Source organism: Oncorhynchus keta, chromosome 34, assembly GCF_023373465.1.
Source record: "Oncorhynchus keta strain PuntledgeMale-10-30-2019 chromosome 34, Oket_V2, whole genome shotgun sequence".
In the NCBI taxonomy this organism is placed as follows: domain Eukaryota; kingdom Metazoa; phylum Chordata; class Actinopteri; order Salmoniformes; family Salmonidae; genus Oncorhynchus; species Oncorhynchus keta.
This window is the reverse complement of record NC_068454.1, coordinates 28,360,621-28,504,799: the sequence shown is the minus strand read 5'-3', so window position 1 is coordinate 28,504,799 and position 144,179 is coordinate 28,360,621. Positions and strand designations below refer to the sequence as shown.

Below are 144,179 nucleotides of genomic sequence, written 5' to 3'. Positions count from 1 at the left end.
TTATGGTAGAGTGGCCAGACGGAAGCCCCTCCTCAGTAAAAGGCACATGACAGCCCGCTTGGAGTTTGCCTAAAGGCACCTAAAGGAATTTCAGACCATGAGAAAAGAGATTCTCTGGTCTGATGAAACCAAGTTTGAACTCTTTGGCCTGAATGCCAAGTGTCACATCTGGAGGAAACCTGGCACCATCCCTACGGTGACGCATGGTGGTGGCAGCATCATGCTCTGTGGATGTGTTTCAGCTGCAGAGACTGGGAGACTAGTCAGGATCAAGGGATCGAGATCCTTGATGAAAACCTGCTCCGGGGTGCTCGGACCTCAGACTGGGGCAAAGGTTCACCTTCCAACAGGACAACGACCCTAAGCACACAGCCAAGACAACAATGAGTGGCTTCGGGACAAGTCTCTGAATATCCTTGAGTGGCCCAGCCAGACTTGAACCCGATCGAACATCTCCGGGGAAACCTGAAAATAGCTGTGCAGCGACACTCCCCATCCAGAACTTGAGAGGATCTGCAGTGAACAATGGGAGAAACTCCCCAAATACTGGTGTGCCAAGCTTTTTAGTGTCATAACTAAGAAAACACCAGGCTGTAATCGCCGCCAAAGGTGCTTCATTAAAGTACTGAATAAAGGGTCTGAATACTTATGTAAATGTAATATTTCAGTTTTTATTTGTAATACATTTGCTAAAGTGTCTAAAAAAAATCGTTTTTGCTTTGTCATTATGGGGTAACGTGTGTAGGTTGATGAGGATTTTAAAAAATCAATTTATAATAAGTCTGTAACGTAACAAAATGTGGCAAAAATTAAGGGGTCTGAAAACTTTCAGAACGCACTGTATATGGAGATAGTTTAGTGCCTAAAATAAATGGGAAAATATATGTAAAGAAAAATACATATAGTTTCCTGATCTTTCTTATATCTCTCATTAAATGTATTTCCTCTTTTTGACACCTTGAAATAGATTTAATTGTAAAAAAAAAAGATTGTCAAGGATATTCACAAAATTCTAACATTAAAACACAATTATATGTCGATTAGATAAGTATTCAACCCCCTGAGTCACTTTTGGCAACGATTACAGCTGTGAGTCTTTCTGGGTAAGTCTCTAAGAACTTTCTAACACACCTGGATTGTACAATATTTGTCCTTTATTCTTTAAAAAATGCATTAATGTTCTGTCAATTTGGTTGTTGGTCATTGCTCTACAGCCATTTTCAAATCTTGCCATAGATTTTCAAGCTGATTTAAGTTAAAACTGTAACTAGGCCACTCATCAACATTCAATGTCGTCTTGGTAAGCAACTCCAGTGTATATTTGGCCTTGTGTTTTAGGTAATTGTTACACTGGCAATACTAAAGTGCCTATAAAACATCCAATAGTCAAAGGTATATGAAATACAAATGGTATAGAGATAAATAGTCCTATAATTCCTATAATAACTACAACATAACATTTCTTACCTGGAAATATTGAAGACTCATGTTAAAAGGAACCACCAGCTTTCATATGTTCTCATGTTCTGAGCAAGGAACTTAAACGTTAGCTTTCTTACATGGCACATATTGCACTTTTACTTTCTTCTCCAACACTTTGTTTTTGCATTATTTAAACCAAATTGAACACGTTTCATTATTTATTTAAGTTAAAATAAGTGTTCATTCAGTATTGTTGTAATTGTCATTATTACAAATATCGGCCGATTAATCGGTATCGGCATTGAAAAATCTTAATCGGTTAACCTCCACTGCAAAGTATTGACTTTGGGGGGATAATAGTTATGCACGCTCAAGTTTTCAGGTTTTTGGTATTTTTTCTTGTTTGTTTCACCCCAAAAATATTTTGCAACTTCAAAGTGTTGTATAAATCAAATGATACAAACCCCCCAAAAATCTATTTCCAGGTTGTAAGGCATCCAAATAGGATAGGGTGAATACTTTCGCAAGGCACTGTATATTTTGCGACTAGGCTGCTGTCTGTAATTTTTGCCTGAATGTGTTTCATAATATGTGACAACATGTGCGCAATGATGTGCCCAATCTGTGATTTAGTGCATTATTTAGTGCTTGTAAATAACGATGCATCTGGTATGATCATCGTAAGTTACATCGCAGCTGGAAACGAGTCCCTGTACCCGGCTAGCCTGGTTTTGTATCCACCATAGTTGCTGGGATCGTGCTGGAAAAGCCATTGTAAAATAAAAATATCAGAGTACCGTTCTGGTCACCCCTCAGACATTTGAGTAAATGCCCATGTTTTTGTGGTTGGTCGACTTTCCCTGACATCTGGCTGATTTCCATTTTTTTCCTCTGTTTAGGATTGTTCCATAGGTATAATTTATGTATAATGATACATGGTTATAAAGGCTTATACATGCTTATAAGAAGATATAAAACATTATACCTTCAGGCTTAAAGTAACATGTTATATTTCCGTGTTTTTGGCTCCAGAGTCTGGAGGCCCATTTATTGAACAGGTCCTGGTGCTACAGAACTATGCTGAAGGGTGGACTGACGGGAAATGGGAGGAGAAAGTGGACCAGCGACCCTGCGTTGAACGGTTATTGTACTCCAAAGACAAACAGGGTTATTACAGGTACAGTAATCACCAGGTTCAGAGATGGATAGGAACACAATACATTCAACACAATACATTCCAAAGATGCATAGGACTACTGCATGTGGACACTAACAATGAGTTTGGCATCTGTGCTTACCTACCTTTTATGTCTCGCGAAGTTGAATTATCAAAGGTAAATACTTGTTTCAGCTATTAAAATGTGTTTTATGGCAGTGGAACGAGCTGTAGTAGTAGTAGTATAGTGGGTGTAGTGAGTGACTTATATTCATATAAATAAAATTGTCATGTTTGTTGTGAGCAGTTTTCCCTAATTTGAAAGCATGTCTCACCTCTTTCTTCTCCTTCCTTTCCCGCTGTTAGAGGATGGTTTTGGGGCTACGAGGAAACCAGGGGTGTGAACGTCACTTGTCTGTCAGCTCAGGGCCACGCCTCCATCCTGGCACCACTCCTGCAGAACAACATCACATCAACGTGAGTCAATAAATGTGTGTTTGGCTAAGATGGATACAATTATTGAATCCTAGTCTTCTTGTCTAAGGATGTGTGTTAATTATACCACTATTACAGGTTTAATGTGGACTTCCTATTTAAACAAAAAGTCATATTCTAGAGTTGGCAGCATAGTTTTTATTGGATTTGTTGTATGTACTGTATGAGATGTGGATATTTGTTCACTGATGGAGCTCTTTCCTTTCATATCCCCGCAGTTCTGTGATGTTGGACAAAGCAGAGACTGTCCTCCATGATCACTACGCAGGAAAGGACTACTGGGATGTAAGTTTGATGTCAAGTTGTAGTCGTAATGGTTGACAACCTACAATCATACAGTTGAAGTCGGAAGTTTACATACACTTAGGGTGAAGTCATTAAAACTCGTTTTTCAACCACTCCACATTTCTTGTTAACAAACTTTAGTTTTGGCAAGTCGGTTAGGACATCTACTTTGCATGGCATAAGTAATTTTTCCAACAATTGTTTACAGACAGATTATTTCACTTATAATTCACTGTAACACAATTCCAGTGGGTCAGACATTTACATACAGTAAGTTGACTGTGTCTTTATACAGCTTGGAAAATTCCATAAAATTATGTCATGGCTTTAGAAGCTTCTGATAGGCTAATTGACATCATTTGAGTCAATTGGAGATGTACCTGTCGATGTATTTCAAGGCCTGGTTCATCCTTTTGAGCAGTTTCTAAACACCTGAAGGTACCACGTTCATCTGTACAAACAATAGTACGTAAGTATAAACTCCACGGGACCTCGCAGCCATCATACCGCTCAGGAAGGAGACGTTTTGTCTCCTAGAGATGAACGTACTTTGGTGTGAAAAGTGCAAAATAATCCCAGAACAACATCAAAGGACCTTGTGAAGATGCTGTAGGAAACAGGTACAAAAGTATCTAAATCCACAGTAAAACGAGTCTTATATCGACGTAAACTGAAAGGCCACTCAGCAAGGAAGAAGCCACAGCTCCAAAACCGCCATAATTCTTTTTTTTTTAAATAAAGTTTGCAACTGCACATGAAGACAAAGATCATACTTTTTGGAGAAATGTCCTCTGGTCTGATGAAACAAAAATGGAACTGTTTGGCCATAATGACCATCGTCTTGTTAGGAGAAAAAGGGGGAGGCTTGCAAGCCAAAGAGCAACATCCCAACCGTGAAGCACAGGGGTGGCAGCATCATGTTGTGGGGGTGTTTGCTGCAAGAGGGACTGGTGCACTTCGTAAAATAGATGGCATCATGAGGAGGAAAATGATGTGGATATATTGAAGCATCATCTCAAGACTTCAGTCAGGAAGTTAAAGCTTGGTCGCAAATGGGTCTTCCAAATGGACAATGACCCCAATCATACTTCCAAAATGTTATCGAAATGGCTTAAGGACAACAAAGTCAAGGTATTGGAGTGTCCATCACAAAGCCCTGACCTCAATCCCATAGAACATTTGTGGGCAGAACTGATAAAGCGTGTGCGAGCAAGGAGGCCTACAAACCTGACTCAGTTACACCAGCTCTGTCAGGATGGATGGGCCAAAATTCACCCAACTTATTGTGGTAAGCTTGTGGAAGGCTACCCGAAGCATTTGACCCAAGTTAAACAATTGAAAGGCAATGCTACCAAATACTAATTGAGTGTATGTAAACTTCTGACCCACTGAGATTGTGATGATAGAAATTAAAGCTGAAATAAATCATTCTCTCTACTATTATTCTGACATTTCACTTTCTTAAAATAAAGTGGTGATCCTAACTGACCTGAGACAGGGAATTTTTACAAGGATTAAATGTCAGCAATTGTGAAAAACTGAGTTTAAATGTATTTGAGTTTAAATGTATTTGGCTAAGGTGTATGTAAACTTCCGACTTCAACTGTATATTGTAATTAATTATAGGTAATATTTCATAGAAATCTGGTAACACTGGATAGTTACTTTAATGCAGAGTGGTGAATAGTTCTTTCCTGATTTGTTTAACACTCCTCCATTTTGTCTAAGTCTTTTTGTGTCTTCTCCTCTGTAGACTCGCCGCAGTATGGTCTTTTCCAAACACCTGCGTCTCCTAGGGGACGAGTTCCGTGCAAAGTACCTGAACTCCACAGACGAGCAGGACCAGACCGTATACAACGAGGACTGGACTCGCATTAAGGTTTTCAGACCTTTACACATACATACACGCCTGGCACATTTAAATTAGATGTATTTATCTATCCACATTGATTACTTGTTGCATTAGCAACATGTACTGTGTGGGAAAAATGGGGGGGTGTGTCTTAAGCTAAGAATAGTTCTGTTTTGCTATTAGTGGGTACTTTTAATTGGGCATGAATGGTTTGACGTGTTATTAAGTTCTGTGTGTAAACTCAGAATAAGCTGGGTTCTGCCAGAGGGGGGCCGTACCTGGGTGTCCACCTGAGGAGGAAGGATTTTATCTGGGGTCACAGAGAGGATGTGCCCAGCCTCAAAGGAGCTGTCAAGAAGATCAGGGACCTCATGAAGAAAAACAAACTAGACAGAGTCTTTGTTGCCACTGACGCAGATGAGGAAGGTACAGTTGTACTTTGGTGCCATTGATTGATGTTGAATGTCAAATAAATAAGTTGAAAATAAAGCCATTCATATTTGCAGCCCTAAGAAAATAACAAAATAATTGTGTTAGGAATTAGAATTTCAGTTGACTTTTGAAATGGAATTGACCCCAACCGTATAACTCAGTAGAGGTTTGGCAGGTTTATGCTGTCTGTAGCCTACTCCACAGAGAGAGTCACTTTCTGACCTTAGTTCCTTTATTATGTCTTTGTGTTAGTTTGGTCAGGGCGTGAGTTGGGGTGGGTAGTCTGTTCTTTTTCTATGTTGTATTTCTGTGTTTGGCCAGCTGTCGATCGCTGTCTCTGATTGAGAATCATACTTAGGTAGCCTTTTCCTGTGTTTTGTGGGTGATTATTTTCTGTTTAGTGTTTAACATCACCTTATAGGACTGTTCGTTTGTCGTTTTTGTTGTTTTGTTCAGTTGTTTTATTAAAAATATGAACACATACCACGCTGCGCATTGGTCCTCCTCTCTTTCTCTGGACGACAACCATTACAGAGTGTCTGTGGGTTATACAATGACATTAAGGATTGTCTTTTTCGTCAGCTTTCCAGACAAAATTATAATTTTAACGGTCTAGATGAAAATAACAAATCGTGTGAAATTTTATCAGGTAACAATAATGTAAATGCCTGTGCCAAAGCCTGCCCCCTTATCCCCCAACAGGGATGTTTCTTTATAAATTACTAATTGTCCTTTTTTCTACTGTACTTTGTTTTTTGATTATGCTTACATGTGTAGGATATAATGTATTATACAGTAGATAATGCCTGTACCATGTTTGATTATGATTACATGTGTAGGATATAATGTATTATACAGTAGATAACGCCTGTACCATGTTTGATTATGCTTACATGTGTAGGATATAATGTATTATACAGTAGATAACGCCTGTACCATGTTTGATTATGCTTACATGTGTAGGATATAATGTATTATACAGTAGATAACGCCTGTACCATGTTTGATTATGATTACATGTGTAGGATATAATGTATTATACAGTAGATAACGCCTGTACCATTTTTGATTATGATTACATGTGTAGGATATAATGTATTATACAGTAGATAACGCCTGTACCATGTTTGATTATGATTACATGTGTAGGATATAATGTATTATACAGTAGATAACGCCTGTACCATGTTTGATTACATGTGTATGATATAATGTATTATACAGTAGATAATGCCTGTACCATGTTTGATTACATGTGTATGATATAATGTATTATACAGTAGATAACGCCTGTACCATGTACCATGTTTGATTACATGTGTATGATATAATGTATTATACAGTAGATAACGCCTGTACCATTTTTGATTATGATTACATGTGTAGGATATAATGTATTATACAGTAGATAACGCCTGTACCATGTTTGATTATGATTACATGTGTAGGATATAATGTATTATACAGTAGATAACGCCTGTACCATGTTTGATTACATGTGTATGATATAATGTATTATACAGTAGATAACGCCTGTACCATGTTTGATTACATGTGTATGATATAATGTATTATACAGTAGATAACGCCTGTACCATGTTTGATTATGATTGTTTTTTAGTGTCTCAAAACTAAATTTGAGTTGTTGTTTTTGTATTATTGTGTCATTGTGGAGTGACATTTGAATACACTTTTCTCATCTAATCTCTAGATCTAGACAATAGGGCCAGTCAGAGTATGGCTCTAAGGCCACAGTATGTTCCTGATGAGGCATCTGTCTGTCTTGTGCAGAGCTGGAGGAGCTGAAGAAGATATTACCAGAGATTACACGCTTTGAACCCACCTGGGAGGACCTGGAACTACTCAAGGACGGGGGCGTGGCTATCGTCGACCAATGGATCTGCGCACATGCCAGGTACAGCTCTCATAATGAATGCTTCTATGTTCCACCATTCAGTTGAAAGAAAGTGTTGCACAATGTGTGCAGACTGAAGGTGGGGAGCTGTGACAAGTACACATGATGCAGACATTCTTGTACTTTTCTTTTGTTGAAGTGCACACGAGCATACTGTAGTTAAACAGCTTTTGTTACCCTCTGTCGTGGAAATTTCCTGTATTTAGCAAATCATGAGAGCAAACCACACACAAGTCAGAGTTTATCACAAAGTCCATCTTTTAATTATATGAGCTCACAACCATCACAACCCCGTGACTCTCAGATCAATTCAGTGTCTATAAATGAATTCTCTGAGAGTCCCTTACACATTGCAACTGAGATCCTTTATAGCAAAGACACACATAGCCAGACAGCATTGGCCATAATTTATCATTCAGCTTAGTTTAGGAGACAATGTTTTTTCTCAAACTCAGAACCTAAACGAATCCTCATATCAAATCCATCCTATCTTGACAAGATCACAGAGACACATTGACTGGCACACAGACATTGTGGAGCCAAGAGATGCACGCTTGACCTCTCTCCAGGCCCAGTAACTTAGTCTTGACAGAGAACCGGTAACTGCAAACCCCGCCACAGTATTATACAAAAATAAACATTCTGATGAGAAGTAACTTACAAACATATGATGAATATAAAACATCTTACCTAGGTTACCAACTAATTCTGATTATTCCCCAACACCTCACGTTCTGTAGGATAGTGGGTCATGTGACACCACTTACAGTATTATAATTATTTTATTAGCCTGTAAGTTTCCTTTAAGATCATATTTTTATCAAATGTCTGTAAAGGGAATTCGATTGTCAGAGCAGTGTAAAAATAGGCCGAAAACAATTCCTTAAAACATTTGAGGTTTGCTTTACATCATCATTACTCGACATCAAAATGTTTAAATGTAATAAGCCACCCATGATAAAGGGATAAACAGAATAATTTAAATACGCTTGAAGGAGTAAAGTAAGATCATTGAAGTTTTTGTATCCCATTTTAAATGTGAGATGGCAGATCTAGGTGTTCATGATAAGACTCTGTACTTCAAACATACTGTATATATATTGTACTCTATGTTGTCTAAGATTCTGCTGTTAAATTAAGTAAATATTTTCAACTGAACTAACAGATCATATGGTACAATAGTTGTCTTTGTCACCTGTGTACGTCAGACCCACATATGGGCCTGAAAGCCATTGTCCCTTATAATCACATGGTCTGAGGGTGCATTCCAGTCACGTTAGTTTCTGGATCACACCACTAGAAATCTATTACAGTACTGGAGTGTTAAACACATCATTAGACTTCTACTGCACTTTAGAATATTTGCACTGCATTTAAATCAATATTATTAGCCTGTTGTGTACTGTATGGGGTGATGAGGAATGTGAAGTCTATTGTATACTGTGTTTCATGTGTTGAAGACTTTCTATTGATTTGATACTTGTAAAACGGACTTGTCTTTCTTAATTGCCCCTGGTGGGATAGATATAGTTGCATTGAATTGAATTCCCTCTATCGCCCTCCCATTTCCCAGGTATTTTATCGGAACATCTGTGTCGACCTTCTCTTTCCGGATCCACGAGGAGAGAGAGATTCTGGGATTCGACCCCAAAACGACCTACAACCGCTTCTGTGGGGACAGCGAGAAGGAGTGTGAACAGCCCACACACTGGAAAATAGTCTACTGATGCAATGACGTGACACCCCTCTCAACAGCTCTCAAAGAACATGCCAATTGCAGTGTTAAAGTGGAGCTTTGTTATTTTTATATATACATTTGAAGTCAGACGTTTACGTACACTAAGGTTGGAGTCATTAAAACTCGTTTTTTAACCACTCCACAAATGTCTTGTTAACAAACTGTAGTTTTGGCAAGTCGGTTAGGACATCTACTTTGTGCATGACACAACAAATTTTTCCAACAATTGTTTACAAACAGATTATTTCACTGTATCACAATTCAGAAGTTTACATACACTAAATTGACTGTGCCTTTAAACAGCTTGGAAAATTACAGAAACTGATGTCATGGCATTAGAAGCTTCTGATAGACTAATTGACATTATTTGAGTCAATCGGAGGTGTACCTGTGGATGTACTTCAGGGCCTACCTTCAAACTCAGTGCCTCTGCTTGACATTGTGGAAAATCAAAATAAATAAGCCAAGACCTCAGAAAAACATTATAGACCTCCACAAGTCTGGTTCATCCTTGGGAGCAATTTCCAAATGCATGAAGTACCACGTTCATTTGTACAAACAATAGTACGCAAGTATAAACACCATGGGACCACGCAGCCGTCATACCGCTCAGGAAGGAAACGCATTCTGTCTCCTAGAGATGAACGTACTTTGGTGCAAAAATTGCAAATCAATCCCAGAACAACAGCAAAGGACCTTGTGAAAAAGCTGGAGGAAACAGGTACATATTATCTATATCCACAGTAAAACGAGTCCTATATCGAAATTATCTGAAAGGCCGCTCAACAAGGAAGAAGCCACTGCTCCGAAACTGCCATAAAAAAGCCAAACTACGGTTTGCAACTGCACATGGGGACAAAGATCATACTTTTTGGAGTCTGATGAAACAAAAATAGAACTGTTTGGCCATAATGACCATCGTTATGTTTGGAGGAAAAGGAGGATGCTTGCAAGCCAAAGAACACCATCCCAACCGTGAAGCACGGGAGTGGCAGCATCATGTTGTGGGAGTGCTTTGCTGCAGGAGGTACTGGTGCACTTCACAAAATAGATGGCATCATGAGGAGGAAAATTATGTGAATATATTGAAGCAACATTTCAAGACTTCAGTCAGGAAGTTAACGCTTGGTCGCAAATGGGTCTTCCAAATGGACAATGACCCCAAGCATACTTCCAAAGTTGTGGCAAAATGGCTTAAGGACAACAAAGTCAAGGTAGTGTCCATCACAAAGCCCTGACCTCAATCATATAGAACATTTGCTGACAACTGAAAAAGCATGTGTGAGCAAGGATACCTACAAACCTGACTCAGTTACACCAGCTCTGTCAGGAGGAATGGGCCAAAATTCACCCAACTTATTGTGGGAAGCTTGTGGAAGGCTCCCTGACACATTTGACCCAAGTTAAACAATTGAATGGCAATGCTACCAACTACTAATTGAGTGTATATAAAAGTCTGACCCACTGGGAATGTGATGAAATAAATTAAAGCTGAAGTAAATAATTCTCTCTATTATTATTCTGACATTTCACGTTCTTAAAATAAAGTGGTGAACCTAACTGACCTAAAACAGGGAATTTTTACTAGAATTAAATATCAGGAATTGTGAAAAACTGAGTTTAAATGTATTTGGCTAAGGTGTATGTAATCTTGCAACTTCAACTGTATATATGTACAATATATGTTCTAATAGTGTTTTTTGTGTCATGTTTTTATTGTTTTGAGAATTGTGCAAACTGTGAATAGACAAAAACCTTCAAATACTTTTTAAAGAACAGATGTTTTAAAGGTCACCACTTTATTTTCACTTGTTTGCACTCATGTCTGCTAACTTTACATATATAAACCATTGTTTTATCAATCATAATGGCAGCACCTCGTATGTGTGAAAATGATCATCAGATTTGGCTGATAGTAATGGTATAATAATGGTATACAGTTCCTTTCAGAAAGTATTCAGAACCCTTGACTTTTTCCACATTTTGTTACGTTAAAGCCTTATTCTAAAATTGATTAAATAAAAAAATCCTCAGCAATCTACACACAATACAGAGCGCTCAGGACCTCAGACTGGGGCGAAGGTTCACCTTCCAAAAGGACAATGACCCTAAGCACTCAGCCAAGACAATGCAGGAGTGGTTTTGGGTCAAGTTTCTGAATGTTCTTGAGTGGCCCAGCTAGAGCCCGGACTTAAACCTGATTTAACGTCTCTGGTGAGACCTGAAAATAACTGTGCAGCAATGCTCCCCATCCAACCTGACAGAGCTTGAGAGGAATTCTATAAACCTGTTTTTGATTTGTCATTATGGGGTATTGTGTGTAGGTTGATGAGGTGAACTAACTATTTAATCAATTTTAGAATCCGGCTGTACAAATATGTGGAAAAAGTCAAAGGGTCTGAATACTTTTAGGGGAATTATTTGTTGGGGTAACATGAATTGAAAGAGCAGTGTCTTCTTTCATTTACTTCTGCCAATTCAAAGTCTATTTGGTTGTGAATCGTCCTTTATTATGCTGTACCACATTTTGGTGAGCTTGAGAAACCTTTGTTCTTTTTGTAGGGTTTTCCTTTGTTTTCTTTTCCTTTGTGTGTAGCCTATGATAGAAACTTTGCTGCTTGGTTGACAATACAGTTTTCCAACAGAGAGAAGCAGATATGTGGCTAAGTATAGTATGTTGATGTGCCATTTTTGTTCCACTTGACCTGTTAAAAGGTAAGTTCAAAGCCGCATAGTGAACATGGATGGACCAGTTTATCTATCTATATTTTATATGATCAGATATCAACATAACTCTGACAAAGATTACAATTACAGTAACATTTGTTCTACAGACTACATATACTGTATAAAAATTGAATGACAAATGTTGTGACAATTTTGTACTTTTCCAATTGTATGACTGTCATTTGGGAAAGGATTTAATTTTAAACTATTTTCAAGACTAAATCAGAGCTCATACCGTATTTTTGCTGATTACATCATCTTTTTTTCTTTCCTTTTTCTTACAACAAAAGAACTGACACAAAGTTATCACCTGACAAGATGTTCTAAGGTGACCGCCATTAGAGGCTATTTTCAAAGAACTAGACCCAGCCGTGTTTTTATTCCTGAGAAAGCAAATATGTTCGATGAGGACATGTGTTGGTTCATTTCAAGAGGAAAAACCTCAATGTATCTTATCAGTTGATCAAATACATTTTGTTTGTACAATTGAGAGTTCATTTTTGTAATAATGAGAGTTGACTACTATAGCACAACAGTAGGCAATAATCCTATTCAAGAGTTAGTTGTTCGGCTATGAGAGAGGAGTTTTGCAAGTCATTGTATATGTTTTTCAAGTCTGAAATAGTTCAATGTACACTACCGTTCAAAAGGGAGGGGGTCACTTAGAAATGTCCTTGTTTTTTAAAGAAAACATCAAATTGATCAGAAATACAGTGTCGACATTGTTAATGTTGTAAATTACTATTGTAACTGCAAACGGCAGATTTTTAATAGAATATCTACATAGGCGTACAGAGGCCCATTATCAGCAACCATCACTCCTGTGTTCCAATGGCACGTTGTGTTAGCTAAACCAAGTTTATCATTTTAAAAGGCTAATTGAACATTAGAAAACCCTTTTGCAATTATGTTAGTACAGCTGAAATCTGTTGTTCTGATTGAAGAAGCAATAAAACTGGCCTTTACACTAGTTGAGTATCTGGAGCATCAAATCAAATGTTATTTGTCACATGCGCCGAATACAACCGGTGTAGACCTTACAGTGAAATGCTTACTTACAAGCCCTTAACCAACAATGCAGTTTTAAGAGACATTTCCCCCAAAAATAACAAATAATTAAACAGCAGCAGTAAAATAACAATATCGAGGCTATATAGAGGGGGTACCGGTACAGAATCGATGTGTGGGGGCACCAGTTAGTCAAGGTAATTGAGGTAATATACTGTATATACATGTAGGTAGAGTTATTAAAGTTAATTATGCAAATCAAATCCAAAAGTTTATTTGTCACGTGCGCCGAATGTATCTTATTGTTCACCTTATAGTGAAATGCTTACTTACAGGCTCTAACCAATAGTGCAAAAACGTATTGGGTGAACAATAGGTAAGTAAAGAATTCAAACAACTGTAAAAAGACAGGCTATATACAGTAGCGAGGATACATACAGACACCGGTTAGTCAGGCTGATTGAGGTAGTATGTACATGTAGATATGGTTAAAGTGACTATGCATATATGATGAACAGAGAGTAGCAGTAATTTAGTGGGGGGGTTGGGGGTTGGGTTCAATTATAGGCTCAAAATATCCAGAAACAAATAACTTTCTCCTGAAACTCGTCAGTCTATTCTTGTTCTGAGAAAGGAAGGCTATTCCATGTGAGAAATTGCCAAGAATCTGAAGATCTCGTACAACACAGTGTACTACTCCCTTCACAAAACAGCGCAAACTGTCTCTGATCAGAATACAAAGTGCAGTGGGAGGCCCCGGTGCACAACTGAGCAAGAAGACAAGTACATTAGAGTGTCTAGTTTGAGAAACAGATGTTGCAGAAGTCCTCAACTGGCAGCTTCATTAAATAGTACCTGCAAAACACCCGTCTCAATGTCAACTGTGAAAAGGCGACTCCGGGATGCTGTCCTTCTAGGCAGAGTTGCAAAGAAAAAGCCATATCTCAGACTGGCCAATAAAAGTAAAAGATTAAGATGGGAAAAAGAACACAGACACTGGACAGAGGAAGATTGGAGAAAAAAAAGTGTAATGGACAGACAAATCTAAGTTTTGAGCTGTTCGGATCACAAAGAATAATATTTGTGAGACGCAGAGAAAATGAAAAGATGCTGGAGGAGTGCTTGACGCCATCTGTCAAGGATGGTGGAGGCAATGTGATGGTCTGGGGGTGCTTTGGTGGTGCTAAAGTGGGAGATGTGTACATGTGAATGGGATATTGAAAAAGGAAGGCTATCTCTCCATTTTGCAACGCCATGCCATACCCTGTGGATGGCGTTTAATTGGAGTCAATTTCCTCCTACAACAGGACACTGACCTAAAGCACAGCTCCAAACTATGCACGAACTATTTAGGGAAGAAGCCGTCAGCTTGCATTCTGTCTATAATGGAGTAGCCAGCACAGTCACCAGATCTGAACCCTATTGAGCTGTTGTGGGAGCAGCTTGACCATATGATATGTAAGAAGTGCCCATCAAGCCAATCCAAATTGTGGGAGGTGCTTTAGGAAGCATGGGGTGAAATCTCAACAGATTACCTCAACAAATTGACAACTAGAATGCCAAAGATCTGCAAGGCTGTAATTGCTGCAAATGGAGGATTCTTTTACGAAAGCAAAGTTTGAAGAACACAATTATTATTAAAATTAAAAATCATTATTTCTAACCTTGTCAACATCTTGACTATATTTCCTATTCATTTTGCAACTAATTTCATGTATGTTTTCATGGAAACAAGGACATTTCTAAATTTCCCCAAACTTTTGAACAGTAGTATAGGTTTACACAAGCACTGTGTTTTCTCAACCAAATACCATACGGTTAGTATAATATAAAATCAAATCAAATTTATTTATATAGCCCTTCATACAAATCTCAAAGTGCTGTACAGAAACCCAGCCTAAAACCCCAAACAGCAAGCAATGCAGGTGTAGAAGCACAGTGGCTAGGAAAAACTCCCTAGAAAGGCCAAAACTTAGGAAGAAACCTAGAGAGGAACCAAGCTATGTGGGGTGGCCAGTCCTCTTCCGGCTGTGCCGGGTGGAGATTATAACAGAACATGTCCAAGATGTTCAAATGTTCATAAATGACCAGCATGGTCTAATAATAATAAGGCAGAACAGTTGAAACTGGAGCAGCAGCAGTCAGGTGGACTGGGGACAGCAAGGAGTCATCATGTCAGGTAGTCCTGAGGCATTACATTTACATTTAAGTCATTTAGCAGACGCTCTTATCCAGAGCGACTTACAAATTGGTGCATACACCTTATGACATCCAGTGGAACAGCCACTTTACAATAGTGCATCTAAATCTTTTTAGGGGGGTGAGAAGGATTACTTATCCTATCCTAGGTATTCCTTAAAGAGGTGGGGTTTCAGGTGTCTCCGGAAGGTGGTGATTGACTCCGCTGTCCTGGCGTCGTGAGGAGTTTGTTCCACCATTGGGGGCCAGAGCAGCGAACAGTTTTGACTGGGCTGAGCGGGAACTGTACTTCCTCAGTGGTAGGGAGGCGAGCAGGCCAGAGGTGGATGAACGCAGTGCCCTTGTTTGGGTGTAGGGCCTGATCAGAGCCTGGAGGTACTGAGGTGCCGTTCCCCTCACAGCTCCGTAGGCAAGCACCATGGTCTTGTAGCGGATGCGAGCTTCAACTGGAAGCCAGTGGAGAGAGCGGAGGAGCGGGGTGACGTGAGAGAACTTGGGAAGGTTGAACACCAGACGGGCTGCGGCGTTCTGGATGAGTTGTAGGGGTTTAATGGCACAGGCAGGGAGCCCAGCCAACAGCGAGTTGCAGTAATCCAGACGGGAGATGACAAGTGCCTGGATTAGGACCTGCGCCGCTTCCTGTGTGAGGCAGGGTCGTACTCTGCGGATGTTGTAGAGCATGAACCTACAGGAACGGGCCACCGCCTTGATGTTAGTTGAGAACGACAGGGTGTTGTCCAGGATCACGCCAAGGTTCTTAACGCTCTGGGAGGAGGACACAATGGAGTTGTCAACCGTGATGGCGAGATCATGGAACGGGCAGTCCTTCCCGGGAGGAAGAGGAGCTCCGTCTTGCCGAGGTTCAGCTTGAGGTGGTGATCCGTCATCCACACTGATATGTCTGCCAGACATGCAGAGATGCGATTCGCCACCTGGTCATCAGAAGGGGGAAAGGAGAAGATTAATTGTGTGTCGTCTGCATAGCAATGATAGGAGAGACCATGTGAGGTTATGACAGAGCCAAGTGACTTGGTGTATAGCGAGAATAGGAGAGGGCCTAGAACAGAGCCCTGGGGGACACCAGTGGTGAGAGCGCGTGGTGAGGAGACAGATTCTCGCCACGCCACCTGGTAGGAGCGACCTGTCAGGTAGGACGCAATCCAAGCGTGGGCCGCGCCGGAGATGCCCAACTCGGAGAGGGTGGAGAGGAGGATCTGATGGTTCACGGTATCGAAGGCAGCCGATAGATCTAGAAGGATGAGAGCAGAGGAGAGAGAGTTAGCTTTAGCAGTGCGGAGCGCCTCCGTGATGCAGAGAAGAGCAGTCTCAGTTGAATGACTAGTCTTGAAACCTGACTGATTTGGATCAAGAAGGTCATTCTGAGAGAGATAGCGGTAGAGCTGGCCAAGGACGGCACGCTCAAGAGTTTTGGAGAGAAAAGAGAGAAGGGATACTGGTCTGTAGTTGTTGACATCGGAGGGATCGAGTGTAGGTTTTTTCAGAAGGGGTGCAACTCTCGCTCTCTTGAAGACGGAAGGGACGTAGCCAGCGGTCAGGGATGAGTTGATGAGCGAGGTGAGGTAAGGGAGAAGGTCTAAGGAAATGGTCTGGAGAAGAGAGGAGGGGATAGGGTCAAGCGGGCAGGTTGTTGGGCAGCCGGCCGTCACAAGACGCGAGATTTCATCTGGAGAGAGAGGGGAGAAAGAGGTCAGAGCACAGGGTAGGGCAGTGTGAGCAGAACCAGCGGTGTCGTTTGACTTAGCAAACGAGGATCGGATGTCGTCGACCCTCTTTTCAAAATGGTTGACGAAGTCATCTGCAGAGAGGGAGGAGGGGGGAGGATTCAGGAGGGAGGAGAAGGTGGCAAAGAGCTTCCTAGGGTTAGAGGCAGATGCTTGGAATTTAGAGTGGTAGAAAGTGGCTTTAGCAGCAGAGACAGAGGAGGAAAATGTAGAGAGGAGGGAGTGAAAGGATGCCAGGTCTGCAGGGAGGCGAGTTTTCCTCCATTTCCATGGTCCTAGGGCTCAGGTCCTCCGAGAGAGAGAAAGAAAGAGAGAGAGAGAGAATTAGAGAATTAGAGAGAGCACACTTAAATTCACACAGGACACCGAATAGGACAGGAGAAGTACTCCAGATATAACAAACTGACCCTAGCCCCCCGACACAAACTAATGCAGCATAAATACTGGAGGCTGAGACAGGAGGGGTCAGGAGACACTATGGCCCCATCCGAGGACACCCCCGGACAGGGCCAAACAGGAAGGATATAACCCCACCCACTTTGCCAAAGCACAGCTCCCACACCACTAGAGGGATATCTTCAACCACCAACTTACCATCCTGAGACAAGGCTGAGTATAGCCCACAAAGATCTCCGCCACGGCACAACCCAAGGGGGGGGGGGGCGCCAGCCCAGACAGGATGATCACATCAGTGACTCAACCCACTCAGGTGACGCACCCCTCCCAGGGACGGTATGAGAGAGCTCCAGTAAGCCAGTGACTCAGCCCCTGTAATAGGGTTAGAGGCAGAGAATCCCAGTGGAAAGAGGGGAACCGGCCAGGCAGAGACAGCAAGGGCGGTTCGTTGCTCCAGAGCCTTTCCGTTCACCTTCCCACTCCTGGGCCAGACTACACTCAATCATATGACCCACTGAAGAGATGACTCTTCAGTAAAGACTTAAAGGTTGAGACCGAGTTTGCGTCTCTGACATGGGTAGGCAGATCGTTCCATAAAAATGGAGCTCTATAGGAGAAAGCCCTGCCTCCAGCTGTTTGCTTAGAAATTCTAGGGACAATTAGGAGGCCTGCGTCTTGTGACCGTAGCGTATGTGTAGGTATGTACGGCAGGACCAAATCAGAGAGATAGGTAGGAGCAAGCCCATGTAATGCTTTGTAGGTTAGCAGTAAAACCTTGAAATCAGCCCTTGCTTTGACAGGAAGCCAGTGTAGGGAGGCTAGCACTGGAGTAATATGATCCAATCTTTTTGGTTCTAGTCAGGATTCTAGCAGCCGTATTTAGCACTAACTGGAGTTTATTTAGTGCTTTATCCGGGTAGCCGGAAAGTAGAGCATTGCAGTAGTCTAACCTAGAAGTGACAAAAGCATGGATTCATTTTTCTGCATCATTTTTGACCAGAAAGTTTCTGATTTTTGCAATGTTACGTAGATGGAAAAAAGCTGTCCTTGAAATGGTCTTGATATGTTTTTCAAAAGAGAGATCAGGGTCCAGAGTAACGCCGAGGTCCTTCACAGTTTTATTTGAGACGACTGTACAACCATTAAGATTAATTGTCAGATTCAACAGAAGATCTCTTTGTTTCTTGGGACCTAGAACAAGAATCTCTGTTTTGTCCGAGTTTAAAAGTAGAAAGTTTGCAGCCATCCACTTCCTTATGTCTGAAACACATGCTTCTAGCGAGGGCAATTTTGGGGCTTCACCATGTTTCATTGAAATGTACAGCTGTGTGTCATCCACATAGCAGTGAAAGTTAACATTATGTTTTCAAATGACATCCCTAAGAGGTAAAATATATAGTGAAAACAATAGTGGTACTAAAACGGAACCTTGAGGAACACCGAAATTTACAGTTGATTTGTCAGAGGACAAACCATTCACAGAGACAAACTGATATCTTTCCGACAGATAAGATCTAAACCAGGCCAGAACGTGTCTGTGTTGACCAATTTGGGTTTCCAATCTCTCCAAAAGAATGTGGTGATCGATGGTATCAAAGCAGCACTACGGTCTAGGAGCACGAGGACAGATAAAGAGCCTCGATCTGATGCCATTAAAAGGTCATTTACCACCTTCACAAGTGCAGTCTCAGTGCTATGATGGGGTCTAAAACCAGACTGAAGCATTTCGTATACATTGTTTGTCTTCAGGAAGGCAGTGAGTTGCTGCGCAACAGCCTTTTCTAAAACATTTGAGAGGAATGGAAGATTTGATAAAGGCTGATAGTTTTTTATATTTTCTGGGTCAATGTTTGGCTTTTTCAAGAGAGGCTTTATTACTGCCACTTTTAGTGAGTTTGGTACACATCCGGTGGATAGAGAGCCGTTTATTATGTTCAACATAGGAGGGCCAAGCACAGGAAGCAGCTCTTTCAGTAGTTTAGTTGGAATAGGGTCCAGTATGCAGCTTGAAGGTTTAGAGGCCATGATTATTTTCATCATTGTGTCAAGAGATATAGTACTAAAACACTTGAGCGTCTCTCTTGATCCTAGGTCCTGGCAGAGTTGTGCAGACTCAGGACAACTGAGCTTTGAAGGAATACGCAGATTTAAAGAGGAGTCTGTAATTTGCTTTCTAATAATCATGATCTTTTCCTCAAAGAAGTTCATGAATTTATCACTGCTGTAGTGAAAGCCATCCTCTCTTGGGGAATGATGCTTTTTAGTTAGCTTTGTGACAGTATCAAAAAGGAATTTCGGATTGTTCTTATTTTCCTCAATTAAGTTAGAAAAATAGGATGATCGAGCAGCAGTAAGGGCTCTTCGGTACTGCACGGTACTGTCTTTCCAAGCTAGTCGTAAGACTTCCAGTTTGGTGTGGCGCCATTTCCGTTCCAATTTTCTGGAAGCTTGCTTCAGAGCTCTGGTATTTTATGTGAATCAGGGAGCTAGTTTCTTATGAGAAGTGTTTTTAGTTTTTAGGGGTGCAACTGCATCTAGGGTATTGCACAAGGTTAAATTGAGTTCCTCAGTTTGGTGGTTAACTGATTTTCATCCTCTGGCGTCCATGGGTAGACAGAGGGAATCTGGAAGGACATCAAGGAATCTTTGTGTTGTCTGTGAATTTATAGCACGACTTTTGGTGTTCCTTGGTTGGGGTCTGAGCAGATTATTTGTTGCAATTGCAAACGTAATAAAAATAATATCTTTGTTATGAATGAATAACCAGTTTTAGTAGTAAGGAGATACAAAGAGAGAGGGAGAGCACAGGAGAGAAAGAAAAATACCAGTTTTAGTAGTAAGGAGATACTTGACTTTATTCAGACACAATAGTGAACTGAGTGAGGTGGCTAGAAGCCTTCTGAAGGGCCTCAAATCAGGGCACATAAGTAACTTGACTCCCTTGGCTCTAAAAAGACAGACTGTGTCTAACTCAGATGAACCAGCCCTAATTTACATCTCCCTTCCCCATGAAAATAAACTCTATGAATATAGGTCCATTATCATTTCTACACAGTTTCAATTTGGTTTCAATTATTTAAAAGAATCCTGAGTGAGTTTAAAAAAAAACTTAAACCACGTGTGGGCCGGATTGGACCCCCTTGTGGGAATATGTTTGACAAATCTGATCTAAAAGCACAACCAAATTCCAATAGAAAAACAATGTTGGATTTTTGGTTTAGTTATCAACAGAATGTGTTATCACTGTGCATTCAACCATTTAAAAGCACAATAAAGTTCAAATACAGTGTCATATATAGTGTTTGTTTATACTGTACAACAATTTAACTGTGCTTCATCAAATAGCACAACCAAATGACCTGTATTGCAGTTGAGATTACATTAAAAGTACATAGCGCAAGTTATCAATAATGTTTAAGATCCTGCACAGATTATTAAAGCAATTGTGAAGACTTCCACAGACCTGTGACCTTTGCAAGCTTTATATGATTACATAAGAAGACATTTATAGTTACATTAGGCCAACCTCAAAATGTGGCCATGGATATGTTACTCATTTTAAGGTTGAATAACTACTATTAAATTAGTTTGTAAGATTAGGCTATTTACTGTATTACAAAAATATTACTGTAATTTTGTTTTGCAGGACTCCTGGACTTAGGAGGAGATTCTGGATGGCAAGGGACCATGGGCACAGGCTGGAGAATATCGCCGCCCCAAGGCTGAGCTGGAGGCAGCGAAAGCCGAGAGGCGGTGTTTTGAGGAGGCAGCACGGCGGCGCGGCTGGAAGCCCGAGAGGGAGCCCCAAAAATGTATTGGGAGGAGGCATGTAGGAGACCTGTGCCAACTTCCCGTGCTTACAGGAGAGAGAGAGGGACCGGGCAGGCACCGTGTTATGCGGTGGAGCGGGTGCGGGTGCATAGCCCGGTGCGGTCCATTCCAGCTTCTTGTATCGGCCGGGCTAGAGTGGGCATCGAGCCAGGTGCCATGAAGCCGGCTCTATGCATCTGGTCTCCAGTGCGTCTCCTCGGGCCGGTGTACATGGCACCAGCCTTACACATGGTGTCCCCGGTTCGCCAGCACAGCCCAGTGCGGGCTATTCCACCTCGCCGCACTGGCCTGGCTACGGGGAGCATTCAACCAGGTACGGTTGGGCAGGCTCGGTGCTCAAGAGCTCCAGTGCGCCTTCACGGTCCGGTCTGTCCAGTGCCACCTCCACGTACCAGCCCTCCGGTGGCAGCCCCCCGCACCAGGCTGTTTCTCCGTCTTCTCCCTACAGGTGCTCCCGCCTGTCCTGTGCTGTCATAGCCTTCCTCCTCTCCAGCGCTGCCAGAGTCTCCTGTCTGTCCTGAGCTGCCAGTCTCCCGTCTGTCCTGAGCTGCCAGAGTCTCCCGTCTGTCCTGAGCTGCCAGAGTCTCCTGTCTGTCCTGAGCTGCCAGAGTCTCCTGTCTGTCCTGAGCTGCTAGAGTCTCCCGTCTGTCCTGAGCTGCCAGAGTCTCCCGTCTGTCCTGAGCTGCCAGAGTCGCCAGTCTGTCCTGAGCTGCCAGAGTCGCCAGTCTGTCCTGAGCTGCCAGAGCCGTCAGTCAGCCAGGAGCTGCCAGAGCCGTCAGTCAGCCAGGATCTGCCAGAGCCGTCAGCCAGCCAGGAGCGGCCAGAGCCGTCAGTCAGCCAGGAGCGGCCAGAGCCGTCAGTCAGCCAGGAGCTGCCAGAGCTGCCTGTCACGCCGGTGATGCCGGAATCGCCCTTCACTCCGGAGCTGCCGGAGTCTCCCGCCTGTCCGGCACTGCCAGAGTCTCCCGACCATTCGGGGCCCGTGGTTTGGGTCCCCTGTCCACGGTCAGCGGCGAGGGTCGCCGCTCTAAAGATGCCACGGAGGCGGGCTAAGAGGCGGACAAAAACTATGGTGAAGTGGGGACCCAAACCAGAGCCGCCACCGTGGACAGACACCCACCTAGACCCTCCCCTATAGGTTCAGGTTTTGCCGGAGTTGTAACGGCGTTCTTCGTTTGGGGCAGCCCGGAACTGAGGGGCAGCCCGGGACTGAGGGGCAGCCCGGAACTGAGGGGAAGCCCAGTACTGAGAGAAAGCCCAGTACTGAGAGAAAGCCCAGTACTGAGAGGAAGCCCAGTACTGAGAGGAAGCCCAGTACTGAGATGAAGCTCAGGCAGGTAGGCTCCGGTAGATCCTGGCTGGCTGGCGGATCAGGAAGATTCTGGTTGACTAGCAGATCTGGAAGATTCAGGTGGTCTGGCAGATCTGGAACCGACTGGTTGACTGGCAGATCTGGAAGAATCTGGTTGACTAGCAGATCTAGAAGATCATGGCTGACTGGCGGATCTAGCTGCTCTATGCAGACTGACAGCTCTGACTGCTCCATGCAGGCTGGCAGCACCTTGCAGACTGGAAGCTCCTTGCAGACTAGCAGCTCCTTGCAGAATGACAGGTCTGGCTGCTTCATGCAGACTGACAGCTCAGGCTGCTTCATACAGACTGACAGCTCTGGCTGCTTCATACAGACTGACAGCTCTGACTGCTCCATGCAGGCTGACAGCTCTGACTGCTCCATGCAGGCTGGCAGCACCTTGCAGACTGGCAGCTCCTTGCAGACTAGCAGCTCCTTGCAGACTGGCAGCTCTGGCTGCTTCATGCAGACTGACAGCTCAGGCTGCTCCGAACAGGCAAGAGGCTCCGGCAGCGCTGTAGAGGAGGAAGGCTCTGATAGCGCTGAACAGGCGGGAGACTCCGACAGCGCAGGAGGGAAGGAAGGCTCTGATAGCGCTGAACAGACAGGAGACTCCAGCAGCGCTGTAGAGGAGGAAGGCTCTGATAGCGCTGAACAGGCGGGAGACTCCGACAGCACAGGAGAGGCGAGGCGCACTGTCGGCCTGATGCGTGGTGCTGGCACTGGTGATACTGGAGCGAGGACACGCACAGGAAGCCTGGTGCGGGGAGCTGCTACCGGAGGACTGGTGTGTGGAGGTGGCTCTGGATAGACCGGACCGTGCAGGCGCACTGGAGCTCTTGAGCACCGAGCCTGCCCAACCTTACCTGGCTCGATGCCCACTCTAGCCCGGCCAATACGAAGGGCTGGTATGAACCTCACCGTGCTATGCACCCGCACTGGAAACACTGTGAGCTCCATAGCATAACACGGTGCCTGCCCGGTCTCTCTAGCCCCACGGTAAGCACAGGGAGTTTGCGCAGGTCTCCTACCTGGCATAGCCATACTCCCTGTAAGCCCCCCCCCCCCAATAATTTTTTGGGGGCTGCTTTTCGGGCTTCCTTGCCAACCGTATTCCCTCGTATCGTCGGCTCCTATCTCCGGCTGCCTCTGCTGTCCTAAGTGCCTCCACCTGTTCCCATGGGAGGCGATCTCTTCCGGCCAGTATCTCCTCCCAAGTGTAACAACCTTTACCATCCAACACATCTTCCCATGTCCATTCTCCGAATAATTCATCCTCCTTTTGCTGCTCCTGCTGTCGCTGCCTGTTACCACGCCACTCGGTCCGTGTGTGGTGGGTGATTCTGGAACGGCGTTCTTCGTTTGTTGAAAGAGAGTCGGACCGAAATGCAGCGTGGTGGTTACTCATGTCTTTAATAAATTAAGAGCGATACATGAAATAACTTATACAAAAGCAAAACAACAAACGGAGAACGTGAAACCTATTACAGCCTGTCTGGTGAACACTACACAGAGACAGGAACAATCACCCACGAAATACACAGAGAAACCCTGGCTACCTAAATACGGTTCCCAATCAGAGACAACGAGAATCACCTGACTCTGATTGAGAACCGCCTCATGCAGCCAAGCCTATACAACACCCCTACTCAATCCCAAATACTACAAACCCCAATACGAAATACAACAAAATAAACCCATGTCACACCCTGGCCTGACCAAATAATAAACGAAAACACAAAATACTAAGACCAAGGCGTGACAGGAGTCCGCACCTTTTAATCATAATTTTCCTAACAGAGCTTACACCAACACACCTCCAGGCTGTGTAAGGACTATTTGACCAAGAAGGAGAGTAACAGCGCGCTGCATCAGATGACCTACCTCCACAATCACCTGACCTCAACCATATTGAGATGGTTTGGAATGAGTTGGACTGCAGAGTGAAGGAAAAGCAGCCAACAAGTGCTCAGCTTATGTAGGAACTCCTTCAAGACGGTTGGAAAAGCATTCCAGGTGAAGCTGGTTAAGAGAATGCCAAGAGTGGGCATAGCTGTCATCAAGTCAAAGGGTGTCTACTTTGAAGAATCTCAAATGGAAAATATATTTAGATTTGTTTAACATTTTTTTGGTTACTACATGATTCTATGTGTTTAATAAAAATAGTTTTGATGTCTTCACTATTATTCTACAATGTAGAAAATATTAAAGATAAAGAAAATGAGTAGGTGTGTCCAAACCTTTTACTGGTACTGTATGTTGTATTCACATCTCCATCTCAACCAAAAAAACATACGTTTAAGAATAGGACTAAATCTAATCTAATCAAACTTTAAATGCAGTTTATATCAAATTAATTTGATTTAGTCCTATTCTTTAACTTTTATTGTTGTATTCGATGAGATGTTATTTAAATTGTAATCATCAATGATTCACTTGAAGATTATAATTGAAAGAATCCAAAGCTTGAAACCATAGGCCTATATTAATTGTCTATGTTTAGTTTAACCCTGTGTTGAATTGAAACAATAGCTGTTGATGGCTTTTCAAATGCTATTTAGGCCTAAATAGTATAATTGATTATACATGCATTCAACACCATAATGCTCTTGAAGCTAATCACTAAGCTAAGGATCATGGGAATAAATACTTCCTTCTGCAACTGGATCCTGGACTTCCTGACAGGCCACCCTCATGTGGTGTGGGTAGGTAGCAACACATCTGCCACGCTGATCCTCAACACTGAAGCCCCTCAGCGGTGCGTGCACAGTCCCCTCCTGTACTCCCTGTTCACCCACGACTGCATAGCCAGGCACGACTCCAACATCATCATTAAGTTTGCAGACGACACAACAGTGGTAGGCCTGATCACAGACAACGACGAGACAGCCTATAGGGAGGAGGTCAGAGACCTGACTGGGTGGTGCCAGAATATCAACCTAGTCCTCAACATAATCAAGACAAAGGAGATGATTGTGGTCTACAGGAAAAGGAGGACCGAGCACGCCCCCATTCTCATCGACGGGGCTGTAGTGGAGCAGGTTGAGAGCTTCAAGTTCCTTGGTGTCCACATCACCAACAAACTAGAATGGTCCAAACACACAAAGACAGTCATGAAGAGGACACGACAAAACCTATTCCCCCTCAGAAGACTGAAAAGTTTTGGCATGGGTCCTCAGATCCTCAAAAGGTTCTACAGCTGCAACATCGATAGCATCCTGGTTGCATCACTGCCTGGTACGGCAACTGTAACGATCGTCATAATGGGTAGACCAAGGCGCAGCATGATTTGGGTTCATCATAATTTATTTGAATGTGAACCAGCAACAAAAACAATAAAGAGAAACAAACAAACGAACATACAGCCTTGTAGTGCTCAAAAGCAACAATACAAAACAAGATCCCACAAACAACAGGTGGGAAAAGGCTACCTAAATATGATCCCCAATCAGAGACAAAGATAGACAGCTGCCTCTGATTGGGAACCATACCAGGCCAACATAGACATACAAAAACTAGACTACACATAGAAATAATAAGCTAGAACACCCCCCAGTCACACCCTGACCTACTCCACCATAGAAAATAAAGGCTTTCTATAGTCAGGATGTGACAGCAACTGCTCGGCCTCCGACCGCAAGGCACTACAGAGGGTAGTGCGTACGGCCCAGTACATCACTGGGGCCAAGCTGCCTGCCATCCAGGACCTCTACACTGGGCGATGTCAGAGGAAGGCCAAGTCTAGGACCAAAGGGCTTCTCAACAGCATTTACCCCCAAGCCATAAGACTCTTGTACAGGTAATCAAATGGCTACCCGGACTATACCGACATGTACATATTACCTCAATTAGCCCCAGTGCCCCCGCACAATGACTCTGTTCCAGTACCTCCTGTATATAGCCTCACTACTGTTATTTTCACTGTCATTTTACTGTTTTTATTTTTATTTCTTTACTTATCTATTGTTTACCTAATACCTATTTTTTACTTAAAAATTGCACTTTTGGTTAGGGCTTGTAAGTAAGCATTTCACTGTAAGGTGAAACCTGTTGTATTCCGCGCACGTGACAAATAAACGTTGAATTGATTTGCTCTGTTGAACATATTCTTTGGAATGACTTCAATAGCAACAGTGAATATATTTAGTTATGAAGAGGTTTCTTAATACTCATTCTCAACATAGCACATTGTTAATCGTGAGTGACAAATATAAAAGCTAAGCAGCGCTGGTTTTGGTTAAAACCCTGGATGAGAGACCAAATAGCTGCATGTCAACATAACTGTAGGAAGTGCTGCCCAGCCTATTGTTAATTGTTTTGATAGTGGATATAAAGTTGAAAATCTGACATTGTTTCAAAGGCACATATTCAACATATTTTATACAAGATTTGTCTATGTTGAAAGTGGGTTACAATAATGAAATAATCCTGTGGTTAAAACTTCAATCTCAAAACAACAGTTTATGTTGATTACTTTTTACAAATCCAGTGTATTTTAAACATAGATCACGTCACAATACGTTGAAAAATTACGTTGAAACAACTCTATTTCAACCAGTTTGTGCCGGGTGGGAAGTTGTGGTTTGCAATATGTAACGTGTTTGGTAACGTAGGCTGCCTGTTTCTTGCCGCTCACTAATAAGACCACAATTAGCTATTGGAGAACATAATTCACAACACAAATCGAAGGCAAATTAACTTCATAGACAACATGTTGTAGCCTGCATTAAAATAGTTATAACATTTTATAATATTAGCTTGGGAGCGAATTTTACGCACACACGTACGCACACACACACACATACAAATAAACAGGACAGGCAAGTTACAACACCCGCCCCTTGGCTGCATTATATTAGTCCATGACTGTCTTTGAAGCACCTGCAGAAGCCAAGAATCACGGCAAACTCATTTGGATTCAGACAACCACCTTGGACTGTAACTGTTGGCTGGGCCCACAAATTATTCCGCATATTATACTAAATCACTAAAAGCTGTGGATTGAAGTAGCCTGTTTTCTTTATTTTCTTCAAGTTGTTCCGACTGACGGAGAGCGACTGCTCGGATTTACTTTTACGATGTCCCGGTTGGAGTCTCTCGATAATATCAGATAAGGACTTTAGGCTACCCGCGAAAAATCAAGAAAAAATGTAACCTATTTGAAATCGAAATGTTATTTTCGTGTTATATGTTTTGTGTTAATTTGAATATGTTCTAAACATGATGATAGCCAGGCTAATGTGGGGAGAATCTGTAACGTGATCGTATTAATATATATAAAAAAACAATGTTGGCCTAGATCTGGCCAAATTATATTAGGGAATTCAGGTCATGGTCTAGTTTCTCTATCTTAAAAAAAACATCTCTAACTATTTACGACCAATGTTATATTCACAGAGACACAAAGTAGATAGACTACATTAAAGCCATTTGCTCAGATTTGAATGCATTCAAATCACACGACAAAACCTCACACTTTTCCAATCTTCGAATTCAGGATAAATTAATATATAACGAAACCCTATATAGGCTTTTTCCTTAGTGTCTGTTAAATGCAATGATTAAATTACTTTATATAATGGTACAAATAGTACTGATTATATTATAGTACTGAGCATATTATAATGATTTGTATTTTATAGTATTCAACAATGACATATACATCATTTGACAAGTCATTTTTCCCCCATCGTTTTCTCCTCCAGCTTCCTTTACTGATGGCCGGATTTTTCCAACAGCTGCGACTTTTACTTTGGAAAAATGCCCTTGGTGTCATTAGACAACCGGTATGTAAAAAAACAAGCTGGTTTATTGTGAAAGCTATTCCTTCAACAATTATATGAAGAGCATGAGTGACATCTTGAACATAAATAATGATGTCATACCAAACTAATTTTCTCATGTTCTAAGTCTCTGATGATCTATTACACATTAAGACACACATTTTACCTCACCATTACATGTTCTGTAATTTCAATGCACTTAAACAGATTTATACAAAACTATGAACAAATGAAAGCAACATAGACTTTCTTCAGAAATTGTCTGTGCTTTTTGTAAGGTGTTGTGTGTGTTAGGGCTGGACTGTTTGATCTGAAACTTTGCATTCTGTCCATCAGGGCTGGACTGTGGCCCTCCTGGTTTGGCCACTGGTCATCTTCATCATCCTGGCCATCACCCGCTCCCAGTTCCCCCCTAAGATGAAAGACTCATGTAAGTAAAGGACCGTTTCTAGAGAGGTGCACTGATTTATGACGTTGCGTAATAACTTGTTGGTGAATCTATGACACATTAAAAACAAATAATGACTCCTTGAGATTAGAGAATACATCAGTCAATACTAAACTAAAGTGATTTCACTTGAGTTAATCATAAACCATTTTTTTTTTTACATATGTATGTGGTCACTATACTACTGCGTTAAATTACATTTCCTTTAGTGACAGAGTTTAACTACATTGTTTGCTTCATATTCAGTCACAAGGTTTTGTCCTGGATATCTTTTCCAAACCTTGAAAACAACAGATGAAAAGATTTGTGTGTATGTTTCCCTCCCTGACGTAAAACTCTAAAGAGTTAGTTAAGACGGCCAATATGAGGTGGGAGATCTCGTGACCCTGGGGTCCTCACCTCTCACAAAGCTCCTCATCATGTGATTCAGCAAATAAAAGACACTAACAACACAAATAGGAGTGACCAAATTGTGTTAGTTGAGATGCCATCATGATTGGTCTATGGGCTTTCGTATAGCAATACCAGTAAATTGTGTTGTTTCTGTCCAGTTTTAAGTCAACAAAGCATGACCAAAATAACTTACATTTAAGATGCATAATCGGTAGGGCTGGGAATTGCCATTGAACTCACGATACGATATTATCACGATACTTAGCTGCCGATACAATATGTATTGTGATTCTTATGATTCTCACGATTCTATATGTATTGCAATTTGATACTGTGATTTTATTGTGATTCGATGTTCTGAACATATTGCTGACCACATGTCTACTGCAGAGGGACAAGAGAGAGCCATGAGAAATCTAGTTATGATCAGTCATGGAAATAAAAGTGCTGAAAACAAATTGGCTCCCCATTCAGAAAGAAGATGGAGAACAAGCTATGAAGGAAAAATACTGGAGTTTTGGTGCAGGTACAGCCAACTAGCGCAAAAATAATATTGCGATATTGCCCCCAAAATAATATCCACATATGAAACTGTATTGATTTCCCCCCCATCTGTAATTATCAAATAGGATTTTCCACCTGCCACTCTCAATTATTTTAGCTTTGTAGAGTTGACAGACAAAGTATAATTTGTCTGTCAATGCCAGGGCAGGGAGGGTTGATGATAGTGACCCTTGCCCTAAATGACTTGACACCACAGAGATCATTCAGAGGCCTGTATTGTTTCCAGTGTGGTGATGTGTGGGTGCTCCAGAGATTGGATGGAATGTTTGTTGACTGAGGTTAGATGAAATGAAAGACACCATCTTCTGTGCTTCATTGCTCGGAATGTCCTATGTCCTCCATCAAGTCATATTCTCATAGTGTTTGCTGTATTATCAGTTTTTATTAGTGATGGGCTGGTCAAATGATGAGATCAGTATTTTTAGTAATATAGATGATTACATTTCTCCATATTCATTACCAATCCAAATAATCAGGTTAGCGTTCACTGTATATGTGTTTGATATTGCTTAGTCATGTTTGTGTAACCTTTTGATCATGTGAGTGACCAGATTAATGACCTCCGAGACAGGTCCAGTGTTTCTTCATGTTTCTTCCATAGGTTCTCTGGACATAATGGACATTTGTTTGCTTAACAATCATTTCACCATTTGGAAAATTATTGCACAAATATAAGTTATTGTATTATGATGGAATGTAAATTATGCAACAGAACTATGTGAACTACGTTAAGGGTATTTGAAGTAATAACATATTATTAACAATTATAAGGTGATTAATGTGAGAAACAGTGGGCCTAATAATTACCCGTAGTTTCCACTTTATTACCATGTTATTACCTGTATATTCCAACAGTATTTGGTGTCAGGTAGTTACCAACTATGTTGAATTGTTTGTAAGTAAGTCCTATAAAATACACATTTTTACTTTCCTATGAAATACCAGTTAATTAATACTGAGAAACAGTACTGTAATGTCTTAACTGTATACACAGTATGTTTCAATTCCATGTTATAATGTTAAGTGCTACCCAAATGACTTAAATCATTCTGTTATTCTGTTAATGACTGTTATTGGGGTGTCTGTCTGTCTGTCTGTCCCAGGCTATGTGGCCCCGAGGAACCTCCCCAGTACAGGTTTCTTCCCCTTTCTCCAGACCCTCATGTGTAACACAGACAGCTCCTGCCACAACACAACTCGTCTGTTCTCCAAGAGTCCAACTAAAAACACCAGGGCATCCTGGACAGAACACGATGCAAAGAGGTACTCTGTCTTCACATAATTTTGTAGTTTTATATAGTGATTTTCCAGATGCTCAAAGCACTTTGCATAGTAAGGGGGATATTCAACTCATCTATCACTGTCCGTTCTCATACAACATTCTCCTGAACCTGAACTACTGTGCTTCTGTGGTCAAGTTATCTATCAGAATTGGATGATGCTGTGGTTTTGATTTTGCAATTCCACTGCCTAGAAGGATAGAGTCAGGGAATAGTGTGAGGAAACAGGCTGTCTTTGATTTCAGAGCAGAAATGCCTCATGAGTCATAATATAAGTTATAAAAGTCAAAAGTCAAACCTCAACATCCACCAGAACTGAACAAATGAATATAATGATACATTAAGTCATTTGTGGATGTGTCACATCAATTATTCCTCTCAGATTCATCAATATTGTGATGCCACTGAGGAATAAATATATTTTCCTTTTGCGTTGAGGCTCAGTTTATCATCTGGTATAGTTTTAGTGAGTAGAGAGACACAAAGAGACAGGTCGGAGATCAGAAACCCCACAACACAGAGGAGGGAGACACCTTGACGGTACTGCATCACATCACAAGGGAGGGGATTAGTGTCTTCATGGAAAATTGGTGCTTTCTAACTTTCAGTTTTCTTCTGCTGACTGCTAATGGCCTGTCATTAACAACAATGAAATGTCATTAATTAGTCGTACAGTTTTGAATTTGTATTGGTCAACAATATCATTTCAAATAATATGTTTAAGGTAAGATAGATTTGAGTCATTTTCTGAACGTTTGACCATGGAAAAGTCTTGCTTTGTAGAGTTAGGTGTGTGGCATATTTCAAGTTCCTCTGTGGAATCAACAGTGACTCACTCCATCATCATGTTTAGCCCATGTTTAGCCCATGTTGTCATTGTCACTTAATTCTACCTATTGTTGTTGAGCATAAGAACATTCCATGAGGGCGCCAACATTAGGAGAACCTGTTTGCTTTCCCCTTTACCTGGTGGAATACGTAACTGGCTACATGGCTGATTGACAGGTTGCTTTCACAATGCCTCAACCTTCATAGCTTCTATTTTCTACCTTTTTGTTTGGACACATTCTTCAGCCTTTCATAAATCCTCATTATCACTGCCATTCAAGTGGAGTAAGTGTTTCTTTGTGTTAAAAACAACAGCTATTACATAAGTAACTGATGGGTGTTTGTTGTCAAAGTGTAGGGTTGTGTGAAAAGACTGTGAAGAGGCTATGCATGATGGTAGGCATTTGTAAAGGTTATTGCTTGTCATTGTACTCTACTATATGGTACATTTATATTTTCACATACTGCTGCCTTTTATTTTAATATCTTAGGTGGCTGTCTTTTTCTGCTCTCTCATTATTGAATTGTCATGCCAGACTGTTTGGCTTGACAATGAAAGCAATGGAGTTGAAAAGAGCACAAACAGATCTGAGACCAGTATAAGTGGTCCACTCTCTCCACCCCTTCTCTCCCTGCATAACCACTCTCACCGTATTTTCCCTCTCCTCTCCTCTCCTCTCCTCTCCTCTCCTCTCCTCTCCTCTCCTCTCCTCTCCTCTCCTCTCCTCTCCTCTCCTCTCCTCTCCTCTCCTCCCCCTCTCTCCATATATAACAGGGTATCCCTGCTGCCCCATGGCACCCCCATGCTAATGGACATTGGGATGGGTGGTAGAGTCCGTGCTGTGCTGCACCAGACATCTGACCAGCCTCAGATAATGGAACTCTGGGATAAGTTTCTGAGTAGGTCCACTTCCTCAGTAACAGAAAAACATGGTCTGGTCCCAGGTCTGTTTGTGCTCTTGCCAAAACTACTGTCATTGTCAAGCCAAGCATTTTTGTCAATGTTTGGCATGACAAAAAGTAGCAAGAAGTTGACATGATAGCACAAACAGACTGGCACTCAGGCTAGAGAAACCATAGGAAAGTCTAAAAACATATAGACGAACTGCTAATAAATACTACACTCTATATGACTATGTTGATTTGTTTCCCTTGTAGCCTATGTTAACTATCTCTGTGGCAATGTCTCTTGTTTATATTTGTTACAATTTATACAATGACATAAGGATGGTGTAATGAATGGTACCATGCTGGCTTATATATGAACTATATCCTTCATATTTTCCAGATGCCAGCCACCAAGATAAATCAAAGTACAACTCTCCCATGGAGGGATTTAACAACACCCTACTGGGAGACAAGGTGTGTCTGATGGAAATCATCAATATGTACAGTACCAGTCAAAAGTTTGTACATTGTAGAATATTAGTGAAGACATCAACACATCAAAAACACATGGAATCATATAGTAACCAAAAAAGTGTTAAACAAATCTAAATATATTTTATACTTGAGATTCTTCAAAGTAGCCACCCTTTGCCTTCATGACAGCTTTGCCCTCTCTTGGCATTCTCTCAACCAGCTTCATGAGGTACTCACCTGGAATACTTTTCCAAACTTGTGTCCAAACTTTTGACTGGTAATGTATATGTATAAGTATCCAAAATAAAAAAGTAACCTCTGCCCGGGCCTGACAGTATCTAAATCGAATACAGTTTTGGACAGAGGCTATTGTAATCAAGTAATTTTTTTCTGGGGTCATATTGACACCTGAGGCATCTCTTCTTATTGTAGATAACATGGATGGCTAACTTTGTCCTTTGGGTTAGATATCATCATGACTGAGGTGGAACAGTAGTAAACTGTAATACTTCTAATATAATTGCTACCCTCCAGTAATCTCGTTTGAAATACTAATTCTATTACAGATGTATTTGTTTGGAAGTGTCTATGGTGTGGAGTACTCTGTACAAGGGTTATACAGTGTTCATTTCCCTGCAATGTTAGATGTAGTGTAGGTCTGTAATGTTTGGAAAGAAGGACAAATATGGCAACCCATAAATCAATCACAAGAGTATTCTAGCCTGTTTGAACAGTTATATGGGTGTAGTCTATTGTCTTAGGTGTTGTGGAATTATCAGAATTAGTTCAGTAACATAGATAAGATGTGTTATTTTCATGATATGCTTATGAGTTATTTCTCATAAGAATGTATTTTGTTGTACTATAGTGGTGGCCATTGGCAGTTATCTGTTCTATGTCAGGACTAAGTTGCATGGGCCACAGAGAGGGGAGAGGTCAAAGTGTCATCATGTGTAAACATATCTTTTACTCCCTACCTATTTCTAGTGGGGAAAGAAGGGTTGCAGTGTCTGGAATCATTCTATGCTCCCTCTAATGTTGTTTCTATCTTAACCTATAGCCTCATTCTCCTCTCCGTGAGTTTGTCCGGGAGTTTGTATTTAGAGTGGGTTGTATCTAAATGACAATTTGATATATGCCTGTTGATATGGAGGATTTGGTTTATGGTTCTGGGGTTCTGGAGTTTGGGAAAGGAGACAAAGCTGAACGATGAATTATGTCTATGCTGTCTGACTATGTGTGTCTTTGCTATTAAAGGAACTCAGTTGCATTGTAAGGGGCTCTCAGAGAATTCACTGGGAGACACTGAATTTATCTAAGAGTCACAGGATTGTGATAGAGCTCATATAATTAAAGATGGACTTTTATAACTAACTCTGACGTGTGTGTGTGGTTTGCTCCCATGATGAGGTAAATAGAGGAAATTTCCACGACATAGGTTATTCAGAACAATCTTTTTCGACAGTGATTATGTTAAGAAAATGGTTTGTATTGAGATGATGTTCTGTATATATAACTCATTCCAAATACCTATGTGCCATCCTTCTACCCTGTGCGAGCGAGCAGGAAGCGCTGGAGGTGATGCTGGATTCAGTGAACCTGTTGAAGAAGTCTCTGTGCTCCTTCTCCCTGATGGTCCTTAACGTGTCCTCCATGTCCTCCGTTGACCCCCTCACCTATGGACTGGTCACCTTCTGCAAGTCCAACAACACCCTGCTGGAGGTCTCACTGCTCACCATCAACCAGGTGTGTGTATGTGTGTGTGCTCTCAAATTTCCTCTTCCTCACTGTTCCAACAGTGACAAACAAGACTTGGAAGGAAATTCAGACATAAGATGTTTGATGTTTAATATTGAAGCATGCTGCTGGTTCCCTCAGGTGCTGACGGAACTGTTGCTGAAAGACCCAGCGCAGGCCCTGACCACAATGGGCACGGCAGTTGTAGTGTTTGAGAGGGTGCAGAGGGAGACTTGGCTGTGGGAGGGGCTACTGGCCCTGCCACGTCTCCTCATGCCCACCACCCCCGATAAGATCCTGGATCAGGTGCTGGATGAGGGGGAGAGTCTTCTGCAAAACATCAAGAGGTAATGTATTAATCAAATGTATTTTACATCAACAGTTGGTCATGTGTGGCTCAGTTGGTAGAGAATGCCTCTTAGAAGTCTTGCAATGCCAGGATCATGGGTTTGATTCCCACTAAGGCCATCCATATGAAAATGCATGCATGCATGATAGTAAGTCGCTTTGGATAAAGCCTCTGCTCAATGGCATTTACTATTATTAGTTGTCACAAACTGCTTATCAAAGTGCTAACCAAAGTACCTAACAAAGTGCTTACCAAAGTGCCTAACAAAGTGCTCAACAAAGTGCCTAACAAGGTGCTTAACAAAGTACCTAACAAAGTGCTTAACAAAGTACCTAACAAAGTGCTCAACAAAGTGCTTAACGAAGTGCCTAACAAGGTGCATAACAAAGTACCTAACAAAGTGCTTAACAAAGTACCTAACAAAGTGCCTAACAAAGTGCCTAACAAAGTGCTCAACAAAGTGCCTAACAAAGTGCCTAACAAAGTACTCAACAAAGTGCCTAACAAAGTGCCTAACAAAGTGCCTAACAAAGTGCTTAACAAAGTGCCTAACAAAGTGCCTAACAAAGTGCTTAACAAAGTGCCTAACAAAGTGCTTAACAAAGTGCCTAACAAAGTGCTTAACAGTAACCCGGCCTAGAGCACAAAGAGCAAGCAGTAGCACACCGACAAGGAAACAACTAACTAGAATGAAGGACCCTGGAAAGGAACCAGGCTCTGAGGAGAGTATTGTTGAGGAAGCGGGCAGAGTTTGGGAGGAGAGAGATAGTTGTAGTATGGAGGGTATACTGTTGGTGGAGTTTTAAACTGTACTGACCCTAGCTTCAAACCTTGGGTGGTTCTGGGTGTACGGTGTAGTTGCCCCCAGATGTTGATTTGGGGTCAGTTTGGCATTCCCCCACCAATGTTTTAAGTTAGGATTAGGAGAGGGGAATCTGATCCTAGATCTGTACCTAGGGGAATCTTCCGCCTGTAGTGTGGTTCTGTGAGTTTAGCAAGAGAAAGATAATTATAGAGTACAGGATGAACTATAGAGGGAGTTTCGACAAACACTGCTGAACTTTACTACCATTCCTTTTTATCTCAACAATCTGGTTTGTCAACTGCACCATGGTGGAAAAATGCATACCTCCTAAGCTGTGTTTTATTCATGATGAATGACAGGCTCTTTCTTCTCTGTGACAAAAGTAATGTCAAAACTAGTTTCTTTCAGGTATTACATAAGCATAATAAACTCATCTTGCTGCAGGTGTCAGGAATGTGTGTGTGTGAGTGTGTGTGTGTTTCAAGTTTTATTTGTCGTATGTACGGCATACAGGGCGGCAGCGTAGCCTAGTGGTTAGAGCGTTGGACTAGTAACCGGAAGGTTGCGAGTTCAAACCCCCGAGCTGACAAGTCGTACTGCCCCTGAACAGGCAGTTAACCCACTGTTCCCAGGCCGTCATTGAAAATAAGAATATGTTCTTAACTGACTTGCCTGGTTAAATAAAGGTAAAATAAAAAATAAAAAAATAAATAAACACATGTTATACACCATCCAACGAAATGCTTACTTCCAGGCTCCTTCTCGCCAATGCAACAACAATAAGAAATAAGATACGATAAGAATACAAACAGTAAATTGCTCAGTAGAATATAATAAACATTGTAGCATAAGTATAACACAAGAAGCACAATTTATGATCCAATATTGTGTGTGTGCTACGTGCATGTGTGCACACTCCGATATCTCCATGTCTGTGCTCACCATAGCCTACGTTAGGTGAGTAAATCATTATCAGGCATATGTTTTCTCCTCCTCCCCTCTCCTGTGTAGGACTATAGCTGCCATCGAGAGCAACTTCCCAGAGGCTAATCTTTCAGTTGTCTCCATGGTGAACCCTGCTATTGTCGAAAGCATAAACCTGCTCCAGTACATCAGGAACTGGCATGGCAGAGGTACGGTACCTACGCCAAGAACAAAGCAATCAACAAAATCAGATCTGTTTATTAGACAATTTATTTAAACACAAGTAGACAAAGACAACATGCATAAATACAATTATTGAGGATTACACAAAACATTTATATTTACATTGTGGCCCTCTTTAAATCAATTCCAACCTTTTTCTTACATCATCTTTGATCTCCATGTCTACTTACTATCTCTATTGTTTTCTGATGACTCTCTTATTGACATCCTTATTCTTTCTCAAATTACTAATTTACCTAAAGCACCACATGTCCATCTGCACTCATTTACATGTTTTTGATTTGTCAGTGTATTTATTCAGTTGGGAAGACATAAATATAATCTGATGCTCAGAATCAGATGCATTTGACATTTTTTAATTCAGACTCCACATGCAGGCCAACAACAATAAACCTTTATCCCAAGGGGAAACTCCCTAACAAAGCACAATACTGTTTCGCCATGTTATGGCGTTATCATCTGGGTTAAAACAAGATGCAAACGCTTTAATAACTATTAAATAAAGTATCAGGAGTTTCTGACCTGTTGCTTTTGGATAAACAATTTGTGCTAGAATAAATCCTGGCAACTACAAAACTAGCTCATTTAAGTTCAGCTATGTGAATCAGCCAGGTCAATTGGTAGAGGACAGAGGTAGTGTTTTTATTTGTCATGACTTACAGAATCAAACAACATTCTTTTGATTTGGAAGGGAACACCATGAAAGAAACTAGAATGTGAACTTACATCCAACATTCATACTAGATCAAAATACAAACCCCTCAGGGGAATGTTGACTGTCATGTTTTCAGCTCTCACTTGTCAGTAACCTCTTTAGATAGGCCACTTTTATCTGACATTTCTCCGAAAATATGATTTTACACAGATGTCTACATCACCCTTGTTGATATTATCATGGTGCCACCCAACACCTCAGTACCAGCAGCTGTCAACGCCCTCATGCAGCAGGTCAGGATACCACTAGACAAGGTAAACCTCCCTTCCCTGGCCAAAGGCCCCGTTTGAATGCTTTAGAAATGTGAGTTAAGCTTCCCTAGCCTGGTCCAGATCTGTTTGTGCTGTCTAGCCAACTCCTGTGTTCATTGTCATGTCACATTGGCAAGAAAGCACAAAAATATCTGGGACCAGGCTAAAGATTCCATTCCCTGGGCTAAATATGTTCTTAGTACAGCACAGTATGTGTCTGAATATCCTCCAGTAAATAAATATTTAGCCTGTATGATGGCATACTAAATCATATAATCTGATTAGTCTAGGTACCAGGAAGTGATTAGGAATGCTTCTATCTGATATCAGGATGGATGTAAAACCTGTTCTTACTCAACAGTGATACTCATCACCAATTTTCTAAAAGGGACAATATAGCTCAGTCTATGAATTTGAGAGTTCTTCAGCCCCATCCCTAAGCTATTTACCCCCAAAAGTGGTGGGGTGCCTGTTTTGTTGTTATTTGAATGCCCGATTGTCCCTTTACAGGAATACTTCAGGATTTTGGCAATGATGCGCTTTATCTACTTGCCTAGAGTCAGATGGATACCATTTTTATGTCTCTGTGTCCAGTATGAATGAAGTTAGAGGTAGTTTCGCGAGCCAGTACTAGTATTAGCGCAATGACTGAAGTCTATGGGTATCTGCTAGCATGCTAGTAGATACCCATAGACTTCCAGCCATAGACTTCCAGACATTGTGCTAACACTAGTTAGCATTGTCTCGAGAAACGACCTCTAACTTCCTTCATACTGGACACAGCGACATAACAATTGTCTGGAGAAGTAGATAAAGGGCCTCATTGCCAAAATCCCAAATTATCCCTTTGAAGGAGATATGTACAATTACTCCTAAAACATTATGTTAGTTCAAAGTAATTATGGGATTATTATAGTATAAATTACTTTACTGATGCATACTCAAACATGAACCTCTCCAACCCCAACCTTTAGGCTGTGGCACTTACAATGGACAAGGCACTCCTGCATTCCTACATATGTTCAGGAAACCTCAGTGTTGAGCTCCAAGCAGCTTGTACTGGAGTGACAATGGATATGCTGCTGGGGTGGATCAGTGCCGACAAGGTGGCCCAACAGGTATGTGTGTGTGTGTAGGTGGCAATGTGTTATGGCATCAGCACAGAGATGAGCAGAGAACAGAGGAAAACAGGTAGTGAATGTTATGTCTGGGGTAGGGCCTGTTGCTGTCTTTCATTTCCTATCTGAATAGCATTACAAACTTATTCCCCTTATTCTATTCTCTGTTGTTCAAATGTAAAGACATGAATACATTATATAATTCCACTTTCTTTCTATCTCTCTTCCTCCTCTCTCTCTTTGTCCCTCCCTTCCTCGCTCTACCCCCTTCTCAATACATACACTCAATCAGAGACACAGGGGCAAACCAAACAAAGGGTTACCTTGGTAACATCCTAGCTACAACAACATAACAGAGCAATGGGGACTGATGGGGGAACTCACAGGGCCACCTGTATAACAGGACCCCAGAGATGACCAATTACACCTTTCTGCCAGGCTGCCACGAGGCTGGGGGTAGAGCTTTAAACGTATTACCAGTCAGAGGCAGATGCAGTGAGCTAAGCCGCCTCTCATCTGTGTGCTCACTCACTGAACTGTTCAGAAATAATATATTTCTTCAGGCTGACTGTTTGATCCCTAATGGGCTTATTTGATGATCAGTGGTAACTGTATAAAACATACTGTGCATACAGGGTCGCAAAGGAGATTGGGGTTCAATGGGGTTTATTGGTCCTCTGTGTGGTTTGCTGTGTTTCCCCTCCTCAGAGCCTCCTGGCCTCGAGTAAAGACACTGCTCCGGGGGATGTTACCTTCGCCAGAGGCCTCGTCCACAGCCTGATGGGACTGTTGGTGGCCCCCGAGGGCCACGGCTCCTCCAACAACATAAGATCCCAGCGTAGCAGTGACACACAGCCTCAGACCATAGAGGAAGAGCTGTGAGTGAATATTGTTTTGTTTCTCTCATTGCGTAGTTCTGGTGCTAGATACATGTCAAATACTGCACATTTAAAATTGGCAGCTCAATATTTTATTTGTCATTCAACAAGGTTTGGAAATAGACTTAAAGTAGTCGTCGGTGATGATAGGACTTCCATTTGAATGTACCTGAAATAGGTTTAACTGATCTTAGTACCTGGAAGCTTCAGAATAGTCTATAAACTCCATAAGAAAGTATATTACCAAGCAAAGAAGCCCAAAGTATATCCATAGTGTCCATTCTCCCATGGGTGATATCTAAACTCTGATTTGGCAGGTTCCTGAGTGTGTCCTCAGTAGCAGTGGAGCTTCTGAAGGGCATTCCTGGCTGGAACTACGTTCAGATGGCCCTCACCACCGGCCATGCCTCCATGCAGCTGGCTACGACAGGCTTGGATACTCTAGTGGGTATGTACTCTGTGTATAGTACTGTATGAGTGCTGCATATACTGTATCCAATGAAGATGAACTGGAACTGTATACTTATGTTGTGCCAATAAAGCATTTTGAATTGAATTGACCATGATCACCTTGTGTTTTATTTCTGACACACAGAGATGATGGGGAAGGTGTCGTCGGACGCCCATACCTACCAGGATACCTTCCTCTCCCTGATGTCCAACCAGGCTGCTGCTGACAACTTTGCTGGACAGGTCATGGACTCAATAGTGAAGACAATCATGAAGGTGAGTGGACTGGCTTTAATTAGGAAAAGCAGGCAAAGCTGGTTGAAATGACATCATAAAAATAACTAAAGTACTTATAATCTGTTTACAACCAGAAGTATACTGAACAAAAATATAAAGAAAACATGTAAAGTGTTGGGTCCCATGTTTCATGAGCTGAAATAAAAGATGTAGCATATCAATAATTTGATTAAACGGCATGATCATTACACAGGTGCACCTGGTGCTGGGGATATTCAAAGGCCACTTTAAATGTGCAGTTTTGTCACACCACACAATGCCACAGATGTACCTCAAGTGCAATTGACATGCTGGCTGCAGGAATGTCTACCAGAGCTGTTGCCAGAGAATTGAATGGTAATTTCTTTACCATAAGTGCCTCCAACGTTGTTTTAGTGCCTCCAACCGTCCTCATAAACGCAGACCACGTGTAACCATGAAAGCCCAGGACCTTCACATCCGGCTTCTTCACCTGCGGGATCGTCTGAGACCAGCCACTCGGACAGCTGATGAAACTGAGGAGTATTTCTGTCTGTAATAAGTAGGTGGGCCTATGCCCTCCCAGGCCCACCCATGGCTGCGCCCCTGCCCAGTCATGTGAAATCAAAATATTAGAGCCTAATACATTTATTTAAATCCAATGATTGGGAGAGTAGTACCATTGTCTTGGTGTTTTTTTGTTGTAATATGCATTTACAGTTGAAGTCGGAAGTTTACATACACTTAGGTTGGAGTCATTAAAACTCATTTTTCAACCATTCCACAAATTTGTTAACAAACTCTAGTTTTGGCAAGTCGGTTAGGACATCTACTTTGTGCATGACACAAGTAATCTTTCCAACAATTGTTTGCAGAAAGATTATTTCACTTATAATTCACTGTATTACAATTCCAGTGGGTCAGAAGTTTACATACACTAAGTTAACTGTGCCTTTAAACAGCTTAGAAAATTCCAGAAAATGATGTCTTGGCTTTAGAAGCTTCTGATAGGCTAATTGACATAATTTGAGTCAATTGGAGGTGTACCTGTGGATATATTTCAAGGCCTACCTTCAAACTCAGTGCCTCCTTGCTTGACATAATGGGAAAATCAAAAGAAATCAGCCAAGACCCCAGAAAAAAAATTGTAGACCTCCACAAGTCTGGTTCATCCTTGGGAGCAATTTCCAAACGCCTGAAAGTACCATGTTCATCTGTTTGGCCATAATGACCATCGTTATGTTTGGAGGAAAAAGGGAGAGGCTTACAAGCCGAAGACCACCATCCCAACCGTGAAGCAGGGGGGTGGCAGCATCATGTTGTGGGGGTGTTTTGCTGCAGGAGGGACTGGTGCACTTCACAAAATAGATGGATTCATGAGGTAGGAAAATTCTGTGGATATATTGAAGCAACATTTCAAGACATCAGTCAGGAAGTTAAAGCTTGGTCGTAAATGGGTCTTCCAAATTGACAATGACTCTAAGCATACTTCCAAAGTTGTGGCAAAATGGCTTAAGGACAACAAAGAAGGTATTTGAGTGGCCATTACAAAGCCCTGACCTCAATCCTATAGAACACTTGTGTTCGGCGTGACAGGCAGCTCTGGCAGCTCCTGGCTGACTGACGGCTCTGGCAGCTCCTGGCTGACTGACGGCTCTGGCAGCTCCTGGCTGACTGACGGCTCTGGCAGCTCCAGGCTGACTGTCGGCTCTGGCAGCTCCTGGCTGACTAACAGCTCTGGCAGCTCCTGGCTGACTGATGGCTCTGGCAGCTCCTGGCTGACTGACGGCTCTGGCAGCTCCTGGCTGACTGACGGCTCTGGCAGCTCCTGGCTGACTGACGGCTCTGGCAGCTCCTGGCTGACTGATGGCTCAGGACAGACTGGCGGCTCTGGCAGCTCAGGACAGACGGGAGACTCCGGCAGCTCAGGACAAACGAGAGATTCCGGCAGCTCAGGACAGACGGGAGACTCTGGCAGCTCAGGACAGACGGGAGACTCTGGCAGCTCAGGACAGACGGGAGACTCTGGCAGCTCTGGACAGACGGGAGACTCTGGCAGCTCAGGACAGACGGGAGACTCTGGCAGCTCAGGACAGACGGGAGACTCTGGCAGCTCAGGACAGATGGGAGACGCTGGCAGCGCTGGAGAGGAGGAAGGCTCTGACAGCACTGGAGAGGCGGGAGCACCTGTAGGGAGAAGACGGAGAGACAGCCTGGTGCGGGGGGCAGCCACCGGAGGGCTGGTACGTGGAGGTGGCACCGGATAGACCAGACTGAAGGCGCACAGGAGATCTTGAGCACCGAGCCTGCCCAACCTTACTTGGTTGAATGCTCCCCGTTGCCAGGCCAGTGCAGCGAGGTGGAATAGCCTGCACTGGGCTGTGCTGGTGAACCGGGGACACCATGCGTAAGGCTGGTGCCATGTACACCGGCCCGAGGAGACGCACTGGAGACCAGATGCGCTGAGCCGGCTTCATTGCACCTGGCTCGATGCCCACTCTAGCCCGGCCGATACGAGGAGCTGAACACGGTGCCTGCCCGGTCCCTCTCTCCGGTAAGCATGGGAAGTTGGCGCAGGTCTCCTACCTGCCTTCGTCACACTCCCCATGTGCCCCCACCCAATACATTTTTTGGGGCTGCCTCTCGGGCTTCCAGCCGCGCTGCCGTGCTGCCTCCTCATACCACCGCTTCTCGGCTTTCGCTGCCTCCAGCTCAGCCTTGGGGCGGCGATATTCTCCAGCCTGTGTCCAGGGTCCCTTGCCGTCCAGAATCTCCTCCCATGTCTAGGAGTCCTGCGATCGCTGCTTCTTCTGCTGCTGCCCGTTACCACGCTGCTTGGTCCTTTTGTGGTAGGTGTATCTGTAACGGATCTCGTCCTCCTCTTCTGAGGAGGAGTAGCGAGAAGGATCAAGGACCAAAACGCAGCATGGTAAGTGTTTCATAATGTTTAATAAAAACAACAGAACACTGGAACAAAACAAAATAACGTGCATCAAGGAAACAGTCCCGTGTGGCGAACAAACACTGACATGGAAGACAAACACCCACCAAACACAGGTGGAAAAAAGGCTACCTAAGTAATATGATTCTCAATCAGAGACAACTAACGACACCTGCCTCTGATTGAGAACCATATTAGGCAGAACACAGAAACCACATAGAAAAACAAACATAGACTGCCCACCCCAACTCACGCCCTGACCATACTAAACAAAGACAAAACAAAGGAACTAAGGTCAGAACGTGACAGTCCCACAGTTGACAGTGCATGTCGGAGTAAAAAACAATCCTTGAGTTCGAAGGAATTGTTGGCAGAGCTACGAGACAGGATTGTGTCGAGGCACAGATCTGGGGAAGGGTACCAAAAAATGTCTGCAGCATCGAAGGTTACCAAGAACACAGTTGCCTCCATCATTCTTAAATGGAAGAAGTTTGGAACCACCAATACTCTTTCTTGAGCTGGACGCTCGGCCAAACTGAGCAATCAGGGGAGAAGGGCCTTGGTCAGGGAGGTGACCAAGAACCTGATGGTCACTCCGACAGAGCTCTAGAGTTCCTTTGTGGAGATGGGAGAACCTTCCAGTAGGACAACCATCTCTGCAGCACTCCACCAATCAGGCCCTTACGGTAGAGTGCCCAGACGGAAGCCACTCCTCAGTACATGGCACATGACAGCCCGCTTGGAGTTTGCCAAAAGGCACCTAAATTCTCTCAGAAAATGAGAAACAAGATTCTCTGGTCTGATGAAACCAAGATTGAACTCTTTGGCCTGAATTCCAAGTGTCACATCTGGAGGAAACCTGGCACCATCCCTACATTGAAGCATGGTGGTGGCAGCATGGTGGTGGCAGCATCATGCTGTGGGGATATCTATTAGCGGCAGGGACTGGAAAACTAGTCAGGATCGAGGCAAAGATGAACAGAGAAAACTACAGAGAGATTCTTGATGAAAACCTGCTCCAGAGCGCTCAGGACCTCAGACTAGGGCGAAGATTCACCTTCCAACAGGACAACGACCCTAAGCACACAGCCAAGACAACGCAGGAGTGGCTTCGGGACAATTCTCTGAATATCCTTGAGTGGCCCAGCCAGAGCCCGGACCTTAACCCGATCAAACATCTCTGGAGAGACCTGAAAATACCTGTGCAACAATGCTCCCCATCCAACCTGACAGAGCTCGAGAGGATCTGCAGAGAAGAATGGGAGAAACTCCCCAAATACAGGTGTGCCAAGCTTGTGGCGTCTTACCCAAGAAGACTCGCGGCTGTAATTGCTTCCAAAAGTGCTTCAACAAAGTACTGAGTAAAGGGTCTGAATACTTATGTAAATGTAATGTTTCAGGTTTTTATTTCTAATACATTTGCAAACATTTCTAAAATGATGATGAATACTTTCTGAAGGCACTGTGTATGGGTTATACACAGTGCCTATATTTTCAGTGATATGATGTTCTTGTTGGTTTCCAATAGATCCTAATGGCTCATGGACATTCATTCATTCAATCATTATTTATTTATTTCATTAATAGATTTATTCAACCATTAATTAATAAATAAATACATGTATTCATTAATTCATTACTTGTTAGGTTCCAATAGGTTATAATAGCTCAGTGACATTCATTCATTCATTTATTCATTGCTTGTTGGTTTTCAATAGGTCCTACTATCTCAGGGACCAGTAAGGTGTGAAGATCTGCTGGGCCAGTGGTCCTGGCTCTCCTCTCTGAGCTCCATGGACCCCAGCCTGTGGAACGCCCTCTTCTGCCCAGGGAACAACTCTCGTCTCCCAGACGCTCTGCTGGCTGAGTGGATGCCTGTGGTTGACAAGGTAAGTAATGTGTACCTGGACAACTCTCACAGGTTGTGTCTTATTGTCTAGGTCATCTCTAGAAAATTAGGTTCTGATAAAATAACTAAAGATGAAAAGGTTATCACAAAAGCAGAATACAAACAACACACACCTCCCTCAGAGCCAATAATGGTTTAGACCATGTAGGTCATTTTCATTAGAAACATTAGAAACATTGATGAATGGTCTAGTGAGAATACCATTGGTAGTAAACAGTAAACAGAAACTGTGTCATATATGAGCCTATGGATTTTCCTTCTTCTTCCTTCTTCTTCTTAAGTTACTTTAAGTACATTTTTTGGAATATTAAGACGCTTTAGTATAAGCCAGCAATTGTTGTTATGTTATATCCTAAAACATATTCAACTTTGATCATTTTGTAATTTCCTTCTATATCCAAGGCGACTCAGCTTATGAACATAGTACAGGGCACTACCAACGCCAATGTCACTGTTCCCATGATCCTCACTGAGTGGCATGCACTGGCTGGCTCCTTTGTCAGCGGTGAGGTGGCCTTGAGGAACTTCAGTAATCTGTTGGATGCTGCCTACCTGGTGGGCTGGGTCCCTGAGAACATCACTGCAGTGGACTGGACACAGATTCTCATGACAAGGTTAGTGCGTACACACACTAATGAAGGCCCTTTGGCCGAAATGTTGGTCAAATAAATCGACCAAGTAGAGATGAGTGTATACTCTTTCTTTTTCATTTGCCATGGTCAGTGTACCTTTAGTAACCACAGGATGACCATGCTGTCTTGAGATAATATAATCAAGATTTGTGTATAAATGAGTATACAATATCCTTGCATCCACAAGCGGAGTTATCAGTATGTACCATACCAGTCAAAAGTTTGGACTCACCTACTCATTCAAGGGTTTTTATTTATGTTTACTATTTTCTACATTGTAGAATAATAGTGACGACATCAAAACTATGAAATAATACATACAGAATCGTGTAGTAACCAAATATATTTTATATTTGAGATGAAGAGAATGCCAAAAGTGTGCAAAGCTGTCATCAAGGCAAAGAGTGGCTACTTTGAAGAATATTAAATCTAAAATATATATTTTTTGGTTACTACATGATTCCATATGTGTTATTTAATAGTTTTGATGTCTTCACTATTATTCTACAATGTAGAAAATAGTACAAATAAAGAAAAACCCTTGAATGAGTAGGTGTGTCCAAACTTTTGACTGGTACTGTAGGCGAGCCGACATCATGAAAATATTGAGTCTATCAACCTGCGTTAGCAAATACAACATGTAGAAATGATACTGAATATATCATTGATGTAAAGTGAGATTCCACTTGACCGTTGAGTCCTTTTATGCGCTCTGGACATACTCTGGTAGTTCCCAACTTGCTAATGACCATCAGGTCCTAACAACCTGGTACTCAGGGCTCTATTGTCCCTCTAACCACTCTGATGTCAATGCAAATGCAATCAGAAATCACATCCAACACTTACCATCAAAACAGTATGAGCTTTTAAATCTCACCTCACTGTGATGATCAGTTTTGAAGAAAGAAGTTCAAAAACAAGTTGAAGCTGAGTGGAAAACATGGTTGTTTTGTATGTTGTTTCAAAGCCTTAACACAACAAAATGGATACAATTTTCTATGGTGATGATTAATTCAAAGCACCCATATGCATATTAGAATGAGCCCTAAAAACTAAATTGTACAATACATAGCCTACCCCTTATCATGCATGGCAGAAAAACATTAAATAAAACTGATTTAAGATGTCCTTGCTACATCATTGGTCTAGCCTATTCTCCAAAATTAAACAAATTTGAGTAGGCCTAATCACCTTTGAGCGTGTACTGTATTATTATGCATACTGGATGGACTGGTTAGCTTATGCTCCAAATTTCTATTCATGAGTCTGGGAGAGAATGAATAGTCCTAGGCGTTGCTGTTGGTTCATTGATTGTGTAGGGGAGCTTACAGGTAGCCTACAATTATAGTGCATTTGTATTTGATTTTGAATAGCCTAGTAACAGGGTTAATCCGGTGGCACATTACCTTTAGCTATACAGAATATCTCACCACCAAGTGTCTCCATCTCCTTCTCTCTCCTTTATTCCTTTCTGGAGCATTCAGAGAAGATGTATTTCATTGTGAAAACGTGTTACTATTGATGTTCCCAAACAGATTTCACTTGGTTTCCCAAATTAAGCGCTGGGTAGCTGCAGAAACAGGGTTGGGGAGCCCACGGCATGCAGAGTGTGGGCGGAATATGAACTGTCACGCAGCAATAGCATGCACCTCAAACAGTGGTTGATGCATGAAGTGAAATAAGTGTTGTTGTATTTCTTTTCCAGCTGCTCATATTAAGCACAGCTCTGCTATAAAGCCTAAGTAGGCTACCAGGGATCATTGAAAAAGGGACGGTGGGAAGCTTGCGGCCTCCATTCTCCACTGTCTTTTTCCCCACCCCCTGTTCCTGCCCATTTGATAATGAGCCGTTCTAAATCTAAATTAATTTGACATATTTGTGAAGACGAGATTAAATTGAGAATAATCTGATGGGTGAAAATATGATCACTTGATGAGAGAACAGCTGTGCATCTTGAGGCAATGAACATAGCTTTTTTTTGCAACTTTCTCAAATCATCAATAGCCTATAGTTTCGTCTTGCAGCCCATATATGTTTTGATTTTTAAGACATTCTAAGGTTTATCAATCACAACAACATTTTCCAAATAAATCTAAATCTATTTTATAGGACCTGTTTCAAATGATCACGTTTACGCTCAGCATAGCCATTTCATATGTGCACTCCCTCCGGACTGGTAAAAAATCCTTCCTATTTTATTCAGCTATATTTAATTATATTCTTCTTACTATAAAGTCATATAATATAAAATAATGGCACAGGACTTTTAAACATATATTGTCTGCTAAATGAACAAGCCTACAGCCTACGGCATGGAGCATAGCCACATAACATACAGTAAAAGGCCAACTCATATTCTGTTTATCTGAAATACATTTTCTTCACATCATAATGTTTCTTTAGACCTGACTAAAATAAATAATAGATTTAATAGACCTTTTTAAATGTAGATGTTCCAAAGGCAGATCACCTGCTTGTATGTGTGGAGGCCTGGAGATGCTAAACACATTTATGTTCATTAACGGTCAATTACCGTGAGACCAGCACAGTTTTGCATAACAATAACCGGTTGACAGAATTTCATGACCGCCACAGCCCTAGCTGAGATGAGGTATTGCTATCCAATATGTTAGTGGGATTTGTAAGTGTGTTTAAGTTATGAGTTGGTTGTCATGTATAAACTCAACATCCATTTCTCTATGTCTCTCAGGGGTTTGGGGGCATTCATCACTGTGGGCTCTCACCTCCAGAACAGCTCAATGTGGCCGTCTATGGAGTCATACTTCCACATCGCCTACTGGATAATGAACTACCAGCCCAATGTCACCGCTTCACCAAATTGTGAGTCAGGCATGCATACACCAATACAACACACACATAAAGAACACATGCACACATAAGGTAAGGTACGTACAGTGCATTTGGAAAGTATTCAGACCCCTTGACTTTTTCCACATTTTGTTACTTTACAGCCTTATTCTAAAATTGAATAAATAGTTTTTTCCCCGCCATCTATCTACACACAATACCCCATGATGACAAAGCAAAACTGTTTTTGGAAAATTTTGCAAATGTATTAACAATAAAAACTGAAAAGAACATTAACTTAACTATTCAGACCCTTTACTCAGTACTTTGTTGAAGCACCTTTGGCAGTGATTACAGCCATGTGTATTCTTGGGTATGACGCTACAAGCTTGGCTGACCTGTATTTGGGGAGTTTCTCCCATTCTTCTCTGCAGATCTTCTCAAGCTCTGTCAGGTTGGATATGGAGCGTTGCTGCACAGCTATTTTCAGGTCTCTCCAGAGATCTTCGATCGGGTTCAAGTCCGGGCTATGGATGTGCTACTCAAGGACATTCAGAGACTTGTACCGAAGCCACTCCTGCATTGTCTTGGTTGTGTGTTTAGAGTCGTTGTCCTGTTGGAAGGTGAACCTTCGCCCCAGTCTGAGGTCCTGAGCGCTCTGGAGCAGGTTTTCATCAAGGTTCTCTCTGTACTTTTCTCTGTTCATCTTTTCTTCAATCCTGACTAGTCTCCTAGTCCCTGCTGCTGAAAAACATCCCCACAGCATGATGCTGCCACCACCATGCTTCACCGTAGGGATGGTGCCAGGTTTCCTCCAGACGTGACACTTGGCATTCAGGCCAAAGAGTTCAATCTGGGTTTCATCAGACCAGAGAATCTTGTTTCTCATAGTCTGAATGTCTTTAGGGGCCTTTTGGCAAACTCCAAGTGGGCTGTCATGTGCCTTTTACTGAGGAGTGGCTTTCATCTGGCTACTCTACCATAAAGACCTGATTGGTGGAGTGCTGCAGAGATGTTTGTCCTTCTGGAGGTTTCTCCCATCTGCACAGAGCTCTCTTCCCCAGATCTGTGCCTCAACGCAATCCTGTCTTAGAGCTCTACTGATAATTCCTTCGACCTCATGGCTTGGATTTTGCTCTGACATGCACTGTCAACAGTTGGACCTTATATAGACAAGTGTGTGCCTTTCCATATCACATCCAATCAATTGAATTTACTACAGGCAGATCAATCAAGTTGTTGAAACATCTCAAGGATGATCAACAGAAGCACGATTCCCCTGAGCTCAATGTCAAGTCTCAAAGCAAATGGTCTGAATACTTAGGTATTTCTGTTTTTTTTTTCTTTTCTAAATGAGCAAAAATGTTTTTTAAAAATCAGTTTTTCGCTTTGTCATTATGGGGTATTGTGTGCTTGTTGATAGGGAAAACATTTATTTCTTCTATTTTAGAATAAGGTTGTAACGTAACAAAATGTGGATAAAATCAAGGGGTCTGAATACTTTCCAAAGGTACTATATGCCTTGTCCAAGCCAGTATTAACTGTTTTTGTAGACCGCCTGGAGGGTTAGGGTCAGTTTTAGCTCACAAGTACACAAATAGACAGTATGATATTTACTTATTGTTATAACTGATCAGTTACGTGCCAATCATACCAAGGAACAGAAGCTGCTGAGAGCTAGCAATTTGATTACTCATTATAATGAGGAATAAGCAAATGTTCATAGTCAGCAATATCCAGTATCCATATCCAATGCTCAAAGTTACATGCATTTTTGTCAATATGGCCACCATTGCACGTGTGCACATTTCGATAACGTGAATACTCATTGCCCTGGTTGTCTTGGTGTTGTCATCAATGCTGAGCAGTAGCTCTGTGACAAAGATACATAATGACAAGATACACTGTTTGTCCCATATGGCACCCTATTCGCTTTGGAGTGCACTTCTTTTGACCAGAGCCCCCTGGTCAGAAGTAATGCACTACATAGGGTGCTATTTTGGACGCAGGCTCTGTCTGTTCCACTCATGAGCTCTATCTGTTTTAAAACAATATATAAAATATATCATAACAGGTACTGTTGATTCTACCACATACGCCTATATCTGCAATACTGGGTTTACCTGGCAGCAGTTTATCCCAACCACCGCTGCTCTGGTACAGGAGTTTTCTGCTAATCCTGCTGTATTACTTAGGTAAGTAATCTCATAGGGCAGAGAAGGATAGAGCCTGGCCATAGGTGTGGAGTTTATGGTTTAGGCTGTTTCCAGAATGACACCATTTTCCCAACTTCGTGCACTACTTTTGACCAGGGCCCATTGGGCTCTTTTCAAAAGCAGTGCGCTATATAGGGAATAGGGTGCCATTTGGGATGCATACCGTGCCTCTAAGTAAAGTGTTATCTAACTACTGTAACGTCACTTCTGCCACAGACTATCTCCCCTGGTGTCTTTCCTTCTCCTGCTCACATTGTGTCTAATTGTTCCTCACATTGTAATGACTTCGATTCACACTTACTTCTTAGTGATGCGCTCTCATTGACCTGTTTTGTTGTCAATTGATCATATTTTTATGACTAGATTATTATTACAACATATAGACTAGTAGATTATTACTGAAACAAATGATTTGTTATTGATTTTGATTAGTGGTTTATTAGATGTAAATGTACCTTTTCTAGTTGATTATGAGGCATGTGTTTGGTGCCAAGTGAGGAGATAACAAATATTTTTGTTCTCTTTTCCACAGGCATGTCCAGGGCTCCTTGTCTTTCCTCCAGGCTGTCTATGGAAACATTGCCACAGGCGCGGTCACCCAGCTCCTCAGGTCTGACCTAGTCCTAGGGGACGACTCCATCCCAGCCCTCCTGGAGAACTTGATCACCATCCTGAACAAGGACATCACGCTGGTCTCCAACCTCATGTCCCTGGAGCAGTTTAGCACCAACTCCGAGCTGCCCCTCTCTCTCCTGGGGGAGATGTTAGAGGCCCTGGGCCTGAAGCCTCTGGAAGACCTGTGGACCCAGGGAGGTGGATTCCAGGCTCCCAATGCTTCATCTGTGATGGCCATTGCCCTGAAGGTAGCCAAAAACATTAGACAGAGATTAAGCCTAGTTCTGGACTAGAAAGCATTTTCAAAGGAGATTCTTTATAGAGCATGATTTTTAGACCAGGACTATTTTAATCTGTGTCCGGGAAACCACACCGTATAGTATTTTGCAATTGTATTATTTATTCAAAATCAATATTTTGTAGATGTGAAACTGTAGATATGATTAATGATTCAGAACATCATTAAAACACCCAAAAATATCATAATATGTAATAATAATAAAGTCAATGAAAATTTCTCAGGTAGCCAAGGACACCCAGCATCTAGTTACCGGGCTCCCTGTCGAGAACATGCCAGACCTGGCCGGGGTGGAGGCTCTGCTGATGCAGTGGCTCTCAGTAGCTCAGGGAAACCTGACCCTGCCTCTGTCTCTCAGCATGGGAGATGCTCTGATCACCTACTCTGGCTCTTTCAACTCTACCTCCCTGGCCTTCCTCAGACAGCTGCTCAATCCTCTCACCAACCAGAGCTCAGCGGGCATAGCAGACAACATCCTGCGGGCCATGGAGCAGCTGAAGACTGTGCTGGATGCTCCTAACGGCGACTCAACGCCCATTCTCCTGGGGTACGTGATCCAACTACAGGAGTTGCTGGTCTCGAGTCTACAGCTACGCAGATATGAGCAGCTCTTGCTTCCAGATGGGAACCTCACCACAGCTCAGGTGACAGACCTCCATTTGGCTGTGGTGGACCTCTTCCAGCTCCTGTACGTCCAGCAGCTTAGCCAGGCTGGGGATCAAGCTGCCCTACAGACCCTACTACAGAGACTCTCGGCCCTACTACCTCTACAGCTCCAACAGCAGTACCTTGGGATGGTCAGCCACTTCCAGGCTGTGATGGAGAGCTTGGTGTCATGTACAGCGGCAGGTCAGGACTGCACGGCTGCGGTCCCACAGGTTGGTTTTGTATTTGTTTTGCTATCCATTGTCCTTCTGTTTTTTTAAAAGGCATTTTAAATCCAATGTATTAATATTATTGTTATTATTACAGGTGCTCCAGATCCTGGCAGCTAGTGGGGACCACACGTTCAGTGGGGGCCAAGCTAAACCCAGCATGCTAAGCCAGGAGTCCATAAAAGTGACTGTCAACCTGCTTACTCTCCTCTTCGCCTGGCACGATACCGACATGTCTAACAATAAGTCGGTCACGCCAGAGTCTGTCCTCAAGACCGTGGACCAGACTGCCTTCTTCCTCCAGCAGATTACATCAACTCCCAACATCAGCGTATCCTCTCTCCAGCAAGCTATGCTACAATCCAACCTTACCCTGGGGGAGCTGGAGAAGATGGCTGCCCTGGCCGGTGCAACCAACGCACCAGCTCTCCTGGCTAGCATCATGGGCGTCATCAACGTGCAACAATGCCTGGAGCCCCAGCCCAACAATCCCATCAGCATGGCCCAGTGTGCACTGGAGCTGAGTGAGAAGGTCACTGGTTTTATCCTTGCTCTGCCTATACCTCCAGGATGCCAGTCCAACTGCACAGCGCTAATCTCCCTCCTCCCCATCCTGGTCAACCACTCTGTGAGTATTGGCCTTGCCGCCAGCTCTGGCCCAACCCCACTCATACCAACAACTGAGGCTATTACAGATACCATAGCCAGCATCAGAGAGAATCTACAGCATCTCAACCTGGAGTCTGTGGAGCTGATCAGTAACGAGCTCCATGTCCTTGAGGGTTTAATAAAACTGTCTGCATCTGGACAGTCTCCAGTCTACTCACACAATTCCACTGATCCACTGATGCAGGACTCGGGTAATGTACAGAAGGTGTATTTGGAGATAGCACAGTGGTACCTGAGGAAGCTAGAGAATGTGACCAGAACCAGTACCTTCTCAGAACTCCTGGACCCTTTCTTCCATATGGCAGAGATGCAGCTGGCTCTCCAACTCTCTCAGACTGAATTTACTATCTTTGTTAGTAAAGAGGTTGAGTATTTGATGAGAAGTATCCAATACCCTATCAACGGGACAGACGTGAGTAAAATCGGCCAATCGGTCATTAGGATACTCAAGGGTAACCTGGACCTGTTCAAGTTAAACATTGCTTACCAAGCGGTTATGGGGAACAATTGGCTAAACTACAGCTTGATTAATGAGGCCGAATCCCTGATCAATAATGAACTCACTGTGCTTGAGGGTTTGATCGAACTCGCCGCCTCTGGACATTCTCCAGTCTACTCACTCAATTCCACTGATCCACTTATGCAGGATCCAAATTACGCACAGAAAGTGTATTTGGAGATAGCACAGTGGTACCTGAGGAAGATAGAGAATGACACCAGCACCAGTGCCTTCTCAGAAATCCTTGACCCTTTCTTCTGTATCACAGAGATGCAGCTGGCTCTCCAACTCTCTCAGACAGAATTCACCATCTTTGTTAGTAAAGAGGTAGAGTATTTGATGAGAAGTATCCACTACCCCATCAATGGAACAGATGTGAGTCAAATCGGCCAATCGGTCATCAGGATACTCAATGAAAACCTGAACCTGTTAAAGTTAAACATTGCTTACCAAGAGGTTTTGCAGAACTCTTTCGGGAACGTAAACTGGCTAAACCACAGCTTGTTAAGCGAGGTCGAAACCCAGATCAGGGAGTACCTCAACCTGACACAGGATTGGCTGAGACAGCCCCGTGTGACCCAGGTCCTGACCAATATGCTGCATTGGAACATAAGCGGTGGGATGATGAATGTGACGACTCCTGTGATGGACCTCCAGCAACTTCTCAGGACTCTTGGCTCTCTCCTCACCCCAGAGCAACAGGCCTACCTCACAGCCATCCAACACAACAGCCAGGCTCTCAACCAGGTAATTTCATTTTACACAGGTAGTCCCATTGAGTGTTGACAGTATTTGTAAATATTTTACTATGGGGTGAATTTGAACTGTCAATGGGATACAAAGTGAAAATGTATACTTTTTAAATTAGGATTACAGCCCCTATGGCTGTTGTATGACAAACAAACACATTTCCACTTGGGGATTTCTAACACAAAATCTGGTATCTTCTATTTTCTTCTTCTCTTATCTTCTCCCTTTTCTTCTATTTAAAAAATATATCTTCTCTCCTTTCCTCTCCTATCCTTTCAGGTTCTGTTGGTGGCCAGTCAAGAAGGAGGTCTGGGAAGTGACCAGTTCATCCAGGCATTCATGGATGCTGCAAGCTCTGTCCTGAGTGGCTTCACCATGGGCCTCACACCACAGAATGGCACTGCAGAGATCCAGGGTATTCTACTGGGTGAAGAGGTCCAGATTATTCTTCAGGATGCCCTCCAGCTGGCATTCAGACCTAACATGAGCAACGCCCAGTCACTCAACATCACAATGGAGATTGTCAGGAGGGCGGAGGGCGTGGTTAGATTGCTGGTCCCCCAGGAGGCTGTTGGGTATCTGTTGCCAGGGTTCAGGTTCATTAGCACCTACCTTGAGACAGTCTCCAGACCGGGCGGGGCTGATAAGTGGAATGAGATGTGAGTTGTACTGTGTGTGGACTGTCAATATTAATGCATTTTAGTCTGCGTCCCAAATGGCAGTAGTGCTGTGCGTGGATCCTGGTCAAAAGAAGTTCCCGAGATAATATGGTGCAATTCGGGATGTAACCTTACTGATTCTAAATGCTCACTGAAAATCAGAAGATGTCAGTGTTTTTTAGGATGATGCTGTTGATGATGACAAAACATATTATCATCAGGTTGTTTTGTTACTCCCTCCCCTCACAGTGAAGATGATGACAATGATGCTGCTACTTATGCTGCTGCTGATGACGATAAACGATAACATAACGATAACAATGACATTTTCTTTCCTCTCAGCATTGTGAACGAGCTGAAGATGGTCCAGGGCCTCCTGGCCCCTGACAGCAGTGCCGAGGTCTATCTCTCTATCATCATCAACATCACTCATGTCATCCTGGACTCCAGCCAAAGCCAAGGCAAGTTGCCTATAACAGCTCCTCAATATCACTGTAGGACTACGTCCCAAATGGCACCCTATTCCCTACATACAGTAGTGCGCTACATTTGACCAGGGACCATAGGGTAGTGCACTATATAGGGAAAGGTGGCAATTTGGGACAGTGCGGCTACTGTCCTAATGGCCTGTGATATAGTACTGTTGGCACCATACACTTCATTATTAAATAACCCTACCAGGATCTCAGCCAGACACTTTAAGCACAGTTTATTGACATGCCAAAGTCAGAGTTTGTGTCCTCTAGGAAAAAATGACTGTATCTGTATATTAACAGTGGCCAGAAATCAACATGGCAAAATATATTGTACATCTATCTGTCTCACTGTCAGAATCTGTGTCTTCTTGGAAAACAATTAAGTTAGCTAACAGAAGCTATCAATTTGTTTGATTGTTGGCTACAGTTGATATGTTAATAACTAATGATATGCCGTCATTTTTCATAATTGTAACATTATTATCGTCAACAGGTAGCAACATGGGCCCTTGGAGTAACATGAGTCTATGGGCTAACATTGGTAATGATATGACTGCTGAAAACCTTGCAGAAATTGCTGGTCAGGTAAGGCATAATATATTACACCTTTGCGTTTATTATCAGTGAAATGGGGTGGCAGGGTAGCCTCGTGGTTAGAGCGTTGGGCTCGTAACCAAAAGGTTGCAAGTTCAAATCCCTGAGAATCCCCGAGCTGTTGTTCTTTCACTGAACAAGACACTTAACCCACTGTTCCTAGGCCGTCATTGAAAATAAGAATTTGTTCTTAATTGACTTGCCTAGTTAAAAAAAATCTGTAATCTAATTCCTTCTACGACAGTGGCAGTTCTGCAAAGTCATCTTTATACATGTGCTGAAGGCTTGTCAGTTGTATGACACATACCTCAGGCAGTCAACAACATGCCAAAGCACAAAATGCTATCCAATGCAGATATCAAGATTGTATATTTTGTGGTTTGTCCAGTTTACAGTTTAAAATATGTGTTTTTCCTCAATGGGTTACTGACTTGCCTAGTTAAATGAAGGTTAAATAAAAAATTAAAAAATACAAAGATTGAGCTGTCTCACTGACAGTAGTCACAGTAGCTCATGGTGTGGACAATTCCAATAATCATTTCAGTTAATCAATCTTTCCTTCTGTCTAATTTCCAATGAACAATTGAATATTTCATAATTGGAGAAAACTAACAATGAAGGCAATTTCCAATGACACATATTACGTCTAATAACCATGCCTTAATAAATGGAGCTGTTGTTAATAGTTGTCCAATGGAGAACACTAGCAACGTGATATTTTTGTATCCTTTCAGATGACTGGTCTCCTAAACTCTGTGCTACCCCTCATCATTGGGCAGCAGGGTATCATGCCTTTCCCTCTGCCTTCTCCTGAGATGCTCCCTGACATACTACCTGTGCTGATACAGATCCTCACTCAGCAGGCTAACCAAAGCAGCTGGGATAAGTAGGTTCAGGGGTCAGGGGTCATCCGTACAAGGACGAAAGTGGTATCTGGTTAGATAGTGAGAGGGAAGAGAATTACCATGGTGTTTTAACTATAGTAAGATAGTATAGTATAGCATGCTTGGGTTCCCGAGTGGCGCACTGCATCTCAGTGCAAGAGGTGTCACTACATTCCTTGGTTTGAATCCAGGCTGTTTCACATCCGGCCGTGATTGTGAGTCCCATAGGGCGGTGCACAATTTGCTCAGCGTCGTCTAGGTTTGGCTGGGGTAGGCTGTCATTGTGAATAATAATTTGCTCTTAATTCACTTGCCTAGTTAAATAAAATATAGGATTATATTGTAGTCAGTGGGGAGAACATTATCATGTTTGTTTTGGTAGTATTATATTTTAGTCAGTGGGGAGAACATTATCATGTTTGTTTTGGTAGTATAGTATTATATTTTAGTCAGTGGGGAGAACATTATCATGTTTGTTTGGGTAGTATAGTATTATATTTTAGTCAGTGGGGAGAACATTATCATGTTTGTTTTGGTAGTATAGTATTATATTTTAGTCAGTGGGGAGAACATTATCATGTTTGTTTGGGTAGTATAGTATTATATTATAGTCAGTGGGGAGAACATTATCATGTTTGTTTTGGTAGTATAGTATTATATTTTAGTCAGTGGGGAGAACATTATCATGTTTGTTTTGGTAGTATAGTATTATATTTTAGTCAGTGGGGAGAACATTATCATGTTTGTTTTGGTAGTATAGTATTATATTTTAGTCAGTGGGGAGAACATTATCATGTTTGTTTTGGTAGTATAGTATTATATTGTATTTTATAGTATTGAGGGCCACAACATAATAGCCTGTTATGTGTATATAGTGATAGTTTTAAGTTAGCTATATTATGTTGGTTGTAAAGTTTCTAAACCAAGTGCTTCCCTGTGTTGTCAGGTTGGAGGGGATGATTGGGGCCCTCCTGTCGACCCTCAGGGACACCCCGGTGTGGGAGTCTGTTCCCCCTGCTGTTTCTGTGATGAGCCAAGTCATGGGTGCCTTGGTCAACAATATGCAGGCTGAGACAGGTGAGACTGAGAGGCAGCTTTCCATACACCTTTTTTTCCATACACCCTTGACAGCACTGTTGTTTCCTTTGTACCACAGATTGCTAGTAATTCCGTACATTAGACATACAGTACATTAGCTACACAAGTTAGGGATTTAGTGAACTGTAGCCTAGCATTGGACGTTATTTATGCAAATGCTTATCTTAGTTGCTCACAAATGTTCCCATAAGTGTCCCATTGTAAAACTCTCTTTCTCTCTCTCCCTCTCTCTCTCTCTCTCTCTCTCTCTCTCTCTCTCTCTCTCTCTCTCTCTCTCTCTCTCTCTCTCTCTCTGCCCCCCCGCCTTTCGCTCTCTTTCCCAGCATTCATCTCGAGTTTCCAGAAGCCACTGGCTGTCCTGATGTCAGAGTTGGTACAAGCTGTGAATGGCAGTGATTTCAACATGGCTGACGTGTCTGAGGGAATGATCCCTGCCATCGAGCTCACTGTGGAAGCTGCCATACAGGTTTGGTCAGAGCACTGGCTGCATTCTCTATGTTTTCTTCTTTCTGCCTTACTGACAACTGCTGGTTTTCACCCTCTTCGTGACATTTACTAGGTTACGTGGTTGGTAACACAATGTCCTCAGTGCTCACTAGGAATGTCATGTTCTTCACAATAAATAACATGAGCCAATTTCATGAATTCATGTTCAATTGTTAAAGAACTTACCGGTTTGAATGCTTCAGTGGAAGGGAAACTAAATACCTCAAGCTATGCTGCTGTTGAAAGACAATAGGCTCCTCGTGTTTTAAACGTTCGTCCTGACTTGGGTAGGCCATTGTTTGTCTGTTTAGATATCTGTCCCTGAGAGAACAGTCTCAGGAATGGTCACAAATATACTTTTAAAAAATCTGGTTCAGAGATGTTCTTAATGACAACACAATGAGCAAAGACTCACCTTTGCTATCTGAACGGTGGCCCAAGATCATTGTGTTCAGTTAAAAAAATTAATATTCAGTTGACCGTTGCCAAAACTGATTGCCCCAGTATCTCATATCCCATCTCGTTGTCAGCCACATTACCTGTCAATATTGCCTAAAAAAGTTGTCTAGAACAGTTTCACAACCTTAAGAATCAGGAGGGAGATGTATCACAATAGGTCTTTTCACATTACCTAGTCAAACCCAGCCAAACCAAACTAAGCAGTACTGAGCTGACCAGGTTACACAACCACCATAGATGCTGGAACCATGCCGAAAAGGACAAATTTAAACAAAATATCAGAGCCAGCACAGTTAAGTTTGAGTTGGTACGACAGTGTGAAAAGGGTAAATGTGGATCAGATTCCAGCCCACGCCCAAGCTTGGACAATAAGGTACAATGAAAGATGAATAGAAAGAGAATAGGTCACAGCTTCCCCAACTTCCTTTCAAGTTGTGGATGATTCAACAAGGAAAAGAGACAAGGAAAAACTACACCATTGAGTTTAGTTTTAGTACGTTTTCTGATTCATTCTCAATAGATCACCTTTCATGTGACCAGACTCTTAGTCATGCCATACATATTTATGGTATAATGGTATATGGTATAATATGGTATAATAAAAGGAAGTGTTTCTACATAAATAGGGAGGCCATACACGTTTTATTGACACACTTGACCGTCTTACTTTATCGTCTGTTCTATTACCCTGCATATGATATCCTGTATTGTTGTGTGTTTACCCTAGAGAGAATCTGATGACTGTCCAGAATAAAGAAGTCAAATAAGGCTGATATTTTATCCCCCATTGTATGTATGAGACAATGTTGAAGTCACCATACTATCTTCTGCCCTTCCCTTTACTGGGGACTGCCTGTGGAGAAGAATGAGTCCATTTTACAATTAAGTAGAAATCATAATTCACTGTCCCTCCTTGTTGCTGTTTTTCATTTTCACCCATCATAAGGCTGCTAATAGGAGTAAGACCTTGGAGTGCAGGCAGGTCCTGAAAGCCTGGGAGCCAGTTAGAGAGGCGGCTGGGCTGAGTGAGGCCAGCCTGGGTTTGTGGTGTAACATCAGCCTGCTACCAGTCATGGAGGCCGATGCAGCATCCAACTATGTCTATGCCAATCCAAACATGACCGTGAGTAGTAGTAATCACACATCACTAGGATTTCAGTTTGTAAAACTTCCCCACTAGAGGGCACTGTGGTAGCACCTAGTAAACTCTGCTGCTACTTTACTGACACAGCTCCTTTGCCTGTTGTCTTCTGTTGTGTTCTCTTCCCAGGGCATGGGGATGGGGTATGGCACAGTATCAGTGGACACTACAGCAGCTATGATGGTGGCAGCTCTGCGTTCATTCTACTGGGTCCAGGTTAACCGCACCATAGTTACTGAGCAGCTTGGTACAATGCTGTTCAACACATTATACCAGCTACAGGGACTAAATATGACCACAGAGGACCAGGCTCACTGGAACACACAGTTTCTCCAACTACAACTGAGCCAGAGGTGAGTCCTGTGTGGCTCAGTTGGCATAGCATGGCACTTGCAATCCCAAGTTCTGCAGGTTCAATTCCCCCTGGGGACACCCAAAAGTGTCTGCTAAATATTATTATTATATATTAGTTAACAACCAAAACACTAATGCCCCTTTCACATGACTGAGCTGAGCTGTACTGCATTGGCCTGGTTACGTATCCACCATATGGTAGTGGCTGGAAAGGACAATGTGAAATGAAAATATCAGTATAGGACGGTTTGGGTCAGAACAATAGTGTAAAAAGGGTATAACAGTGACAAATACTTACCTGACCAGACCTTCGCACAACTTTGGCATGACTTTGTTTCTATGTGCCACTAATGGTTGTTTTGTGTCACCACAAGGTCAACTTTGACAGGCAGAGAAAGAGTGCAAGTCATCTCCGGTGCTGCTTTGTGTTCTTGTGTGTTCTGCCTTTCTCAGTATACCCGATTGACACACCCTGTTTGCTTTATAAGCTGTTTATAAGCTGTTTCTCTGACTGTATTCAAAAAGTATCCCAGAGTAGGAGTGCTGAGCTAGGATCAGGTTCACTCTGTCCATATAATCATATTCATTATGATCTGGAAGGCAAAACTGATCCTAGAACGGCCCTTCTTCTCTGACACACTTTGTGAATATGGGCCCTGGGAGTGCTCAAATACAAGACATCGAGAAGGACGAGGAGAAAACCATTAGGCAGAATCAAATGTTTATCTCAGAGGGTGAGAGAGAGAATTAAATAACCAATAAAGACACCAATCACAGTCATTTTATCACCTACACGCACAAACCAGAGGCAAACCAATATAGATTCCTTCCGAAATCACATAAGAGAATTTGGAACAATCAAATGTGCATTAGTTTCTTTGACTCTTTACCTGAACACAGATCGTGTGTGTGTGTGTGTGTGTGTGTGTGTGTGTGTGTGTGTGTGTGTGTGTGTGTGTGTGTGTGTGTGTGTGTGTGTGTGTGTGTGTGTGTGTGTGTGTGTGTGTGTGTGTGTGTGTGTGTGTGTGTGTGTGTGTGTGTGTGTGTGCAGATAGTGACGTCTAACTATTATTCAGTTATCTGAGTCTCAATTCCTCTTTAATTGATTTCGTTTTCTGTAATAATGAACTCAGTGCTGATAAGAATCACATTATACATATCTCATGGAATCAATCACAATTGCATCCCAAATGGCACCCTATTCCCTATATAATGCACTACTTTTAACCAGGGCCCAATGTGATAGCGCTCTATGAAGGGAATAGGGTGCCATCTGGGATGTAGACCAAGTTTGACGGCGAGAGTCGTAGATCACTGACCACTGTAATGGAAATATCCCAAAGAAAGAAATAATCTTATACCACGGCCTACATTATATCCCAAAATTATGAATAAGTACCCCCCAAAAAACATGATGATGATGAATTATGATTATATTCAATCCAGATTGAGAAATAATGGTATTACTGACTCATTATTATTTTATGTAGGGGAAAAGTGTAGCAGTTGCAGTACATGAAAGCATGCAGTAAATACATTCTCTGTTTCAATTTAACCACAGGCTATCCAACTTTAGCTATATGCTATTCTATTCTTTGTTTCTGACACCAACATATCTCTTGCTGCTATTTCACTAATGGGAGAGTAGTTTCACTGTCACATAAGTAGCATTTCTATCCTGCATGTATGAAATGACAATATCTGTGAAAGCATTAAATTGATCTATGTCTTTAACACATAGGGCCTGTTTCCCGAACACATATTCTCCATCGAGCTTGGAAACCGCTTCCTATTGTCCTCACTCACAGTCATAACCTTCAACATACAGATCTGTATATTCTTGTTGTAAATGATTAGTTTACAGTCATTGGTCCTAATCCATGTCTCTTGTCCTCCCCAGTACTCAGGATTTTAGGATGGCCTTGGATCAGCTGGATGCCCTGGCCATGGACAACCCCTGGATGAGACCCTACCTCCTGGCTGTAGAGATGACCCTAAACTACACTCTGGAGAATAGCCATCTACTTCAGGTATCTTACAATCTCCACTCAATGTGTGTGTGTGTGTGCGTGTGTGTGTGTGTGCGTAAACTATTCTATTCTATTTCAGAACTCCACCTCCGCACAGCATGTGTTCATGGAAGCCATGGAGATCCTCCTGACAGGCATGAACTTCACCGAGGACCTGGACCTGTGGATGCGTCCCTACCTCCAAGCCATGGAAATGACTATCAACTACACCATGGTCTACAGCCAGCTCCTCCAGGTGCTGTGCCATCTTCTTCCCTTGTGCCATTGATCAAGGCAATCACTTAACCCAGAAGTGCTCTCCATGCACCCGGTGGTTGCTGACCCCTGTGCCTCTCAACGTTTGTGTGTGTGTGTGTGTGTGTGTGTGTGTGTGTGTGTGTGTGTGTGTGTGTGTGTGTGTGAGAGAGAGAGAGAGTATGTGTGTGTCTGTGTGTGTTTGTCTGGGGGTGTTGGGAAAAGGCAGAAGCGGAATTTCAGTTTTCACCAAATGGACAATATTCTATACTATTCTATTCTATTGCAGAATGCCACATCTGCCCAGCACCTCCTGATGGAAGCCCTAGAGATGCTCCTCACCGGGTCTAATCTCACCCAGGACTCCATCCAGGCCATACTAACAGGTACAACTTTGCACTGTTATGTCATTTAAAATTGTGTCTAATTATCACATAAACGATTGGTCACATGAACGTTACAGAAATTGAAATCCATTCATCCATTCACAGAGAACATCTTCTCCAGGCCAGACGGAGGGTCGATCAACAAGCTGCTGAAAGATATGATCAGGGAGCTGGTCCGTGTACAGTTGCTGGGAGACTGGCCCATGGTCTACAGCGTCATGGAGCAGTTCCTATCTGTCAACACCACAAACCTCATCCTGGAGAAGGCTATTGAGTTCAGCGGCTGGTGGGGCTCCTCTACCGCCTCCGGGTTGGATCTGGTAACCCAGGCTCTGCCCAGGATGTACGAGGTGGTGAAGGTCTTCTTATCCACTTTGAGACAGATGAGTGTCCCCTTCCCTCCCATCTCTGAGATGTCCATGGAGCTAGCAGAGCACGTCATCACCATGCTCAGACAGGTATCCCAGACACATGCATGTGGTTAATTAAGATAGGATGTTATTATAAGTTAAATAAAATAAACACAAAGCTTCAATTGCAAATCATATTCAAGTAGGTGCTGGCCTTTTTTTCTGAATTTTTAGGTATCTCAGACCAGTGATCTCTTCGCCCCGCTGGACTACTACCTGAGCCAATTACAAGACGAGATGACCGGGCGGAGCAGGAGTCCCTTCTCCCACCACAATGAGGGTGTTTCCAGGAGGGTCCGCCGCGAATTGATGAGGAGGGAGCCAATGAAAGAGCCAATGGATGACTTCCTTGATCTGTTCTACTTGGACTACCCTGTCTTGTTCCAGGCCCTGACAATGCCACCCACCATGCCAGACATCATGGAGACTGCCCATATGTTCTTCGGCAACCCTGACTTGTCTGTAGTGCTCAAAGGGGTCTCTAGGGACATTGGCATGGTACCACCATCACTACCACCCATGGGGAACGTCTCCAGGTCTATGTCCAGGGCCGGAGCCATGACATGGGGCCCCTCAGTCCCCCCCCCTCTGGACGACCCCATCGACGTGGCCCTGGGCATCCTCTCCTACCTCACCCTCCCCAGACAGTGGCAGGCATACAGCCAGCTGTTCGTGGAGATAGCCCATGAAGACTGGACCATGGAGGACTTGGCCAAGATACAGAAGTTGTCAGCAGGCCTGGGCAAGATGGCGGACATGGCCATGGTGCTGTCCCAGCATCCCCCACTACAGGTCGCCCAGAGGGTGGAGCATATGGTTAGGCAGCTGAGTGCTGAGGTGGCAAGGATCATCTACAGTGGCCCCAACAATGGATCCAACATGACCATTCAGTTTCTCACCGCCTTCAACGACATCCTGGCAGATAACCTTGAAGAGGTCTCTGATATTACATCTCAGATCAATGCCATCATTCAGAACATCCTCAGCTCTCTGTCCAGACCAGAAGCTTACATGAGTCTGGCTCCGTACATGATGGCTCTAGACCAGACCATTGCTGTGTTCACCTCTTACCTACCCACGGACAGCCTGATGTACCTCAACACCTCTGGCCAGATGGTGAAAGGCTTTGCACTGCTGGTTTCACACCCACGGGACATGAAGAACATGATGAAGGCTACAAGCATGCTCTCTGCCTCACTGGATCATCTCCTGGCCTCCGATATGGAGACGACCCTTCCGGACAGGAAGCCGATCCAGTCCATCACTCACCCTCTCTTCCTGAACAGTGCCTTAGCCACTCATACCCTGTTCAACCTCTCCGCTGCAAGTCACAACTTCAGCAGCCCTCACGAGAAAGAGGCAATGATCAATCAGACTTTCCTTGCCCTGGTGGCCTTTCTGCCTGAGGACCAGAGGATATACGTTCTCCCTCTGGAGTCGGTCCTTCTCGCTGCCCTCTCTGGGGTCTCCAACACGGCCCAGATCCCTCCATCCTTCCTGGGGATCTCCAAGCAGGTCACCATGTCTATCCTTACCATGCTCAACCTAACCAACACCCCAACAGGGTACCAGGGGGACAGTGCTGGTGCCACGGTCCAGGTCCTGTTTAGAGTGTCACAACAGGTAATGCTTGTGACTGCCTTTGACAGATATTATAATGTCTTTTGTAGCTGTTATAAGTGCTTTATGAATGCATACATAAGTGGGTCAACAGTAAATATGTTAGCCATATTTGTAATGTTTCATAATGCGTCATTACATTGTAAATTGTTCTTGCAATTGAGCTTGTGGCTTGCTATTTGTACAATGATTTTTGAACAATTAAAAAACATCATCATAATCATCATCACCAGGTGTCCACCAGCCTGTGGCAAGGTTTATCAATGCCCCAATCAGCCGTCCTAGTACCCTCCGCGTTGGCATCCCTCAACCAGGCTGCTATGGCTGTGGCACCCCTGATGCCCGATGGCAGTGAACACTACTTCAACGTCTCCCTCCATATCTTGCACATCACCGCCATGGCTATCAACTACACCACCACCACTGGGGACATAGCCGGCGCTATGGCTGTCATCTCCAGCTCGGTTCAGAGTCTCCTGGTCTCTCTGTCTTCATACCCCAGCCTGCAGACAGCAGGCAGTATCATAGGTAATTGTTTCTTCATCTTTTTTTTGTACCAGGGAACTATGATACAAGATTATGGTCCCTCTTGTGTCAGGGACTGGCAAGCTATAATTATCTCCTCCATGGATGAGCACTTACAGTTAAGATCAAGCAAAACATTTGCTGAACATTTTAAATGTATTGATTCAAACAAATTAACCAATATATACTTGTTCCTCCTTGAAGGAATGCTTACATTACAACTAGCACTGTAGAAATGAATATATTTGTGTCTGTTAACCATTTAGGAGACCTGGAACATGCCATCCAGAAGATGTTGCAGGTGTTACGGTCAGGCCGAGGCCCCCTGGCCCAGACTGCTGATGTCACCCAGCTGCTTCTCCATAATGTTCAGGGTCTCCTGGGCCTGGCAAACACTAGCATGGAGGCCAGCGTGGCTCGTCTGGTATTGGCTGCAGCCAAGATGAACACTGGACATCTGCTAATGATGAACGAGACCAACTGGACACACAAGTTCGTTTTCTGTTTTTAGACTGATTGCATATCTGTTTGTCCTGTCCTGCCAACTTCTATGGTTGTTGGCATGAACATGATCATAGACATTGGCTATAAAGCACAAACAGGTCTGGGACCAGGCTACGTTTTGCTGTTGCTTTGGAGATAAATGGTTAATGAAGCTGGATAAGTGTCCCGTCTGTCCCATGACAATGGCTTGTGCTCACAGCTGTAGCATTCAGAGATCTCAGCTTTGATGAAGCAGTATTTTCCAGTTACTTGGTATTTACTGTAATATTATAATCTACTAATAATATCATCTCGTCTGTGAGGATCATGTGCATAACAACCATGATGAAAGATGTAACTAATTGTAGTTTACAGTAGTACATGCAGAAATGAGAGGAGCAGCTGATGATGATGGTTTTTTGTCTTCCGCCCCACTCCCACAGGTTGTCAATGGTTCTGACAGACATATCTAACAGGGTTCCCGAGGACCTTCCCTATGCTCCCCTTATTAAGAATATCACAATGGGCCTGGCCACTGAATCACAAGGTAAGCCTAGTTACTTTACTCTTCTAGTTACCTCTTCATTTCCCCCTCCTCTCTTAGTGGTTCAGAGGTTCATGGCTCAGTCGGGACTCCCTTGAAATGAGATGTATTGCTCAATAGGACTCACGTTGTTTAAATGGAGGATAAATAAAGGAGACAAGTCTCACTATAGACCTGACCAATTGGCTCCAGAAAGACATTACAAAGACAAAAAAAATCACATTTAGTTTCCATCGTTAGTTTGATGGACGGGAATCCGCTGAGTGGACAAGATTACTTTTCTTCATTCTTCCATTATCCTAGCCTCTAACCCTAGAATACCTCTAACTATACCAACATCCCAAATGGCCTATTCCCTATTTAGTGTAGTACTTCTGACCAAGGGCCATAGGGCTCTGGTCAAAAGTAGTGGGGTCGTTCATGAGTTGCGGTAGCATTTGCGTCCCTTGCCTTTGCTACCATGAAAACACTTTAAAATGACAAATAGTTACACATCATATATGTTTTTGTTAATATTAAGCTGTTTATCAATGATAAAACTTAATTCAAGTCCTTTATACAATGTTTATGCATTGTTCAAAGTACATTACAGTAGGGTAAGCAAACTGTCTTGTTCCCAGTAGTGATGTGTAGAGTTAATAGTGACATATTTTGGGGATTTAGAGATATCTATATATTATGAATGCTAGAAAGTGAACAAAAGTATTTATCATATTGTATAGATTATTAAAAACAAACAAAGCTATCAAAATACCTATTTTATTTACTAGTATACTTTCTGTCCCTCAGTTATACCATATGTCATTGGTGTTAGCGCCTTGAAAATCACTCTTTACGAAGACATACAAGGACCTTGAGCATTCCCTCCAGTGGCAAACTGTTATCGGGGGAGGTGTCTATATTAAAGACAATGATTAGCTTATCACACCCTTTTAGAATGTCATCAATTTGAGGATTCCATTGATAATTTGGTGTGTCTAAATCCAGTGTCACTTGGTGTTACTAAATGTAAATGAAGGGAAATAACATTGTGAGCAAAATCTTTAATCATATCACTTTAAAGGGTTAATAACCTTGATTTGAGCATACCCTTGATTTGAGCAACCCCTTGATTTGAGCAACCCCTTGATTTGAGCATACCCTTGATTTGAGCATACCCTTGATTTGAGGATATCCTTGATTTGAACATACCCTTGATTTGAGTATATTTGGCATCCATTTAAGAAAATATCCTCAACAACCTAAAATGTCTCATTAGTCTTACCATCATTGGTGTTACTACTGGTGGCACAATGTTATCATAATATCCAAAATGTGTAAAGTCATTAAGCTGCCATATTAGTTGATTTAGAGTGGGAAGATGTACCTAAATACATTTAAATAAGAACATTCTAGAATAAAAAAATAAAAAATCCAAAATGCCTCTAACTGTATGTTCTCCTACTAACTTTCACAGACAAACTCCCCTGGTGTCTTTCCTCCTCCTACTCACATTGTGTCTCATTGCATAGCGGCTCCTCTAGACTCCTACAGACCTAACCCTCACAGACAACCACATGCAGTCTTCACCCTGTTAAATGTTCATATGCATAATTTGATTTCTTCAGCCCCACATGTCAGGTGTCCTCTGATACAGAAGTCAGAAGTCAGACCTTCCCTCCGCCTCTCTATTTGACCTTTATATAACTCCTACTTGGAACTCCTACTAGGAACTCCTACTTGAGGAATCCCGTGCAATCAATTATTTATATACACTAGATGACTGACAGAGGGAGCTGTTTTGAAGCCATCGTGCCTCCATCTTGGCACTACCCCACCATTGTAAATAATATTTTGGAAGCTATAGAAATGCATTTTTTTTATGTCTACATTTGTTTTTGCCAATTTTATGATATTATCGACACCTTAATGCATACTTTAAAGTTATATTATAAAACTGGTTGTTTGGATCCTGGATACTGATTGGACGAGCAGCTTTCCACACTATGCTGTATTGGCTGTCATAGACACACCAATGCCTGCTAACAGTTCCATATAAAAATGATCACTCCATAAGAATATCATGCTCATGTTGCTGTCCGAATCATCGCTTGTATTTATCTCTACTCGCACAATATTTCTCCTTGCTTCCAACATAGCATTTAGTTTCGTACAGCAGGGGTTAATATAAGTATCTCTGTCTGCCTGTCTGACCTCAGAAACAATGTTTCACTTTAGAATACCGATCTCTGTAGTACCATACATACTGTAGAGTTAGTTGAATCACACATCAATGTCTTTATCATGGACATATCCAAGTAAATACCAAAAGACAATAACTCAAACAAACGAAAATGCAGAAAGTGGACTGTCATTCCAGTTTCAATGTTTGACATGACTGAGTTATCTGAAGTCGGTGACAAGTGACAAGAACATTATCCAGCCTGCATAGCAACCATTCTGTTTAGAACGGACGACCAGTCCTTTTGCATAGCAACTTTGTGAAAAATAATTAACAACTGGGTCGCGTTTGTAGCAACATGACCAAAAGAACTAACGACCACATTTTTGTCCAGACAATATCTTGAGGTGGAAGAATGAAATTTGATGAAAGTTTTGATGAAAATTTGTAATTTATTGTCATTTTAATATGTTGGTATCGTGTCAATCCAAACAACGCCATTTACCTGTGACTGTATTCATGATGCAGCACTGCCTCTTGTGCCTTATTGGTAAATTATGTGAGCGAAACATACAAAAAATACATGAAAATATATAAATTTTCCTTAAAGTATAATATTTTGAAAGTACTAATGTTACTGTCCCCACTACAACATCAAAATATACACTTAAATACATACAATATATACTGTGGGATTCCATCCATTCCTATGGAGGACTGCTCCTTCTGGGGGAGTGCCAATATGGCTGACCGGTTGCTTCAAAGCCTCTCATTGGCCAATACATAGCATCAGCAATCCAGAGTTTATATACATCACTGCTCACAATGTGTTTTTAATGTAGCCATATTCCAAACACCATTATTATATAATGGACATATTTCATATTGAAACCAGGCAGTGCAATAGGATGGGCTTAATAATGTGAGCTTTGTTAGAACTCCAGATAAGCCAGGAGGCATATGGCACATCTCCAAGAGAAAGACACTCTGCTCCTTATTAAACCTTATTAAATCGCATTAGCCAAGTAAGAATTCAATCACTAAATACCCCCCCTCCCACACACACACACACACACACAAATATAATAGCTTTGTGACCACATTTTAATTGGCTACTGTACTTGTTTTATAATGCCATGTAACAAGGTTATATCTCTGTATATGCAATATAGTCACTTGAAAAACTGCACCACAGCTACTTCAGCTACAACCCTTTCATTTCCCAGAGGTATGATCCTAGCTTGAGGATCATACCCTTTTTATTATTTTCTCCACGGCAGTACCCCTGAGATCCTAAATGATTCAAAGTGTATGTTAAGTCACTCGCTTTTCTTCTGGGTTTTCAATGCAGTGCACCAATATTTACCATTCACCGTAGTTCGTGTCTCGTTTTAATTAGATGTTTCGCCTTGAGGTCTCACTGCTTTGACCAGAGACCTAAGTAGTGCACTATGTGAGGAATAGGGTGCCATTTGAGACGTAGAAAGTTGGTCCCTTTGCCTCGTCAGTAGTATGCAGGGTCCCACATCATTTGCTGCTTGCTGTTCAGAGAAGCCACCCTGAAATAGAGGTGGTAATGATGCCCTGTGGGACACTGTGTTACCATGTCACCTTAACACATCTCTACTGCCCTCCCTTTCCCTCCCACGCTCTCTCTCTCCCTTTTTGTATCTCTCTCCCTCTTCCTCCCTCCCTCCAAAGTGAACCTACACCTCCTACTCCAGACCATCCAGTTAGGGTCTGAACTCTTCAGCAGCAGCTGGTCAGATGGAAACTTCAGCAACATACTGGTCTACCTGACCTCTAAGGTTAGAACACAGTACTTCTCATGAAACTTTCATCTGTAGGGCGAGAGGGATACGGAGGCTATTCTCTCTGGAATAATGTCTAGAATACCATAACATCACCAAGACTAGGGTAGACACAGACATTTGTTGCAACAGCGAGGAGCTACATGTGTTCTACAACAAGACACACACACATACAGTAACATGGTTTATTTACAGTGTTTTGACTGCTACCATTGGGCTTCTATACTGACAAAATTCACAGTCCATATGACTCATCTTGCACGTTCTGCTTTGTGAGTGAGCAAGATTTTCAATGTAGGCCTATTCATTACACATTGCAAATAAACTTGTAACTTGTGTTGCAGGTGTGTGCGCTGGAGGATATGGACTCCATCCAGCAGGTGATGCAGGCTCTGTCTCTTGGCCCAGGGTTCCTGTGTGAGACTGCCATGCCCATTCTCCAGGCCTTCCACATAATGACTCAGAGTCTGGCTCAGGACAGCTCTGACCTGTTTGAAGCTCTGTTCGAAACCTTCATAGGGGACCCCAACACCTACAATGTCAACATAAACTGGTATGGAGACATTATAGGACATGTAGACTTCAAAATAAATGAAGAACTAAATGGTATATTGTGTAAATGGAAGTTATCGTTGACAAATGTTCATGTGTGCGTGATGTGTATGTTTGTGACACAGGACGTCTGCACTCACCCAGACGCTTGGCCTGAACATCAGCAGCCTGAAATCCCTCAACATCAACATGACCTCTCCAGGTATACCAATTACTTTTCAACATTTATTTATTAGGATTTTATTGTTGTTTTTGACGGTGACAGGCATGGATGAAGGGGAGATAGATAGATGAATTAAAGGGAGATACAGAGGTGAGAAGGATGATAAGGCCGGGATTCGATGTCATGCAGGGGGGACAATATATGCTGGAGGCAGTGGCCTTAACCACTAGACTAGATCAACTCCATTCACCACTGCCCCATTACTTCAATTACTGCACTCCATAAGCCAAGTCATTAATGAGCTAATTGCTTATTAATTCAGGGTTAATTAGCTCATCACTTAGATCATTTGTTAGCTAATTGCCTAATTATACTATGAAGCGTAAAGCTCATGTAATGTATTTTGCTCTTCTGAACATGCAGCCCATACTGCTTTTAGAATGACTTCTAATATACCACCTTTAAATATAATTATAATCTGGGTGGTTCGAGCTCTGAATGATGATTGACGGACAGCAGTGGTATATTAGACCATACACCACACGTATGACAAAACTTTTACTGCTCTAATTACGTTGGTATCCAGTTTATAATCCCAATAAGGTACCTCTGGGGTTTGCATTGTGCATAAGAACAGCCCTTAGCCCTGGTATATTAGCCATACACCACACCCTCTTGGACCTTATTGCCTAAATATACACTACAGTTCAAACGTTTGGGGTCACTTAGCAATGTCCTTGTTTTTGAAAGAAAAGGACATTTTTTGTCACATTGTGTTAGCTAATTCAAGTTGATAATTTTAAAAGGATAATTGATTATTAGAAAACCTTTAGCACAGCTGAAAACTGTTGTCTGATTAAAGAAGCAATACAACTGGCCTTCTTTAGACTAGTTGAGTATCTGGAGCATCAGGCAGAGTTCCTCAACTTAAGCCAAACTTAATATTTGATTTTTATTGGCCAGTCTGAGATATGGCGTTTTCTTTGCAACTCTGCCTAGAAGGCCAGCATCCCAGAGTCGCCTCTTCACTGTTGACGTTGAGACTGATGTTTTGCGGGCACTATTTAATAAAGCTGCCAGTTGAGGACTTGTGAGGTGTCTGTTTTTCAAACTAGACACTCTAATGTACTTGTCCTCTTGCTCAGTTGTGAACCGGGGCCTCCCACTCCTCTTTCTATTCTGGTTAGAGCCAGTCTACACTGTTCTGTTCTGTGAGTAGTACACAGCATTGTACAAGATCTTCAGTCTCTTGGCAAATTTTCGCATGGAATAGCCTTCATTTCTCAGAACAAGAATAGACTGATGAGTTACAGAAGAAAGTTCTTATTTTCTAGCCATTTAGAGCCTGTAATCGAACCCACAAATGCTGAGGCTCCAGATACTCAACTAGTGTAAAGAAGGCCCGTTTTATTGCTTCTTTAATCAGAACAACAGTTTTCAGCTGTGCTAACGTAATTGCAAAAGGGTTTTCTAATAATCAATTAGCCTTTTAAAATGATCAACTTGGGTTAGCTAACACAACGTGCCATTAGAACACAGGAGTGATGGTTGCTGATAATGGGCTCTGTACACCTATGTAGATAGTCTATTAAAAACAGACGTTTACAGCTACAATAGTCATTTACAACACTAGCAATGTCAAAACTGTATTTCTGATCATTTTGATGTTATTTTAATGGACGAAAAATGTGTTTTTCTTTCAAAAACAAGGACATTGCTAAGTGACCCCAAACTTTTGAACGGTAGTGTATAACACATACATATACAGTACCAGTCAAAAGTTTGGACACTCCTTCTCATTCAATGGTTTTTCTTTATTTTTACTATTTTTTACATTGTAGAATAGTAGTGAAGACATCAAAACTATGAAATAACACATATGGAATCATGAAGTAACCAAAAAAAGGGTTAAACAAATCAAAATATATTTTAGATTCTTTGCCTTGATGACAGCTTTACACACACGTGGCATTCTCTCAACCAGCTTCACCTGGAATGCTTTTCCAACAGTTAATGGAATTCCCTACATACGCTGAGCACTAGTTGGCTTCTTCAATTGGGTTGAGGTCGGGTGATTGTGGAGGCCAGCCTGGAGGTGTATTGGGTCTTTGTTCTGTTGAAAAATCAATGATAATCTCACTAAGTGTAAACCAGATGGGATGGCATATCACTGCAGAATGCTGTGGTAGCCATGCTGGTTAAGTATGCTTTGAATTCTAAATAAATCACAGTCAGTGTCACCGGCATAGAACTTCCACACCATCACATCTCCTCCTTCTTGCTTCACGGTGGGAACCACACATGCAGAGATCATCTGTTCACCTACTCTGCGTCTCACAAAGACACATCAGTTGGAACCAAAAAACAGATTTCCACCGGTTTAAAGTCCATTGTTCAGGTTTCTTGGACCAAGCAAGTCTCTTCTTCTTATTGGTGTCCTTTAGTAGTCGTTTCTTTGTAGCAATTCGACCACGAAGACCTGATTCACGTAGTCTCCTCTGAACAGTTGATGTTGAGATGTGTCTGCTCCTTGAACTCTGTGGAGCATTTATTTGGGCTGGTAACTAATGAACTTATCCTCTGCAGCAGAGGTAACTCTGGGTCTTCCTTTCCTGTGGCGATACTCATGAGAGCCAGTTTCATCATAGCACTTGATTGTTTTTGCGACTGCATTTGAAGAAAGTTCTTGAAATTTTCCATATTGACTGACCTTCATGTCTTAAAGTACTCTGCTGCCTGTGACTGGATGTTCTTGCAAAAATCGCTGAAGTTGGAGACTTTTATCTCCCTCACCAACTTCAAACATCAGCTATCCGAGCAGCTAACCATCGCTGCAGCTGTACATAGTCTATAGGTAAATAGCTCACCCTTTTTCACCTACCTCATTCCCATACTGTTTTTATACTGTTTTTATTTATTTACTTTTCTGCTCTTTTGCACACCAATATCTCTACCTGTACATGCCCATCTGATCATTTATCACTCCAGTGTTAATCTGCAAAATTGTATTAATTCGCCTACCTCCTCATGCCTTTTGCACACATTGTATATAGACTGCCCATTTTTTTCTACTGTGTTATTGACTTGCTAATTGTTTACTCCATGTGTAACTCTGTGTTGTCTGTTCACACTGCTATGCTTTATCTTGGCCAGGTCGCAGTTGCAAATGAGAACTTGTTCTCAACTAGCCTACCTGGTTAAATAAAGGTGAAATAAAAATAAATAAAAAAATAAAAAAATGATGGACTGTCACTTCTCTTTGCTTATTTGAGATGTTCTTGCCATAATATGGACTTGGTCTTTTAACAAATAGGGTTATCTTCTGTATACCAACCCTACCATGTCACAACACAAATGATTGGCTCAAACACATTAAGAAGGAAATAAATTCCACATATTACATTTTAACAAGGCACACCTGTTAATTGAAATGCATTCCGGGTGACACCTCATGAAGCTGATTGAGAGAATGCCAAGATTGTATATTATTATATTATAGTAAAAATAATGAAAAACCCTTGAATGAGAAGGAGTGTCCAAACGTTTGACTGGTACTGTATATGTATATATTTATATATATTCTACTTTTTACCCTTTTTTCTCCTCAATTGGTAGTTACAGTCTTGTCCCATTCCTGCAACTCCTATACGGACTTGGTAGAGGCAAGGGTCAAGAGCCATGCGTCCTCTGAAACACAACCCTGCCAAGCCGCGCTGCTTCTTGAAACAATGCTCGCTTAACCCAGAAGCCAGCCGCTCCAATGTGTCATAGGAAACACCGTACAATTGCAACCGTGTCTGTGTGCATGTGGCCGGCCAAACCCTCCCCTAACCCAGACAACGCTGGTCCAATTGTGCACCACCTCATAGGTCTCCCAGTCGTGGCCGGCTGCGACACAGCCTGGGATCGAACCCTGATCTTTAGTGACGCCTCAAGCACTGTGGTGCAGTGCCTTAGACCGCTGTGCCACTCGGGAGGCCAACGTATAAATATATCATGTAAAATATATATTTTATGTTTCCCAGGTGTGGTCAAGATCCTGTATTTTCTCTTCAGTCACTTGTTACATTTTTTTCTACAGGTGTGGTCAAGATCCTGTATTTTCTCTTCAGTCACTTGTTACATTTTCTTCTACAGGTGTGGTCAAGATCCTGTATTTTCTCTTCAGTCACTTGTTACATTTTCTTCTACAGGTGTGGTCAAGATCCTGTATTTTCTCTTCAGTCACTTGTTACATTTTCTTCTACAGGTGTGGTCAAGATCCTGTATTTTCTCTTCAGTCACTTGTTATATTTTCTTCTACAGGTGTGGTCAAGATCCTGTATTTTCTCTTCAGTCACTTGTTACATTTTCTTCTACAGGTGTGGTCAAGGTGTTGAACCTCCTGTATTTTCTCTGCAGTCACCTATTGTATTGTATTTCCTAGGTGTGGTGAAAATGTCGGAGCTCTTGAGAAACAAGACAGCGTTTGCACTGGAGGTCCATCATTACACTGACATCCCACCTGAGATCCTCCACCTGCTGATGGAGACCACCATGCCTAACAGCAACTTCCAGGTGAGCTCACTTCAGCTTATTCTAAGCCACAGATCAGCTGTGATGCCCATATGATGTGTAACAATAACACCAAATACAATTATCTCAAAAAGAGAGAGAAATCATATAATCGTCATTTTTAGATGTTGTCATGAAAGTCAGACCAGTCTTCAACCTCTCTGTCTACTGTAGATCCTAGCCTGGCTGGCTAACATGCACCACTGCAGTGAAACATCTCTCTCTCTTCTCTCCATCATATGTTCTTACTCTTCTAATTTGCTACTAGCTAGTACTATATCTAGTGATCTGACCCATACACAATTTCTATCTCCCTTCTATAGATCCTAGCGTGGCTGGCTAACATGCACCACTGCAGGGACCCAACCAGCCTGCAGATGAATAGCACAGAGCAGCTCCTCTTCCAGGTCTTCTGCAACCTGCCTATAAACCAGTGGTACAACTTTGTAGTCATCGTGGCTCGCTACGTCCACATGGAGAACGTGATATACAGGGTATGTGTGTGACCTGCCATCTGCAGTTTTACAGTACAACTTCATAGTGCTGTTGGCTTGCTACGTCCACAGTGTCGTCTACAGGGTAAGGAATGGTTATGTCTCAGTGTCAGGGCAGGTCATGTAAAGGTTACACATCGGGATTCTCTGTGACTATATGTGCGTCTGGGGACCCAAACTGGTACAAGTTTTTGTTTTATCACTAGCACTACACGTCTGATTCCATTAATCAAAGGTTTGATGATGCGTTGATTGGTGGAATCAGGTTTGTAGTGCTAGGTGTGTAGTGCTAGGTGTGTAGTGCTAGGTGTGTAGTGCTAGGTGTGTAGTGCTAGGGCAAAAACAAAAATGTGCACCCCTTTGGATCACCAGGACCGGGGTTAAGAAACCCTGAGATAGGTAGACATGTAATGTAATTAAGGACAGTAAGACCGAAAGGGATTCTGTCTACAGGCTCTCAGATGACAGAGAGTTCAGCTGTCTACAGCCTAGTCCTAATGACAGAGGGTTCAGCTGTCTACAGCCTAGTCCTAATGACAGAGGGTTCAGCTGTCTACAGCCTAGTCCTAATGACAGAGGGTTCAGCTGTCTACAGCCTAGTCCTAATGACAGAGGGTTCAGCTGTCTACAGCCTAGTCCTAATGACAGAGGGTTCAGCTGTCTACAGCCTAGTCCTAATGACAGAGGGTTCAGCTGTCTACAGCCTAGTTCTAATGACAGAGGGTTCAGCTGTCTACAGCCTAGTTCTAATGACAGAGGGTTCAGCTGTCTACAGCCTAGTCCTAATGACAGAGGGTTCCACTGTCTACAGCCTAGTTCTAATGACAGAGGGTTCAGCTGTCTACAGCCTAGTTCTAATGACAGAGGGTTCAGCTGTCTACAGCCTAGTTCTAATGACAGAGGGTTCAGCTGTCTACAGCCTAGTTCTAATGACAGAGGGTTCAGCTGTCTACAGCCCAGTTCTAATGACAGAGGGTTCAGCTGTCTACAGCCTAGTTCTAATGACAGAGGGTTCAGCTGTCTACAGCCTAGTTCTAATGACAGAGGGTTCAGCTGTCTACAGCCCAGTCCTAATGACAGAGGGTTCAGCTGTCTACAGCCTAGTTCTAATGACAGAGGGTTCAGCTGTCTACAGCCTAGTCCTAATGACAGGGTTCCACTGTCTACAGCCTAGTCCTAATGACAGAGGGTTCCACTGTCTACAGCCTAGTCCTAATGACAGAGGGTTCAGCTGTCTACAGCCTAGTCCTAATGACAGAGGGTTCAGCTGTCTACAGCCTAGTCCTAATGACAGAGGGTTCAGCTGTCTACAGCCTAGTCCTAATGACAGAGGGTTCAGCTGTCTACAGGCCTAGTCCTAATGACAGAGGGCTTCAGCCTAGTCTGACAGAGGGTTCAGCTGTCTACAGCCTTGTCCTAATGACAGAGGGTTCAGCTGTCTACAGCCCAGTTCTAATGACAGAGGGTTCAGCTGTCTACAGCCCAGTTCTAATGACAGAGGGTTCAGCTGTCTAATGACAGAGGGTTCAGCTGTCTACAGCCTAGTCCTAATGACAGAGGGTTCAGCTGTCTACAGCCTAGTTCTAATGACAGAGGGTTCAGCTGTCTACAGCCTAGTTCTAATGACAGAGGGTTCAGCTGTCTACAGCCTAGTTCTAATGACAGAGGGTTCAGCTGTCTACAGCCTAGTTCTAATGACAGAGGGTTCAGCTGTCTACAGCCCAGTTCTAATGACAGAGGGTTCAGCTGTCTACAGCCTAGTTCTAATGACAGAGGGTTCAGCTGTCTACAGCCTAGTTCTAATGACAGAGGGTTCAGCTGTCTACAGCCCAGTCCTAATGACAGAGGGTTCAGCTTCTACAGCTGTCTAATGACAGCCTGTCTACAGTTCTAATGACAGAGGGTTCAGCTGTCTACAGCCCAGTTCTAATGACAGAGGGTTCCACTGTCTACAGCCTAGTCCTAATGACAGAGGGTTCCACTGTCTACAGCCTAGTCCTAATGACAGAGGGTTCAGCTGTCTACAGCCTAGTCCTAATGACAGAGGGTTCAGCTGTCTACAGCCTAGTCCTAATGACAGAGGGTTCAGCTGTCTACAGCCTAGTCCTAATGACAGAGGGTTCTACAGCTGTCTAATGACAGAGGGTTCAGCTGTCTACAGCCTAGTTCTAATGACAGAGGGTTCAGCTGTCTACAGCCTTGTCCTAATGACAGAGGGTTCAGCTGTCTACAGCCCAGTTCTAATGACAGAGGGTTCAGCTGTCTACAGCCTAGTCCTAATGACAGAGGGTTCAGCTGTCTACAGCCTAGTCCTAATGACAGAGGGTTCAGCTGTCTACAGCCTAGTTCTAATGACAGAGGGTTCAGCTGTCTACAGCCTAGTTCTAATGACAGAGGGTTCAGCTGTCTACAGCCTAGTTCTAATGACAGAGGGTTCAGCTGTCTACAGCCTAGTTCTAATGACAGAGGGTTCAGCTGTCTACAGCCTAGACCTAATGACAGAGGGTTCAGCTGTCTACAGCCTAGTTCTAATGACAGAGGGTTCAGCTGTCTACAGCCTAGTCCTAATGACAGAGGGTTCAGCTGTCTACAGCCTAGTCCTAATGACAGAGGGTTCAGCTGTCTACAGCCTAGTCCTAATGACAGAGGGTTCAGCTGTCTAATGACAGAGGGTTCCTAGTTCTAATGACAGAGGGTTCAGCTGTCTACAGCCTAGTTCTAATGACAGATGGTTCTGCTGTCTACAGCCTAGTCCTAATGACAGAGGGTTCAGCTGTCTACAGCCTAGTTCTAATGACAGAGGGTTCAGCTGTCTACAGCCTAGTCCTAATGACAGAGGGTTCAGCTGTCTACAGCCTAGTCCTAATGACAGAGGGTTCAGCTGTCTACAGCCTAGTCCTAATGACAGAGGGTTCAGACTTCTACAGTCTAGTCCTAATGACAGAGGGTTCAGCTGTCTACAGCCTAGTCCTAATGACAGAGGGTTCAGCTGTCTACAGCCTAGTCCTAATGACAGAGGGTTCAGTTGTCTACAGCCTAGTCCTAATGACAGAGGGTTCAGCTGTCTACAACCTTGTCCTAATGACAGAGGGTTCAGCTGTCTACAGCCTAGTTCTAATGACAGAGGGTTCAGCTGTCTACAGCCTAGTCCTAATGACAGAGGGTTCCGCTGTCTACAGCCTAGTCCTAATGACAGAGGGTTCAGCTGTCTACAGTCTAGTTCTAATGACAGAGGGTTCAGCTGTCTACAGCCTAGTTCTAATGACAGAGGGTTCAGCTGTCTACAGCCTAGTTCTAATGACAGAGGGTTCAGCTGTCTACAGCCTAGTTCTAATGACAGAGGGTTCAGCTGTCTACAGCCTAGTCCTAATGACAGAGGGTTCAGCTGTCTACAGCCTAGTTCTAATGACAGAGGGTTCAGCTGTCTACAGCCTAGTCCTAATGACAGAGGGTTCAGACTTCTACAGCCTAGTCCTAATGACAGAGGGTTCAGACTTCTACAGCCTAGTCCTAATGACAGAGGGTTCTGCTGTCTAATGTGTGATACTAATGTCCCTCCATATGTCTCTCCACAGCTGATGCTGTCTAGTGAGATGCAGAGCATAGTGGGGTTCATGCTGCAGATAGTCAAGTTCCTGACGGACATGATGGGCAAGCTGCTTCCTGCCATCGCCCACCTTCAGGACTACATGTTCTCCATACGAGACCTCAACCTGGTCTCTGACCCAGAGTTCCGCAGTGTGAGTATTGAAGCATGATGCTGCGACAATCTGGGAGGATTGTAGATAGCAGTCTGTCTACCTGTCTCTGTCTTCCTGTTTCCTTCTCTCCTGCTCATACTGAGATAAACACAGAATAAGATAGAACAGTAGTATTGTGTTTCTTTATGGAGACTCTATGGAGTATTACATAGAGCTCTACTAATACTGAGATAGTAGTGAATGGCTGAGTCTGATATAGAGCTCTACTCATACTGAGATAGTAGTGAATGGCTGAGTCTGATATAGAGCTCTACTCATACTGAGATAGGAGTGAATGGCTGAGTCTGATATAGAGCTCTACTCATACTGAGATAGTAGTGAATGGCTGAGTCTGATATAGAGCTCTACTTATACTGAGATAGTAGTGAATGGCTGTGTCTGAGAGGATTGCTGCTATCAGTCTGTGTTCTGAGAGGTAGTGAATGGGTCTCTCTCTCTCTCCTCTCTCTCTCTCTCTCTCTCTCTCTCTCTCTCTCTCTCTCTCTCTCTCTCTCTCTCTGCTCTCTCAGTCTGTGTCTCTCTCTCTCTCTCTCTCTCTCTCTCTCTCTCTCTCTCTCTCTCTCTCTCTCTCTCTCTCTCTCTCTCTCTCTCTCTCTCTCTCTCTCTCTCTCTCTCTCTCTCTCTCTCTCTCTCTCTCTCTCTCTCTCTCTCTCTCTCTCTCTCTCTCTCTCTCTCTCTCTCTCTCTCTCTCTCTCTCTCTCTCTCTCTCTCTCTCTCTCTCTCTCTCTCTCTCTCTCTCTCTCTCTCTCTCTCTCTCTCTCTCTCTCTCTCTCTCTCTCTCTCTCTCTCTCTCTCTCTCTCTCTCTCTCTCTCTCTCTCTCCTAACTCTCTTCTTTTCCCACCCCCAGATGGTGCATGGTAGAACCAGAACAATGTCCAGCAGAGCTACATTCACCACTGTGTCCAGAGCCATGTGTAACCATGGCATCATGTCTCTGTTTGGCATCTCCAAGCTGCCCATCATGACTGAGACAGACCCCTCCACACAGCAGGAGCACAGGATCGAGGAGCTGGTCAACAAGTTCAAGATCCCTCGCAATGCCAGTATGGAACCCACTTTGCAGATGTTGATTAGTTGATTGATATAATTTATTAGAGAATTAAACGTTGTAGGCTTTTATGCTACCTGGGGTGGCAGGTAGCCTCATGGTTAGAGTGTTGGGCCAGTAATCGAAAGGTTGCTAGATCAAATCCCCGAGCTGACAAGGTAGAAATCTGTCGTTCTGCCCCTGAACAAGGCAGTTAACCCACTGTTCCTAGGCCGTCATTGTAAATAAGGATTTTTCTTAACTGACTTGCCGAGTTAAATAAAGAATAAATAAAATAGGCTGCTCTAGCCGTTACATACATTTTACATACATAAGCACACATTGCTTATTTGGTTTAAGCATAGACCCAGTGTTCAAAGCTAATTGAAATTACATCATTACAACAAGATTATGAATATATTTTTTTATTATTAAGTATGATTTAATATGAGGTTGAAAATTGTGACATTTTCCTATAAGAATGTAGGACTGACACATCTTATAAACTGCACCTTCTCTTCCCCTGGCCAGCTCCTTTCTGTATGAACTTCTACCTGGACATGGTGAACACCACTGGGGGAGCCATAGCCTGGGCCTTTCTCAAGCCCATGCTGCTGGGACAGGTCCTGTACAGCCCAGACACACCACTCACTAGGGCCATCATAGAAAAGGTACACACACACAACCATGAATACACACACACATGTGCACACACACACACAACCATGAATACACACACACACATGTGCACACACACACACTACACTACACTGTAACACCATCTGTATGTATTGTCTTCCAGTCCAATGCCACGTTGCAGCAGTTTGCCAACCTGAAGATGTACTCCCAGGATTGGCTCCAGTCCTCTTCCTACATTATGGACTCAGCCAAGATACTGAATCAAACCCTGCCAATGCTCCAGGTATGAACCAGCTATTCTCAAAGCTACAATGGGTTTATATAAGCTACTATCTGCTTTTTTTCTGGAATCCATGGCGGTGTCCCAAATGGCACCCTATTCTCTATACTGTTCTGCTCAAAAGTAGTGCACTCTCTAGCAAATAGGGTGAACATTCCATCTATCTAGGAAAGTAGAGGAAAGTACTAGAACGTTTTTTCAGAAACTGAAAGTTTCAGCAACTGTATATTGATGTTATTTTACTCCACTTCTTTCTCCCTCCTAGAATTCCCTTGGCAATTCCTTTGTTCAGAATTTCATTGAGATGCAGACAGACATTGATGTGAGCAAGATGAAGGATACTCTCAAGAACTTCTGTGAGTTTTGTATTTGAAGGTCTTACTTTGGAAAATGGGTACATACAAGACAACCCTTATCCCTTCTTCTCTAGTTATCTCTATGTAAAATATAAAACATATCAAGGCCTTCAATTAAGACATTCCAATTAAATGTGTCTTAACATATCTTCTACATTCAAATTCCCTTCGGAGCAATACATGTTTTCATTCATTCATACATTCTTTATATTGTGCATATTTTTTTCTTTAGTTTTATATTATCTTTGTATTTAATATACATCTTCCCTCCTGACCCCCTGACCCTCTGACCACTTCTCACTACTTAAATATCTTAATCTGTCTTAAGATATTTATCCACTTTATTAGCTATAGATCTTCTTTATCTTTCTATTTGTATTTTTATTATATCTAATAGACCCGTGTTCTCCCCCTAGCTAGCACAGCGACCCTCCTGGAGAAAAACAAGGACATTGTGACCCAGATCACCACTCTGTCCAACCTGATGATGAACCTGTCCTCCTGTATTAACTTTGACCGCTTCCACGGCATCAACTCTACTGACGACCTCAACACCGTGGCTGAACACCTCACCCAGACCAGAGACCTCTACGCCAGTTAGTCTATCCTTTATATTTCAAAATAAATGCCTTGTGTTTTAACATTTTGCCCTACAGCCGTTCCTATATTAAATCATTTCTCTGTAACAATACAGTTACTTAATATAATATTCAAGTAGTCAAAAATCAAATAAAATAGCAGATTGTGATCTGTTCCTGTTTCTCTTTCTGCAGGTATCATCTTCAAGCTGCCCAAGGATGATGACGACTCACACAGGAAGCGGCGAGATGCCTCACGCTCCTCCTCCTCCGCGCTGCCTCCCAAGGTGGACTACACCATCCGCATGTCCATCGAGAACTCCATGCGGACCGACCGCTCCCGCAACCCTTTCTGGGTGAGGGACCCCTACATCTCCTCATTGAAGACCCAGCGCTACAACCGAGGCTTTGTGTACCTGCAGGAGAGCATCGACAGGGCCATCATAGGTAACGTTATGTTGTTGATGATATGTTTACATTTACATTTTGGGGATTTAGCAGAGGCTCTTATCCAGAGTGACTTACAGTACAGTCAGTGCTTTTACCCAAGGTAAACTCTTTTTTTAAAATGGTGCTATCTAGAACCTAAAAGGATTCTTCGGCTGTCCCCATAGGAGAACCCTTTGAAGAATGCTTTTTGGTTCTAGGTTGAACCGTTTTGGTTCCAGATAGAACCCTTTTGAGTTCCATGTACTGTAGAACCCTTTCCACAGAACGTTTTACGAGGAACTCAAAAGGGTTCTACTTTTATCTGGAACTAAAAAGAGTCCTATGGGGACAGCCAAAGAACCCTTTTGGAACCATTTTTTTCTAAGGGTTCCAAAGGGTAGGTAAGGTAGGTAAGACACAACCCATATCATAGTCATAGTAAAAACATTCCTGCAAAAAGCAGCTGTCAGCTAAATCAGTGCTGTTAAGAAAAGAAGAAAACAACACTGTTCTGTGTTATGTGATGATGTATTATGTGATGTGATGTTTTACTGTCTATCTCATCATCTCTCAGAGACCCAGACAGGACAGCAGGTCACTGAGCCAGCTGTCCAGTTACAGGCCTTCCCTTACCCCTGCTTCCTCAAGGACGAGTGAGTAGGCCCAACATGCACACGTGAATGCAGGCGCACACACACACACACACACACACACACACACACACACACACACACACACACACACACACACACACACACACACACACACACACACACACACACACACACACACACACACACACACACACACACACACACACACACACACACACACACACACACACAAACAAATACACAGACATGCACACACACGCATTATCTCCCCTCCTGTTGATGAACAGACCCACAATAAAAAACGCCCTCATCTCTCATCTAGCCTCCGATCAGTTACACATAAACTACTAGCTATGTCCCCTGCATCAATACAGTACACGCTTCGCTATAAATCATGGCTGAGCATAATGTCTATGTTTACATCTTACTGAGTGTGCTTCTGAAGCCAACATGGATATCTCATCTCGCAAACGCAGCGTAGCTGCTCTCCCTGCCTGGCTGCCTCCCATTCATGTGTGAGATATAAGTTGTGCCCCAAATGGCACCCTATTCCCTATATAGTGCACTATTTTTGACTCAATGGGCCTATGGGCCCTGGTTAAAAAATAATGTGCTATAAAGAAAATAGGGTGCCATTTGGGACGCAGACATGGTGATCCCTGCAGCTCTGGTGCATTGATTTATTAGGGAACAACACATTATTCCCGATACGATCACTTTGAAATATTACTTGTATTATTATAAACATTGACAAGGTCCATGTATCAGGGTATACCCTCTCTGATTATGGAAAAAAGCTTTGAGTGAATTACATGAGGTTAGGACATTGTCGTTGTTATTGTTTTTTCTAGGGAACTGTTTTTGTTTGTGTGTGTGTTATATACATGCTCATCACGATGTGTTCATCTGAGAGTGATTGTGTGTATGCATGACTGCAATCCATATTTTAGCAAGTGAGTGCAAATGTTGTTTTTCTTTCTCAGTCCCAGTGCTGGTAGCTAGGCTGTGACATTGATTGATTGATTGATTGATTGAATGATTGACAGCTGTTATGTCTCTTCCTAAGGTACCTGAACAGCATTGCATTTGCATTCCCTCTGGTCTTGATGATTGCCTGGGTTCTGTTCATCGCCAACTTTGTGAAGAAGCTGGTTCATGAGAGAGAGCTCAGACTTCATGAGGTATAGTAGCCGCCAACCATCTCCCCTGGCAATTATGTCATTTCCTGTAGATGTCTCTTTCAAACAAACACATATTTTGCAAATCACAAGGGTGGTAAGACATTAAAATGTATTAATTAATTATTCTATTCATTCATTAAATTCTAAATACTGTATTTGAGTCATGCGTTCTGATTGTTTGATTTCCTAACCCCTCCCTTTTGACCTCCACAGTACATGAAGATGATGGGGGTCAATCCCATCAGTCACTTCTTCGCCTGGTTCATAGAGAGTGCATGCTTCCTTATCATCACCATAATCACCCTCACCATCATCCTGAAGGCTGGGCACGTCCTGCCCCACAGTGATGGCTTCCTGCTCTTCCTCTACCTCAGTGACTACGGACTCAGGTAGGCTACCTCAGGGTGGCAGGGTAACCTGGGTGTGTGTGTGTATGTCTGTATGTGAATGGGTGTGAAATGCGACATAATATTCTCTTCTCCTCTCTTATATTCTACAGCATCCTGGCCATCAGTTTCCTGGTGAGCTCATTCTTTGACAAGACAAACATCGCTGGGTTGAGCGGCGCCCTCATCTACGTCATCAGCTTCTTCCCATTCATCATAGTGATGTCACTGGAGAGTTCGCTATCGATCTCCACCAAGAGCGCCCTGGTGAGGGGGAGGGAGGAAGAGAGGGAAGGGGCTGAGGGAGAGGGAGAAAAGAGAGATAGAGAGACAGATCACAATCTAGAAACAGAGAAGAGAAGGAAGAGTAACAGAGAGAGATAGAGGGGTTGTTACAGACATTTATTTGATTCATGTCCCTGTGTTATGCCTTATCCCTGCCTCTTGTTTCCCTCAGAGTTTGTTTGCCCCCACCTGTTTCAGCTATGCCAGTCAATACATCACTCGCTATGAGAGCCAGGGAGAAGGTACGACATGCTGGGAAGATGGCTGTCTGTGTGTGTGTGTGCGTGCTCGGCATGTGTCTGCGTGTGTGTCTGTGTGTGTACGTGTGTGCATGCGTACGCTCGGAAATGTGTGGTGTGTGTGTGTGTGTGTGTCACAAAGCCATCAAAGTTGCTTAAAAAAACAAACTCATGAGGAGAAAGCAGCCTCTATACTAGCCACGAGGAGAGAGTGCAATTTAACAAATTAACTGAAACCTTTTTATGTTCCTACTTTCTACTTCCTCTAGGGATCCAGTGGAGCAACCAATATATCTCACCCATGGCCGGTGACACGTCATCCTTCGGCTGGCTATGTTGGCTTCTCCTCATCGACTCAGTTTGCTACTTCATCATTGGAGCCTACATTCGCATAGTCTTCCCAGGTAATCACACAACACAGCGTCAAGTAATAAAAACACACAGCAAGCCAGACTAGACTGGAGACAGAGTCAAATACTGTTCAACAGTTGGGCTCAGCTCCATTTCCATTCAGTCAATTCAGGAAGTGAAATGAAATTCCAATTGCCAATGTAACTCACTGCAATGAGGAATTGCATGGCATGTCAGTTCACTTCCTAAATTGACTGCATTGAAATGGAATTGACCCCAACCCTATGGCAAATGATGTATGGCTTTTTCTCTATTGATCATATACTTTGTGCCCATCAGGAAAGTATGGCATTGCAAAACCCTGGTACTTCCCTGTGATGCCCTCATTCTGGACTGGTCTCTTCTGCCGCTGCAGCAAGGGCCCTGAGAATGTCAACAGGGGACTGCTCTTCTCCAACATCATGAAGAATAACCTCTCTGCCTTTCCCAATGAGAAGGACAGCAAAGGTACAGTACTGCAACACAACAGCCTTCCTAAAGCAGCTTGCTGCAGCTAACAGATCAAGAGATGTGACTGTGTCGTAATATGTTTTGATCTCTCTCTCTCTCTCTCTCTCTCTCTCTCTCTCTCTCTCTCTCTCTCTCTCTCTCTCTCTCTCTCTCTCTCTCTCTCTCTCTCTCTCTCTCTCTCTCTCTCTCTCTCTCTCTCTCTCTCTCTCTCTCTCTCTCTCTCTCAGTTGAGGGTGGCTTCCCCTCTCATATGCAAGAGGAGATCTCAGGTCTTCCTGTGGGCGTGGCTCTCCATGGACTGACTAAGACCTATGGGGACAGAGCAGCCATAGAGAACCTCAATGTCAAATTCTACGAGGGACAAGTCACTGCACTGCTGGGACACAACGGAGCTGGCAAGACCACAACCATGTGAGTTCTGACAATGATCTATCTGTTCTCTACTTCTCTTTAATCAGATATAATCTATTAGGCACATTGTAATATGTCATTGGGGTTAGGGATTTAGGCCTGCTGAATATATTTATTCATTGCTTTTTCACAATGTCTTCTCTATTGAAAAACATGAGTTTATGTGATGTATTATTGTCTCTGTTTCCAGGTCTCTGCTCACCGGTTTGTTCGCCCCCTCTTCTGGTACCATTGAGGTGTATGGGAAGGACATGGAGACTAACATTGATGACGTTCGCCAGGAGCTGGGTGTGTGCATGCAGTATGATGTCCACTTTGACCATCTGACCACCAAGGAGCACCTGCTACTATACGGACAGATCAAGGCACCACACTGGTCACAGAATGACCTGAAGGCGCAAGTCCGCAAGTGAGTAGTCACTTACCGCACTGCTGTTGTGTCTAACAGCAAGTCAACCTAAAGTACAATCTGAACCAAGATCACATCCATATCCGCACCAGAAATCTCTAAATTACATGATATTAACCATGTAAGATGAACTGCTTTAGCACATAGATTTGTTTTTAGATTGTAGTGACTAAATATGACTGAAACGCTCTGAGTCAAATTGACGTTTCCCACATACAGTAACACGTCTTTTCCTTCTACTGTCTTTCCCAGAATCCTGGAGGAGACTGGCATGTATGCCCACCGACACAAGAGAGTGGGGACACTGTCTGGAGGAATGAAGAGGAAACTGTCCATCTCCATCGCCTTTATCGGGGGCTCTCGTCTGGTGGTCCTAGACGAGCCCACCACCGGGGTCGACCCCTGCTCCCGACGCGCCATCTGGGACGTTGTCATCAAGCACAAGAAGGGTGAGTCCCACAGCCCAAATGCTCCCCCCCCCACCTTCTCTCTCTCTCTCTCTCTCTACAGTTAATGAAGCAGAAATAGATTTTCTCCAAGTGCACATAGCAGTATAGTGTGTATTGTGTGTGTGTGTGTGTGTGTGTGTAGCTGTGGAGAAAAATAGATCCCACAGCATCCGTAGTGGGGGAGCAGAGGGACCGGTATCCGTCATGTGGGTGTGGAATCTGCTATTTAACACACACACACACACAGACATCCCTGCTACTTGGTTGGGTTTGTCTCAGTCGATGTGACTGACAGTTGCTGCTCAGGGAGGGAAGGGAAAACTGAAAAGGTTCAGAATGGGATTGCTCATACTTTTTGTCTCTGTGTTGTTTGTCTCTGCGTGTGGGGTATCTCTATCTGTATGTTGGTGTTCCTTTGTACTTTTCTTTTCCTGTTGTGTGTGTGTGCATGCATTCATCTGTATGTTCGGGTGTGTGTGTGTGTGTGCGTCCCTGCATCCTTGCCTGTGTGTGCCTGTGTGTGTGTTTCCTTGTGTCTCTCTCTTTACCTTCTCTCAGACCGTACCATCATCCTGTCTACCCATCACCTGGACGAGGCAGAGGTGTTGAGCGACCGTATAGCCTTCCTGGAGAGAGGAGGCCTCAAGTGCTGCGGGTCCCCCTTCTACCTCAAAGATAAGCTGGCCCAGGGATACAACCTCACACTCACCAAGAAGGTACTTATGAGCCTTATTATAAGACATTCAAAAAAAGACATCTACTGTACATGCTTATATCAAGTTTTAAAACTAACACAGGGACTACAGATAAAAAATGTGTAGAAATGTTAATTGATGTGTATTGTCCCTGTCAAATAAATAACATAATAAACATAGTAAATAAAATGGCCTGATGTAGGCCATACTGTATGAGCACTCCTCTTCTTCCTCACCCTGGTCTCTTGTTAGGTCCAGGCCCCAGACTCCCAGGCCAGGTTTGACGGTGTCGAGGTCAAGACGTTCATCCAGTCCTACATGCCAGATGCTCGTCTGAAGGAGGCTGAGATGGGAGACCTGGTCTACTCACTTCCCCCGTTCAGCTCCTCCAATGCTGAGGCCTACCGCTCCCTGCTCTCCAGCCTGGACTCTAACCTGGACCTTCTACAGCTGGGCTGCTACGGCATCTCGGACACTACCTTGGAGGAGGTTAGAGTACACCAGCACTCATGCATATACAGTGTACTCCATATACAGAGATAGACACACTCAGATAATGTACATGACATGCAATTACAGTTCACACCCATTGACATGTTTATGTTTTTTTGTGGTCTGTGCAGGTGTTCCTCCAGCTGACCCAAGATGATACAGAGCCTGCAGAAGATAAGCCATATTCTGTGTCTGAATCCATGCCAGACCTGTCTGCCTCTAGAGACAGCTTACCAGAGGACCTCCAGAACAACTCCATCTTCGGAGACAAAGCCAGTGAGTCACGTCCACTTCACTGCTGTTTGACGTCCTAGACTAGACTGACCAGCTAGCTGGTACCTTACCAGGAGGAAGGACTCTGGGTCCTTGATACAGGCCAGTTATTCCCTTTCAGTTAATGAAAAATAAAAGTCAGGAAAAAGTCCTGGTCCTAGGAATAAAACATATTTACTTAGACGTTATTGTGCCTAATGGCATAGCAGGCCTCCACAAACTCTGTCAATTTCTTCCTGTCCTCTGGGCTATTTTAGATGCCTCTTTCCCGTTGGGCCCTAGTCTGGTCTGGTAATAGTATCACACCGGCCTCTTACTACTGTAAGCCTAGGTACAGATGCTAATTCTACTAATAATAACACCAACCCTTGTTGTCCTGTAGGTCTGACGGGCTCGTCTACGGTGCACGGCCTGGCCCTGACCTGGCAGCAGGTGACTGCTATGTTGATGAAGAGGGTTCACCACTCCAGACGGGACTGGAAGGGTCTCTTCTCCCAGGTGGTTCTACCTGTCGTGTTCATCATCCTGGCCATGGGTCTGGGTTCCATCAAGAGCGACCTGCAACACTTCCCAGAGATGGAGCTGTCACCTGCCCTCTACCACCTCGGACCACAGTACTCCTTCTTCAGGTCAGAGACACTGATAGACACATATTACTTACTTACACACACACACTCACCCTCTACCACCTCGGACCACAGTACTCCTTCTTCAGGTCAGAGACACTGATAGACACATATTACTTACTTACACACACACACACACACACACACACACTCACCCTCTACCACAGTACTCCTTCTTCAGGTCAGAGACACTGATAGACACATATTACTTACTTACACACACACACACTCACCCTCTACCACCTCGGACCTCCTTCTTCAGGTCAGAGACACTGATAGACACATATTACTTACTTACACACACACACTCACCCTCTACCACCTCGGACCTCCTTCTTCAGGTCAGAGACACTGATAGACACATATTACTTACTTACACACACACACTCACCCTCTACCACCTCGGACCTCCTTCTTCAGGTCAGAGACACTGATAGACACATATTACTTACTTACACACACACACTCACCCTCTACCACCTCGGGACCTCCTTCTTCAGGTCAGGTACAGGACACACTGCACTGCTGCATTATGGGAGATCAGGGGCAGTATGTATCAAGTGCTGATTAAGGTTATAGTGTGATAAGGTGTGTCTCGGTGAGAGGTGTAGGAGTCAGGCGCAGGAGAGCAGGGATTTCTGAGAAGCATGTTTAATGTATATATAGTCCACCAATTCAAAAATGGCACAGACGAAAATCCATCGTGCCAACTCACGGAGGAACAACCACAGTTCAGACACTTACATACACGTGCCTAAATAGTGAAAACAATACAGAAACTCGTGAAAACTCATGGAGGAACAACCACAGTTCAGTCACTTACATACACGTGCCTAAATAGTGAAAACAATACAGAAACTTGTGAAAACTCACGGAGGAACAAACTCAGTTCCGAAACTTAACTACACGTGGGTAATAGTGAAAACAATAAACATCAAAGATAATCGAGCGCAAATACACACAAGCTTAAACTAAGGCAGGCAAGGCAACAGGTGCCCTATATACACACAGAAATAAACGCAAATGAAACCAGGTGTGAAAAGGAACACAGACAAAACAACCAGAAAAGGAAAAAGGGATCGGTGGTGGCTAGTAAACTGGCGACATCATAATGAACTGGGTGAACCTGATCCTAGATCAGCACTCTTTGAGACATCTGATATACAGTGCATTCGGAAAGCATTCAGACCCCTTCACTTTTCCACATTTTATTACGTTACAGCCTTATTTGAAAATTGATTACATACATTTTTTTCGGGTCAAGTCTTTGTTTTTACACTGCTGCTTCTCGCTGTTTATCATCTATGCATAGTCACTTTACAAATTACCTCGACAAACCTGTACCCCCGCACATTGACTCAGCACCGGCACCCCCTGTATATAGCCTCGTTAAAATTTGATTTGATTGTTATGTACATTTCTTGTATTACCTTTTGATAGATTTTAAAAAAACTTTAGTTTATTTAGTAAATATTTTATTAACTCTATTTCTTGAAATGCATTGTTGGTTAAGGGCTTGTAAGTAAGCATTTTACGGTAAAGTCTACACATATTGTATCCAGCGCATGTGACAAAAAAATATTTGATTTGAATGTCCTTGAGTGGCCCAGCCAGAGCCTGGACTTGATCCCGATCTAACATCTCTGGAGAGGCCTGAAAATAAAATCAAACTTTATTTGTCACATGCACATTTATTTGTCACAAGTCTTGACCTTACCGTGAAATGCTTACTTACAAGCTCTTAGCCAACTGTGCAGTTCAAGAAGAGTACCGGTACCGAGTCAATGTGTTGGGGTACAGGTTAGTTGAGGTCATTTGTACATGTAGGTAGTGGTGAAGTGACTATGCATAGATAATAAACAGTGAGTAGCAGCAGTGTACAAAACAGATGGGGGGGTCAATGTAAATCGTCTGGTGGCCATTTGATTAATTATTCAACAGTCTTATGGCCTGGAGGTAGAAGCTGTTAAGAAGCCTTTTGGTTCTAGACTTAGTGCTCCAGTACCACTTGCTGTGCGGTAGCAGAGAAAACAGTCTATGACTAGGGTAGCTGGAGTCTCTGACAATTTTATGGGCTTTCCTCTGACACTGCTTACTATATAGGTCCTGGATGGCAGGAAGCTTGGCCCCAGTGATGTACTGGGCCTTGGGCACTACCCTCTGTAGTGCCTTGCGGTCAGATGCCGAGCAGTTGCCATACCAGTCGGTGGAAAGGGCAGGGTGGAGTGTGATTGAGATTGGAGTGGGTCTAGGGAATTCGGGAGGATGCTGTTGATGTGAGCCATGACCAGCCTTTCAAAGCACTTAATGGCTACCGACATGAGTGCTACGGGGCGGTAATCATTTAGACAGGTTACCTTTGCTTTGTTGGGCACCACGACCATGGTAGTCTGCTTAAAAAGTAGGTATTACAGACTCAGTCAGAGAGAGGTTGAAAATGTCAGTGAAGACACTTGCCAGTTGGTCCATGCATGCTTTGAGTACACGTCCTGGTAATCCATCTGGCCCCGCGGCTTTGTGAATGTTGACTTATTTAAAAGTCTTGATCACATCGGCTACCAAGAGCGTTATCACACAGTCATCCAATACAGCTGGTGCTCTCGTGCATGCTTCATTGTTGCTTTCCTCGAAAGCGAGCATAAAAGGCATTTAGCTCTTCTGGTAGGCTCGTGTCACTGGGCAGCTCGCGTCTGGGTTTCCCTTTGTAGTCTGTAATAGTTTTCAACCCCTGCCACATCCGAGCATTAGAGCTCGTCGGATTTGTAGTAGGATTCAATCTTAATCCTGTATTGACCCTTTGCTTGTTTGATGTTTCGTCTGAGGGCATAGCGGTATTTCTTATAAGCGTCCGGACCCTTTAACTCAATGAGGATGTTGCCTGTAATTCATGGTTTCTGGTTGGTTTATGTATGAACAGTCACTGTGGGGACGACATCATCAATGCACTTATTGATGAAGCCGGTGACTGAGGTGGTATACTCCTCAATGCCATTGGATGAATCCCGGAACATATTCCAGTCTGTGCTAGCAAAACAGTCCTGTAGATTAGCATCCCCGTCATCTGACCACTTCCGTATTGAGCGAGTCACTGGTACTTCCAGCTTGAGTATTTGCCTGTCAGCAGGAATCAGGAGGATAGAATTATGGTCAGATTTGCCAAATGGAGGGCAGGGAGAGCTTTTTCTGCATCTCTGTGTGTGGAGTAAAGGTGGTCTAGGATTTTTTCCCCCCCTGGTTGCACATGTGACATGCTGGTAAAAACTTGTTGAAACGGATTTAAGTTTGACTGCATTAAATTCCCTGGCCACTAGGAGCGCCGCTTCTGGATGAGCATTTTCTTATTTGCTTAGGGCCTTATAGAGTTGGTTGAGTGCAGTCTTATTGCCAGCATCGGTCTGTGGTGGTAAATAGATGGCTACGAATAATATGGATGAGAACTCTCTTGGTAGATAGTGTGGTCTCCAGCTGATCATAAGGTACCTCAGGCGAGCAATACATTGAGACTTCTTTAATATTAGCTGTTATTGACAAAAAGACACACACCCCCACCCCTTGTCTTACCAGACTTAGCATCTCTGTTCTGCCAGTGCATGGAAAATCTCGGCAGCTCAATATTATCCATGTCGTCATTCAGCCACGACTCATGAAACATAAGATATTGCAGTTCTTAATGTCCTGTTGGTAAGATAATCGTAATTGTAGGTCATCAATTTCATTTTCCAATGATTGCATGTTAGCAAGTAGAACGGAAGGCAGTGGGAGTTTACTCGCTTGCCGGTTGATTCTCAGAAGCCCAATCTGTGTCCTCTTTTCCTGTCATGCAATGGGTGTAGCTGGTGCATGGAAGTGAGGCGCAGGAGAGCAGAGATGAGTGAACAAAGAAGCACTTTACTGAGGCAATAGTAAGAACAGAACGCAACCGCGTAACAGAAACAAATGCCAAAAGAACAAGTGAGGCAGCACAAAGTACAACAACCAAGTACAAAGTACCGGCTGCCACAAATCACAGGTACAAATAAAACCCGACGCAACCCAGCCGGAAGCGTGCCAACCTAGACAATAAACAATACCCCACACAGACATGGAGGGAACAGAGGGCTAAATACACATAGTAATCATGAGGAGATACTAACCAGGTGTGTGGAAAACAAGACAAAACAAACGGAAAAATGAAAGGTGGAGCGGCGATGGCTAGAAGAACGGTGACGTCGACCGCTGAACACCGCCCGAACTGGGAGAGGGACCAACATCGACAGAAGTCGTGACATTTCCTCCATATTTTCTTCATGCAAATGACTGGGATTTGGGCTTGTTCCCAGGAGAGCAGTATATCCTTCTTATCGGACTCTTTAAGGGAAAAGCTTCTTCCAGTTTGTGGTGAGTAATCGTTGTTCTGATATCCAGAAGTTATTTTCGGTCATAAGTGACGGTAGCAGCAACATTATGTACAAAATAAGGTTAAAAATACGTTTCAAACAATGCGAAAAAATATTAAGAAATAGCACAATTGGTCAGGAGCATGTAAAATGTCAGCCATCCTCTTCAAGCACCATCTTTCACAAAATAGCTGTGCAATGACGCTCCCCATCCAACCTGACAGTGCTTGAGAGGATCTGCCGAGAAGAATGGGACAAACTCCCCAAATACAGGTGTGCTTAGCGTGTAGCGTTATGCCCAAAAAGACTCGAGGCTGTATTCACTGCATCTCCAACAAAGTACTGAGTAAAGGATCTGAATACTTCTGTAAATGTAATATTTCAGTTTTTATTTTAATTTTAAATGTGCAAAAAAAATAAAAAATAAAAGTTTTTTTGCTTTGTCATTATGGGTTATTGTTTATAAATTGATGAGAGAATAAAAAATAAGTTCATTTTTAGAAAAGGTATGTAATGTAACAAAATGTGGAACAAGTGAAGGGGTCTGAAAACTTTCAGAATGCACTGTACAGTCCCAGATCAGTCCCGTCCTGTCACTGTTTGTCTATTGCTGTGCCATCTTTCTCATTTTCAAGTTGTAAGTTAGTTTTTTTGGGTAAGAGAGTAGACGTTTCTTGAAGGGTGACTCAGATAAATGGTAGAGGGGGGAGGCAGTGAGAGGTAGAGAGAGCGAGTGAGATTTAGAGATAGAGGGAGTGGGATGTTGAGAGAGAGATTATTATGATGATGTGATCTGAGGTGTGAGATGAAAGTATAGAGAGAAGGAAGGAGAGAGTCGAAGTGACGAAGTCTTGATTGTGAAGAGCAGTTCTTTGATCTGAGGGAAGGTAGAGAGGAGAGGAGAGATGGAGAGAGATAGAAAGGAGAGGATACGCTGAGGTAGAAACACATCAAACACTGTGTGCCCTCTGTCCTTGGTTGATGGTTAAATGAGATTGAATTAGCCTTTTTTGATGTTGGGCTCATATTACCTTCCAAACCACTGTCCTAATTGGATCATTTACTAATACTGTACTGAAGGATTTGCTCAAAATCCCTTGAAAGTAGAGCCTGGTCCCAGATCTGTTTGTGCTGTATAACCAACTGTCATGGTCAGTGACATGCCAAATTTCAAAAACATGGAATGACAATGATCATAGGACTTGGCAAACTAGACAGCACAAACAGATCTGGGACCAGGCTAACAAGAAAGTATTAGACGAGACATAATGTTGCGTTCTGTTATAAGTTTGTCCTGAAACTTTTTGTTTTTATGTCGTCAACAGCAACCAGAATCCAAACTCCAGCAACCTGGTCAACTCTATGATGTCATTCCCTGGGATTGATAATGGGTGTCTGAACAGCCCTGATAAACCGTATGTACCTGACCAACTTCTACATAATCACTGTGTTGAAGATAGATCTCTTACTTGTCTGGATACTTTCTCTCCGCCACTCTTACTTTGTCTATATCTAGCACTTCCGAATTCTCTTCTTACCCTATTTTCCTTCATATGCCATTGTCAATCTATTCCCTTTTAGTATCTGTCTTTGTTCCACTTCTCCCGCTCCCCACTATCCTCTCGCCATACTCTGTACTCTTCAGCATTACTACATGGTGCATGTCTCTAAACGCCTGGAGCAGTTCTGCTTTGCCGTCTGTGTGTATGAATGTGTGCGTGTATTTGGACATGCTCGAGTGTGTGGGTTAGTGGGGGTCAGTGCCGTTTAAGATGAGGGAGGAGGTTTTTCTTTTTTCATGAGCATGGCCTTATTTCTATTACAGCATATTGGATGACTGTCATTCATATTCCATTCACCCAGCTCAATATAACATCGATAGGTTTAGGCTGCTACGTGATACTCTAATTACCCCTATACTCATCATGAGGTTGCTACAACCTAGCCAATGAATGAAAGTTTACAACGTAGGTGTACACAAGTCGAGATAAAAATTTGAGGTGACAGACAGTGACACATGGACAGACATTCAATACTGCCTTGCACACTCTTGCCTGCATCTAGTTGATATAGGTTGTAATCATTAGTCCAGCTAGCTAGCTGTAGCTTAAGCTTTCAGTACGAGAGTCATTCTCCGAGTCTCTTTGATTGGATGGACAACATGTCAGTTCATGCTGCAAGAGCTCTGATAGGTTGGAGGACCTCCACTGGAAATGGTCATAATTACTGTGTACGTCTATGGAAAGGGGTGAGAACCATGAGCCTCCAAGGTTTTGTACTGAAGTCAATGAACCTAGAGGAGAATGAAAGCTAGCTGTCCTCTGGCTACACCACGGTGCTACCCTACAGAGTGCTGTGAGGCTACTGTAGACCTTCATTGCAAAACAGTGTGTTTTAATCAATTATTTGGTGACGTGATTATATTTAGTATAGTTTCATCTAAAAATGAAAACTTTTTAAATGTTTTTTAAAAGATTATGAAATTCACTGAGGAGGGTGGTCGTCCCCTTCTTCCTCTGGGGAGCCTCCACTGATGTGTGGGTGCGTGTGTGTCTGAACGTGTGTGTGTTTGAGGAATCATTGGTATTCCATAAACACTCTGTGTTTATAGGATAGATTTCCCCTCGCAGGCACTCAAATCAATGTTGGCACTCATGAACCAGACCTCAGAGGCACTATAAAATTGTCGGCCAAAAAAAAGAAGACATTTAGCTAGACTTGCAGCTAGGCAGCAGGGTGTGTGTGTGTGTGTGTGTGTGTGTGTGTGTGTGTGTGTGTGTGTGTGTGTGTGTGTGTGTGTGTGTGTGTGTGTGTGTGTGTGTGTGTGTGTGTGTGTGTGTGTGTGTGTGAGAGAGAGAGATAGAGATGCCCTGTGGACAATCACTGGAGAGTGCTGAGTGCCATGGCACTTCCTGACTACTGATTATATCTCTCCACCACTCTGTGATGTCATGCCTGTTTATACCTCGAGAATAAATGCTGATTTACTGTCCATATGAATTGAACACTGGTATTGGTGTGTTACTGTGGTGGTGTTTATGCATGTGTGTGAGTGTATGTACAAGTGTAAATGGAGTGGGTTAGCTAGTGTCATCGTGAATCAGTACATGTATGCATTGTAGGCATCTTACCATTTAAAACGGGCCTGTGGTTTACCTTGTGAATGTCTTTTGTCTTTTTGAAGGGTCTGCACCAGAAGCACCAAGTCTGCCAGCTGGGAAACGAGAGGAAACAGTTCAGTGCCGTTTGAGTCCTGCAAATGCAACAAATATCAACAGGTGGGTTAGAGTTCATTAAAGGACATACCAGTAAAAATCAGCAGATGTTCTGTGTGTGTGTGTGTGTCTGCCAGCCTGCGTGTGTGTATCCTACACCCACTCTACTCTCCTTTCTGCTCCTCCAACCAGGTGTGTCAGTATAACCAATACCAGCCTCCCCATAAGATGAACCCCTCCTCCCAGATCGTCTATAACCTGACTGGCATCACGGTTGAAAACTATCTCCTGGCTACAGCCAACAACTACATCAGGAACAGGTAAGCAGTATGTTTCAATGCAACCTGCATACACTAATGTGTCTGTTTCTATGGTGTATATCCCTCTCTCTCTATCATAACAAATCATAGGAAAAAACTGTTTTCAATTACATGAAATGTAAAGGATCACTGGCTGGATAGTAAATGAATGGAGCTGTGATATCCTGAACTATGCATCTTCTTCTAGCTCAGTTCTGCTCAGTTCACTTTATTGGTCTCATTCAGGAATGAGTCTCATGCCTTGATCATGGAGTTAAAAAGACAGTAACATTGGGTAATGACTTATTTCTAATGAATAACCGATACCTATATGAACAATTCATCATAGGTACGGAGGCTATGATTTCTCTCTCCCCCCACTGTCCTCTTTCCATATTCTTTATTATCTGGCTTTACTAAATGGTGCATGTATCTAAACGCGTGGTGTAGCTCTGCCATGTATGTGTGTGTGCAAACATGTACAATATGTAAATAATAATCGATTATATATATATGAACAAATCATCATAGATATGGTGGCTTTGATTTCGGGGAGCCACTCCCAACTAGTCTCCAGATGGACCTCTTGGAGGTGCCCGCAAACCGAACCCTCTCCAAGGTAACTCTATATATATATATATATAAACACTGAATATGTATGAATATATATGTTTATGGGTTACTATAGTGTAACTACCCTTCTGTACCTATATCAGTCTCCTGCTGTTATGTACAGAATATAAACCCTGTCCTTACCCCACCAAGAAAACAACCCTCTTAACTGCTCTTCTGTCCTAGTATATCTCTTGTTGGTTGCCTGTTCCCAGATCTGTTTGTGCTGTCTTGCTTGGCTTGATAATAACTGTAGCAGTTGGCTATACAGCACATACAGATCTAGGACCAGGCTATCTTGTTGTGATGTATAGTGGTTAAATTAGCCATGATTTCCTAATTGGAGCCGTTATGATACAGAAGCACTAAGCACTGTACCAAGATGGAACGGGATTATTACACCATCAATGTCGTCGTTAACATTGTTAATCGCAGCTACTCGCATCAATTATGGTTTGTCTGAATCTGAAATGGCCCCTGAGGGATAATGATGCTAGCGATTTAGACTTAGACACCTTCTCAAGATAAGTGTATTATTAGAGATAAGAGAATTAGAAGTAGAAATGTTGAGAAGCATGTGCTGCAATCCCGAGATATTCATGAATGTGTGTCTTCAAACTTTAAGTTTTACTTGAACTTGAACTTTTGTGTGTGTGTGTGTGTGTGTGTGTGTGTGTGTGTGTGTGTGTGTGTGTGTGTGTGTGTGTGTGTGTGTGTGTGTGTGTGTGTGTGTGTGTGTGTGTGTGTGTGTGTGTGTGTGTGTGTGTGTGTGTGTGTGTGCATGTGCGCATGTGTGTGTGTTTTCTTGTCTTCTAGGTCTGGTACAACCCTGAGGGTCACCATACCATGCCTGCATACCTAAACAGCCTCAACAACTTCATCCTACGTACCAACCTTCCAGCCGGCAAGGACCCACAGAATTATGGTGAGCAGCGCAAGAAGCCTATTTTTGTGAAAGAAAACAACAGCAGCTTTATCTCTAAAGACACCAGGAGCCTGTTTCACGCGCCGCTAATTCATCAAATCAGAGCTTGGAAATGCACCTTGAATAATTGTGATGCACCAGCTCTAGGGATAGCATAACAATTGTAATTTGATAAACAGTATTAAAAACTTGGTGTGTTGAAGCGAGCTTCTCAGGCGGTTCACAATGTTCAGCCACACTACCTGGAATCACTTTCACTTTCAAATCCAATTGTATGTATCAGAGCCAAGTTCTAAAACCGAGCTAATCTGCTGAAAGGGATTTAGGCACACACACACACACACACACACACACACACACACACACACACACACACACACACACACACACACACACACACACACACACACACACACACACACACACACACACACACACACACACACACACACACACACACACACACATCCAGGCTGTATCACAACCGGCTGTGATTGAGAGTCCCATAGGGCGGCGCTCAATTGGCCCAGCATCGTTCCGGTTTGGTCGGTGTAGGCCGTCATTGTAAATAAGAATTTGTTCTTAACTGACTTGCCTAGTTATATAAAGATGAAATAAAAAATACAAATTATAATAATAAAACACACACACACCCTCTGAAAATAGTTTTCAGAGAGACCCCTTTTGGATTCTATAGGCTGAAAGGCTCAATTTGGCACCCTTTTCCAGAAGTATGCATTTGCACACTTACTGCCATAGATTTAAAATTGTGGATTGTGTAAACGTTGAATGAAGGGTTTCCGCCATTGTTAAATCCATGCACGAAAGTGTTCACAGTTGGGTCATAGAAAGGTCAGTTCCATTGTTTAGAGCCAGGGGGCAGTAGTGTGTTCTCCTCAGTCTACAATCACTATGCAGGCTGAATACCAATCAGGGAGTGTTGAGAGGTGTACTCAGGGACTGAGGCAGGCAGACTGGCGTTTCAACCCTATTTCAGCACCACCTGAAAATATACTGTCTGCCCAGTCAATAAGCGAGCCGAGGGGAGGGTAGAGGAGGAGGGGAGGAAGGAATGCAATCATTCAAATGTAATCTGTAGACTCACACAGGCCAAGGAGGAGGAAGGAGAGGGAGGAGAGGAGGAAGGAAGAGGGAGGAGAGGAAGGAGGAGGAAGGAGAGGGATGAGAGGGAGGAGAAATCTAGGGATTGTGTCTAGCGCTACTCTGGCTGACTCATTTGTTTTATCCTTGGTTCAGTATATCTGTGCAGTGACATGGTTTTATCTTATGAATGTGGCTAAATTGATTGTCTGTTTTTGTGTCTATACAGCCATCTCTGTGTCCAGTCATCCCTATCCTGGTGAAGTACAAGAAGAAGATGCCATGTAAGGACACAGTACACACACTCTCTTGTCTTCTTCTCTCTCTTTCTCTCTCTTTCTGGCTCTTGGTTCACTCTACAAAGTATGCTGCTTTTCGCTAAATGGAGTTACCATGCCTTTCATTGGTCCTCGTGAGATTGTTTAAATTTTTTTGGTTGGCGAGCCTGATGATCCAGTGTCTGCCTGACATACCTAAATATACTTCAATGTTTATTACTATCATTAACCTGTGTGTCACGGTCGTCGTAGTGAGAAGACCAAGGCGCAGCGTGAATTGAATACATGATATATTTTAATGAAGACGGACACTAAACAAACGTGACACTATACTACAAATGTGCAGACACAGGCAACTAGACATAGACAATAACCCACGAAATACCCCAAGAAGATGGCTGCTTAAATATGTTTCCCAATCAGAGACAACGATAAACACCTGCCTCTAATTGAGGACCAATCTAGGCAACCATAGACATATAAAACACCTAGATGGTAAACAACCCCTTAAACCTACAAAACCCATAGACAGTACAAACACACCTACATCAACCATGTCACACCCTGACCTAACCAAAACAATAAAGAAAACAAAGAATACTCAGGTCAGGGCGTGACACTGTGTTGATATCTCCAAAAGGAAACCAGTCTAGTGCTAGACTGAGATAACAAGGATTATATGGAGACTAACCCTGACATTTAAATTAAAGTCCTAATGTAATCTGACTTGCTGTATTTACCCATATCTGATTTGATGAATGGATTTTTCCTGAGCTGGCATTATTGATCAGGGACAGTCAGCAGGCCCAATATAATGTGTATGTGTGCAAAATGGCACCCTATTCCCTATATAGTACAATACTTTTGAAAAGGGTCCATAGGGCTCTGGTCAAAAATATTGCACTTTGTATGGAATAGGGTGCAATTTGGGACTATGTGTATTTACTATTTAGGGTGGTGCAGAGTTTGATTAATTCACAGAGCTTCCCACTTCTCCGACCGTGGCTGTTTTTAACACTGACTGCAGGCTATTTTAGGGACCTGGGATTGCTCTTCTCAGTCGTTGGCTATGCATCGCGACAGTATTCTCCCACCCACAACCTGGGGTAGCTCTGTTTTTTTCAGACTAAGAGGACTTGACAGAGCAGAGGACAGAACCCTGCTTTCAGACAGATGTTCCCCAATACTTTCATCATCATTATCAAAGATCTCTTGAGGTTTTTTGACCTCTTAACGTTTGCTCTTCCATCAGATGAAAAATCACAATCAATAGCTGATATTTGTTGTCTACAGTAACTAATTGACCTAATTGACTAGGCTATACAGTGTGGCAGTCCCCCCGACTAAACACACACACACACACACACACACACACACACACACACACACACACACACACACACACACACACACACACACACACACACACACACACACACACACACACACACTGGTCCAACTTTAGCCCAAAGCCTGTCATTTTGTTCTGAGGGAGAAGGTCACTGCTTTGATCAAGGGTTTCCCTTAAGACATTCATTAGTATCAAAGATCTGTTGAGTTGAGTCTCAACTGCTGTATTTCTTTTAACTTAAATCTGAACTTTTCCTTCAGATGACAAATCAAAAATCACTAGCTAAAATTTGTGGTGTCTAATATCATTTTTGGCCTAACTCGTGTTTAAGATGACCCCAAATGATGTCTCGTCCTGACTATGGTGTTCATGCATCTGCCTTAGTGGGGTTCGGGATGGCCTGTTGGTCATACTGATAATAAGACTGTCTTTGCTTCTGGTTACAGGACACACTACAGCCTGTCTCTTTGTTCCTCTGCCAGTGATTGTCTTTCATTTTCCAGCTATCCTCGTCCAACATATTCTCTTTGTCCATGGTCCTCTGTCTGTGGTCCTCCTGCCTCCTGCAGCCTAGCCAAAATGAAATGAAGAGGGAGGCAGAACACCAATCATGTAGGGTAGCTCGATCAAAAACAAAAGAATTAAAGGGGAGGCATGAATCTAGCTGAGTGAATTTGAATGGGGAGGCATCAAAGACAACGACACAGTAGGTAATATCTTAAAGAGCTCCAGCCAGTTGCTATGAATCTGACAACCATGACGCTTCTCAACAATGCCTCTTAAAATATCTTTATCACATAGACGTCTCAATAGCAGGAAGCAGCTGGTTCGACTCATAAATTGTAGGAGAGCTCTGGCAGGTGGTGTTGGTAAAACAGTCATTCCTTCTTTGTGGCTATTATCTTGTCACTGCTGGAGTTGGAACATCTCTCTTCACGAGAGACCCATTTATTATTAATGAAATCTTGTTTGTTGTGAGTTTCTCCAATGAACCCTTCAAATGAATTACTGGCTCAGCTGGCATGGAAACCTACTAACAATGTTTTCAGGCCTGTAAAATAAGCACAGGACAGTTCATATGAGGACTAATTAACATATGACACTTGGCTCTGGTGATCAATCAATCAATCAAATGCATTTATAAAGCCCTTTTTACATCAGCAGTTCTCCATCCTCTTCTGGCTATAAAAGGACACTTGGCTGTGTGATCCCCCAGCTTAGTGACCTCTCTCTCTCTTTTTCTCTTCTCTTTCTCTCTTTCTCTCCCTCTCCCCCTCTCTCCATCTCCCCAGAGTGCAAGGTCTGGTCCATATCCTGGTGGCTATGTGTGCCCTGACTGGCTACTCCATTATGACTGCTAGCTTCGCGATCTACGAGGTCCAGGAACACCACAGCGGCTCCAAGACACTGCAGCACATCTCTGGGATAGGAGAACCCTTCTACTGGGCTATCAACTTCTTCTACGACATGGTAGGACTATGTCAACACCATGCACGGTTAACTGATACAATATATTTCCACTAGCATTGCTGCATTGTCCAAAAATGCTAGCCAGGAGATTCTTAATGTTGCTCATCCTGCACTTCCTTCATACAGTCAATGACGGCATTACGGCCCACACCTTTTCTTTATTTGTTTTGGGATTGTAGACTACAAGAATATGATGTTTAGCTGTTAAATGAATATGACTGGTATGAACTTGATTGATTTCCACTATTGAAAGAGGCAGTTGCCAGTGATTCTACAGTTTGATGTATGTGATGTATTTAAGCGACCAGTGTACTACGGTGTGTTAAGCGTTCCTGTTTCTCCAGGCCTTATACATGGTCCCAGTCGCTCTCTCAATTGCCATGATGGCAGCCTTTCAGCTCCCAGCCTTTACTGACAGGCAGAACCTTGCTGCTGTGAGTCTGCTGCTGGTCATGTTTGGGTAAGTACACACGTACACACACACACACACACACACACACACACACACACACACACACACACACACACACACACACACACACACACACACACACACACACACACACACACACACACACACACACACACACACACACACACACACAGATAGACGGACAAACACATGCAGACACACACGCACACACTTTGGGTGAATGGGTATCACCATAGTGACTGCACACACAGTACAGGTTCCCTTATCCATGTCAGAGATGAAGGATCTCAGTTGCTGGAAGATCACACCTTCCTTTCCTTGAGTACCATATACACAGTAGCTCCCCAGTACTATCAACTAAAGCAGGTGGGGAGGTTTCATCAAAGGATGAAACCATTTCTTGTCACTAAGTGATGGGTGGCTGCTTGCTACTGAACATGTCTTCTTAAGACCCCAGTCTATTTCACGCAAGGTAGAATGTGAAGCAGAATTCCATCAATTCAGAGCCTACTTCAGTGTGATTCCTCTTTCACAGCAGCCTGTCTGTCTGCCGGTCTGTCTGCTTATACAGTGGGGAGAACAAGTATTTGATACACTGCCGATTTTGCAGGTTTTCCTACTTACAAAGCATGTAGAGGTCTGTAATCCAGTAATCCAGAAAATCACATTGTATGATATTTAAGTAATTCATTTGCATTTTATTGCATGACATAAGTATTTGATCACCTACCAACCAGTAAGAATTCCGGCTCTCACAGACCTGTTAGTTTTTCTTTAAGAAGCCCTCCTGTTCTCCACTCATTACCTGTATTAACTGCACCTGTTTAAACTCATTACCTGTATAAAAGACACCTGTCCACACACTCAATAAAACAGACTCCAACCTCTCCACAATGGCCAAGACCATAGAGCTGTGTAAGGACATCAGGGTTAAAATTGTAGACCTGCACAAGGCTGGGATGGGCTACAGGACAATAGGCAAGCAGCTTGGTGAGAAGGCAACAACTTGTGGCGCAATTATTAGAAAATGGAAGAAGCTCAAGATGACGGTCAATCACCCTCGGTCTGGGGCTCCATGCAAGATCTCACCTCGTGGGGCATCAAGAGGAGGAAGGTGAGGGATCAACCCAGAACTACACGGCAGGACCTGGTCAATGAGGAGGAATGGGAGAAGGTCATGTGGTCTGATGAGACAAAAATAGAGCTTTTTGGTCTAAACTCCACTCACCGTGTTTGGAGGAAGAAGGATGAGTACAACCCCAAGAACACCATCCCAACCAATAGAAAATCTTTAGTGGGAGCTGAAAGTCCGTATTTCCCAGCGACAGCCCCGAAACGTGAAGGATCTGGAGAAGGTCTGTATGGAGGAGTGGGCCAAAATCCCTGCTGCAGTGTGTGCAAACCTGTTCAAGAACTACAGGAAACGTATGGTATCTGTAATTGCAAACAACGGTTTCTGTACCAAATATTAAGTTCTGCTTTTCTGATTTATCAAATACTTATGTCATGCAAATTAATTACTTAAAAATCATACAATGTGATTTTCTGGATTTTTGTTTTAGATTTCATCTCTCACAGTTGAAGTGTACCTATGATAAAAATTACAGACCTCTACATGCTTTGTAAGTAGGAAAACCTGCAAAATCGGCAGTGTATCAAATACTTGTTCTCCCCACTGTCCATACTCTGGACTGGTTTCTCTGCTTCTGTGTGGCAGCTTGGCTTGGAGCAGATGGTCTCTCCTATTTAGTCAGTCTGACTGCCCCACAGCCTCCTCCTCCACCCTCTCATCTCTCTCACTCACTCCCCCCTCTATTTCTCTCTCCCCCTCTCCTCTCTTCCACTCACTTCCCTCTGCACACACTCTCCCTTGACCCAGGCACCCCAATCAAAAGAAAAAGGCAGATCATTTAGAGTAAGAGAGAGGATAGGGCCTCACCATGGGGGAATATATAAAGGAACTCATTTATCTTCTTCTCTTTTAGCTTTTGTGGTTTAAGTGTTTACTCTCCTTGAAAATGGAGTTAAAGTTTCTTTGATTTTTTTCTTTATTTTTCAAAGTTCTCTGGCTTGGTCTCTTGTTTCATATAGTCATTCCACCGAGTCAATTACAATGAGATTAAGCAAATCATGCATTCATCATCAGTTGCAAGTGAATCTCAGAACCCAGAAAATAAAAATGTACGTGCGCTAGCTCCATTCCATCTAGTTGTGGGGGCAAAAGAGTTGAAGTCTGAGCTAGTGGAAACATCAGATTCAGCTGCTCCCCACTACAGAACCACCCACATGTTCTGGTAAAAATCCCTGCCTTCACATCAAGCACCACCTCCACAGAGTCTTTCACGAGAGATTAGTTGAAAGTGAAAGGCTGAAAGTTGTAATCATATCATAACCCAGAACCAAATATCACATGTGCTAGCTTGCTGTTTAACAGTCTGTCATTAGAGAGACTGAATGTCTCATGCATTGAACATTAAACAACATGTTATAATGTAAAGACTGACAAGTGTCATGTTGTCATCTGGTTTTCAGGTTTGCCACATTCCCGTGGATGTACCTGCTGTCAGGGGTCTTTAAGGATGCAGAGATGGCCTTCATCAGCTATGTGTGCATCAACCTCTTCATCAGCACCAACACCATCATCTCCACCTCCGTCGTCTTCTTCCTGGGACAGCTCAATGAGAATGATGAAGTGAGCAGCACAATGTAGAGATGACTGAAGGAGACATTTTATAACTGGAGCCATGTTGAAAAGATGTTTTCCTGACAAGATATGTAGTTCAGGCGTTTGTTCTGATTGCCTTTTTATATCGAAGGGGTTTCTGAGTCCATTACTCTTTAGGTTTGATAAAGCATTGGAGGGGTTTTGAACTTCCTGTCAATATTGTTAAATAATTTAACTCGTTCTTTGTTTACCTAGTTGACATCCCATGGACTGAGCACCCCTTCTCTCTCTCTCCCTATCTATTTCTCCTTCTCTTTCTCTCTCTCCACAGAGGATACACGAGGTGTACAGCATCCTGTCCTATGTGTTCCTGATCTTCCCCCAGTTTAGTTTTGGGAACGGCCTGATGGAGCTGGCCAGGGTTGATATGCAGGTTCAGATCCTCAGTGTATATGGAGTGGACGCCTATAAGAACCCCTTCGCCATGGACATGCTGGGCTGGATGTTCGTCTCCCTCTTCCTCCAAGGCTTAATTGGCTTCACCCTGCGTCTGCTGCTCAACAAGTGGCTCATACGTAAAGTCAGGTGAGTCTGCTGTGGTGATAGAGAACTATAGCATATTGGAATGGGCAATGATGATATATGGATGTGGGAGGCATGGTGGACATGTAGGGCTCAATTAAAATGGTCCCAGATCTGTTTTTGCTGTCTTACCAACTCCTATGGCATGGCAACGAACATATGAGTCATTATCAGGCTAGAGGGTCAATTGTGGAAAAGCGTAAATTCCTGGTCCCCATATGTTGCTGAGTTCTTCTGTTACTGTTACCCTCATATGCATCTTTTCTCACATTCTTTCTCCCTCTTCGAGCAAGCCACTTAACCCTAATTTGCTCCAGGGGCACGGTACTATTATGGCTGACCCTGTAAAACATTTAATTGCACCTATCCGTTGTATGTGACAATACAAAAATATGTATTTATCCCTTCCTCATCCCTCCATCCCTCTCCTCCATAGGAACTTGATCTTCCCCAAGAAGGCAGTGCCTCAGACAGGTAGCCAGGACGAGGATGAGGATGTTGTGGCAGAGTGCCAACGTGTGACCAGCGGAGCGGCTGTTACTGACCTGCTGCAGGTCAACCAGCTGACCAAGGTTTACCATCACCTGGCCAAGAAGGTCCAGGCCGTCAAGAGGCTGTCTGTGGGCATTCCTGCTGGGGAGGTAACCTCAGGCTTCATCTGATTCTGCAGCAATCACATACTTTACAAAGTTTATAAGATTTTCCAATAGGTCACTTTAGGCAAGTCCAAGTCTTAAGTTAAGTCTTTGAAGATGAGTCTAAATTAAGTCTCGTTCTGAGTTTGGTACAGCGGCTGTTTTGGTCCTTGACATGAGTGTGGTTGTGTGGTTGTGCTGTGCAGTGCTTTGGTCTACTGGGGGTGAATGGTGCAGGGAAGACCACCACTTTTAAGATGCTGACTGGAGACATCAGCCCTACTGAAGGGACAGCACAGATCAAGGACTGGGATGGGTAAGGCTATGGTGTAATATGTGTCACAATACAGTGCACTCAGAAAGTATTCAGAACGTTTCACTCTTGCCACATTTTGTTACGTTACAGCCTTATTCTAAAATGTATGAAATAATTGTTTTTACTCACCAACCTACACACAATACCCTATAATGACAAAGCAAAAACCTAGCATAGACTTATAGATGACCTGGAGCCAGTGGGTCTGGCATCCTTGAGATGGTTCTACAACTTGACTGGAGTCTACCTGTGGTAAATTCAATTGGTTGGACATGATTTGGAAAGGCACATACTTGTTTATATAAAGTTCCACAGTTGACAGTGCATGTCAGAGCAAAAACCAAGCCATGAGGTCAAAGCAGTTGTCCGTAGAGCTCCGAGATAGGATTGTGTCGAGGCACAGATCTGAGGAAGGGTACCAAAGCATTTCTGCAGCATTGAAGGTCCCCAAGAACACAGTGGCCCCATCACTGTTAAATGGAAGAAGTTTGGAACCACCAAGACTCTTCCTTGACCTGGCCGCCGGCCAAACTGAGCAATTGGGGGAGAAGGGCCTTGGTCAGGGAGGTGACCAAGAACCCTATGGTCACTCTGACAGAGCTCCAGAGTTCCTCTGTGGCGATGGAAGATCCTTCCAGAAGGACAACCATCTCTAAAGCACTCCACCAATCAGGCCTTTACGGTAGAGTGGCCAGACGGAAGATACTCCTCAATAAAAGGCATATGACAGCCCTTTTGGAGTTTGCCAAAGGGCACCTAAAGGACTCTCAGACCATGAGAAAAAAGATGATCTGGTCTGATGAAACCAAGATGGAACTACTTGGCCTGAATACCAAGTGTCACATATGGAGGAAACCTGGCACCATCCCAATGGTGAAGCATGGTAGTGGCAGCTTCATGCTGTGGGGATGTTTTTCAGAGGCAGGGACTGGAAGACTAGTCAGGATCGAAGGAAAAATTAACGGAGAAAAGTACAGAGAGATCCTTGATGAAAACCTGCTCCAGAGCGCTCAGGACCTCATACTGAGGTGAAGTTTCACCTTCCAACAGGACAATGACCCTAAGCACACAGCCAAGACAGCGCAGGAGTGGCTTCGGGACAAGTCTCTGAATGTCCTTGAGTGGCCCAGCCAGAGCCCGGACTTGAACCTGAATGAACATCTCTAGAGAGACCTGGAAATAGCTGTGCAGCGATGTGCCCCATCTAACCTGACAGAGCTTGAGAGGATCTGCAGAGAAGAATTGGAGAAACTTCCCTAATACAGGTGTGCCAAGCTTGTCGCATCATACCCAAGAAGACACAAGGCTGTAATCGCTACTGAATACTTTCCTGAATGCACTGTATTTTACAAATATCCATTCATTAATGGATTTGAGCACATGATCCATTTGATTATCCCCTGCAATTATGCTCTTGTGAGATAATTTTTTAAAAAGTGAAGTATACTTTTTTCATGTCGCCTGCCTGTATTATTCAGAACCATATCCTGAGAGCATAGGAACCTTTTAACCTCTTACACTCTTTAAATCTCTATCTGCGTACGTGCTTTCAGGAGGATGGTTGACATCATTGACTGCCGTAACGAGGGCATCAACATCGGCTACTGTCCCCAAGTGGACGCTCTGGATGACCTGCTGACAGGGGAGGAGCACATGTACTTCTATGCCCGCATCCGAGGCATCTCCAAGAGCGAGATAGACCGGGTAAGACCTCCCACAGTCCATAGAGGACTGTTTTCTTTGTGACCATGTAGAGGGTGGATTATGTCACCTAGGATCTGGTTAACTGTGTTTCTCCCCATTGAGATATGGCCCTCCCTTACACCCACAACAATACACTTATCTTTCACCAAAGCACAGAGAACCATTGCAGAACAACGTTAAAATCTGAAAATAAAAGATCCATATCTAGCTTGGTACTGTACTCCTTTCTTCTTTGCTTTACATCAAAGCACGGAGAGCAACATCAACAGAAGAACTTCAGAATCTGAAAATAAAATATTGAAATCTAGCTAGGTACTGAGGTACTCCTTCCTAATTTGCTCTCATCAAAGCATGGAGAACATCAACATAACAGAATGACAAAATAAAAAAAGTTAAGATTGACATCTAGCTTGACACTGTACTCCTTTTGTCCTTTGCTGTCCATCAAAACACAGAGAACAACATCAACAGATCGACTTTAGAATCAGAAAGGATAAAAGTTCCATCACTAGCTATTGTAGTACTAAATGCTGGCACACTCACTATGAGTAAGACCGAGAAACCTAGTGAAGAACCCTTAAAGATACAGTACACCGGGCTGGTATAAAGTTGAATGTAGTTTAGACAGAGCTGAGCTTGGTTACCTCTGTTTTCCAATTAAGGCAGACTGTAGTGGATGTATCAATGGATCCAGATGGATTTTTCTTCCTAGCAGAGAGATCATGCTATGATGAGAGGATCATGTTTGACAGTTCACCGCAGGCACTGCTCCACTTAATTCATCACTCAGAAAGGTAATCAATCTGTGCATTCATTCTCCAAGGATTATTATGGAGAGTGAGTGTTTCTGATGTTTTCCCTCTCGCTGCAATACTGATGAAGTCTGCACGGAGAACAGTCAAAGATAATGAGATTTTAGATTATTTTTTTTCTATCTGACATGTCACAAGAGGCTACAAGTCACATGTGAGCACATTCAAAGCATTTTCAAAGAAACTGAATCATATTTACAGAGAATAATACATATACATGATGACCCAGATCTGCTTACAAAGGCAGAAAGCTAGCATCCCTTTGACTGTGTGGGTTTTTGAGGATGTCTAGCATCTATCAAGGGCTCTCTCTACCGCCCTCTCTCTCCCCTTCCTCCCCACGCTCTCGCTCGCTTAACCTCCATCTCCTCTCCCCTCCTCCCTCTCCATCCTTTCATTTTGGACACATCAGCCCCATTACACTGATAGGCTCTGACAACCTCAATGATGTCACCAATAGATACAAACAGCCAATCAGACCCAGAAATGATGCGGATGACACGCAATAATGTCCATTATACCAGAGCCTTACAAGGGCTCTGGCCATTACTGCTGTCGTTACCATTCTCTGTTCCGTTCAGGGTGATGACAAAAATGGCTTTAATGTCCACAACAACAGTGGCTGCTAGTCTTAGGTAATTTACACAAATAGGTAGAGGGGGGAGGGAGGGAAAGAGAGAGAGACAACAATGGCTTTAATGACCATAACAACAGTGGTTATAGTCTTAAGATAATTCACAGGGAAAGGTTGGTTTATATATAGCCTCCCTCCTCTGTAATGCTCTTCATCAGACAGTCATAACTTGAGGTAATTAGACCAAGGCCTAATGCCTTAATGGGGTTGTTTCATATTTACATGGTTTAGCCACTATTTATATCGGGGAAACATTATATTATAGCTCGGTTTTAAAGGCCACCTGAAGAGAGAATAAAATAGCACTTTTAAACTAAATGTTAGTACACTTACTGTTAGTACAATCTAGGAGACCGAACATACTTTTGAACTAACTGTTAGATATTTTCTTATCAACGTTTTAGCTAGATAATCATTCAAAATTCACATTTGTTTGATGTGTCTTTATCCATGGAACACATATGTTATAAAGCTGTTTATTATACAATGTTAATCGAAGTATACCTGGGGTGGACCAGAGAGATATTTCAGGACCTAAAGAGTGTGGAGGCGTTCTATATCTTTGCTCAGGACTATTAACCAGGAATACAAAAGACAATCATGTGTAAATGTTGTCGACCTATGGGAAAATAGCTCATGCTTAAGATTGCTGTAAAGGAGCCTTAGTGTAGAATGAATATAAAACAGTTGCATTTAGAGCAGCTCCACTGTCTAGGGTTTTTATGGTGCATGTAATATGGATTATTTTAAATGCAACAAAAAGTATAGTATACTGTTGTTAATGTCTTTGATGCACACATCAATGTGTTGTTGCTCTCAGTCAATGTCAATTGCTTATTTGTCAACTCGAGCTTATAGCTTTTTTGGTTTAAATTGATAAATTGCAAGCAGACTATGTTCTTCCTCAGACTGGTTTAAGCTTGCAAATGTACATAGGTAGAGAAGACAGGTAATATAGCACACAAAACAATCAAACCCACCCTTGATTGCCAAATGCACACAGGTTTTTCTCAATAAAATGTTCAAAAGAATACCACACTGTTAATTGTGACCAATATGGCCAGTATAAACATTATAATAACAAATCAATTGCAGATCAGACTTGCAAAGACTAGGCTGCCTATCATACACCCCCCGATTTTGCACATAAGCATCATTCTCTGACTCGTTGAGCCTTGTATCCCACGTAGCTGAGCCGTCCATGTCCAACCACACTGCTGTGTCATCCATGGCCATGATGTTGCTTTCCTTTATCTTCTTTTGCACAATATTTACAGTACTCACTGAAGTTCACTCCTAAACAATTCATTTAGGCACAGGTTTATTTGAAACATTTATTTGCTGAAATGTGTGCTGATGCTCAGCTTGCAAAAAAGGGACAGGAGGCTATTTGAGATTGCATTTGAAGTTTTACAGTACATAACTGGTCTCTGTTTTTAACCCAAAATCATCTTTAGAAAAATTTAAGTTTCTCACAAAATGGAAATTAAAGTATGTATTCTTCTGTCCTCCATAATAGGTATATACGTAACTGGACTTTTTCTTTTTTTAACCCAAACTGGTTTCTCTTGTCCTTTTTCCCTCCCAGGTGGTCAATTACCTACTGAAGAAGCTGGAGCTGGGGTACCATAGACACACCATCAGTGACAGTTACAGCTGTGGAACCCGTAGGAAGCTCTCCACTGCCCTGGCACTCATAGGACACCCAAATATACTGCTGTTGGTGAGGACATGTACACACACACACACACACACACACACACACACACACACACACACACACACACACACACACACACACACACACACACACACACACACACACACACACACACACACACACACACACACACACACACACACACACACACACACACACACACACACACACACACACACACAAACAGATAAGGCTGCTGGTGAGCTGTCTGAGGACCCATCCAAGAGCAACACCCATTCATCAATCTGTCAAATTAACAGTGTGACATCATCATACCTACTGCTAACACAATGTTGCAGATACTCATCTCATCCCTGTATGGTGTCCATTTTAGGAAAATCTCAGAAATGTGTTTATTACATTTTTTATTCATATTTTTTATTTCAGGGGGTGCTGCAGCACCCTCAGCACCCATATTTCACGTGGCTTAGGCCTCATACTGAAGCAAACATATTGCTGCTGCTCCTCCGGTGAAAGCCTTATCTCAGTCCTATACAGTATATGGTGTCCATATTAGGACATCTTCAGACAGACATCAGTGTCTTACCTCACCTTTACATAAGTCAAGTTTGACCACTACACGGGTCAAGCACCAGGCATTCACTCCTCCCTATTCCATCTCACTTGAACTCACCTCTCTCCTCTTTTCCTCTGTCCCTCAGGACGAGCCTACCTCAGGTATGGACCCTCGCTCCAAACGTCACCTGTGGAAGATCATCTCAGAGGAAGTCAAGGGGAAGTGTGCTGTAGTTCTCACCTCTCACAGGTAAACGTCCCTACCTCTCCAACGCCTCTACAAACGCATTACCTTTTTTTTAAAAGATACTGTAGGCTGTCTTTTACACAACATTTTTTAGAAAGTTTCTTTAATAAAGATAGAGTGATCATAAAATTAGGGAAGGTACTGGGTTTCTGTGAAGCTACGCAGTATACTGTATGAGTTATATAATTAAGCAGTAAGGCCCGAGGGGGTGTGGTATATGGTCAATATACCACAGCAAAGGGCTGTTCTTATGCACGACACAATGCAGAGTTCCTGGATACAACCCTTAGCTGTGGTATATTTGTCATATATCACAAACCCCCGAGGTGAGATATTGCTATTATAAACTGGTTACCATTGTAATTAGAAAAGTAAAAATGCATGTTTTGTCATACCTGTGGTATATGGTCTGATATACCACAGCTTTCAGCCAATCGGCGTTCAGTGTTTGAACCACCCAGTTTCTAATAATAATAATTAATCTCCCATCATAAGGACAACAATGGAAATACGTCTCTGACTTCCATGTCTCATCCTCAATGATTTTATGTGTTTTTTTATGTGTGTTTTAAAATGGTAAACTAAACTCAAATGTGTGTGTGCTTGTTGTAGTATATGTTGTATATTCTGATAGATAATGGTTTATTTTCCCCCTATAACTTCTACTGTGTTTGTGTGTGTTCCAGTATGGAGGAGTGCGAGGCTCTTTGCACCCGTCTGGCCATCATGGTGAAGGGTCAGTTCAGGTGTCTGGGCTCCCTGCAGCACATCAAGAACAGGTCAGTGGCCTCTCATCCTTCCCTCTCCTCCACCTCTCCTTCCTCTCTCATCCGCTCTCAGCTAGTCATTAGTCACCTCTGGTCCTCTGCTGCTCTCCTCCTATTGTTTTCTCACTGATCTGTTGTTCTCTGTACCAGAGCCTATGCTGGGCTGGTTGCAGGTTTTTTTGTGTTGCCTTGCAAACTCCTATAACAGTAATTGTTTGGCATTACAACAGCCAAAGGAGATTTGGGATCCACATATTCCTATTGTTCTCTCTGACTCATCATTTATTCCCTGTATCGTACACCTAGCCTGGGTCCAGATCTGCTTGTGCTGCCCTGCCAACTCATATGATCATTGTTTGGCATGAAAACGGCCATAGGAGTTGGCAAGACAGTGCAAACAGATCTAGGACCAGGCTATTCCCATTGTTCTCTGACTGATCTGATGTTTGTTTCCTGTACTCTAGGCTAGCTTGTTCCCAGATCTGTTTGTGTTGTATAGTCAACTACTGCACAATGACAACTCTAACAGATCTGGGACCAGGCTAACTGTATGCTAGGCTGTAGCTTGTAGACAAATATTAGTGTTGAACCGTGACTATTGGACCTAGGCCTTCGGTGGGGGTAAAAACACATTGTACCAAACTCAAAAATCAAGGAAGTAACAGAAACATAGCATCACTTAATGCACCCAACTGAATCAAACAGGCCTGAGGCTGAGCCACGCTCCGGGATGCTACTCACACAGACAGCCCCAGCATGGATAATACTACTAGCAACAACAACCTAACTGCTTACACAACCTATGGTAGCCTAATGCTATCGCTATCATACTATCACTAAAAGCGACAACAGTGACATATCAAAGAATGTGAGTGTGACAGGCTGGTGATGCTGTAAGGACAGTGACTGTACTTTTTGTTAAAGACATTGCTAAGGCTGATAGAAAGACAGCAGTCACACCATAGCATGATGTTAAAGAATAAGCAGTACATTCACTCAGACATAATAAGCCAGTAGGTCTCAATCATAAAACAAAAACCCAACCATTAGGCTAAGCATTTCCCAATCAAAATGTACAAGTCTTATTTCTCATTGAAAACATTTTTTTCACATTCAGTACACAAAGTAACCAGTTATCTAAAAGAATCATCAAGGAGCCCACACACTCCAACCACAAGCTGTTCACTCCCTTACCACCGGGCAGACGGTATCAGAACATGAGGTCTGATACCAACAGGCTCAGAGACAGTTTTCTGACATCACAAATTCTCATCAGACTAACTGCTCGAATACTCTACTCCTTGAAGTTTGCAGTTGTGTCTAAACACTATTTAGCAATATCTATATATATGTTTTACCCTTTAGTGTATGTACTTTACTGTATTTATAATTTGGATACAGATTTTCAACAGTAAAAGTTCAAAAATCTCTGGAGGACGTCTTTAACTTCTTGTTGAAAGTTCATCTTGAAAAGGGCGAAGCTAACACATTAGCAACAACATCCTCTTCAATAACACCTGCTGCAGCTGCTGCACACTGTCCTACAACAAAAGCTAAACTCAGCAAAAAAAGAAACGTCCCTTTTTCAGGACCCTGTCTTTAAAAGATCATTTGTAAAAATCCAAATAACTTCACAGATCTTCATTGTAAAGGGTTTAAACATGGTTTCCCATGCTTGTTCAATGAACCATAAACAATTAATGAACATGCACCTGTGGAACGGTCGTTAAGACACTAACAGCTTACAGACTGTAGGTAATTAAGGTCACAGTTATGAAAACTTCGGACACTAAAAAGGCCTTTCTACTGACTCTGAAAAACACCAAAAGAAAGATGCCCAGGGTCCCTGCTCATCTGCGTGAATGTGCCTTAGGCATGCTGCAAGGAGGCATGAGGACTGCAGATGTGGCCAGGGCAATAAATTGCAATGTCCATACTGTGAGACGCCGAAGACAGCGCTACAGGGAGACAGGACGGACAGCTGATGATCCTTGCAATGGCACAGGATCGGTACATCCGAACATCACACCTGTGGAACAGGTACAGGATGGCAACATTAACTGCCCGAGTTACACCAGGAACGCACAATCCCTCCATCAGTACTCAGACTGTCCACAATAGGCTGAGAGAGGCTGGACTGAGGGCTTGTAAGGCCTGTTGTAAGGCAGGTCCTCACCAGACATCACCAGTAACAACGTCGCCTATGGGCACAAACCCATCATCACTGGACCAGACAGGACTGGTAAAAGGTGCTCTTCACTGACAAGTCGTGGTTTTGTCTAACCAGGGGTGATGGTCAGATTTGCGTTTATCGTCGAAGGAATGAGCGTTACACCGAGGCCTGTACTCTGGAGTGGGATCGATTTGGATGTGGAGGGTCCGTCATGGTCTGGGGCGGTGTGTCACAGCATCATCAGACTGAACTTGTTGTCATTGCAGGCAATCTCAACGCTGTGTATTACAGGGAAGATATCCTCCTCCGTCATTTGGTACCCTTCCTGCAGGCTCATCCTGACATGACCCTCCAGCATGAGAATGCCACCAGCCATACTGCTCGTTCTGTGCGTGATTTCCTGCAAGGCAGGAATGTCAGTGTTCTGCCATGGCCGGCGAAGAGCCCGGATCTCAATCCCATTGTGCACGTCTGGGACCTATTGGATTGGAGGGTGAGGGCTAGGGCCATTCCCCCCAGAAATGTCCATGAACTTGCAGATGCCTTGGTGGAAGAGTGGTGTAACATCTCACAGCGAACTGGTAAATCTGGTGCAGTCCATGAGGAGGAGATGCACTGCAGTATTTAATGCAGCTTGTGGCCACACCAGATACTGACTGTTACTTTTTATTTTGACCCCCCCTTTGTTCAGGGACACATTATTCCATTTCTGTTAGTCAGGTCTGTGGAAATTGTTCAGTTTATGTCTCAGTTGTTGAATCTTGTTAAGTTTGCTGAAAATAAACGCAGTTGACGGTAGAGGACGTTTCGTTTTTTGCTGAGTTTAGCTATCTAGACCGTGGGAAAACTACTGCTCGCTATTGCGCAGTGACATATTGACCTTTGAGAAGACGGAAGTTTCCATACATTTTTGTAAAAATGTCCCATCCATTAATGTGATTAGTTGATTCCACTGTCACTCCAAAATTCTGCCCTATTACAGTTGTATGGCAGGTTTCTGAGGGCCTAGCCAATGGCTGATTTAACTAATGGCTAATCCCTAGAGACCACCAAAGAAAAATTCTGATTGGATTTTTTTCTCTTCGGTGTTAACCCTTTCCTTTCCAACACAAACTGAAGAGATTAAATCAGAATATAATTTAAAATAGGAATATAGTTAGAATATAATTGAAATATTATTGAAAAGATTAAATAGAAATTAAAAGTAAATGTATATTTTGAAACTACAACAAATATTTTAGAAATCCTTAGGCCTTCTCTGAAGTCGTAGAACAATAGACAATAACTCTGATTGGTAATAAAATAGTCAACATTTCTTCGGGATGATGTGTGTTTCTCTCAGGTTTGGCAGCGGCTTCACGGTGAAGATGTACCTGGTTGTGTCTTCCTGTGACGTGGAGGTCATCACCAATTTCATGCAGTGCCACTTCCCCAGCACGTACCTCAAGGTAAGAGTCTGTTCTGTGGGACTGAATGAATGAACTGTACTGATCCCCAGAGGGGAAATCTGATTTGTGGCAGTATAAAATACATTACTATAAAATTCCCACAAAGCACATTCACACACACTGCAATATAATGGCAAAACGCAGTAACTACGAATTTGGTCAAACATCTTTGATCTGTAGTTACGGTCAGGTATATTATCTGATTAACGTTGTATTTAATTTCCTGACACAAGAACAAGCCAGTTGATCAGAAATGGTTGTCTGTCAAGATAGAAAAATACTTTGAAGTCAGATTTAGCAGTAACAAAAAATGTAGTTCATGCGGTTTTCCTTTGTACTGTAGAACAGCACAGTTTATGACATGTGGCACCTGATTGTTTGAGATGTGCCCTAATGTCTCCTCCTCCCAGGACCAGCACTCTTCCATGGTGGAGTATCATGTGCCTGTGGCACCTGGAGGTGTGGCGGACATCTTTGACCAGCTGGAGTCTAACAAGGCCGCTCTGCAGATCAAGCACTTCTCTGTCAGCCAGACTACCCTGGATGAGGTGAGAGAGAGAGGGATGGTCCGAATGAGGGAGGGAAGGATGGTGGAGGGTGTGGGGTGGAAGGGAGAGAGAGGGAACCGGAGAGAAAGGCAGATGGAGAGAGTGAGTGATGGGGTGTGAGAATGAGAGAAAAAAAGAAAGAGAAACCAAGGGGGGGGAGTCTGTTGGAGGGAGAGAGAGACCTAACAGACTTAAAAGGCCATTATGTCTTCACACTTCAGAAATCAAGGTGCAAAAAGAGGTTTTGAAACCTATTCAGAGTAACTGACAGAGGGTACAACCAACACTCTTAGAAAAACAGGTTCTAAAAGGTTTCTTTGGTTGTCCCCTTTTTGGATCCAGGTAGAATAATTTTGGGTTCCATGTAGAACTCTCTGTGAAAAGTATGTAAAGCAGTCGGAACAACCAACCCAGTCACTGATCCTGTTGAATCATTCATTCCCCTCCAGGTCTTCATCAACTTTGCAATGGGGAAGGTTGGCATTGAGACTATCCCAATCCACAGCGACGAATATTCCGAAGCAGACAGCATCAGCCTCGAATCCATTGCGGCTTCAGAGACATAGCTTTGGCGGCCATCTTGTTCACAATGCATCTGTTTGAAGACGCAAACTGTGAAGGAAGAAGAGCAACATTCGCACTAGATAGAAATGAATAAACTGATCTAAGTTTTAATAATAATGTAAAATGTAAATCAACCTGCAATTCATACCTTATGAAGGATAACTTATGAAGCTACTTTGTTGCCACTTTGGACTGTTAAATTGAACAGGGTGTGTCTCTTTTTGTTTCATCAGGTAATGAGATTCATAGAGATGTGAACATGCTTCTATCATGTTTCTTCACTAGTGTCAAAATCCCAAAAATGTAATGTCCTTCCTTCCTCACTTGTAGGTTATAACCAATGAACAAAAGTGCAATTATCTGTTTACTTGTCATGAACAAAATATATATGAATGGAAATCGTGCCTTAAGATCAAATACATTGTATTGTCATGTTATTACCATTGCAAATCTGAGTACTGTGGTGGAGTCACTGCTCTTTAGCAATAGTTGTAACCTTAGAGAGACAAGCATTCTCCACTTTTATCACTCTGTATTCCATTGGTGAAACTCACATCTTTTGTTGTTTCAATTCTATTGATTTGGCCCATTGGTTAGAATTATATATATATATATATGTTTTAAATGTAGCCTACTACCTAGTATATCTGCAGAGGTTCTCATACTTATGGTGACAATATTATAATCACGGCTATTGAGGTACAAGTCAATACCAAACTTTTTGGCATCCTTAACACTTCCTCTAATGGCATATCTCAATATTTTATTGTTCACTTTCTTCCTAATGCACAGATCCACATGGACATGAATGTACTGAACTTATTTTTTACATTTAATAAAGCTATTATATGATAGCACACACAGTGTTGCTTATTATAACAGTGTGTCATGAAACATTACTTTATCCATTAGGCCCTATCTATTGCATTTCACCATGTGCAAGAAAATGACCCTCCTCCTAAAGATTGTTGTTAGCTACCTTCATCTTCATCATAATTCATTGTCTATTCATGCTATGAATAATAAATTATCTCACGTACAGTGGGGAGAACATGTATTTGATACACTGCCGATTTTGCAGGTTATTAATTACTTAAAAATCATACAATGTGATTTTCTGGATATTTTGTTTTAGATTCCGTCTCTCACAGTTGAAGTGTACCTATGATAAAAAATTACAGACCTCTACATGCTTTGTAAGTAGGAAAACATGCAAAATCGGCAGTGTATCAATTACTTGTTTTCCCCACTGTATATGCTAATATGGCTCAAATCCGTTAGCGAACCAACAACTGTAACAATGTATTTGAGAGACAAGTGCTCATTGTGCAAATGTATTTATGTTTTCAATAAACATTGGAGAGGAAATATGGTTTGCGTGTTGTCAACAATCTAAGCCAGCCTCGTCTGTTTCGCCCCATTGTTGCGCACTTGTCTGTTTTGTGGCTAAACAGCAAACATGTCTACAGGCGTGCATAGGCCTAGCCTACATTTGCTTTCTATGGGGGCAGGTTATGCTGTGTTGCCAACAATTTTTCATTGAGATCCGCAATTGGCTCCTTGACTTGTCACTAGACGTCACATCACCAAATCGCCTTGCTGCAGCACGGCTGCGATCCCCACATAATTTCCCCCCCCTTTTCCCCCTTCACATCCCCTCCCCTTTTGCTTCTCTGCCTGTGTGTGTGCCTCTGCTGTGACTTATGTTATGCAGCTTCTCCCACTTCTCCCACTCTCTTTGCAGCAGAATAGAGTAGGAAAAGTTGCTAAATGCAGGGGCAGACTGGGACAAAAATGAAACCCTGGCATTTCAACCACAGTAGCTCACATCATCATAATTAACAGTAAGGGTTGAATACTATTAAATATATAATATAAATATCAACAAACTGACAGTACAGTTGAAGTCGGAAGTTTACATACACTTATGTTGGAGTCATTAAAACTAGTTTTTTCAACCACTCCACAAATTTCTTATTAACACTTCTTATGGCTAGGTGTTCCGCTAGCAGAACCCCTCGACAACATTCCGCTGAAAAGGCAGCGTGCGAAATTCATTATTTTTGGGGGGAAATATGTAACTTTCATACATTCACAAGTGCAATACACCAAATTAAAGCTTAACTTCTTGTTAATCTACCCATCATGTCCGATTTTAAAAAGGCTTTACAGCGATAGCACAACATATGATTATATGAGAGCCTAGTCACATAAACACACACAGCCATTTTCCAGCCAAAGAGAGGAGTCACAAAAAGCAGAAATAGAGATAAAATTAATCACTAACCTTTGATGATCTTCATCAGATGGGACTCATAGGACTTCATGTTACACAATACATGTATGTTTTGTTTGATAAAGTTCATATTTATATCCAAAAATCTCAGTTTACATTGGCGCGTTATTGTTCAGTAATGTTGTGCCTCGAAAACATCCAGCGAATTTGCAGTGAGCCACATCAATTTACAGAAATAGTCATCATAAACTTTAATATAAGATACAAGTGTTATGCACAGAATTAGAGATATACTTCTCCTTGATGCAACCGCTGTGTCAGATTTTTTAAAAAACCTACGGAAAAAGCAAACCATGCAATAATCTGAGTACAGCGCTCAGACAACAAAACAAGCCATACAGATATCCGCCATGTTGGAGTCAACAGAAGTCAGAAATATCGCTATAAATATTAACTTACCTTTGATGATCTTGATCAGAATGCACTCCCAGGAATCCCAGTTCCACAATAAATGTTTGATTTATTCAATAAAGTCCATCATTTATGTCCAAATACCTCCTTTTGTTGGCGCGTTCAGTTCACAAATCCAAACTCACGAGGTGTCCAGGCGAAAGTTCAGAAGAAAAGTCATATTCGTAGAAACATGTCAAACGAAGTATAGAATCAATCTTTAGGATGTTTTTATCATAAAACTTCAATAATGTTCCAACCGGAGAATTAATTTGTCTTTAGAAATGCAATGGAATGCAAGCTAACTCTCACGTGAGCGCGCGTGATCAGCTCATGCCACTCTGGCAGACATCTGACTCATTCAGCTCCCATTCCGCCCTCCTTCACAGTAGAAGCATCAAACAAGGTTCTAGAAACTGTTGACATCTAGTGGAAGCCTTAGGAAGTACAATATGACCCCATAGACACTGTATATTGGATAGGCAATGAGTTGAAAAACTACAAACCTCAGATTTCCCACTTCCTGGTTGGATTTTTCTCAGGTTTTTGCCTGCCATATGAGTTCTGTTATAATCACAGACATCATTCAAACTGTTTTAGAAACTTCAGAGTGTTTTCTATCCAAATGTACTAATAATATGCATATATTAGCAACTTGGCCTGAGAAGCAGACAGTTTACTCTGGGCACGCTTTTTATCCAAATGTGCAAATACTGCCCCCTATCAAACTATAGTTTTGACAAGCCGGTTAGGACATCTACTTTGTGCATGACACAAGTAATTTTTCCAACAATAGTTTACAGACAGATTATTTCACTTATAATTCACTGTATCACAATTCCAGTGGGTCAGAAGTTTACATGCACTAAGTTTACTGTGCCTTTAAACAGCTTGGAAATTCAAAAAAAATATGTCATGGCTTTAGAAGCTTCTGATAGGCTAATTGACATCATTTGAGTCAATTGGAGGTGTACCTGTGGATGTATTTCATGGCCTACCTTCAAACTCAGTGCCTCTTTGATTGACATCATGGAAAAATCAAAAGAAATCAGCCAAGACCTCAGAAAAAGAAATTGTATATTTCCACAAGTCTGGTTCATCCTTGGGAGCAATTTCCAAACACCTGAAGGTACCACGTTCATCTGTACAAACAATAGTACGCAAGTATAAACACCATGGGACCACACAGCCGTCGTACCGCTCAGGAGGGAGACGCGTTCTGTCACCTAGAGATGAATGTACTTTGGTGCGAAAAGTGGAAATCAATCCCAGAACAACAGCAAAGGACCTTGTAAAGATGTTGGAGGAAACAGGTACAGAAGTATATATATCTGTCACGACTTCCACCAAAGTCGGTTCCTCTCCTTGTTCGGGTGGTGTTCGGCGGTCGGCGTCATCTGTCTTCTAGCCATCCACATTTAATTTTCTATTTGTTTTGTCTTGTTTACCTACACACCTGGTTCTCTGTTCCCTCATTAAATGTTGTGTATTTAACCCTCTGTTCCCTGCCATGTCTTTGTGTGGTATTGTTTGTTGTAAGTGCTTGTGCACATAGTTACTGATGCGCGTTGGGTTTTGTACCCATGTTTGTATTTTCTTTATGCCTTTGGTTTTGATATTAAACTGCTCCGGCAATTACCTAGTTCTGCTCTCCTGCGTCTGACTTCACTGCCACCAGTTACGCACCCCTTACAATATCCACAGTAAAACGAGGCGTATATCGACATAACTTGAAAGGCCGCTCAGCAAGGAAGAAGCCACTAATCCAAAACCGCCATAAAAAAGACAGACTTCGGTTTGCAACTGCACATGGGGACAAATATCTTACTTTTTTGGAGAAATGTCCTCTGGTCTGATGAATCAAAAATAGAACTGTTTGGCCATAATGACCATTGTTACGTTTTTATTAAAAAGGGGGAGGCTTGCAAGCCAAAGACAACATCCCAACTGTGAAGCACGGGGTTGGGAGCATCATGTCGTGGGGGTGCTTTTCTGCAGGAGGGACTGGTGCACTTCACAAAATAGATGGCATCATGAGGTTGCAAAATTATGTGGATATGTTGATGCTACATCTCAAGACATCAGTCAGGAAATTGAAGCTTGGTCACAAATGGGTCTTCCAAGTGGACAACGACCCCAAGCATACTTCCAACATTGTGGAAAATGGCTTACGGAAAACAGAGTGGCCATCACAAAGCCCTGACCTCATCCTATAGAGAATTTGTGGGCAGAACTGAAAAAACATGTGCGAGCAAGGAAGCCTACAAACCTGCCTCAGTTACACCAGCTCTGTCAGGAGGAATGGGCCAAAATGCACCCAACTTACTGTGCGAAGCTTGTGGAAGGCTACCTGAAACGTTTGACCCAAGTTAAACAATTTGAAGGCAATGCTACCAAATACTAATTGTGTGTATAACTTCTGACCCACTGGGAATGTGATGAAAGAAATAAAAGCTTAAATATATCATTCTCTCTACTATTATTCTGACAGTTCACATTCTTAAAACAGAGTGGTGATCCTGACTGACCTAAGACAGGGAATTTTTACTCTGATTACATGTCTGGAATTGACTTCAACTGTACATGTGTCAGTGTCTCTCTGTTTTCTCCCTACGTCCACTACGCAGCTGAGATGTCTGTGCCACCAAGCCTAGCATCACTGAGACCACCAGAGCACCACACTGGTCCCAGCAACCTCCTAGGGTAACACTCCATAATAAAACATTTAAAAGGCATTTATTTATGAATCATTACTCACACATTTGTAATTGTTACTTAGCTAATTACTCACACGTATAAATATTTCCTTTAAACATCCTGTGTTGTGTGCTTGTTCTTTTAGGTACAGCAGGAATGGCTACCAATGACATGCCCTTCTTTTAGTGAGAAATTACACTGGTCACTCAAAACATTTATGAAGTGTTTATAAAGAATAAATAGCACTCACTTTAGATTAGGGACTGAAAAAATACCTCACTAATGACTAATAAATGGTTTATGAGGGACCCTTAAAATAAAGTGTAACTCCAAAGTTATTATATAATGGCATTTATTAAGTGATTTTCTTCATCTAATATATGTGTTTATTCCTTAACAGCTATACCCGATGGGTGGTACTACATATGTCAAATTAGTGCATTTCAAGTTTTCCCCCTGCCCACTTTAGATAAGTGTTTAAATAATAGTCTACATATAATTCAATTGAGGAAAACAGATAGAGCCAAGGAGAGAGAGAGACTGCCAGTTCCTTAATGTTTTGGCTGTAGCCAATGGCTACATTAAAGACGTCTCTGTTTTCTTCTATTGAATTCAATATATGTTATATAATAATAATAATAATAATGTTATGTGTTGGTCAAAGGAAGATGCTGGGACTAGTTTATGTGGATAGATTTCCAGCATTGTGCTTCATCTGGGCATGCCACGCGCGTGTGCGTATCTTTCTGCCAAGAAGTGACGGGACTATCAGCGAATGAAATAAACGGGATAGGCAGGATTGACCTAATCCAACACCTGAGTTACTTGTTACTACAGCTCATAAACTCACTCACTGGGCTGAAGAGATTCAGAAGCGAATAAACATTGATTAAACAATTAAAATACACAGACAGTCCCCGAATTGACCTTTATTGTAATATATGATGATTGTGTTTAGTAAAAAAGCACTGTATAAATGTCTAGCAGATGGCTATTGCCTTACCTATGTGTTATAAAACCAATCTAACGGCTTGTTAGGCTATATTGTAAGTAGCCTAGTGTCTAAGTTCAGTGTGTCAAATCGGAGGGCATGTTGTCCGGTCCTCTGGCAGTCTCTATGGGGGTGCCACAGGGTTCAATTCTCGGGCCGACTCTTTTCTCTGTATATATCAATGATGTTGCTCTTGCTGCGGGCGATTCCCTGATCCACCTCTACGCAGACGACACCATTGTATACACTTTCGGCCCGTCATTGGACACTGTGCTATCTAACCTCCAATCGAGCTTCAATGCCATACAACACTCCTTCCGTGGCCTCCAACTGCTCTTAAACGCTAGTAAAACCAAATGCATGCTTTTCAACCGATCGCTTCCTGCACCCGCATGCCCGACTAGCATCACCACACTGGATGGTTCCGACCTTGAATATGTGGACACCTATAAGTACCTAGGTGTCTGGCTAGACTGCAAACTCTCCTTCCAGACCCATATCAAACATCTCCAATCGAAAATCAAATCAAGAATCGGCTTTCTATTCCGCAACAAAGCCTCCTTCACTCACGCTGCCAAGCTTACCCTAGTAAAACTGACTATCCTACCGATCCTCGACTTCGGCGACGTCATCTACAAAATTGCTTCCAACACTCTTCTCAGCAAACTGGATGCAGTTTATCACAGTGCCATCCGTTTTGTCACTAAAGCACCTTATACTACCCACCACTGCGACTTGTATGCTCTAGTCGGCTGGCCCTCGCTACATATTCGTCGCCAGACCCACTGGCTCCAGGTCATCTACAAGGCCATGCTAGGCAAAGCTCCGCCTTATCTCAGCTCACTGGTCACGATGGCAACACCCATCCGTAGCACGCGCTCCAGCAGGTGTATCTCATTGATCATCCCTAAAGCCAACACCTCATTCGGCCGCCTTTCGTTCCAGTACTCTGCTGCCTGTGACTGGAACGAATTTCAAAAATCGCTGAAGTTGGAGACTTTTATCTCCCTCACCAACTTCAAACATCAGCTAGCTGAGCAGCTAACCGATCGCTACAGCTGTACATAATCTATTGGTAAATAGCACACCCATTTTCACCTACCTCATCCCCACAGTTTTTATTTATTTACTTTTCTGCTCTTTTGCACACCAATATCTCTACCTGTACATGATCATCTGATCATGTATCACTCCAGTGTTAATCTGCAATATTGTAATTATTCACCTACCTCCTCATGCCTTTTGCACACATTGTATATAGACTCCCCTTTTTTCTCTGTGTTACTGACTTGTTAATTGTTTACTCCATGTGTAACTCTGTGTTGTCTGTTCACACTGCTATGCTTTATCTTGGCCAGGTCACAGTTGCAAATGAGAACCTGTTCTCAACTAGCCTACCTGGTTAAATAAAGGTGAAATAAAAAAATAAAAAAATAAATGTTCTCCCAAATCCCCCCTTCCTTAATTAGCCTACTACAGTAGGCATTAAAAATATATTTCATACAATATAGCCTATAGCCAAAATATCAAGCCTAACTGGCAGTAGTAAGCTACATCAGTGGTTCTCAACTGGTTTTGCCTTGGGACCCAAATTGAACCAGGTTGTCTCAGTCGGACAAATGTTTTGCAGTGAAAATAATGTACAATCTGGAGAACGAATTTAATGCTATATTGATTGTAAATGTAGCAATTATGACAAGGGAACAACATTCCCACCTCCATTGTTGATAATTAAATGTTGCCCATATTCTTGATGAAGAATGTTAATAAACTCACTGGCTTGAACCCACACAATCAAACAAAATAGAGCTGATAATAGCTCTTTATTGAAAATACTGTGATTGAAAACTTGTTCAGAGATTAAATTATTGTATTTTTAAAAATTCATTATCATTTCTACACACTTTCTACCCGGTTTTAAATCATTTAAGTTCAGTGTGGAGAATTTTTCATTTAAAGTTAAATAATATATACAGTACTAGTCACAAGTTTGGACACACCTACTCATTCCAGGGTTTTTCTTTATTTTTACTATTTTCTACATTGTAGAATAATAGTGAAGACATCAAAACTATGAAATAACACATATGGAATCATGTAGTAACTTAAAAAATCAAATCAAAACAAACAAATCAAAATATATTTTATATTTGAGATTCTTCAAGTAGCCACCCTTTGCCTACTTTGAAGTCAAACATTTTTTAAGTCATAAATATTTTTAAAACAAGCTCATGGTCTGCCGGTCGTGTCCATATTTTAAATCTAAAAATTTGGGGGGGTCAATTTCGTCCAGCCCATCCTAATAAAAGATTTGCCAGAATTGCCAGACAGACAATCCGTCCATGGCTAAATGCTATCAAAACCATAGAAACCATTGGTTTCAAAACTGCCCAAAGGCAATATTTTACCAATAAGTCGCGGGAAGTGTCTGAAACTCGCTACATATAGAAACAAAATGATGTTAATGTTTTGCATGTTACTGTTTTATAAAAAAATATAATTAAATCGCTAAATTGGCAACACTAGGCAGGTTTCCATTGACTCATGGATGCGATTAGTCCTTTTTACTTTCTGAAACGTTAAATTTAATGGAAACAGTGCTGTACCGAACAAGTTGAAAAGGGGAGAGGTTGGGTTGTAGGTTGGGGACACTGAGGTATAATAACAACTGAAGACTGAGTCTAAGTTGTCAGACCGTTCTTTTCAAGGTATTGTAAAAGGGGCAAGGGACTAGGCTTTCGGGCTGGAAACACGCAGTTTAGCTGCAGTACGGACTCTGAAAGACAATTCCCAATGACGGCCATATAGAGAAGTCACATTTTTACATTTCAGACAAGCCACTTTAGTCATCAACTTTGTAAACAAAACGTCAATTGAATTATTCAAGTAATTGTTTTAAAGGCCTTTCCATACTTCTTTATTGGCGTGAGTGCCATTTACCATTTGTTTTCACATGCCACTTACCTGAAGTCCTCCTCTGTGTGTTCCAGCTAACGTTGTTCATTTCATTTTATCCAATTTCACTTGTGTGTTCCAAGCCAGCCGCTGTTGACTCCTTGCCTCTACCAGAGAGCTACCTGACTGACTACAATGGAGCTGGAGGCTGCTGACGTCACTAGACAATGCTCCCACCCCTCATTTAGCCAATTTGACAAACCATGCAGTAGATCCTCAATGGTACAGTAGTTCAGCATTTTGGTTGAATACAAAGATTCTCTTTTATATTCTACTCAACAATTGGATTGACAATGGTGCTTGTGTGCATCTAAGATGTTTTATGAGCTTTGATGAGAGGCATAACCATATGGCTTTAGAAGTGTAACACAGAAACTATTGATAATGCTATCCATAAATATTACAAATTAGTTTGTTGGTCTCTTTCCTACAGACAATAATCGTACTCGTAACTCTGATTTGAACTGCCGGTTTCTGTCAAAACACCCACACAGTGATAAAAGTGACCTTGTGGAAAGCCTAGATATCATCAGTCTCTGGGCAAATCCTAATGAGGTTAAATCATGTCCTCTGTCACTTCCATCCTTTGTCTCTACTCTACAGCACGTGGGCATAGTGGATGTATGCATGTGTTATATATTTCTAGTTGTGCAAATAAGTATCTGATTTACAATGACGTAATCTGCTCACTAGAATTCCCATTTAATATATTTTGTCACCCAGTAACGCCTCCTCCATCAGGCTGATGATATCCGTGCCCTGTTGATGGACAATATGCCCCCAGATGCAGAAAAGAGGGATCACCAGCTCGACTCATCAAACTGTCCAATATCTGGAGGTGACAACAGACATTGCTCAATCAGCGCTTGATTTGCTAGCCAGCTGAACGGATTAACGTTTTAATGCACAAATCCTTTAGCTATTGTATTTTAACATTTTGTGTGTATTTCTTACAAGCTGGCAGGATATTGGGGGGCTGTTCTGAGGTTCAAACAGTTTCATTGTTTAATATCTGCTCATAACTATACTGAGCAATTACAAAATATAAACTCAACATGGAACAATTTCAAAGATTTTTACTGAATTACAGTTCATAGAAGGAAATCAGTCAATTGAAATAAAGAAATTAGGCCCTAACCTTTGGATTTCACATGGCTGGGCAGGGGCGCAGCCATGGGTGGGCCTGGGAGGGCATAGGCCCACCTACCGAGGAGCCAATTCCAGCCAATCAGAATATGTTTTTCCACACAAAAGGGCTATTATTATTACAGACAGAAAGTATTGATGGTATTTGTGTAGAACAAGAAAGAAAACAAGTAGGTGGCCAGTAGAAGAAGCCCAATTTATTTGACTATTTACAGATAACATTTAAGTGATAATGCCCAAGAAGCCGGGGTTTGGAGGATATTTTGGCACGGGTGTTGATATATCCTCAAAATACCGGCTTCAAGGCCATTATCACTCTTATACAACGGGTTACTAACATATTCAAATAATGATTGACATATTTTCATGAAAAAAATATATTGTCCCGATACAAATCTAGAGTTGCTACCAAAGCCGGCTGGCCGTTCGTTCGTTCTATTGGTTCAGTATTCAGTATTTCAGTATTTTTGTTCTGTATCTACATACAGGCTGGCAACATTCTTATCCCTTGCTTGTTAGCTAGCCAACTAGGGCTAACTTACAGTCACATCAAACAGTGCAGCCAGAATAGTAGTTTATTAGTAGCTTATTTAAGCTGTTTGCTAGTGACATTTATTTGGATACATCCATAACAATGAGCTAAATATGCGATTTTGCCTGGCGTAGAAACTGCTCTCTCGTCAGGACACTTGTTCAGAGGAGCTAGCCAACACAATCACTTCAGACTGAAGCTGGAAAAGATGGCAAACTAGCTGCACTTTGTTTTGTTTTACCTGTTTTCTATTGATAGTTCTTTGTATATATCCATAAACATGATGCTGATTCATAATTTCGACAGGCTGACAAAATCTGCCTCATCCCGACTCGTTCATTACTATGGGATATTTGGAGATTGAATTTGAATATTGAAACAGTGTTGCAAATGTCGTAGAGACAGATAGCCAAGTTTATACAAATCTCTGCTGTTGAAAACTGAATGTCTAAAAGAAAATGTGAGATAATGTCTAGATGCTTTTTTGGTGGAGATCAAGTTTATAAATTCCTTGGCTGGGCTGATAGGACAGTGGATTGCGCAATCAGATGGAACAGAGTAAATAGGCATTTTAATGTCATAGATTTAGCCGGTGGTAACTTGTGGAATACACTGGCCGGAATGCGGTTTTAACCAATCAGCATTCAAGATTAGATCATGTTGTATAAATTCAAAATATTACACATAAATAGGAGCAAATTAACATATAGTTTACATCAAGATGAACAATCTTCCACTTCTGTAAGGGGTTCTTATCTTGTCATTCTTACTCTGATGCAGCACTTGATTGTTTTTGAATAGCAGGACAGACTTAAAGTACCTTATGCTGCACTCATGTTGAAAAGACAGGTCAAAGAGATCTCTTGGCAGGGGTTAAAGGGTGGACCCCCTAATGTCACAGCAAATAGTACAGTGCATTCGGAAAGCATTCAGACCCCTGGACTTTTTCTACATCTTGTTACGTTACAGCCTTATTCTAAAATTGATTTAATAGTTATTTTTCCTCATCAATCTACACACAATAGCACATAATGACAAAGCAAAAAACAGTTTCATTTTTTGTATGCAAATGTATATAAATAAAAAAATGTGTAAGTATTCAGACCCTGTACTCAGTACTTTGTTGAAGCACCTTTGGCAGCGATTACAGCCTCAAGTCTTCTTGGGTATGACGCTACAAGCTTGGCACACCTGTATTTGGGGAGTTTCTCCCATTCTTCTCTGCAGATCCTCTCAAGCTCTGTCAGGTTGGATGGGGAGGGTCGCTGCACAGCTATTTTCAGTTCACTCCAGAGATGTTCGATTGGGTTCAAGCCCGGGCGGGGCCACTCAAGTATATTCAGAGACTTGTCCTGAAGCCACTGATGTGTTGTCTTGGCTGTGTGCTTATAGTTGTCGTCCTGTTGGAAGGTGAACCTACGCCCCAGTCAGAGCAGGTTTTTCATCAAGGATCTCTGTACTTTGCTCCATTCATCATTCCATCGATCCCGACTAGTCTTCCCGTCCCTGCTGCTGAAAAACATACCCACAGCATGATGTTTCACCATAGAGATGGTGGAATGTTTCCTCCAGACGTGACGCTTGGCATTCAGGCCAAATAGTTCAATCTTGGTTTCAGACCAGAGAATCTTGTTTCTCATGGTCAGAATCCTTTAGGTGCCTTTTGTCAAACTCCAAGCAGGCTCTCATGTGCCTTTTACTGAGGAGTGGCTTCCATCTGGCCACTCTACCATAAAGGCCTGATTGATGGAGTGCTGCAGAGATGGTTGTCCTTCTGGAAGGTTCTCCCATCGCAAGAGAGGAACTATGGAGCTCTGTCAGAGTAACCATTGGGTTCTTGGTCAGCTCCCTGACCAAGGCCCTTCTAGCCCTGTTTAAAATCGTATCAAATGTTATTTGTCACATGCGCCAAATTTAACGGGTGAAATGCTTATTTACAAGTCTTAACCATAAATGCATTTTAAATTAAAAGAAATAAGAATAAGAAATAAAGTAACAAAAGAGCAGCAGTAAATACAATAGTAATAACAATAGTGAGGCTATATACAGGGGGTACCAGTACAGATTATTCAGTTTAGCCAGGTGGCCAGCTCTAGGAAGAGTCTTGGTGGTTCCAAACTTCTTCCACTGTGTTCTTTGGGCCCTTCAATGCTGCGGACTTGTTTTGGTACCCTCCCCCAGTTCTGTACCTCGACCTAAACCTGTCTCGGGATCTATGGACAATTCCTTTGACCTCATGGATTGGTTTTTGCTCTGGCATGCACAGTCAACTGGGACCTTTTAAAAAGACAGGTGTGTGCCTTTCCAAATCATGTCCAATAAATCGAATTGACCACATATGGACTCCAATCAATTTGTAGAAACATCTCAAGGATGTTCAATGTAAACAGAGCTCAATTTTGAGTCTCATAGCAAAGGGTCTGAATACTTATGTAAATAAGGTATTTGTTTTCTTTTTAATATATTTGGAAAAAAAGTCTAAAAACCTGTTTTCACATTGTCATTTTAGGTATTGTATGTCGATTGATGGGGAAAACATTTATTTAATCAATTTTTGAATAAGGCTGTAACGTAACAAAATGTGTTTAAAAAGTAAAGGGATCTGAATACTTCTGAATGCACTGTCTCTGTCATCACTCCTAATATTGGTTGGACATAACTCACAATATCAGTGGCTCTGTAAATACATAATGTTGTGAGGGTCTAATAGAATCCTTGAGGTGGTATATTATATTACTTGTATATAAAGCTTTTGTCAAATAATACAAGGCCATTTTACGAATGAATTGACTGAATACTTGGGACACCGGTTGAATTATGAACAGGAAAATCATAACTGTATAGTGGTATGTATTGTGTTGAATAGAAAATATACAACTGCTAGGTCTCCAGAGGTGCACATGTAGAGCTAGCAAGAGCATGTATGATTTAGTCCTCGATAAATTACTTACATACACAAAATTGCCTTTCATGTTTAGAGTGGTTGTGGGAACTGTGGTGCCTGCAGATTTCCCCTCCACCCAACTTGTCGCAGCCATGCTGATCGATGTCCCGGGCTACTCTGGCAGAATGGCCAAAACCTTCCTGAGTTTATGCTTGTGATTACATTGCTGCTCGTGCTCATTCTCACGCTGCTCTGGTGGAGTAGTCCCAAGATGGCAGCAGCCACGACAACGTTTGCGAACGTGAGTAGAGTACAGTGCGTTGAAAACAATGGTCGGCCATCTCCAGTTCTTTATACCTTAGTTGGCCAATGTTCCGGTTTCGAAAAATCGTTTCGACTGCTACAGTTTTGATTTGGTAGTGCAGTTTAACTAGTGCCCGGCCCAGAAAGACAATTTCCATAGACGGCCACATAGAGAAGTCAGATTTGAAAATTCCTAATAAGATACTTTAGTCATCACTTTTGTGTACAAAACATCCGTTGAATTATTCAAACAATTGTCGCTGAGATGGATTCTTTCCATCGCTCACAGGCAAAGATATGAACATTTATAAAGGACCAACATCACAAGCGCGCTAGTACGCAGTGCGAGCAGCGATGACGTTATGACGTCATCCAAAAACATGGCAGACAGTACATTTACATTACATTTAAGTCATTTAGCAGACGCTCTTATCCAGAGCGACTTACAAATTGGTGCATTCACCTTCTGACATCCAGTGGAACAGCCACTTTACAATAGTGCATCTAAATCTTTTAAGGGGGGTGAGAAGGATTACTTTATCCTATCCTAGGTATTCCTTAAAGAGGTGGGGTTTCAGGTGTCTCCGGAAGGTGGTGATTGACTCCGCTGTCCTGGCGTCGTGAGGGAGTTTGTTCCACCATTGGGGGGCCAGAGCAGCGAACAGTTTTGACTGGGCTGAGCGGGAACTGTACTTCCTCAGTGGTAGGGAGGCGAGCAGGCCAGAGGTGGATGAACGCAGTGCCCTTGTTTGGGTGTAGGGCCTGATCAGAGCCTGGAGGTACTGAGGTGCCGTTCCCCTCACAGCTTCGTAGGCAAGCACCATGGTCTTGTAGCGGATGCGAGCTTCAACTGGAAGCCAGTGGAGAGAGCGGAGGAGCGGGGTGACGTGAGAGAACTTGGGAAGGTTGAACACCAGACGGGCTGCGGCGTTCTGGATGAGTTGTAGGGGTTTAATGGCACAGGCAGGGAGCCCAGCCAACAGCGAGTTGCAGTAATCCAGACGGGAGATGACAAGTGCCTGGATTAGGACCTGCGCCGCTTCCTGTGTGAGGCAGGGTCGTACTCTGCGGATGTTGTAGAGCATGAACCTACAGGAACGGGCCACCGCCTTGATGTTAGTTGAGAACGACAGGGTGTTGTCCAGGATCACGCCAAGGTTCTTAGCGCTCTGGGAGGAGGACACAATGGAGTTGTCAACCGTGATGGCGAGATCATGGAACGGGCAGTCCTTCCCCGGGAGGAAGAGGAGCTCCGTCTTGCCGAGGTTCAGCTTGAGGTGGTGATCCGTCATCCACACTGATATGTCTGCCAGACATGCAGAGATGCGATTCACCACCTGGTCATCAGAAGGAGGAAATACAGTACAGTACAGTACCCATTACATTAGAAAAACTTTAAATAAACACATGAGTATGGTGGGCTGAATTTTATGGACTTTACTACCTTAAATAATACTTTTAAGATCAATTGGATAAAACAATTCCGAAGAAGATCCACTTCCATGTGGAATTGTGTTCTTCATCATATCTTCTCTACTTTTGGTGGCCTTAACTTCATGTTGGTTTGCAATTATAATATTGACAAAGTTCAGGTGAAACCTACTGATGAAAAGCAGAAAGTTTTCTTGTCATGGTCCTTAATTTATAAGCATAATTTTTATCCGCACAGATATTATATATGGAATAATCGGGACATATTGTATAAAAATACTTTTCTTTGTAGAATATTGGTTCCGAAATAATATCCTATTGGTTAGCCAACTGGTAAATGCAGAGGGTCTTTTACATAGTTATAAGGAATTCTTATCAATTTACAAGGTCCTTGTAACACCTAAAGATTGCCATTCCCGCAGGTCATTCCCGCAGGTGTTGCTTTATTATTCAGGAACGTGTCAAGACCTGACCCTCAGAGCCTACCTTCCGTTGACCCTGTTGACTCATCAGTAGGAAAGATTTTCTCTTTTGGTCCATTCAACAACAGAGCGATACAAACCCTGTTTCAGCAGGATGTTGTATCTATACCTTATGTCATGCCTTATTGGATCTATTGATAATATCTGTTGGAAAAAAGTTTGGATGTTGCCACACATACCTACTTGTTAACAAAATTAAGTAAGTTTACTTTAAAATGATTCATAAATATTATTCTGCCAACTACTATATGAAGAAGTTTAAGGAAAACATCAACTCAAATTGTACCTTTTGTAATGACCACCCAGAAACAGTGCTGCATCTTTTTTGGCATTGTATTCATGTAAGAAAACTGGCAAGACATCAATAGATTCATAATTGAACACATTTATGAAGATTTTACACTATTGTGGAGTGATGTACTGCTTGGATTATTTACCTACAATATAAATAAGCTGAAACAATTTTATGTAATTAATTTCATCATTCTTTAGGCCAAATTTCATATTCACAAATGTACATTTACAAACAAAACACCACATTCTCTTACCTTACAAAAATAAATGTAACTGTATTTTAAGACAATTAAATACTCTACTAACACAAAAGCTGTTAGAATAATAAGTGTAGTTAGGTCCTTGTGTAATGTGATATTGTACCCCCTAGCCCAATTGTCTTTTGTATATTATTTATATATACTTGTGTTCCCACATGTACTTCCTGTATTGTTTTGTTGGTAAAAAAAAAAAAAGTCTGCTTAAAAAAATATATATTTAATGAATATAAAATGTTAATATCTTCGGGTCGTCATTAGCTACCACAGCCACAGCTACCACAGCCCATCTACTTGACCAATCAGACGAGGAAGTGTGATGATACGTATGCCGGCTAACACGGAACACAAACCGGCTGCACGCATGCGCCATCGTGCATGCATTTATTTTGTCCCCCTACACCAAACGCAATCACAACACGCAGGTTAAAATAGCAAAACAAACTCTGAACCAATTACATTAATTTGGGGACAGGTCGAAAAGCATTGAACATTTATGGCAATTTAGCTAGTTAGCTTGCACTTGCTAGCCAATTTGTCCTATTTAGCTAGCTTGCTGTTGCTAGCTAATTTGTCCTGGGATATAAACATTGAGTTGTTATTTTACCTGAACTGCACAAGGTCCTCTACTCCGACAAATTAATCCACACATAAAACAGCCAATCAAATTGTTTCTAGTCATCTTTCCTCCTTCCAGGCTTTTTCATCGTTGAACTTATATGGTGATCGCATCTAAACTTTCATAGTACTACCACGAGGACTGGCAAAACAGTTTGTCTTTCAATCACCCACGTGGGTATAACCAATGAGGAGATGGAACGTGGGTACCTGCTTCTATAAACCAATGAGGAGATGGGAGAGGCAGGACATTCAGTGCGATCTGCGTCAGAAATATAAAGGACTTCTATTTAACACGGAACCCAAACCGGCTGCGCGCGTGCTCCATCGTGCATACATTTATTTTGCCCCCCCACATCAAATGCGATCACGACACGCAGGTTAAAATATCAAAACAAACTCTGAACAAATGACATTAATTTGGGGACAGGTCGAAAAGCATTAAACATGTATGGCAATTTAGCTAGTTAGCTTGCACTTGCTAGCTAACGCTAATTTGTCCTATTTAGCTTATATGGTGATCGCATCTAAACTTTCATTGTATTACCACGACTACCAGCAAAACAGTTCGTCTTTCAATCACCCACGTGGGTATAACCAAGGAGGAGATGGCACGTAGGGACTTGCTTCTATAAACCAATGAGGAGATGGAAGAGGCAGGACTTGCAGCGCGATCTGCGTCAGAAATAGGAATGAGTTCTATTTTAGCCCTTGGCAACGCAGACGCTCATTGGCGCATGCGAGCAGTGTGGGTGCAATAATTGAATAATATGGATTTCTACATTTATTTAGCGATCCTCGCGCACGCGACGTGTCCGGTCTGGTCAGCATGTTAGCCCTTGGCATCGCAGACGCTGTTGGCGCGCGGAGCAGTGTGGGTGCAATAATTGAATGACACGGATTTCTAAATTTATTTTGCGACGCTCGCTCAAGCGACGTGTCCGTTCTGGTCAGCATGTTACTGTTCGTGGGAAATGACTAACTGATGAGGGAGAGTGATGACTCGTATGCCAACTGGCTTGCCGGGGCAGACGACAGACATGCATTTCTGTTATTTAGTGATCCATTAATGATTTGGTTATTTATTAGCTATAATAAAACCAACCATTCTAAATGCAAAGTGGTAATTGAATGTCTTATTCAAACTCAGCTAGCAAGCCTATCATGTTTGCCCTTACTCATAGTTTCTTGTCTTAACCCAAAATAGGTTTACTTCAAATCTGCATAGTCATTATTTAACTTAACATAGCCAAGAACTTATGTGAACCCTTTGGAATTACCTGGATTTCTGCATAAATTGGTCATCAAATTTGATCTGATCTTCATCCAAGTCACAACAATAGACAAACATAGTGTGCTTAAAATAATAACACACAAATTATTGTATTTTTGTTCTCGATATTGATTACATAATTTAAACATTCACAGTGTATGTTGGAAAAAGTATGTGAACCCCTAGGCTAATGACTATTTGGATTCAGGAGTCAGCTAACCTGGAGTCCAATCAATGAGACGAGATTGGAGATGTTGGTTAGAGCAGCCTTGCCCTATAAAAAACACTCACGACATTTGAGTTTGCAATTCACAAGAAACATTACCCGATAGCCTAACATTCTCGGGTAATGGGTATCTTTCCGCCAATTGAAACTCAACAGAAGTTGGTTGATGAAACAGGACAACGACCCAAAATACAGAAGTAAATCAACAACAGAATGTCTTCAACAGAAAAAAAATATGCCTTCTGGAGTGGTCCAGTCAAAGTCCAGACCTCAACCCGTTTGAGATGCTGTGGCATGGCCTCCAGAGAGCAGTTCACACCAGACATCCCAAGAATATTGCTGAACTGAAACAGTTTTGTAAAGAGGAATGGACCAAAATTCCTCCTGACCGTTGTGCAGGTCTAATTCGCAACTACAGAAAACATTTGGTTGAGGTTATTGCTGCCAAAGTAGGGTCAACAAGTTATTAAATCCAAGGGTTCACATACTTTTCCCACCCTGCACTGTGAATGTTTACACTGTGTGTTCAATAAAGACATGAAAATGTTTAATTCTTTGTGTGTTATTAGTTTAAGCAGACTGTTTGTCTATTGTTGTGACCTAGATGAAGGTCAGATCAAATTTTATGACCAATTTATGCAGAAATCTAGGTATTTCCAAAGGGTTAACATACTTTTTCTTGCCACTGTACATGGTTCTTTTATACACCGTATTACATGATAGTAATGCTTACTGCTTCCAAAATAAAACTATACAAATAATGTTTCTTTGCAGGACAGGGATTGACCTGACTTTCAAGAATTACTGAATTGCTTCGCCTTGCTCTTCTGGTTGGCTGGATGCAAGTTTCACCATCCAATTATTTAAGATCTACAGGAGTGCAAGGTTCACCATGACACAGACCATGGCGATACATTGGCACATTAGAATGATTAGAATATGAGAAATATTAGTCAATTATTACATTTGATCAATGCTGGCTTTCGCGGGCAACCTGAGACATGTAACAGATAGGTGGGAGGGCATACAGGCTGTCGGCAATTTATTAATGCGCAATTTTCCTAAATGAGTAATGGAAACACTTCATCCACTACATTCTTATTAGACACTAACCATGTTTCCATCCACAGTTTTATGTGAGTAAAATCACAGTATAAACAAAACAAATTACGATCAGCTGTGATGGAAACGGAGTTTCGATAGGCCTACAATTTTAAATGCCGACAGATAATTTGTTAGGTCGACATGGTGGGATCTTTTTGTGTGGATAAAATATGTGTTAGGAATGTCGGTGGAAACGCCTTTATGCGCAAATATTGATATAATAATAATCATATTGAAGTAAACTTGGGAGTCACGCAATGATATACTGTGTGGTCGTCCCACTAGACTCTGGAAACCATTCCATTTATTAGACTACAGATGAAATCATTAATGATGAACTTCACAGGGTGGTGTAAGTTCACAGTGATCTTGATGCTCATTTTCTATAAATATCGAGGGTCTTATCCAGGTAACATAATAATCGAGGCTTGACTGCCGCTTGACAAATAAAAATATTCTCACTCTTATCCATAATAATCTCTTCATGTAGACTAGCCTACCTGCACTCTATCTGCAAGCGGCTGATTATAAGCATGTGCCAAAACCATTGTAGGGATATTTGCTTTTTAACGCAACAGTTTTTGTGACCCAACTATCGGTGGAGTTAAAAATGGGATGGAAACACATTGAACTTTACATTTTTATTTGGTACATGAAAACTTTTGTGAAAAAGTAAATTGTGTGCAGTACTTCAGGCACAGCCTTTTATCCACAACAAGTCAATTTGATGAAAGCATCTCTGGTGGGAAAATGTGGATATTGTTTAAATGCAGATTTTAGAATATCCGCATACAGTACATATCTGTTGCGAATTGTATGGAAATTGTAGGTTTTTGTCATTACATCCAGCTGTTTTTATGGACAAAAGATAGTTAAATTGAACGGGATTGGTCGACAGTCTGCTGGTTGAGGTGTTATACTTTCTCCATTCATTGGCTAATGGGATTCATATCTTCTTTCACTAATAACTCTCCCCTTTCAATGATGCTGATGAGAGAGTTGGAGGGTGGGAGAAGAGGTTGGGGACTGTTGATTTTTAGAGTTTCTTCTGTCCAGAGGGAGCAGGCGCTCTAGACCACGCAAATAGGGACAAGAGCTCTGACTTGCTTTGCTCTCCGTAGCAGGGCACCATTGAAAGGAGTGATAACGGGGTTGCGTTAAGTCTGTCCTGCTGAATTTCGGTGCAGAGCCTTTGCCTGACAAGGTCAAGTTAGGATGTGTCAGTTATCCCATCAGAGCTATTGTCCCGACTCCATTACGGTGTTTTAGGTGTCAAGCTTATGGGCATGTGGCAGCAGTCTGTAGGAGGGAGATTCCTAGATGTGAGAAGTGTGCAGGAGGACATGTGTTAGAGGAATTCTAAATTCCTATATGTTTTGTAGCCAAAACCAAATTTATCATTTATGCATGAACTAGATGGAGACCAGTCTTAAAAGTCAGGTAACAGCGTTTAATTCAAGAGAGTACTGACCCAAAATACAAAGAACATTACATTTTAAAGAGAGAAAATAAAATGTGTCATCAGTTTCTCACACTCTCTCCGATCCACACAATAGCGCAGTGTCTTCAGGTCTGGAGATGTCTTCTACTCCCCTCATAAAACAAACATTCCAATCTGTCTAAAAGATATACTTTTCTCCACTAATGGAACATCAAACAAACATTCTTATCTGTCTGAAAAGATATGCCCTCCTTTCTCCCTTAAACCCACAAGGTACAGACAATTAATTTGTTTTACCTACATTTTCGGTCCTAGTTTAACCAAGAACCCATACATTTCATACCATAACATAATAGTATTAAAATAAATGGTTCTAAATGTATACATAATTAATCATTTCAACCATAATTTCCTCCAACAATATGAGACAAAGCAATGTGTAGATTCAGTGGAAAAAGTTGTGTGTGTAAACTGGTTGTCAATTGTACTGCAGGAATGGAACATAAATCACAGAGGAAATATGTTGTGGTGGCAGCTGCAGAGAAATACTTGGTTGTCCAAGATTTTACTGCAAAATAGTTACATGATGTTTTAAATGATAGTGTCCTGCCCTCCCAGGCTGCTGGTTTGGGGTAGGATCAGATAGGGCCAAAGTAGTGGAATAGCGGTGAGGTTTTATTGTACCCTGAGTTAGTTGGTAGGGACATTTTTTCACAAAGTGTAATGAATTCATACTACAGAATAGTAGGCTGATACACATCCAATACAGTAGGTGGCGGCATGTACATTTAACATTTGTTTGCAGACCGCCATAATACCATAGAAGAAAAAGAAAACAAAGAATTGCAAGGTGGGGTTACGCAGTTACATCACCGACACCCCCCTCCCTGACGCTTTGGCAGGAGAAACAACACAGTAGGTAGTGGACCAAAGATTGGCAGAATGAAGGTTACGTATGTAACCAAGGTTATGTGAGCTATATGGATCACTCCAATATATTGGTATCACTCCGTGGCGGAGGGATACATCCAAGGTGAGGATTTACAGATTTACTCCTGTGTACACCTTTGTCACAGCTGGGGCCCGCCCCTATATATAGACCCCATGGCCGTGACACACGTTCTCTACATCATTTTAGAGGCGCCTCGAGCACCATAGAGGATTGGAGTGATACATACGTAACCTTTATTATGTTTCACTATATTGGGTCACTCCAATATATTGGTATACTCGTACCAGATTTAGTCGGTGCAAGAGGGACGTGGCCAGCCAGCAGCGAAGTCCCAGTGTGGGGCCGAGTCACAGAGGCCATCAATGTGAAAGGGGGGTTCCGGCACAGTCCCTGGAAGGGGAGGCGATGCCCAAGACCGCTGAACCAACCACAGAGGGAGGTGCCACATTTACCCGATAGTACCTAGCAAAGGTGCAAGAGGAAGCTCAGCTGGCCGCAGCGCAGATATCAGAGAGGGGCACTCCTCTCAGTAGAGTCAAGGACGCAACCACACCTTGTGTTGAATGTGCCATCACAGATCCCAGCACTGGCCTGCCAGCCAGGTGGTATGCTGTCGTAATCGTGTCCACGATCCAGTGAGAGAGCCTCTGCTTAGATAGCCCAGCCCCCAGGACTCTCTCACCAAAGCAGACAAAGAGCTGGTCTGTTGTTCTCACTGTGTCCGCTCCACATAGGCAGCCAGTGCCCGCACAGGGCACAGCATGCCGGGGGGAGACCCAGACTCCCCCGCCACTGCCGGGGGGTCGTAAGCAGACAGGATAAAAGGGATGTTGTCATGCCTGCCTGACAGAACCTTCTGGAGGAATTAAGGGTTGGGACAGAGAAATATACTCCTCCCACCATCCGGTAGCACTCAGAAATTACCGAAAGAGCATGGAGTTCATCCATCCTCTTCATGGAAGTAATCACTACCAAGAAAGCCACCTTCATAGAGAGGTGTTTCAGGGAGGCAGACTCCAATGGTTCGAAAAGCAGCTTTGCCAAAGCTGCCAAGACCACATCCAGATCCCAGCCCGCTATTGAGTGGGTCCTACAGTAGCTGGACGCATGCGACGAACCCCCTTCATAAACCTGGAGACCAAGGGATGGCGGCCCACTGGCCTGTCCATCCACCCCACATGGCAGGCAGACGTAGCAGCCAAAATACACTCTCAGTGTAGAGGCTGCCAAGCCCTCATCCAAGTGAGACTGCAGGTATTCGA

The 144,179-nt window shown here is 42.6% G+C and overlaps 2 protein-coding genes across 3 annotated transcripts in view; both read left to right on the top strand.

The window, feature by feature from the left end:
• The window catches only part of pofut2 (protein O-fucosyltransferase 2), a 19,777-nt gene extending 6,785 nt beyond the window's left edge, over positions 1-12,992 (top strand). Inside the window, exons 3-9 of the mRNA XM_035749705.2 lie at positions 2,455-2,599; positions 2,945-3,055; positions 3,292-3,358; positions 5,112-5,237; positions 5,456-5,636; positions 7,434-7,557; positions 9,131-12,992. Coding sequence (XP_035605598.1) covers positions 2,455-2,599; positions 2,945-3,055; positions 3,292-3,358; positions 5,112-5,237; positions 5,456-5,636; positions 7,434-7,557; positions 9,131-9,284 — 908 coding nt within the window. The 3' untranslated portion in view covers positions 9,285-12,992. The remainder of the gene's footprint in view (positions 1-2,454; positions 2,600-2,944; positions 3,056-3,291; positions 3,359-5,111; positions 5,238-5,455; positions 5,637-7,433; positions 7,558-9,130) is intronic.
• Positions 12,993-27,426: 14,434 nt separating this feature from the next.
• On the top strand, positions 27,427-122,017 carry abca12 (ATP-binding cassette, sub-family A (ABC1), member 12). Of its 2 annotated transcripts, none has more exons than XM_052493568.1 (82): positions 27,427-27,699; positions 28,255-28,335; positions 28,669-28,762; positions 30,841-31,000; positions 32,621-32,745; positions 33,134-33,207; positions 34,774-34,953; positions 35,086-35,291; positions 37,110-37,231; positions 38,131-38,234; positions 39,206-39,349; positions 40,058-40,227; positions 40,545-40,675; positions 40,823-40,953; positions 45,592-45,762; positions 46,185-46,396; positions 49,125-49,255; positions 51,297-51,417; positions 51,971-52,301; positions 52,576-53,229; positions 53,324-55,141; positions 55,424-55,803; positions 56,146-56,264; positions 56,773-56,864; positions 57,608-57,759; positions 58,704-58,834; positions 59,179-59,321; positions 60,747-60,923; positions 61,071-61,294; positions 63,196-63,325; positions 63,405-63,560; positions 63,849-63,945; positions 64,051-64,403; positions 64,530-65,978; positions 66,209-66,503; positions 66,767-66,992; positions 67,427-67,530; positions 71,390-71,496; positions 71,844-72,052; positions 72,177-72,253; positions 76,641-76,771; positions 77,092-77,262; positions 80,838-81,002; positions 81,872-82,067; positions 82,583-82,722; positions 82,854-82,973; positions 83,236-83,326; positions 83,743-83,922; positions 84,100-84,351; positions 84,908-84,986; positions 86,014-86,128; positions 86,342-86,517; positions 86,628-86,781; positions 86,972-87,041; positions 87,308-87,442; positions 87,729-87,896; positions 88,127-88,310; positions 88,501-88,719; positions 88,972-89,168; positions 89,727-89,884; positions 90,116-90,352; positions 90,487-90,631; positions 91,011-91,257; positions 96,956-97,045; positions 98,815-98,908; positions 99,038-99,165; positions 99,676-99,763; positions 100,573-100,681; positions 102,012-102,066; positions 104,704-104,881; positions 105,226-105,341; positions 107,847-108,006; positions 108,311-108,564; positions 108,998-109,202; positions 109,403-109,512; positions 111,066-111,216; positions 114,251-114,385; positions 115,045-115,148; positions 115,832-115,924; positions 119,428-119,533; positions 119,944-120,081; positions 120,531-122,017. In XM_052493568.1, exons 2-82 carry the CDS (start codon positions 28,267-28,269, stop codon positions 120,645-120,647), a joined length of 15,930 nt encoding a protein of 5,309 aa, XP_052349528.1. In that variant the 5' UTR covers positions 27,427-27,699; positions 28,255-28,266; the 3' UTR covers positions 120,648-122,017. The 2 variants fall into 2 exon arrangements, with proteins under 2 accessions (XP_052349528.1, XP_052349529.1); XM_052493569.1 differs by having other exon boundaries at positions 56,146-56,268; positions 56,777-56,864.
• The last annotated feature ends 22,162 nt before the right edge of the window (positions 122,018-144,179 follow it).

Excerpts from the sequence above, each read along its gene's own strand:
- abca12 (XM_052493568.1), top strand. The coding sequence starts at position 28,267 with ATGGCCGGATTTTTCCAACAGCTGCGACTTTTACTTTGGAAAAATGCC. Across the intron at positions 97,046-98,814 it reads CTGAACAGCCCTGATAAACC|GGTCTGCACCAGAAGCACCA; the intron begins GTATGTACCTGA and ends GTCTTTTTGAAG. Across the intron at positions 115,925-119,427 it reads CTGCAGCACATCAAGAACAG|GTTTGGCAGCGGCTTCACGG; the intron begins GTCAGTGGCCTC and ends TGTTTCTCTCAG.